This window comes from Chionomys nivalis, chromosome 3 (assembly GCF_950005125.1).
Source record: "Chionomys nivalis chromosome 3, mChiNiv1.1, whole genome shotgun sequence".
NCBI classification, from domain to species: domain Eukaryota; kingdom Metazoa; phylum Chordata; class Mammalia; order Rodentia; family Cricetidae; genus Chionomys; species Chionomys nivalis.
In genome coordinates this window covers 113297557-113427830 of record NC_080088.1, presented here as the reverse complement: position 1 = coordinate 113427830, position 130274 = coordinate 113297557, and the positions used below count along the sequence as shown (strand labels likewise).

The window sequence follows — 130274 nt, the reverse complement described above, 5'->3', positions numbered from 1 at the left end:
CTGGCCTTCAGAATTGTTTGCCTCTGTTATCATCCCTGGTGGTCAGAGCTGGAAAATGTGGCCTGCCACTGGGTAGCTGTACTTGCAGCTGAAAGCCAGGGTTTCTAAGACACAAGGCAGGAGAGTTGTATGGACAGGGCCAATGTCTTCGCAGACAGTGGCCTCAGGACACAGTGACTCATCTTACTCTATTTGCAGTCACTGACACCCATGGACATTGATCGGTCACCACAGTGTCAATGGCAAGCATTGGCAGGAGGCCATACTGGCCGGGCAGCTAGAGGTAGGTGTGCTTGTGGTGAGGCTCTGGATATGGCCACTACTCCTAAGCTCTGCCCACTCCAGGGCTGCCAACCTGGTCTTAGTAGCCACGCTTCCTAACTAAGAGCAGGGAGAGAACCTTGTTCCTTCCTAGGAGGAATTAGACTGGGAACTGACTGTTCCTTTGCACCCATGAAGCGTCAGAACTCACCATTGACTGCTGAAAACTAATCAGCTCCTGACCTCTCTTCTGGTCTCAGAGAGGTAGAACTATGGGCCACTGTTGGCTCCCTATGTCCCTCCGTACGGTCAGCAGGAAAGAATTTCTATTCAACAGAGACCCCGTTTGTCATAGCCCTGTTCACACTTATTTCAGCTGAGCAGTTCAGACTTCAGAGGGGCCATGGGCCTGGCATTTCCCTTCCTAACATGCTTCTTTCCAGGAGGTCACTACCTCACCCTGCTCAGGACACCAGATTCAGGAAGGAAACTGCTGCAAGGGCCAGAAGACAGCAGGACACCTCTCACTGCCCGATGTGAGCCAAGTTCCACAGTCCAGGCTCCTGGCCTCTTGGAGGAAGATACAGAGCTATTACCAGCAGTACACATGATGCTCTCTTACTATAGGGAAGACATGGGACATGTGTCCCCGTCCTCCTCCCAAAGCTGGGACCTCAGTATCTCCCCTCCTGTAGCTGGAGAAGCTATGGGCTTCATTTTATCTTTCACGACAGGGGACCCTCACTACCCTCCAACCACAGGAGGACACAGGACACTCATAGGCTTGACGTTCACATGGTGAGGAGATGATACTGGTATCCAGTAGTAGCTAAACATAGCCCGTGCCTTCACATGGAAAACATTACAGGCTCATAAGCATGGAGCTGCCTTGATGTGTACCCACTGGGCAAACTGGCAGTCAGATGAGGCTGGCAAACCATAACCTCATAGGATCTCACCTAAAAACATCCTCAAACCGTGGCAAACCACACACCTGTCTTCCTCAGCATCTTCCTGGCCTGGGAGGGGCTGTGAGGTAGGGGCCAAGACATCCATGTCGCTTGCCTGAGGCCCTCCATTTGCTATGGTACAGGCATACCAGAGCACCTGCTTTGTGAGATACACTCATCCCTCACTGTCCTCACCTCCTCACAAGTGGGTACACACTCCTTTGACACCTACCTGCCCAGGAATGCCAAAGATGGAGAAAGAGTGTGCGGGAGGGTCTCCTGTAGAGTTCAGTGCTTCCTGCTTTTGCTGTTGGCAATACTGCCCATGGCCAGCAGGATGTACTCGCTTGTCTAGACACTGTCCCAGAGATGGTCTATGCTGGGACCAGTTTTCAAGTCTTGAATTCATGGTAACTTGTGGCATGCATGTATGTTGATATAAATCTTGTACTTAGAATAACATCTAATACCATTGTGGGCAGTGCTAAAGCCAGCAATGGGAGGGAATGAAGAGAGAAAAAAGGAGGAAGAGGAGAGACAAAGAGAAAGAACACTATTTATATTGATGAGAGATTCAGTTCTTTATAAACATTTAAGTAGCATTGAGAACATCTGACCATACTTTATGGCTGGCCAAGCAGAGGCCCAGAGGAAGAAAGTGGCTGTGTATAAAATGGTCACAGTCACAGGGTTTGTGGGGTACACTTCTCCATGCCTTAACTGGGTTCTTTCCACCCTGCCTGGCTGTCTCACATTCTCTCTCTCTCTCTCTCTCTCTCTCTCTCTCTCTCTCTCTCTCTCTCTCTCTCTCTCTCTCTGTGTGTGTGTGTCTGTCTGTCTGTCTGTCTGTCTCTCTGTCTCTCTCTGTCTTTCTCTCTCTCTGTGTCTGTCTGTCTCTGTCCCTCTCTGACAATAATAATATTTTAAATGGTAATAACCAAACAAATAGAATTGAATAAGACTGAATGAGTCTGTTTCTTTCATTAATTCAATTATAAACTGGCTTCACGTCCAGTGTAGAAGAATCCATGTCATTTGGGCAGAAAACGGCTCATTTGTAGCCAGAGTTCTGGCTGCTCTGGGAGACAGAACTGGGAGGACTCCCTAGGGAGTTCTTCCATGCGGGGTCGCTGCTGCTCTCTTCTCTGGTAGACACAATGCGTCAGAACTTAATGCTGCCTAATAAAAATGTTCAACTTGCCAGCAAAGATTCTTTGATAGCTCAGACTGTGTTTGAGGCTGGGCCCCATGGGAAGCAACCAAACAGGGTGAGCACAAGGGAATGGCGGTGACAAATCCCACCTGGCATCTGGCACTTGGGTGGCACTAGGTGGCCTGTGGACTTCCCAGGAGGCATCTCTTGGTTTCCATCCTGTGCCTTGCAATCTATACACCACACCCTTCTCTCCCTCATGGACCAATTCAAAAGCCTCCATGCCTCCTTCCTGCACTGGTATTCTGGGGCTGCCACAGAAAGTTCCACCCACTGTGGAATCAAAGCAACACGAACGTGGCCTCTCCCTGTCCCAAAGGCCAAGAGCCTACTCAGGGATGGGAAGGACAAAGTGCCACTAGAGGCCTCAGGCAGCATCCTCCCACCTCTTCCTGCTTCTGGAGGTCATGGACCCTTTTGGCTGGTGGTGCTCCAGGCTCTGCTTCCATCATCACGTCTCTCTCTGTCTCCCTGGGGCCTGTGTCCTCTCCTGTCATAAGGACATCAGCCTCTAGCTCTCTTGCTCCAATTTGACCTCCATTCATATTTCTAAGTAAGGTCTTATCCGGAGGTGCTAGCGAACAGTTTGGGGAAGACAGCAAGAAATCTTCCTGATCCCACAGAGGAACCAAGTAGTAGCAGAGTCGAGTGGAGTGGCTTCATGCTCTGGTCCTGGTATCCCAAGACTGTACCCCAACTTCCAAGGAGACTGAGGTAGAATGATGGAACATCCGAGGCCAACTTGGGCAACTTGGTGAGACTCTTGTCTTAAAAGGAGTGCTGTAGCTGGGCGGTGGTAGCGCAGCCTTTAATTCCAGCACTCGGGAGGCAGAGGCAGGCGGATCTCTGTGAGTTTGAGACCAGCCTGGTCTACAGAGTGAGTTCCAGGACAGCCAAGGGCTACACAGGGAAACCCTGTCTCAAACAAGCAAACAAGACCAGTATCCATGATTGTGTGACCTCTGGTGACCATAGACATGCAGGAATATAAGTATACTGTGTGTCCCCAAGAACATCTGTTTCCACTACTGTGACCCTAAAGTGTATCCTCGCTGCTGACAGTCAGGAACCAGTTAGTGAACAACAATACACCTCCCCGAGAGGGCCAGCCTGGGAGCGCGGTCACTGCCCAGCTCTGAGAGATAGAGGGCTCCTCAGTGAACAGAGACTGGGACCTGAACCCCAGGCTGCATGGAGGAAGTTCCCAGACAGACCTGAGCTATGCAGAGGACCGGGTCTCACAAGTTTAAAGAAACATGGTGGCATTTCCTAAGCCTGTGGCTCCCAAAAAGCTTAAGGCTGGGTACTGACAGCTACACATTTGGGTTTCACAGCAGGATTCAGAGCCAGAACTCGAGAACCCGAGAGTGGAGCTGGGAAGAAGCAATGTCAGGCTTCTCCAAAAGCCTCAACTATGCCTAGAGAAGCTGCCGGCACAGGCATCTTAGGACTCAGAGCCTGCACAGTGGTGTGGCCTCCTCATGCTGCCGGGGGCTGCTTCCACATGGCCAGAGTTAATTAAGTTCACAATCTTGCTAAGTCCTTCAGTTAACTGCCTGGGGAAAAATAAGATGAGAAGGCTTGTTTGTTATTTCTTTTTTCTCTTTTAAGCACCACACAGTCAGTTTTAAAATTAAATTAAATAGCTTATCTGTACTAACACAAATCGACAGGTCATCTTTCTTCAGTGGCTGAGTGGTGCTGGCTGGCTATGACTGCCAACATTCCTCATGGAGGCACGACTTGGCTAGGCCATGTTTACCAGCTTTGGTGACAAATTCCAAAGTCCAGTTCATCTCTCCCCTCAAAGGTCACAGTTCTGAGGGATGACATTTTCTCCTCTCAGCCTGGCATAGGGTGGTTCCTTAACATGGCAGCAAGTCTGCTCTACGTAGAGAGTGTGAGCGTGAAATAAGGAAGAGAGTCACCGCAGTGGGTGTCCCCCCCCAAACTTAGTAATTTATTAGGACAAAAACAACCAAATCCAAACCGTTTATTACAGACAACAAGGACAAAGGAGGGGGAAGAAAGCATCATTTAATACATTGCAATGACTGATTGGTTTGAAAAACAACTCAAGTATGAATCTCCAATAGAAACCAAAAGATCTGGCAACATTGAACGCCTGATGAGTCTCTCTAAAGACTGGCAAAATTCCCCCTAGCAGATTGCTTTTTGGAGTTGTTAGCTTTGGCAGTAGGGATTTTCATACATCTCACCCCGGAGAAGGCCCCCTTGAAGCTTGATGGGTCAGTGCAGCAGGACGCCAGGAGTATGAAGGGCTTCCCAGGACTCACTGAGCTGTCACCCGGGGTCTCCCTCGCTTTCCTGCAAGGGTGAATCTGGCAGCTGCGCACCCAGGCACCTCCTCCTGCGGATCTCCGGTTAAGAAGCCCTCTCCTCACAGGCCCCACACCTTCCTCAGACTATACCAGCCATGGCTGCCATGTTCCTGTGTGCGCGCGGTGCTCACATAGAGTTCAAGGAAGGCAGGTGGGAGGGATCGCAAGGGACCGAGGGACGTGCATTTAGTGCGCTTTGGTGACTGAAACCAGCTGTCTCAGTGACCCAGAAGCAGTTTCAGCGTGGTTTGCATTGACTGCTCCCTGACACCATTCCATGTACCCCAGCTAGCAAATGTGGCCTGTACTGCTAGGCCAGGCCACATTTTCAGTGCCTGCTGAGGGGCTAGAACAGTTTGTGTGTGTGTGTGTGTGTGTGTGTGTGTGTGTGTGTGTGTGTGGAACACATTTCACTTCAGGTTTTATTGTCCCCACTACAGTGACTTGAATCCTCTTCGGCAAAGGAAAAGGAGAGAGAGAGAGAGAGAGAGAGAGAGAGAGAGAGAGAGAGAGAGAGAGAGAGAGAGGAGACAGGGCAGAAAGAGGGGAGTGAAGCAAGGTCAGGAGTGAGGGTAGGGGTGCTGACAAGAGACAAAGGAAGAACTAGGCTAGAAGAAAACACACCCCACAGAAGTGAAGAAATACTTTTGGAGAACTTGTGTGGGTCTAATTCTGAAAAAGAATTCAGAGGATGAGGTAAAAACAGGTTGTAGGGTTAAATAAATGATTCTCAAACTATTCAAACTAAAATATAGAGCTAAGGAGATGGCTCAACAAATACAGAGCTAGGCCTGCCTTGGAGTCTCAGAATCACACAAGAAAGTCAGGCATGGTAGCTGTGCTGGCTAAATTTATGTCAACTTGAGGCAGGCTAGAATCATCTGAGAGGGAGGGAATCCCAATTGAGAAAAAAATGTCTCCAAAAGATTGAGCTGTAGGCAAGCCTGTAGAACATTTTCTTGACTAGTTATTGATGTTGGAGAGCCTAGCTCATTGTGGGTGGTGCCATCCCTGGGCTGGTGGTCCTGGGTTCTATAAGAAAGCAGGCTGAGCAAGCCATGGGGAGCAAGCCAGTAAGCAGCCCCCTCCATGGCCTCTGCATCAGTTCCTGCCTCCAGGCTCTGCCCTGTTGGAGTCCCTGTCATGGCTTCCTTCAGTGATGGACAATGAGTGATGTGGTATAAGTCAAATAAACCCTTTTCTCCCCAAGTTGCTTTGCTCATGGTATTTCATCATAGTAATAGAAACCCTAACTAAGACAAGTTGGTACCAGGATATTACCTGGCATTGCTGTGACAGACTTGACCATGCTGCTTTGCGGGGGATTGTGGAAAGATTTTGCAGCTTTGGACTGAGTGTTGAGAGCTTGGTGATCTGTTCTGTAGGTGCTTGGAAGATAAGATTGTTGAGAGCAGTGCAGAGGATGGAGGCCCGGCTTGTGAGGTTTCAGAGGGAAGCAAAGACTCTACTAGGCCATTTGTGCAGAGAATCTGTGGTGTCTGGCCAGGAGTCCAGGAGAGGATATAGGTGAAAGTTCAGTAGGAGACCCAGTTGCCACAGAGACCTCGGCATTTTGGAGAATTCAGTACCACGGGATGAGCACCAAGAACAGCAGCGGTGGCGGAAGGGAGCAGACCAGAGCTTAGAAGCCAGCTGTGTGCCGCAGACAATGGAGCTGGAGCAGTGACCCATGCCCCTGGGAGGAGGCCAGAAGATCCCAAATACTGAATACTGAATTCTCTAAACTGCTGGGATGTGGGTGTGCTTTTGGATTGTTGCTGTGCTATGGCTCTTCCCTCTTGAAGTATGAAAGTTTTTTTTTTTTTAATTTTATAGGAGCCTACAGTTGAGAGACTTTGAATTTTTAAAAGAGATTTTGGATTTTAAAGAAAATTTTGGATATTTTTCTTTTTTCAAGACATGGTTTCTCTGTGTAACAGCCCTGGCTGTTCTGGAACTCACTCGGTAAAACAGGCAAGCCTCAAACACAGAGACATCCACCTGCCTCAGTCTCCCAAGAGCTGAGATTAAAGATGTGCGACACTTTGCTTTTACAGTGTTTGATTTGGCAAAGACTGTGGGACTTTTAAGTTTTACATTTGTTATATATACTGGAGCAAGCCAGTATATATATCTGAGATCTTGGGGATAAACCCTAAAAAGAAAAGGTTATGTTTTTATTTATTTTTTTTAAATTTATTTATTATGTATATAGCGTTCTGGGCACCAGATCTCATTATAGATGGGTGTGAGCCATCATGTGGTTGCTGGGAATTGAACTCAGGACCTCCGGAACAGCAGTCAGTTCTCTTAACCTCTGAGCCATCTCTCCAGCCCAAGGTTATGTTTTTAAAAAAATTGTTACGTGTAAAGTTGACAAGGAGCTAATGTGCTGGCTGATTTTAAGTCACCTTGACACAGGCTAGAATCATCTAAGAGGACAGAACCCCAGTTGAGAAAATACCTCTGTAAGATGATGCTACTGCATGTACTGGCTTTGTGGGAGCCTAGTCTGTTTGGATGCGCACCTTCCTGGACCTGGATGGAGGGGGGAGGACCTTGGACTTCCCACAGGGCAGGGAACCCTGACTACTCTTTGGACTGGAGAGGGAGGGAGAGGGGAATGGGGGGAGGGGAGGGAAATGGGAGGTGGGGAGGAGGCAGAAATTTTTAATAATAATAATAATAATAATAGATTGGGCTGTAGGCAAACCTGTAGAACATTTTTTTGATTAGTGATGGGGGGTGGCCCAGCTATATTGGGTGGAGACATCCCCGTGCTCTATAAGCAAGCAGGTTGAGCAAGCCATGGGGAGCAAGCCAGTAAGCAGCACCCCTTCATGGCGTCTGCAACAGCTCCTGTCTCCAGGTTCCTGTCCTGCTTGAGTCCCTGTCCTGACTGCCTTCACTAATGGAGTATGTTGTGGAAATGTAAGCTAATAAACCCTTTCCTCTGCAACTTGCTTTTGGTCATGGTGTTTCATTGCACCAATAGAAACCCTAACTAGGAAAATAATTTAAATTTGTAATCCCAGTCCTGAGAAGGTAGAGACAGGTGATCTCAGTTCAGGGTTAGCCTGGTCTACAGAGTGAGTTCCAGGACAGCCAGAGCTACATAAAGAGATCCTGTCTCAAAAACAACAACAAAAGAATTTATGTATTATGTATCTGAATATACCCGTAGATGTCTATCTATGTAAGGATAGGTCTATATTAAAAGGGATTTATTGGAGTGACTTATAGACTGTGCTCCAGGCAGTCCAGCAGTGGCTGTCTCTGGACAGAAAAGCTAAGAATCCAATAATTGTTCAGTGCACAAGACCGAATGTCTCAGCAGTCCCAGTCTGGTGCTGGAGTCCAAGAGAATTCCCAGAGAGCTGCTGGTCTTCTGTCTACATTGGGATCCTGAAGGAGTGGGCTCTAATAATGAGTGAAGGAACGCCTCAGCAATAGCATAGACGGGCCTGCCAGTGAGACTGCGGGCAAGCAGGCAATAAGCTTCCTTCTTCCATACCAGAAAACAGGGCCCAGACTTCGGGAGGTCTTCCCTTCCACAGGTGTGTTCAACTGTTTGGCTTTTAATTGATTCCAGACATAGGCAAGCTGACAACTAAGATTAGCCATCACAGGCGCCCACAAGATGACTGAGCAGGTAAGGCATTTGCCTCTGAATTCAACAACCTGAGTTCAAATCCCTGGGATCCACGTGGTAGAGGTACCTCTACGTGCTATCAATCATTGAAAATGAGGACAATCAAAAAGCTGAGACACAATTAAGGCACATTTGTTATATGTAAGTCTTGCCTGCGGTTTTGCTCAAAACATACACAAGGAATGACCGCACATCATAAATGAAGCGTGTCATGCATGTGTGGGGAGGGTTTGGGACCGACCTCTTGGGCATGCCCCCCTTGTGACTTTCCCAGAGATTTCTCGCAGCGTCATTTTGCTTCTATGATTTCTGTAATAAGGAGAAGGAATTCTATCATTGTCCCACAATTAAGATTGTCATTGTCATCAATAACCACATAATAGTGTCATTAGCAACTGACATAGTCATGCTCGTGCTAGAATCACACCTTACGTGGTTATTCTGGAGCAATAAGGCATTTTATAATGAGAAGTTGCTTAGGCCATGGTGGTGTTCTGGAGAGTGCTTTCCTAGCGAGAAGCTCTAGGCCCAATCCTTAGCTCAAGATGTGTATTTAGTAAGGCAGGAGAGTCATAGCTCAAGACCCTTCTCTGCTGCATATTGTGTTCAAGGCCAGCCCTGGAACATGAGATGCTACCCATACCCCCCACAAAACCTAAACTAAACCAAATATGGAAGAAATGATTATGCCAGGCAGTGGTAGTCCAAAACTTTAGTCCCAACACTTGGGAGGCAGAGGCAGGTGGATCTCTATAAGTTTGAGGCCAGCCTGGTCTAGAGAGAGAGTTCGGGAATAGCCAGGAGGACCACACAGATAAACACTATCTCTGAAAAAAAAAAGTTTGGCATGATGCCTTATCAGCATTTAGGAGGCTGAGGCAGGATGGTTGCTATGAGTTTGGGGTCAGTCTGAACTACAGCATTAGTTTGAAGCCAGACTGATTTACATAGAGTGAGGTACAAACCTGGGCTACCTAGCAAGACCCTACTTTAAGAAAAGAGAGTCCAAAAGAGTGAGGGTGGGAGGAGTTTTAAAGTAACGATGAGTGGAGTCAAGGCCTAGAATCTCTACTCGGCTGAAGGATCTCTAGAAGGCACCCCAGGACCCATCAGGACGGGTTTCTGGGTGTAGGACTCCTCTCTTTGAATCCTATAGATATCCACCTCGGTTTTTAATGCTCACCCACCTTGTATCAGGAAAGCTTGGGCTTTGGGAATTGACCACCTGTCCAGAGGTCCAGAGGGCAGAGCTAAGTCCTGACAGGAACACCCTGTTGGAACTGGAAAGATGGCTTAGTAGCTAAGAGCACTTGTTTTTGCAATGCATCTGGGCTCAATACCCAGCACCCACATAGTGGCTCACAGCTGTCCATAGCTCCAGTTCTAGGGGAGCCAACACTCTCTTCTGATTTCTACATACACGGATAAAAACCAACAATAAAAACAAAACCCTGTCGTCCTCACTCCTGACCCCGCTCTAGCCAGAGGTCAACTCGTTGGACCTAACGAGCTGAAGGCCATGCTGTGACCCTCATAGTAAACTCTCTGCTGGTATTAAGTGTACTCCTCTGAAACCCAGCAGCTCTTCCTCCCTATGCTGACCAGCCTCTTCCCGCCATGCTCTGATTTAATTCCCCGTCCAACATGGATTATAATTGCATTAGGAAATTCTATACTTACGGTAAGGGTGAGTTTTAACATCTGCCAACACCCAGTTCCAGGCAAATACTGCTATACAACCCATTGTGCCAAGCGCACTGTGTGCAGCCCGAAGCAGGGTTGGGGTCATACGGGGTGGGAGGGAAGTAGGATTGTATGGGAACATGTCCTGCTAGGTTAGGTGGAGACAGACGTACAAAGGAGCTTTGCAGGTGAAAGTCCGGGTTGTGACTGGGTCCAGAGCTTGTTCCTAAGAACGTGTACTAGCCAGTTCTGTGTCGATTTGACACACGCTAGAGTCATTTTGGAAGAGCGAACCTCAATTGAGGAAATGCCTCCACCAGAGAGTCCTGTGGCCAAGTCTGTGTGTAATTTTTTGATTGTTGATCAATGTGGAAAGGCCCAACTCAGTGTGGGCAGTGCCACGTCTGGGCTGATGGTCCTAAAAGTACTATACGAAAACAGGTGGAGCAAGTCACAGGAACCAAGCCGTAAGCAACGTTCCTCCATGGCCTCTGCTTCAGCTCCTGCCTCCAGGTTCCTGCCCTCCTCGAGTTCCATCTCTGAGTGCCTTGGATGGAGAAACGTGATGCAGAACTATAAACTGAACCTCTCTGCCTTGGATGGAGAAACGTGATGTAGAACTATAAACTGAACCTCTCTGCCCCAAGTTGCTTTTGATCATGGTATTTTATCACTGCAATAGAAACCAAAACAGAGTCTTTATCGGAAGAATGCAGGTTCTGTTAATGCCTAGGGCAACCAAACTTCTAAGGTGCATGGTTCAACTAGTAGAATATGCTTGAGGCCCTGGATTACATCCTAAGCACCACAAAGAAAAACTAAAATTAAACTATGGAGGACCAGATAGAGGTGAGTTAGCCTGACAAAAGAGACACTGAGAGAATCTAGATGAAACTGTTATCATTTATAAACTTGACCTGAGGCTGGTCCCACAAGGGGTGGTAGTCCAGAGAGAGAGCTGGAGAGTTTATTTAGTGGACTATGGAGAGGGAGGGGAAGGGGAGAGGGGCGAAGGAGAAAATGGGAAGGGAGAGTTGCCTCTTCAGAAGAAGGGGGGGAGAGAGAGAGAGAGAGAGAGAGAGAGAGAGAGAGAGAGAGAGAGAGAACTGGCTAGGAGTCTAGAGACCAGCTTGCTTTGGTGGAAAGGTGGGGGTTGGGAGTAGGCGGAGCTTGTCTCTTAAAGGGACAGGGTACCCAGGTGACAGGACCGGACAGCAGATTACAACAGAAATGTTACCAGCTTTGAGGATGGAAGATGGACCCAAGCTCAGGAATGTCAGACCTCTAGAACTGGAAAGGAAGGGACAGACTATCCCTTGGATCTCCACAAGGAACTAGTTGCTAGCCCACCATGGACTGCTGACCTACAGGACAGAGTACTAACTGCAATTTTTTTTAAAAAAACAGAATTATTTTTATTTGCTCGTGTGTGTGTGTGTGTGTGTGTGTGTGTGTGCTGTGAGCCACCTCTCAGGGTTGCTGGGAACCTTACTCCGATTCCTTGCAAGCACAGCAAATGCTCCTAACTGCTGAGCTATCCAGCCCCAACTATGATGTTTTAAGTAGAGAAGGAACTGGACTTCAAAGTTTGTTTGTGTTAGGAATATTTCCTAATGTGAGCTCTCTGCCGATGCAAAATGCCCAATCAAGCCAAATCAAAACAAGCCAAATTAGGCGGATCTCTGTGAGTTCGAGACCAGCCTGGTCTACAAGAGCTAGTTCCAGGACAGGCTCCAAAACCACAGAGAAACCCTGTCTCGAAAAAACAAAAACAAACAAACAAAAAAAAGCCAAATTAAGAAATATCCAGGTTTAATGGGAGTTCTGTGCTTTCGGGTGGAAAAGGGACCATGTGTTCCTCTTTTGGGAGCTCATTTAAATACCCTGGGGAGTGGTCCTGACCCCTCCCTGGGGGTGGGGTCAGGACCTGGCCTGCTGGGATTTGGAGTCCAGACCAGGCCTGGGGGCTGAGATAGATGTGAGGGGCTGGGACCTACGCTCCCAACTTGACATTCCAGACTCTTTGGATACAGGGGTGACAGAAAATTGGAGTGGTAATTATGACAAACATTTAGGCTTTCTTTGGAAAAAAAGGGCATAGACTCAAATCTGGCTACTTCCTGCGGGCAGGGGGCAGGGTGACATGGGGAAGGGGAGAGCCAGGTGTCCATGTTCAGTAAGAGGGTGGCTGGAGAGGCATCCCATGAACTGTCATCCTGGAGACGGCAGGCATCTGTTCCTTGGGGGAGATGAGAAGACAGGTGTCTAGGGAAAAAATTGTTATCACTAAAGATGAGTGTGCCAGGATGAGGAGCAGGTAGGCCCTTCATTGTGGCATCCTGGAAAACCGGAGGGTGGAAGGTCCTGTCTGCTGGGCAGACCAAGTGTCTTGAGTAGGTGCCCGCTTGAGCCTGGAGAGATGGTACCAGCATGGGTGTCCCAAGATCTTAGCAGCCGAGGGGGTGGTGAGGATTACTGTGTGAGGTCCTGTCCATCGAGGTTTGACAGATCTAGGAGTTAACTGTTTGAGGAGCACTCTGTCCCCTGGGGAGAGCGGGGCAGGTTTAGGGGCATTAGGGTTCACTGGTGTGGGGGCAGGAAGACAACTGTCAGCATGTGAACAGAGAAGGGACCTTAAAAGGGAGAGGTAGGGTAGGTACCCCGCCAGTGGAGGAGTTTGAACTGGGAGGTGATGGTTAAGGAGAAAGGGCTGCCATAAAGCAGCTCAAAAGGTCTCATCCCAGTGAGTAAGGGCAATGGGGAGAAGGGAGGGCCAAGATAACTTGAGTTTAATGGAGATTAGTTGTTTGATGAGTCCCATTGTCCAGGAGATGTTGCGAGCTTTTGACATGAGCTCCATGACCCTGAGCAACCACATCTGCTGTTTTCCTGGAGACCGGAAACACTTCTATCCATCCTGTAAAAATGTCCACAAGTGTTAAGAGATAACAAAGTTTTTTATGAATAAGCATATGAGTGAAATCAACCTGCCAATCTTCGTCCAGTTGGTGTTCGCGAAGCTGGTATAGAGACTGATGTATGTGGAGAGCCCCTTGTGGGTTGGCCTGGGCACACGTCTGGCAGGAGGAATGAACCTGTAAAATAGAATCATGGAGATGGGTGGGATTAAAAGGGGCTGCAAGAGGCAGAACAAAGCTTTGAGGAAGCAGCTAAGGATATCTCCACCCAGTAAAGGTGCTGGGCAAGCTGGTATTGCTAAGAAAGAATGAGAGAAAAGTTGTCCTGCGAGAATGCAGAACAGTGGCAAAGTTTTAAGTGGGGAGGAATGGGTCCCGTCTACCCCCATAGCTGAAATTGGTGAGGGAAATTTAAGGCTCAGTGAGAATAAAAGTAATGACTTACCAGCCATTTGTAGCTTTACCTTAGGCTTGGACAGCGTTAGGGAATAAACCAAGTCTGGGCAGCGTCAATCCTCTGCAAGGCTGAGACGTTTGAAGGCTGGCACAGTTTCACTTGCCAGTGGTGAGGCTGGACCTCTGTGGCTTGGCATAGAGGACAAGCCCGCATGGGTGCACTGTGATTTCCAGTATCCAGGTTGCTGGCAGATAAGGCACAACCTCGGTGAAAGACCCTACAGACCCCCTCCTCAGAACCCGCAGCTAGCAGGCTCCCCGGGAGAACGTCCTGTTTGCTTGAAAGATTCTCAGGATCAGCAGCTAGCCTGCTCTCGTGAGAGGAAAACAGGATATCTATAAGATAGGACATCTACAAAGCAGGATGACTTCAAAGTAGGATACCTATAAGATAAGAGCAGGATGTCTGCTGCCAGACATCCATGCTGGGAGAGGAAAACCATTCATGCCCCCCCCCCCCGCCTCATTCTGATAACCACGCTTCTGCTTCTGTAAATTGCTTTTTGCTGCCCTCTTTCCTATAAAAAGTCCTCCTCCCAGTCTACAGGCGCGCAAGTCCTCCGAAAGACTTTGCCGCCCGCAGGTACCTGTGTCTACCTAATAAACCTCTTGCAGTTTGCATCCGACTCGTGGTCTCGGCCTGGTCTGTGGGTCCGGGGTCTCCACCTGAGGGAAGGTCCCTACCGGGGGTCTTTCATTTGGTGCATTGGCCGGGAAACGAGGCCCCCACCCAGGGACCACCGACCCACCATCGGGAGGTAAGCTGGCCAGCACCGATTTGTTAGTCTGTGTCTGCGTCGTTTATGTGCTTAACTCTGTACACTCAGATCTGGGTGCTCTGTATCTGGCGGGCCCAAGAAGGAGCTGACGAGCTCGAACTTCCACCCCGCAGCCCTGGAAGACGTTCCAAGGGTGTCTGGAGTCCGGAATTAGGTGGCAGCTTTTCCGGAGCTCAATCTGTATCAGACCCAAAGTCTTGCTTTGCTGACTTGGGTCTGAATCTGGAGCCCGAAATTAGATGGCAGCTTTTTCGGCGCTCGTCTGGCGGGCCACATTCCAAAGGTGGCTGGAGCCTGATTTTTTTCAGTCTCCGTCTGAATTTTTGCTTTGGGTTTTGCGCCAAAGCCGTGCTGCGCGTCCATATTGTTTGTGTCTAATTGTTGAATTTTTGTGTTTAAATATGTTCTTTGTTTTTGTATATCTGTTTGTGCTCGAGCCTAAATCTGGTACCATGGGACAATCGTTAACAACCCCTCTTCACTTAAGAAGGGGGGAAAATTGGGGTTTTAACTGCTTCTCAGAGACTGGAACTGATGGTATTTAATAACAACAATGTCTGTCATTGTACTCTTACTGGAATTGACCTGATGATATTTGTAACTGCTTATAGAAGTTGGAAAAGTTTGACACCCCCTGTAAAATGTTGAGCCTCCTCCATATGCAGGATCAGATAGCCCAGAGGGACCTGAAGCGGCGATGGCCGAGGGGCCCCCACAAGAATCCCCGGCCCTCTCACCTATGGCTGGCCAACAGAGGGACAGACGCGAGCCGCCGCCTGATTCCACCTCCCACGCCCTTCCCCTCCGAGAGGGTCCGAATGGGCAGCAACAGTACTGGCCATTCTCAGCTTCTGATCTCTATAACTGGAAACAGCATAACCCTTCCTTTTCCAAAAACCCAGTGGCGCTGACTAATCTAATCGAGTCTATTTTAGTCACCCACCAGCCCACCTGGGATGATTGCCAGCAACTCTTGCAAGCCCTGCTGACCTCAGAGGAAGAGCAAAGAGTCTTTTTGGAGGCTCGGAGAAACGTTCCAGGCGACAACGGTCACCCAACCCTTTTGCCTAACGAAATTGACGAGGCCTTCCCTCTGACGCGACCTGATTGGGACTTCACCACAGCTGCAGGTAAGGGACACCTACGCCTCTATCGCCAGCTGCTTATAGCGGGTCTCCGAGGGGCAGCATGCCGCCCCACTAATGTGGCTCAGGTAAAGCAAGTGATACAAGGGAATGAGAAAACTCCCTCTGCCTTTTTAGAGAGGTTTAAGGAAGCATACAGAATGTATACTCCCTATGACCCGGGGAACCGGGGCAGGCCATTAGTGTTTCAATATCCTTTATTTGGCAGTCCAGTCCGGATATCAGAAGTAAATTACAGAGGCTGGAAGGTCTGCAGGGGTATACAATACAGGATCTGCTGAAGAGGCAAAGAAAGAGAGAAGGAAAGGAGAATTTACAAGTATATTCAGAGGAGCAACCAATAAATGAGGAAAGAGACATGAAACAGAATAAAGAATTAAGCAGGCTGCTGGCCACTGTAGTTCAAGGACAAGAAAGAGAGGGAGGTAGGCTGGGAGAAAGGAAGGGGGCCAAAATGGACAGGGACCAATGTGCTTATTGCAAAAAAAAGAGGCTCTTGGACCAGGGCATCCTCATCCCCTGCCGGTCACCATGGAATACCCCCCCTTTTACCAGTAAAGAAACCAGGGACTGGGGACTACCGGCCAGTACAGGATTTGAAGGAAATTACAAAAGGGTGGAGGACATACACCCCACGGTCCCCAACTCCTATAACTTATTGAGCACTCTGCCACCATCCCACGTACGTTGATGACCTCCTTCTGGCAGCCGCTTCGGAGAAAGAATGTCAGGAGGGCACAAAGTCCCTCCTACAGACATTGGGACAATTAGGATATCAGGCATCAGCCAGGAAGGCTCAGATGTGCCAGAAGCAAGTCATTTACCTAGGTTATCAATTAAAAGATGGACAGAGATGGCTGACCGAGGTGCGCAAACAGACTATCACTAACATCCCTGCCCCCTGGAACCCCCGCCAGCTGCGAGAGTTTCTGGGAACAGCGGGATTCTGCCGCCTCTGGATCCCAGGGTTTGCCGAAATGGCTGCACCCTTGTATCCTCTAACTAAACAAGGGACAATGTTTGATTGGGGAGAGGAACAGCAGAGGGCTTTCAAAAACATTAAGAAAGCCTTACCAGCCTCCCCTGCTTTAGGCCTCCCTGACATCACCAAACCCTTTGACTTGTTCGTGGATGAGAGACAGGGTTACGTCAAAGGGGTCCTAACTCAAAAACTGGGCCCTTGGAGGCGTCCTGTAGCTTATCTCTCAAAGAAACTCAACCCAGTTTCTTCAGGGTGGCCGCCCTGTCTGCGAATGGTAGCAGCTATTGCAGTCCTCACTAAAGACGCGGGTAAACTAACCCTGGGCCAGCCACTGACTATCCTGGCACCCCATGCGGTGGAAGCCTTGGTCAAGCAGCCTCCAGACCGCTGGCTCTCCAATGCCAGCATGACTTACTACCAAGCCCTGCTCCTGAATGCGGACCGGGTGCAATTCGGACCTGTGGTCGCTCTTAATCCCGCGACCTTGCTCCCCCTGCCTGAGGACCCGGAACACCACGACTGCCTCCAGATCCTCGCAGAAACACACGGGACCAGACCGGACCTGACGAATCAACCCCTCCGAGATGCTGACTATACTTGGTATACGGATGGCAGCAGTTTCCTGGCAAATGGGAAACGAAAGGCGGGGGCAGCAATGACAACAGAGACTGAGGTAGTTTGGGCAGAAGCCTTACCAGCAGATACCTCCGCCCAGAGGGCTGAACTCATCGCTCTGACCTAGGCACTCCGGATGGCAGAAGGTAAGAGACTGAATGTTTATACGGATAGCCGATATGCATTCGCCACGGCTCACATACATGGGGAAATTTATTGAAGACGAGGGCTGCTGACCTCAGAAGGAAAGGAAATTAAAAACAAACTTGAGATACTGGCACTCCTGAAAGCCTTATTTTTGCCCCCAAAATTAAGTATTATGCACTGCCCTGGGCATCAAAAAGGCCATAGCCCTGAGGAAAAGGGAAATAGGCTGGCAGATAACGCTGCTTGAGAGATTGCTATAAAATCAACCAAGACCTCCCAAGCTCTCCCCTTGACGAACCCGGAAGAGGCCCAAGCCTCCAGTTCGCTACCCTATAGTAAAGAGGACATTGATCTCCTAAAGAAAATGGGGGCCACATATGACCCCGAAAAGCAACATTGGGTTTTCAAGGAAAAGATTGGTATGCCAACAAAACATACTTATAAAATAATAGACTACTTGCATAAATTGACTCATTTGGGGCCAAAGAAGATGAAAACCTTGTTGGACAGACAGGAGTCAGGCCAATACCTCCTGAACAGGGACGGAGCCCTGCAAAAAGTGACTGATGAATGCCAAGCCTGCGCTCAGGTAAATGCAGGCAGAACCAAGCTTGGTCCAGGAGTTCGGGCACGGAGACATTGTCCCGGAGTACATTGGGAGATCAACTTTACAGAGGTTAAGCCAGGTCTCTAGGGGTACAGATACCTCCTGGTGTTCATAGACACTTTTTCAGGATGGGTAGAAGCCTTTCCCACCAAAAACGAAACCTCAAAGGTGGTGACCAAAAAGCTCTTGGAAGAAATATTTCCCAGGTACGGAATGCCTCAAGTCTTGGCACCGATAATGGGCCCGCCTTCATCTCCCAGGTAAGTCAGTAGGTGGCCAAACTCCTAGGGGTCGAATGGAAATTACATTGTGCGTATAGACCCCAAAGTTCAGGACAGGTAGAATGCATGAATAGAACAATTAAGGAGACCTTATCCAAATTAACGCTTGCAACTGGCACTAGAGACTGGGTGCTCCTCTTACCACTGGCCCTGTACAGGGCCCACAACACCCTGGGGCCTCATGGACTGACTCCTTTTGAAATCCTATATGGGGCTCCTCCCCATTTATAAATTTCTTTAATTCAAACATTGCCGATTTTGCTAACAGTCCTTCTCTGGAGGCTCATTTACAGGTGTCTACAGATTGTGCAGAGAGAGGTTTGGAGGCCACTCGCCGCTGCTTACCGAGACCAACTGAACCAGCCGGTGGAACCGCATCCCTTCCAGATAGGAGATACTGTTTGTGTCCGCAGACACCAGACCTAAAACTTGGAACCTCGGTGGAAAGGCCCTTACACTGTCCTTCTGACCCCCAATGGCACTAAAGGTTGACGGCATCACAGCCTGGATCCACGCCTCACACGTTAAGGCCACCCATACAGCTGACAAAATGGAGCCCGCCGCAACCCCAGCATGAAGAGCCCAACGCACTCAAAACCCCTTAAAGATAAGGCTTACCCGTGGGGCCCTTGGATCATTATATGGGCCCTACTAAGACTGGGGATGGCGACATTCCCGGGATATGACTGCCATCACCCGGGGGTGGAGGGGGACGACATGGGACCAGGAACAAAGACTTCTATGTTTGTCCAGGACAAAACACACAAAAGGGACATGGAGGGCCGGGGGACGGTTACTGTGCCCAATGGGGTTGTGAAACGACGGGGGAGGCTTACTGGAAACCCTCCTCCATCTGGGATCTAATCACGCTCAGACGAGGAACCACGCCTGGGTACTCAGGAAGGGGACCCTGGACTTGTGGGGGAAAAGCTTGTGGCCCCTGCTATGATATCACTACCGCTACCAATGTCCAGGACGCCACCCCAGGAGGTAGATGCAACCCCTTAGTCTTAGATTACGGAGACCAGCCAATTTAGACAACTTCAGGCAGCCATGCATACTGAGATCAAGGCGCTGGAAGAATCGGTTAGCGCACTTTAAGAGTCATTAAGCCCCCTCTCAGAGGTAGCCCTACAAAACAGGAGAGGGCTAGACATGTTGTTTTTACAAGAGGGAGGGTTATGCGCGGCACTCAAAGAGGAATGTTGTTTCTATGCGAACCACACTATGACAAAGCTTAGAGAGAGGTAAAGACAGACACAAAAGCTGCTCGAATCACAACAGGGATGGTTCGAAGGGTGGTTTAATAAGTCTCCCTGGTTTACGACTCTATTGTCTCCTCTGATGGGTCCCTTGATTGATTATCCTCCTTCTGATACTCCTGTTTGGGCCCTGCATCTTAAACTGCTTGGTCCGGTTTATGAAAGACAGGCTGTCAGTTATTCAGGCCCTAGTGCTGACCCATCAGTATCATATGGTACAACAACAGGGAACCGAGGTTCCCTAACTGCTTAGAGTAAAAGATTTAACTCTGTGATAAAAGAAAAGGGGGGAATGAAAGACCCTACAGACCCCCTCCTCAGAACCCGCAGCTAGCAGGCTCCCCGGGAGAACGTCCTGTTTGCTTGAAAGATTCTCAGGATCAGCAGCTAGCCTGCTCTCGTGAGAGGAAAACAGGATATCTATAAGATAGGACATCTACAAAGCAGGATGACTTCAAAGTAGGATACCTATAAGATAAGAGCAGGATGTCTGCTGCCAGACATCCATGCTGGGAGAGGAAAACCATTCATGCCCCCCCCCCCGCCTCATTCTGATAACCACGCTTCTGCTTCTGTAAATTGCTTTTTGCTGCCCTCTTTCCTATAAAAAGTCCTCCTCCCAGTCTACAGGCGCGCAAGTCCTCCGAAAGACTTTGCCGCCCGCAGGTACCTGTGTCTACCTAATAAACCTCTTGCAGTTTGCATCCGACTCGTGGTCTCGGCCTGGTCTGTGGGTCCGGGGTCTCCACCTGAGGGAAGGTCCCTACCGGGGGTCTTTCACTCGGAGCAGGTGTAGTGTACTATCGTGCTACGTGCCCATTTAGGCCACACTTGAAACAGTTTGCCGGTGAGGTTGATTTAGACTGGGCTCCACCAGGGTAGAGCCTTGTGGGTGGCTTCCCTTGTTCCCCTTCCTGTGACCTTAGGGCGGCTGCTAAGGCCTAGGCCTGTAGGTTAGCTGACTGCTATAGCCTTGTCTGTCGAGAAGACTCAGTTGATTTTTCTCAGGCATTAAAAACTTTAAAGGGCATTTTCACCAATTCCCATATAGGAGTTTGGGGACCATCCTCAACCTTTCTTAACTCTTTACTAATATCTGGTACTGACTGAGGAAAAAAATGGGTAATCGGAAGGATTGTTAGCTGCTTTTCTGTCTGAGAGATATTTGGAAGAGCAAAGGGAGCATGGGAGGGACTAGCCCAGTGCGCAGAGGGGGTCCAGGAGTGGAGTGGTGAGGTAGGAGGGGGAGGGGAAGGTGGAAGTTGACCTTGAACCTCCGAATTGGGAAGGGAAGGGAAAGAATGTTGCTCCACAGGAGGGGGTTGGGAAGTGTGGGCTTGAGGGAGTGGGGGAGGGGCTAGTGCCTCTGGCAGCATGGTGCTGTGAGACACTGGCTACTAAGGGGGAGCAAGAGCACAGAGCCCCAAAACCATGGACATATGTAAGCTCTGTCCATTTGTCCTTACAGTGACAAAAATTTTCTAGATCCCGGAGGACAGTAAGTTCAAGGCTTCCCTCTGGTGGCCAACGTGTCCCATTGTCAAGACAGTATTGAGGCCAACTCTTAGAGCATAGGGAAATTAGCTGTTTGGGACAAATTGTGTCATTGTCTCAGTTAAGCCCAGTTTAAAGAGATTTTGTAGAAGGCATCCTAAGGGAGACAACAGATCCAGTTTTGAACCGTAAGTACCCATTTTAGAGTCTATGCCCAACTACGTGACCTAAGTCCACTCCAGTGTATCTGCCAAAATGGCTCTTAGGTCCAAATGGGGCCGCAGAGATTGAATGCCTGACATCCCAAAACAAACAGGTCTCCGCCTCAGCCAAGCCCAGTCCTGTGGGTCTGACCGCCACTGGGAATCGAACCCCTGGCATAAGCTCACGACTTCAGCAGGAATCTGAAAAACAACAAAAATAAGTACGAATGGGTCCCCCCCCACAAACCCTTAGCATAGACAAGAAAAGAGACTCACCAAGACACAGCCACTGTTGCCCAGGAGCCAGTTTTAAGCGTAATGTAGAGAATTAGAATTGTAGACTAGGGGGCTTTCAACAAGGAAAGGGCCTGCCCTATCTTGGTGGAACCTCCAAAATGTTAGGAATATTTCCTAACGCAAGCTCCCTGCTGACGCAAAATTCCCAATCAAGCCAAATCAAAACAAGCCAAACTAAGAAATATCCAGGTTTAATGGGAATTCTACACTCTTGGGTGGCCTCGAGGGGCCACGAACATGACTACTGGGAGGAAGGAAAAGGGACCATGTGTTCCTCTTTTGGAAGCTCATTTAAATACCCTGGGGAGTGGGATTTGGAGTCCAGACCAGGCCTGGGGGCTGGGATAGATGTGAGGGGCTGGGGCCTAAGCTCCCAACTTGACAGTTTGTATTCCAGGCATTGGAAGAACTTGGTCACCAGATCAGGAAAGGAAGGGTACAGTGGGGATGGGAAGGGCCTTAGCCTTCAGGATAAAATGGACCAGACCCATGTCTGTGCCTCTGCTCCTAGGACGATGGATCCCTGTTTGCAGGTAGGGGAAACTAGACCAAGGAATTGATCTCCTGCATGGCCGAGTTATTTACTTACCTACTCATTAGGTCAATAAACTGCATTTTATGTAATTCCACCATTGATCGTGAAACTCTGTGGTTTGGGAGGCAGGGAGCACAAAGCAGAGAAAACAAGGAAATAGATGGTCAGCTAAAAATTCCTATAATTATCAAGAAGGCCAGTTAATGGTACTTGGGGGTAGTATGGAAAGGTTGAGAGCCCTGTGAACAGCAAGGATGCAGTGGTGGGGGGGGCCTTAGTCATTTTTTGTCTAACTAGAACTTGTTCCCACCTTTAGACCTAGATGAAAGAAAAATATAATCTGAAATCAAGTTTATAGCAAGGGCTGAGTAAGGCTGACACCACCACTTATACTGAAAGATAATCTCACTGCTAGAGTTGTCCATTAACTGGGTCTCTCCATCAGGGTGGTCGAAGTTCTCAGAAATGGGAGGCACAAACAGGTCACCCACCCTCAGCAAGCCTGGTCCCACCCATTCCTGTTTCCACCAATAACCCAGAAGCAGTAAACCAGTGGTCATCATTTCCAGGATAAGATGGTGACATCATAGATATCTGGGCTTCATCCTGCCTCTTGGCCACTGTCCCCACTCCTCTGCCTCATGTGGCATCAACTCTCGGACCTATCATGGGATGACCCCAGCCAGAGCCCAGAAGGAGTATCAGCAGGAATAGAAGTCTCAGCAAATACTGTTCACCCATCACACCCACAAGAAACAGGACCTCACTTCTCCTCTGTCCCATAGAAAGCACTTCAGGGTAGGACCAGGGATCATGGAGTTGCTGATAAAATTAATGTTCTCTGTTTTCTGGATGGAGGTAACGCAGCATCTCACGATGCAGCCTAGCCTCGCCTCAAACTTGCAGCAATCGTCCTGCTTCATTCTCAAAAGTGCAAGATTCCGACACAGTTCTAATCAGATCTAGAGAAAGCAGGTCCAAGGCAGGGAGCTACCCTGCTGCTGTAGGAGCTCCTTTAAGATACCAGCCCACTTGGGTGTGGCCTCTTATACTGTAAATGGCAATGTAAAGCTCCCGCTCACTCTCTTTTGGCGGCTGGATTCAGTTACTGTTCTCCATTTGTGCAGAGGACTGTGATCTGTGAGTCTACCCCTAAGTAAATAACCCTTTATTATACTCAATTCTGAGCTAGTGTGGAATTTCTTTTTAACATCCATCGTCACCCTGCCTCTATTTTTATTTTAAAAAATTATACATTGATGTACATGTTTGTATGTGTTTATGGTGTGTGTAGGTAGATGTAGGTGGTACAGTTTAACTGTGGTGGTCAGCCAACTTTTCTAGGCAGATGTAAAAGAAATTCTCTGGGCAATTGCCCAGTCAGAGAATGACACAGCCTAGCTTGGCAAATGTAAAAAAGTAAACGTGACAGGGTAAAGGACATCTACCAATTGCTGCACTCTCCCCAAGTCACCAATTTCTCACATGAATCAAGTTCCTGTTTTGTTTTTATTTATAAAGGTCCTAGGACTGCTGAAAATTGAGGCAGACCTGGGTTTAGAGAGCCACCTAGTGTTCAGAAAGCAGAAGTGACTCAATGTGACCTGAACTCCAAGTCAACCAGTACTACATGTGTTAACACTTCTGTGTTAGCACAGCACACCATTTTCTCTGTGTATTTCTGTGCTCTTGTTTCAGCTCCATTGATCCTCCTGGCTATCTTCTTGATAGTTGATCCCACTTAGCTGGAAGTAACATCGTAAGGTGTGATTTGAAATTGGCCGTGATCTAGTTGTTTTGTTCTCTCTCTCTCGCTCTCTCTCTCTCTCTCTCGCTCGCTCTCTCTCTCTCTCTCTCATGTGTGTAATGCTTGTATCTTTGCGCACACTTCTGTATGTGTGTGAACACACATGTGTAAGTGTGTGTATGCATGTCTGTGTTCATTCATATGTGTGGTGTGAGCATATGTAGCTATGTGTATGTGTGTGAATGCATGTTTGTGTTCATGAGGTGTCCATGTGGATAGAAGCAGGAGTATGGCATCATGCATCTTTCTTAATCCCTCTACTCTTAGGTTTCACTGAGCCACTGAATGCAGTGCTCACTGATTGACAAGATTTAGGGACTGTGAGCTCTGGGGCCCTGCTGTCTCCTAGGGTGTCTTTGCCTTCTTTTTTCTTGCTGTGATAGAATACTGACCAAAAACAACTTCAGAAAAGCAGACATTTATTTCATCTGCAGGTTACAGTCCATAATGAAGGACAGTCAGGTCATAAACTCAGGCAGGAACCTGGGGACAGGGATTGAAGCAGAGGCCACGGAGCAACACTGCTGACTGGCTTGATCCCCATGACTTGCTCACCTTGATTTCTTATACCACCTCAAACACCAGTGCAGGGTGGCACTGCCCACAGTGAGCTGAACCTTTCCACACAGAGCAGTAATCAAGAAAACGCTCCACAGACTTGCTACAGGCCAGTCTGAGGGAGGCATTTTCTCAACTAATGTTCCTCTTCCCTATTGTCCCTACCTTGTATCAAGTTGAAAACAACAAAAACAGAATACCAGCACATGGGGTATCATCTGCACATGACCGTATCATTTCTTACGTGAATGCTGGAGATCCAAACCGGGTCCCTGCACTTTCCCAGCAGGGAGCACACTGACAGCCATCTCCCTATGCCCGATCTGTATTGTTTTGTTGGTATCGAAACTGCCTCGGGACATTGACTAAACATTCCCACTTCTGTCCACAGAGATCACACGGGATATGCAGATTGAGTTCCATCTCACCTGTTTAAAGAGTTACGTCCTTTAATTCACGAACCTGGCATTTCTGCACCTGTTGGCTTTCCTTGGTTTTTAAATACATCTTACAATTTCTTACCCATTGTTTACATTTCTTTCAATATTTTTGGAGAGAACTTAGGTACACTGTGGAGAGCCAGGGACAAGGCAGTAGCAGGATCGACGGCTATTTGAATGACTGCGTTACTCACTTTCCTGCTGATGTGCTATCCAGTCGATGCTCTTATCTGGAGTCCTCCCTGTGCGTGGCTGGTGTGCTGCTGTGCGGCGAGTTCATTTTCTGATGTGTGTTAGTGTTCCCTTTATGACTTTGTTGAATTGATTTCTTAACTCTAATACTGGTCTGTGGATTCTTCTAGATTCTTCGCACACATTAATAAAATAATGGACTCGTCCACTTTCCCCATGTGTACGAATGACAGCCAACCACTGCTGCCCTCACTTCTGGCTACTGTCTCCTCTTTGTTCTGCGATGGACAGGTCTCCGTTGTTCAGCTGGGAAGACTGTCCCCAACCTGCAGCCTGGTTGGGGTTTCTCTCAACCTCCCTAATGCAGCCCTGGATCACTAGCTCCCAGAACCATTGGACACCTAAGTCTGGTGACTAGATAACATGAACAACTCACTTTTTTTGTTTTTATGAGATAAGGTTTCTCTGTGTAGCCTTGGCTAACCTGAAACTCACTCTGTAGAAGAGGCTGGCCTCAGATTCACAGAGATCCGCCTGCCTTTGCCTCCCCAGTGCTGGGATCAAAGGCGTGCACTACCACCACCTGGCTAACGGCTCACATCTTGATGAGACACGGACTAACCTGGTGTATGTAACCTTTCCCAAAGCCAAATGCCTAAGTGGGCAGTGATGTGTGTGTGTGTGTGGCTCCTCCTTCATCAGAGCCCAAGTGAGCTTCCCTACACCCTGAAAGGGTCACCAAAAACACTCAGTGTCCTCAAAATAGTAAGTGGCAGCTCACCTGTCCAGGATGAGGACTGCCATGAGCTATTTTTGATGGTGATCTCTAGTTGTGTCCTGTGGAGGGTTGCCTGTACACAGATCAGACTGCATCCGATCCATTCGCACAGACAAACGTGTAAAATGTCCATGGGCTCAGCTGTGTCACTTGCTCACCACCACCAGAATTGTGGGAAAGCCTGGCAGTGCTTTATGTTACCCATCTGTTAGAACACGTTCGCTGGGGTGCGACAGTGTCACATGTGTGGTGAGTGTGCGCACACACTGGGCTCAGGGTTGGTGAGAATGAGGAGCACGGTGACAGTTAAGCTGACCTCTTCCTTTTCTGCATGGCCCCGCTGACCAGCTCAGCAGAGCAGAAGCCCATGGGACACCGTCGGGCACAAGACTGCCAGTTCACAGCCATACGTTCCTCGCCACTGTTGGCATTTGCCCATTTCTTGCCACACAAACTGCTTGCTTTCCCTGCTTCTAAGATGACCTGCCAGGGTCCCCCTTCCATCACCCACATGTTTGGCTCAGAGCTGCCATCCACAGTTAGACATGAGTAGATTGTACCACACGGGAAATAGACATGATGCCCCTGAACCATATAATTTAAAATGACTAAACGATACATTTTATTAATGTTAAACCTTAAATAACAACACAATGAAAATAAAATTAAACAAAATTAAAGGCAATATTAACAATGCAAACAGTAATAAAAATAAATTAAACAAAATTCAAGGTGATATTAACAATGAAAACAGTACTAAGAATGAATTGAACAAAATTAAAGGTGATATTTACAAGGAAAACAATAAAAAATTAAAGAAAATCAAAGGCAGTATTAACAAAGAAAACAAAATTAAAGGCGATATTAACAGTGAAGGCAACAGTAAAAAGGAAGTGATGGAAACAGGTACAAGATCCACAGCGAAGCACTGGGCTGAGCTTCAGGCGATCAGTCCAAGACAGGGAGTCGCGATAATATGAGCAAAGGGGTCAACACCTGGTGGTGGTACCCACAGAGACAGTTGACCTGAGCTAGTGAGAGCTCACTGCCTCTGGACTGATAGTGGGGGAACCTGCACAGGACCAAACTAGGCCCATTGAATGTGGGGGACAGTTGTGAGGATGGGGCAGTCTGTGGGGTCACTGGCAGTGGGACCAGGATATATCCCTAGTGCTCATACTGGCATCTTGGAGCACATTCTCTTTGGAGGGATACCTTGCTCAGACTAGATATAGGGGTAAGGGCTATGTCCTCCCTTGAAGTAATGTTTCAGACTTTGTTGACTCCCCATGGGAAGCCTTACTCTCAATGAAAAATGGGTGGGGGGTGGGTTGGGAGAAAGAGTTGGGCAGGAGGGAAGAGAGTGGGAACGGGGATAGCTGTGTAAAATGAGAAAAGATTGTATTAAAAAAAGAATTTAAAAATATTAAAGGAGATATTAGTAATAGAACAATAAAGATTTAAACAAATTAAAAGTGATATTAACAATAAAAATAATAAAAAGAATTAAACAAATTAAAGGTAATATTAACAATGAAAACATAATTAAAAGGGAGATTAACAATGAAAACAACAATAAGAAAGGAACAAAATAAAAGGATATGTTTTCTCTGAAAAGGGGAAGGACAGCTGATACGTGAACTGTTTCTGGGTGGAACTCAGAAGGTATTTCTACTACCTGTGAAATTACCAGGCATGAGAACAGATCATGAGACACACAAGGGAACCCACTTTAAGAGTTTATCGAGAGATAGAAAGACACGTGTGAAGGCCTGAAGAGGTTGGTGCAGGAAGAGTGCTTAAAATGGGCGTGTCTAGCATTTAAAGGCTGCCTAGAACATGTGCATAGGTACTTACGTAGCTGTGCCACACACAGATCACATGACCACACTGCACATAGATCACATAGGGCTTGAGGACCCTGGGTGGTTGTGGAAGGTGCCTGATTACTTGATGGCACATGCATGGCCCTGGAAACCGGGCGTGTCGGTGCTTGAGGTGGCTAGACATTTTGCCAAAGCACTGCATGATGAAAATGATAAAAACCTAACTAAATGTCAACACCAGGAAGAGGGGAAACAGGCTCTGGGTCACCTAATTGCACACCAGCAGCTAGAAATAAGTGCAGCCACACCTAGTGTATCAGATGATGCGGGCAGAAACTGATCGAAATTCAGAAGCTGTTCTGTACCAGCTCCTGGCACAATTGGTTCTCAAACTGCAGGGTTCTCTTAGGGGTTTCAGATCTCCCTGTGGCCCTGCCACAGAAGCTGGTCTCAGAGGCAGCATCTCTTGGTTGTTCAGGTCTTGCTGTTGTAGGGTCTTTAGGTTTTACTGGTGTTGTGTTGCTCTTTGTGGTGTTGCGTGTGTTCTTACCTTTTATACTCATCTTTTCCTCTAATAGGTGTGGTTAGGGCTGCCTGAGATTCTATTGAATGATCTTCTAGGTGCCATGTATCCAAAGCTCAGGTGGTTGTTCCTCGTGATACTGTCAGTGCCACAGTTATGGTTACCCTGCTGGTTACTCCATGTTCTTGGAGATAGCTCAGCGCTCCTGTGCTTTTCTCTGCTCCCTTGGAGTTTGCTGTCTCAGGCTAGATTACTGGCTTTGACGTGTTTCTGTAAATCCTGGTCTGGAACCCCTCCTGCAGAAGTCCCTGGCTTGGAGTTGGTCCCACAAAGTTTTCTGGCTCTGGTCTACTGCCTTGGAGTTCCCTTGCTCACCCCTCCTTGCTTCATTCTGCCCCCACCTGCTCACCGTCACCCCAGGCTTGCTCACCCACTGCCTCTCCCCATCCCTTTCACGCTGTTCCCCCTCCTGCACACAGCTGCCATTTTCTGCTCATCTGTGTTCTAACTTACTTCTCTGCTGTAACTGTCTGCTGACCTGTGTCCCCACGTCTGCCTAGTGCCCAGCTACTTGCCCGTGTCCCCAGTGCCCACCTGGATTCCATTCTATCAGCCTGTGCTTCCTCTAATCATTGATTCCCTTAATAATCTCCTCCATCCCTCTTGCTAACCCATGTCTCGTCCTGCTCGTGTGTGTCACCTCTTGTTCACATCTTTCTCTTCTTGATCAGCTGTGCTGTCTCTGGTCACACAGGTTCTCTCCTGTTCATCTGACCCACACATGCATACATGCATGTAAGCACACACACGACACACATATGCACACACACCACGGCACACTCATAGGTCCTTCAGCTCACCCATGTCACTCGTGCTCAACTGTGTTCCCTTAAGCACAACTCTGCCCTTCCTGCTGACCCTTGGGCCTCCAGCTCACCAGTGTCCAGTCCTCCCCCCTCCCCTCTCCTGAGGACATGTCAGCCAGTGCTCACACTGTCAACTATGGCTCATGTGATACAATCAGGCCTTCTTGTGTTCCTCCATGTTTCTACCTCATCAGTCTGTCCTCTTGAGTGGCCCATGTCCCCTCCTGCACATCTCTGTCCCCTCCTGTCAACCTTTGTCTCTCTATTTAAATAAATCCCATAATGATCAACTGTGCACCATCCTGATAATCTATCACCCCCATTCTCTCCCAGCACCCCTCTTTCTCACCTGCTCACCTATATATCCTACCGCTTTCCTTTGTCCCCTCCTGCTTACCCTCGCTGGTGACAATCTGCCTTTCCCCGCCTATCTCAGAAAGTCCTAGTGCTCCCTCTAGTGCCACTCCGCTCATCCTAAGAGAGGTAACCCGGCTTCTGGTCAGCCAGGAACATGTAAGGGGGGTGATGCCTAAGGCCACTAGGTTATAGACTTCCCCAGGGTCAGCCAGGAGCATGTCAGCTGGCCATGCCTAAGGCCACCATGTTATAGACTTCCCCAGGCACATGTCCAGTCAGCAAAGTGGGAATCCACTGGAATTAAGGGCCAGCCTCCATACAAGTACCTCACACTCAAATCAAACCTGAAAAATGCCAAATGCCCCTGACTCTGCCCTCAGGCTGTGTGGAACCAGCAAGGAAATAAGTTGACCTACAGGGCTCTGCATTCTCTCTGTCTATGGATGAGCATGCATTACCCCAGATGTGGCAGGAAATGAGATTGCATTCCTTTTATTCAATGTGAGTTTTTCAGCTCTATCCACCTTATCTGGTTTGACCTTTGACCTTCCAGTCTCCAATTATTCCACACTGGTATTTTTTTATTTATTAGATATTGAAAAAAAATACCAATCCAAGTTCCTAGTGCCACTGTCAGTGGCCCCTCAGTCTGCCCCAGCCATACAACTGTCAACCCCATTCAAAGGAACTAGTTTGGTCCTATCCTTGTTCCTTCCCAGTCTGGCTGGAGTTGGTGAGTTCCCATTAGCTCAGGCAAACTGCTTCAGTGGGTGAACCCATCATGGTCTTGACCTCCTTGCTCATATTCTCACTCCTTCCACTCTTCAACGGGACTTTGGGAACTCAGTCCAGTGCTCCAATGTGGTTCTCTGCCTCTGTCTCCATCAGTTTCTGGATGACAACTCTATGGCCACACTGATATTAATGGCAAGCCTCAACCAGTCTGGTTTTATGCCCTTTTGACTTGCATTATATGTATTATGCATAATTATATGTTTAATAATTATATGCATAGTTATGTGTAATTATTATATTGTGTATACATATACACATAATGTGCCTAATTATTATATGTCTAATCTAGACAAGTTTATTTTCACACCTTCTTTTATGTTCCTAGCTAGTTGCCTCATTTTCCTCCTGTAGTGAGATATCATGTCTAAGTTTCAGGGTTGTTTGAAGGTCTTTGACTATCTAGAAGCTATAATAGAATTCCAGACATCAAATGACCTGTCCTAGAATGGCTCAGGACAGTATGGGGACCGCAAAGACCCTCCCTATAGCCTCTATGATGAATGTCTACTTCACCTGAGTTACACCTGAGTTACCACCAAAATCCATGAGTAGGATAGGGCTGAATTACCCAAAAAGAACTCAGATTCTATGACCTCCATAAAGCTTGTGACTTGCCAATAAAAAGCTGCTGCCATCTATGAACTGGATAACCTCAGGCTGAAGTGTGAAGTCTTACAGATCTAGTCTAGGATGTTGTCAATTGTCCCCACAGAGGGATGCTATAGAGTCCTTGGGGTTAGAAACTGACCGTGGACTATTGGGATAGCTGCCCTTGACCCTGTGCTTTCCAGTATCCAGAGGGATGCTGCCATGGACAGGTGCACGCAGCTATGAGAGGAAACACAGTACTGAACTTACAACTTTTATTTTCTTTGTATACATTTTTATTGCTTTATAAATAATAACATTCAAATTTTCCACTTCCTCCCCTCCCCCATTTCCCTCCTGCTCCCCAACTCATCCTCCCCCATCCCCCTCCAGTCCTAAGGCACTGGGATTTGTCTCTACTGCATGACTTTTTGGGATCCTAGTCTATTTGGATAAACTTACAACTCTTCCAGCTGCTTTTTAAACTTTCTTAGTGGTTGATATGGGCCCTGAGCGCCCCCGTGTGGCCTCAGAGGGGCTGTGCATACACTAATCATCCCGGCCCAGTTCTCCAGAGCTTGCTAAGCATCCCAGGTGAGGTTAGCAGAGCAAACGCAGAGACCCTGACAGAAATGAAAATATTCTAAAGAGAAGCTTGAGTTTTTCCATCTGAAAACAATATATCCCAAAGAAATGGAAATTTCCCCAGGATCTCGCGCCAGTGGAAGGAAAATGCACCAGCCGGAGAGGAAATTTGTTTCCCAGAAGATTCCACAGAATTCTCACAATTCATCAGACCACTTCATAGGAAAGACGGAAGCCCTCTATGGAAACCTGCATCTCACTTCAGATGACTGGGTAGTCTCTGAAGCCCAATGTGGCCACATTAAATAAATCTCCTTTTCCCGCTATTAATTTGGCTATTTCAGTTGGCTTATTAAAAATGGGCGGGCAAACCTGGTAGTTTATGGAAATGGGTAAACGAACCTGGCTTGGGGCACAGGCTGAGTTCAGTATCACAAGGCTGTCCTGAAACTAGAAGCACACAGCTGACCTCAAAGATTCCCCCCAGTACAAACGAGTCTGAGTCACCCTAGAAACATCCCTCTGCTAAACACACTCACACACTCACACCCACTGTGACCCAACCTGGCCCTTGTGTGCCCAGAACAGCCTGGGACAAACCTGGATCACATGGGCCTCTCTGGGGAGAGGGCTGTGGCCAGTAGCATGGGCCACCCAGTGTGTCCTGGAACCATCTGGACGGTGCCAGGAAGAAGTGGCTCAGCCGGGCGGTGGTGGCGCACGCCTTTAATCCCAGCACTTGGGAGGCAGAGGCAGGCGGATCTCTGTGAGTTCAAGACCAGCCTGGTCTACAAGAGCTAGTTCCAGGACAGGCTCCAAAACCACAGAGAAACCCTGTCTCGAAAAACAAAAAACAAAACAAAACAAAAAAAAACAACAAAAAAAAGTGGCTCTCCAAAAAGTCACTCCTATTCTCGACAAGATCCCAATACCTAGCTTTGCCGCAGAGATTCTGTGCCCTAGTTACTTGCGATTGGTTGGTCAGTGCCCATCCTGTGTGGTAGAGTAAGCCAGTTATGGGTCCTCCAGGAATGATCCCCAGCCCATCTTCCCGACCTTCCAGGAAAGACTTCTCTGTGTATCTCCAGGCATGACCTGCTTGGCCTCCCTCCTGTGTCCAAAGCCTTTACCTGGCTGATGGATGCTTCCTGACCAGCAGGAATTGTGGAGCTGAAGGCCAGATGATGGGACCCTCCACACAAGACACCTCTTCCGATTTTGACTTCTGTGATGTGCTTCCCCCATGACAAGCTATTTACTTTCGGTGAGTTAGGTGGTTTAACGCTCATGAAAAGGCCCATGTGGAGGAAATAAGATTCAGCTGTGATGCTTGTGTGGAAATGTCCAGTGGTTAGATGGGATGCTGCAAGCCATGCTAGACTCACCATAGTTACTGTGAGTTCACTCACACATGCGTGTGTGTGTGTCAGAGCCAACATCAGCTGTCTTTTCTCAGACATCATTCACCTTGTTTGTATGACAGCCACTTGGCGTCCTAGAGGCTGTAGACCAGGCTGGTTAACCAGTGAGCCACAAAGACCCACCTATCTCCACCTCCACAATACTGAGATTAAGGCATTCACCACCCATGCTGGCTAATTTCATGTCAGCTTAATACAAGCTCCAGTTATCTGAAAGGAAGGAACCTAATTGAGAAAATGGTGTCCAGAAGATTGGGTGGTAAGATTGCTGGGGTGGTGCCATCCCTGGGCTGATGGTCCTGGCTTCTATAAGAAATCAGGCTGAGCAAGCCGTGAAGAGCAAGCAGTCAACAGTACCCCTCCATGGCCTCTGCATCAGCTCCTGCCTCCAGGTTCTAGCCCAGTTCCAGTCCCTGCCTTGTAAATCCTTTCCTCCCCAAGTTGCTTTTGGTCATTGTTTCATGACAGCAACAACAACCCTAAGTAAGATACCATCACACACAGCCTTTTTTTTTAAACAGGGGTTCTGGGACTTGAACTCATGTCCTCGTGCTGGCACAGCACTCTTCTTCACTAACCATATCCCCAGTCTTTTCTCTCTATTTCAACCTGAACCTCACATCAGTGCCCTGGAGACTGGTTTTGGCTTTTGCTTTTTCAGTTTTCTTTTGTTTTCTTTTGTTTTGTGTTTGGGGAGGGTGTGTCTCTGGACCTCTCTGTTCCTCTTCTCAGCATGACCACACTGAATAAATCTCCATTCTCTGCTTGTCACAGTCAAGTCTTTAATTGGTTTTTGAGGTAGCACTAGAAGGCGCTACCTGCTGCAGTCCCACTGCTAGGAGCTGGGAATTCGAAACAGCCTAGCGCCAGGATCCTTGTGCTTGAAGTCCAAGGTAACCGGTGTCCAGCCTGAACGCTAAAGTCACAAGTCAAAGGCTTCTAAATCCTGGAGTAATCGGGCCCAGTCACTCAGGGCTGGCACTGTGAGCTCCTGGGCCTGTTGGGCTTGGGTACTGTAATGACAACATCAGGTTGCAGCTGAACTGAGTCAGTGAGAAGTAGTCCCTACACAACAGCTGAACACAACTTGTTCTTGTTCCTTTCTCTTCTCAGTGTAAGGAGAAGCTGAGGAAGCCGCTGCCCCCACAGTATGCCCTGGAGCTGTTCACAGTCTATGCCTGGAAACATAGATTCACTGAGTTTAATATAGCCCAGGGCTTTCGGACAGTCTTGGAACTGGTCACCAAGCACAGGGAGCTTCAAATCTACTGGACAATGTATTATGACTTTCAAGATCAAGACATCTCCAACTACCTGCACAGACAGCTCACAAGAGCCAGGTAGGCTGATCCCCTCATGACTCAGCTCCTCAGCATGAAAACCCAGACTATAGCAGTGGAAATGGGGAGTGGAAGCTCCGTGTCCTGTCACTGTTCAAGGCTGTCTCCTTATTGGCATGAGGGCCACTATCACTTGGAGGCCGGGGTGGGCTCTCCTGTCTGCAGATACAGAGAACAAGGCTTTGACCCTGTCCAGACCCAAACAGCAGAGGGAGGGGAGTACATGGAGCGGGAACTGAGATGTTCCAGCTGTATTAGAAGTCATCAGGGTTGTGGACTCAGAAGACTGGCGCTGGACTAATGAACTGTGAACAATACAGTGACTCGTCACATGTCCTGATCCTGTGCTGTGTTTGGCCCTTACACTTCATCCTTTGAGACGAACTGGTTGAACTCTGTCCATCTTACAAACAGAGAGGCTGAGGAACCTGTCCCAGGACACAGTTGCTAACCGGTAGAGGATTAGAACCCAGGCCTTCCAGGTCGTGGGCAAGGATCCCTCCAGGCTTGCTCTATGCTGTCGGGCAGGGACTCAGGACAAACCGAATAGGGATGTTCTGCTGGGCTCCTCCCCTGTCCCTGTGCAGTGGTACCTAGGGTACCAGACAGCTGGTCAGTTCCTTCTCTGAATGTGCTCTGCAGGCCTGTGATCCTGGACCCGGCTGACCCAACAAGCAATGTGGCTGGTTCCAACCCAGCGGGATGGTGGCTGCTGGCAGAAGAAGCTGTGGCCTGGCTGGATTACTCATGTGTTAAGAATCGTGCTATGTCCCCAGTGCGCTCCTGGGCTGTGTCGGTGAGACATTGTCATCACTCTGTCCCCTTGCACACTTCATCTGTTTGGAGAATATTCTCAAATGATGTGGTATTTGACTGAAATTCTCCACACTTCTACGGTGGCTTCTTTTACAGCCATTTTAGCACCATTCGGATATTTCACAGGTTGGCAAGATCGCACAGTGGGTAAACCACGTGCTGCCTACACTGATGTCCTGGGCTTGATCCCTAGAACCCTTCGGTAGAAGGAGAGAACAACTCATCCAAGTTTCTTCTGACCTTAACCTCTGTCTGTTACACAAGTGAGCACACACAAACACACACGCACATACATACATTCACTCACACATTCTGGCAAACTCATAAGCTCACACATATAAAAACACTAACATACTTTCACACACACACATGCACATACACAAACTCACACACTCACATAAGCACAGACACAAACACATAGGTGCATCCACACACTGACACGCATAGAGAATGTGCAAAGGAGACTCAGGGCTGAAGCCACTGGCTCAGGGATGCTCAGCTAAGGAGAGGTGGGTCAGGGAATCCTGTGGACTCTGAAGCCAGTGCTCAGGTCCATAAGGCAGCCCATCTTTCCTGTCTCGTTGTCATGTGGCCAACAGGACTCAGGGGAGCTGTGTCACAGGTAAAAAGAAACAGAGGGACCTTTTCTCTTGTGAGGCAGGGGACTTTCTGATGCTAGGGACTGATGAGGTCATGCATGACATCAAGATGGAGCTTAGCATGGGTGCAGTGACTTGGAAGCAAACTTCAGAAGGTCGGGAAGGGAGAGGGAAATGTGAGAAGTTAATCTGGGACATGTGATGGAGGCAGCTGTGACTGTGGTCTGTCGTGTGGTCCCGCAGCAGACGGGTGGCTAGTCCCTCCCTCCCAACTGGCAGATGTGTCACTAAATGAGGGGACCTCAGGTCGGACTTCATGGACCACAATGGGCTGAGCCATAAAGATGTCCCATCTTGCCAACATGGGATGTGCAGTCCCTTCTTCTGAGGGGCTCCAGGTGGCCAGTCATGGGGCCCACCCCCAGAGCTCATTTGCATACCAGGAATGCGGGCTCCTGACATGATTGTGTTTTCTATTGCAGCCTCAAGTTTCTGTGCCACCCCAACAGGCTAGTTGTTTTTCTTTGCTTGTTTTGTTGTGGACTTCTGCTGTGTAGTCGTAGATGACCTGCATTCGCCATCCTCCTGTCTTAGTGCTGGGATGACTGCAGTGTAGGTCTGATGTGCCCTCCCTTCCCTCCATCCTCAGGTGGATAAGAACTGGAATTGAGTCCTCATGGGATTCACTGTCCCTTCTTCTGAGGGGCTCCAGTTACCTCCCCTCAGAGCTCATTTGCATACCCTTCCTGGTAGGAATGCGGGCTCCTGACATGATTGTGTTTTCTATTACAGCCCTGAGTTCCTGTGCCACCCCAACAGGTTAGTTGTTTTCTTTGTTTTTTGTTTGTTTGTTTTGTTGTGGACTTCTGCTGTGTAGTCGTAGATGACCTGCATTCTCCATCCTCCTGCCTCAGTGCTGGGATGACTGCAGTGTAGGCCTGATGTGCCCTCCCTTCCCTCCATCCTCAGGTGAACGAGAACAGGAGTTGGTGCTTTCTGTGAGCATAGCAGCACCTGCCCAGAAAGTTCCGGAGTCAGGGGATGTGCTCCTCTGCTGCAGGCCTTGACGAGAAAGGGCAGGATGCTGTCCAAGGTCCCAGAGGAGTGTCCACTCTAGGGTCAGATTCCAGGCTTCTGACTCCTGCCTGCCCACCCTTCCATCCTGTCCCATCACAAACAGCCTACTGCATCTGCCTTATCCTCTGACAGTGTTCTCTGGGGGACTAGAGATTCAGAAGGGGAGGGAGAATTCAAGCTTGATTCTGTCTGTGCACCTGTTAGGAGGTTCTGTCCAAAGTCTAATCAACAACAATAAACCACAGCAAATGCCATGAGGGTGTGTGAGATGAGCCAGAGAAGTATAGGTGTGTGTGTGTGTGTGTGTATGTGTGTTCATGGTTCAACTAGATGCATTTATTGCGTACATGCTACATGTTCCCCATAGGTCCAGGCACTGATTGCTCAGCTGTGGACAGAGCAGAACCAACCACTATAGCTATGATGTCACATGGCTTGGGATCCCCAGGTCACTTATACATCAATCTGAGTCAGGAATCCCTAGTTCCTTCTGTCCTTGTCCCAAAGACAAGATTCCAAGACCTGCTCCATCTGACTCAGAAGCTGTTCTGCAGCTGCGCATGGCTACAGGGACCTGGGAATGTGAGCTGTGCACATGAAGATGCATGGTGGCTGCAGCATGCAGGCTGGGGTTCGAGGAAGTGTGTGACAAAAATGCATTGAATTTGTGACATTGGTGGTCACAAAAAGAGAAGCATGGTTGTCTGTGGTGACGATGAAGTTTTGATGCACTGAGTAAAATCACAAGGAGTCTCAGCTTTGCCCCTCTCTGTCTCTTCCTCCTTTCCCCTGCCCCTCTTTCTTTCAGAGAGAGGATCTCATTATGTGTCCCAGGCTGTCTGGAATTCACAGCAATCCTTCTGCCTTAGTCTTCCAGCTCTGAAATTACACACACACACACACACACACTACCACCCTTCACACAGAGAACTAAATGGTTCCATGGTAGTGTTGTGAACCAGCGGCTCATTCATTAACACAAAAGATCTGTATGTGTGCTCACCTCTTGGGCCCTCCTCATCAAGAGTTCAGAGCATTGCCCAGGGCTAACCATTCCCCAAAGCCTGCTTTATCCCCAGTACCAGTCTCTTAATAACTGGGGGTAACGGATATCCTGTCAGTGCTCTCTCATTCAGTTCTCACTCCAGTGGGCCTGAAAACCAGGAGCCCCAGTCTTCCAGGGTGTGAGAAGATCCAGAGGTCCCCTAGACCTCAGAATACATCACACCTTGTCTTGTGCTCTGTCTGAGTCCTGGTTAACCCGGAGATGCTCGTCTACAATTCCAGCCTTGCCTTTTCTGAAACACCCTACCGCTGGTGGCCTTTTGGAGAGCCTGCTTCAGGGCTGCCTACAGGGTATGCAAAAAATCCACAAATGTAGTGTGACCTAGACTCTTCTATCTGAGGGGTAAATAAGGAAACAAACACTTTCTAATGGTAACTTTCTCTATTACTTCATCTTGAAAATCCCCTTTCTGAAAATCTCTGTCTCTACATCTACATAACACTTCTCTCTCCATCTCTCATCTCCTCTCCCACATCTCTCCAGCTTCATCTCATAGCCAAAACCGCTGGACAAATATGAATCAAATCTTCAGGGTCACAGCACTGCTTGAGTAAACAATAAGAAACGGAGCTGTACTGATCACACAGTTTCCCTCAGGCTAGGGATGTTACACTGACCTTCCAATGAGTGACACGTGGCTGTGCACATAGCTCTGAGTGGTCAGGGTTCCCAGACAGAAAAGTGACATTGCAATTCAGGACCTAAACAATAAACAGTTAGCTGACTGAAGCTTGAGGTTGGGGAGTACATACAGATCTCCCCATAGCTGAGAAAGTTATATTGACTAAAGTTGCTTCATGATCTGACCTCAAATCAGCAAAACAGAAATTGTCTTCTTGTATTTGTCTCTAGGGACAACAAGATATTCATCTCCAGGGGCAACCAGTTTGCTTTGAATTTGTTCTGAAGTCTAAAATCAGCTGTCTTTGTGACTAAGAACACTATTGCTTTCTTATGTCAATCTGAGTAATAAAAAATATCCTAGTATTTCTATTCATCAGAATTGCAAATTTAAGCAGAAATCATCTTCCTGACCATTCACAGCTATATGTGCCCAGTAGACAGAGTATTTTCATGGGATAAACACACACAAGCAGTGATAAAATACCCATAGCTGTTATTAGTGGCTCATGAGAAAAATTACAGAGACAAATTGTTTTCTGCAGCCAGTGACCCACGACTTTGCCAAGTGAGGTGGCATCTGATAGTGGTGAGTCACTCCTCTGGTAGGCCAGCCTATTGAATACTAGTTGTCACCTACTGTATACTCCCATGGCCTCTGGCAAGATAAACAGAGAAGCTTCAAATAAACAATGCCCAAAGGTCCTGCATGTCTCCTGCCAAGCTGACAGGACCCACCACATGAGCCATCATGTACCACACACTAAAGCAAGTCTACATGTAGCATATAAAGGCCACTTCCATGTCTCCATGATGAAATGACCCCTTGTGTGGACCATTGAGAGCCTTCCCAATGATAAAGACCATGGAGGCTAACCGCAGGCTACAGGAATGAGTAATGAGCAGCCTAAGGGAGGAGCGACAAGGTGGCAGGATCAGGTTTCCATGACAACAGTGAGGCAGGACCATCTCTCAGGTGGAGTAGGATGTCCACAACTGACACTTTCATACCACTGTGTCCAACCACCATGTTGTGCAGTATCATGCTTGCTCCAGACCGGAGCTGCCTGAGAGCCCTTTAGCCCTAAGCACAGTTCTCATCCCCACGCTTCCTGTGGGTGCCATGTTGGTTCTGACTTACCATCCATGCTGGCTACAGGAGTAGCAGGGCTTGATGGTAGACACTTTGAGTTTCCCAGCCCAGTTTTCAACTTTGACCTCTGCCTAAGGTTGGGAGCAGCAAGCTCTGCAGTGCCCACCCACTGAGTAAAGAGTGAGTGGGGAGGCATTGCACTGTCCACCATGGTACTGCAAGGATTCACTTCTCCGATGATGGGGAAGCTCAACTAATCATATCTGGTTAGGGTATGGCCGCCTGGATCCCAGGTAGAAAAACCGGGGTAGGTAGGTGCGTGTGCACTCTACGCGGTGTTCTCCGGACCCTTTTGGACTTCGGACCTTCCACTCTTGTAGCGTGAGTTCCCCCCCCCCCTTTTTCAATTATTAAATTATATCTGTTGTTCTTGAGCTGGTCTGGTTATTTATCGTACTCACCAAATACGCCAACACATACACCCCAGGAAGCCACTTCATCTATATTCAATGGGTTCAACTCTGAAACCCAATTCAGGTCAGTAACTGGAGGGACCTGCTGTGACAGCCACTGCTCTTACCCTCTAGACATCATCCTCTGTTTCTTTCTAATGGCCCATGATGGCTCATCTTCATGACCAACTTCACCAGCCTTAGACCCTCTGTGGAAACACCTCTGGGAATGTCTGAGGACATTTATAGAAGTGTCTGCTGACCGCTCCCTTCACTCCATAGCCTGCTGTCAGGGCTACTCACCATCTGTGGCGTTTCTTCTGGATTCACATGGCCTGAACGATGTTTGAGAAGATCAACTATCAGAATGGTTAAGCAGCTTCTGACCAGGTTATCGTGAACACACAATGGGGAAGAGGGCTCTTCTGCAGAGGGAATTGGGGAAGCTGGATCTTCACTAACAGGAATAAACCCCACCCTTACCTTGACCATGTACGAAGGCCATCCAAAACGGAAGCAGAGAATCACTAGGAAACAGAGAACAGCTTAGCCATGATGACTGAGTCTGTTTTCTTGGCTCTGACATCAAAATCACAGGCAGCTCAGGATGATTCTTTTTTTTTTTTTTTTTTTTTTTTTTTGGATTTTTTTGAGACAGGGTTTCTCCGTAGCTTTTGGTGCCTGTCCTGGAACTAGCTCTTGTAGACCAGGCTGGCCTCGAACTCACAGAGATCCACCTGCCTCTGCCTCCCGAGTGCTGGGATTAAAGGCGTGCGCCACCTCCGCCCCGGCTTCAGGATGATTCTTTATGTCTGCCCTCATGCATGCTGGGTAAGCACTCTGCCACTGAGCTACATCCACTGCCTTTCACTGGAGCACTCCCGGCCAGGCTTTCCCTGATGAACCACACTCCTGCTGCCATTTCTGCTCTCGGAGGTCCACACAAGGGGTCATTCCATCATGAAGGAATAGGATGTGGACATTTCATGTCACATGTAGACTTGCTTTAGTGCGGGGTACATGATGGCTCACATGGTGGGTCCCCTCAGCTTGGCAGGATACATGGAGATCCCCTGGGCATTGTTTGTTAAAACCTTCTCTGTGCATCTGGAGGTCTTTCAAACTAGGCAAGACTTAAACTATAGACCAGCATTACTGGGTCCACCATGGGCTCAGACAGAGCACACGGTAGAATGTGACTTGTCCTGCAGTCAAGGTGACAAGTGTCTCCAACCACCCTGGACATTGGTGCTTCTGGTTCTCAAGGTGTCTATTACGTGAACTGAATGAATGAGGGTCAAGTAGACCCACTTCTCCCCCTCCCCCACACACACAATGATTACGAGAGTGGGCACTGGGGATGGGAACAGGTGGCCCTGAACAATGCCCAGACCTCCTAGTGAGCAGGGCCCAAGTGGTGAGCACAAACATAGGTCTTTTGTGGTTGAGGGATTTGGGTATTTATGGGTCTGACAAATGAGTCGCTGGTTTACAGCATTGAACTATGGAACCATCTAGTTCTCTGTGTAGAGGTTGGTAGTGTGTGTAAACATGTGTGTGTAATTCCAGAGCTCAGGAGACTAAGGCAGAAGAATTGCTGTGAGTTCCAGGCAGCCTGGGACAGATAATGAAATCCTCTCTTCAAGGGACAGAGATAAAGACAAACAGAGACAAAGCTGAGGCTCCTTGTGATTGAACACAGCGCATCAAACGTTCATCATCACCACGGACAACCACGTTTCAAAGTCATCAGTGTCACAAATTCAATGCACTTTTTATTTTTCATGCATTTCCTCGAACCCCAGCCTGCATGCTGCAGCCACCATGCATCCTCATGTGCACTGCTCACACTCCCAGGTCCTCATAGCCATGCATAGCTGCAGAACAGCTTCTGAGTCAGATGGGGCAGGTCTTGAATCTTGTCTTGGGGACATGGCCAGAAAGAACCAAGGATTCCTGTCGTGGATTTATAAATAAGAGACCTGGAGGGATCCCAACCTACCAGAATAAAATGCTGTAATGATTTGTTTCTGCTCTGTCCAGGGCTGAGCAATCAGTGCCTGGACCCATGTGGAGCGTGTAACAAGTGCACAATAAATGCATCTAGTTGAACCATAAACACAAGAGTGTGCGTGTGCGCGCACGCGCACACACACACACTCCTGGCTCATCTCACACACCCTCATGGCATCTGCTGTGGTTCATTGTTGTTGATCAGACATTGAACACAACCTCCCATCAGATATACAGCCAGAAGCCGGAACTCAAGCTTGAGTTCTCCCTCCCCTTCTGAATCCCTTGTCCCCCAGAGAACACTGTCAGAGGGTAAGACAGATGAAGCAGGCTGTGAGGAAGGCTGTCTGTGATGGGACAGGATAAAAGGGCAGGCCGTCAGGGGTCAGAAGGCGGGAATCTGACCAAGATTGGACACTCCCTAACTGGGACCTTGGACAGCATCCTGCCCTCTCTGGTCAAGGAAAGGAGCACATCGCCTGACTCCAGAGCCTTCTGGGCAGGTGCTGCTGTGCTCACAGGAGGACTAATGCCCCATTCTTGCCCACCTGAGGATGGAGGGAAGGTAGGACACATCAGGCCTGTTGGGAGCTGTAGATCCCGGGCCCTTTGATTTTCTTCTCCTGCCTCAAGATTCTATGCCTGGGGCTGGAGAGATGGCTCAGCGGTTAAGAGCACTGACTGCTCTTCTCAAGGACCCGGGTTCAATTCCCAGCACCCACATGGCAGCTCACAACTGTCTGAATATCCAGACACCTTCACACCAATGCACATAAAATAAAGTTAAATAAACCATAAAAAATTTAAAAAAAAAAAGATTCTATGCCTGCTGGAGTGAACTAGCACGAGACCTTGCCTGCAGCTGCTCTGAGCACAAGACCTTGCCTGCGGCTGCTATGAGCTCGAAACCTTGCCTTCAGCTGCTCTGAAAACGTGACCTGCAGATGAAAAATCCCGAGAGCAGGGTGTGGCTAGGGATACCTATATAAGCTTTCTCCTGAGCACAATAAAGTTTGGCGTTTGGCATTCTTGTATCAAGGATGACCCATGCCCGTGTCTCTGTCTTTCTCCGTGTCCTTGTGTCTTTGTCTGTCTGTCTGTCTCTGTGTGTTTTTAAGTCTCCAACAGAGTTCCTAAGACTCACATACTGGTCCTGCAATAGCACGGGAGCTGCGGGACCGTCCCTGTCGGGTTATAACAAGGCCTACCCTGCAATCATCCCAGCACTGAGGCAGGATTATTAGCTCCAGGCTGCCTGTGCTATGCAGAAGAAGCCCTCGAAACAATAAAAAGAAGCAAAACAACAACAACAAACAGAGATTACGAAAAGAATTACTCTTCTTGTTCTCCTGGTAGGGCACATTAACCTCCGTCTGCAACAGAAAACACAATCATGTCAGGAGCACTCTTATTGGGAAGGGGGTGTACACGAGCCCTAAGGGTGGGTGCTGTAACAGGCCACCAGGGCCCCTTTGACAGGACGCTGGCAAACTTCAGGACTCAGGCCCTTGTGGGTGTATAGATGGAGTACTGCCCTGGAAGCCACGCCTCCCACCTGAGGGTCCTTCATTCGCACATCTGTCAAATGAGAGAATAGGCATAGCCAACTGTCTGCTGCATGGCAGCCCAGAGGCCACTGCAGCTTCACTTGCATTCTCCCACATCCCTAATATCCCTTCACTTCCTTCCTGGACTGCAGTTTAGTTCCAACTCCCTGCAACATCCCCGTGTTCAAACTAAGCTCAACCACATATGGTACTAGCAAGTCCCTAGCATCAGCAAGTCCCCTGCACCAGGAGAGGAAAGGCCTAAGTGCAGGTCCCTCTGTGCCTCTTTATGGGTGTGATGCAAACCCCCTGAGTCCCGTTGGCCACATGACAATGAGACAGGAAAGACGGGCTGCTTCATGGACCTGAGCACTGGCTTCAGAGTCCACGGGAATCCCAGCCCCACATCTCCTTAGCTGAGCGTCCCTGAGCCAGTGGCTTCAGCTCTGAGTCTCCTCTCCACACTCTATGTGTGTCAGTGTGGGTGCACCTGTGTCTGTGAGTGTGAGTGAGTATATAGGTGTGTGAATATGAGTGTGATTAGGTAAGTTTGGAAGTGTGTGTGTGTGTGTGTACATATGTGTAAGTTTGAAAGAAGTTTGTGTGAATTTGTGAGTATGTGTGTGTTGAGTGGGGGAGGAGGGAGGGAGAGAAAGAGAGAGCGCATGTCCACTTGTGTAACAGCGCAGAGGTGTAGGTCAGAGGATAACTAGGAGTTGGTCTCTCCTTCTATCACAGAGTTCTAGGATCAAACCCAGGTCACCATTGTTGGCAGCATGTGCTTTACCCACTGCGCCATCTTGCCAGCCTGTGACATCTCTGAATGCTGCTAAAATGGCTGTAAAACAGAGGAGCACCTGGCCTCCCTAGAAGTGAGAACACATCTCTGTGAGAATATTCTCCAACCAGATGAAGGGACTAAAGATGTGTGGAAGGAGTCAGGATGATGACAAGGTCTCACCGGCATATCCCAGGAGCGTACTGGGAACCATCCCTGTTCTTAAAACATGGATACCGAAGCCAGGTCACAGCCTCTCCTGCCAACCGATACCAGCCATTTGGGTTCCCACCAGCCATGTTCCCTGTTGGGTCAGCTGGGTCCAGGATCACAGGCCTGCAAGGGCAACATCCAGAGAGGGAAGAGACCAGCTGGCCAGTGCCCCAGGTACCACTGTATAGGGGCAGGGGAGGAGCCCAGCAGAGCACCAGTACCCAAAATTTGTCCTGAGTCCCTGCCCCACAGCATAAAGTGAGCCTGGAATGATCCTTGGACATGACCTGGAAAGCCTGAGATCCAATCCTCTACCCTATAGTAGCTGTGTACCCTGGGGCAGGTCCTTCAGCCTCTCTGATCTGTGAGTTGGGGAAGCATTCAACCAGTCAGGCTCAAAGGATGAGGTGTGAAGGCTGAACATAACACAGAATCACAGCATGTCCCTAGATTGGGCAACAAGTCTACTGTATTATTTACCATTAATTGATCCATGAGTTAGTTGTGATGCCGAGCAGCGCTTATGACTTCTGTCACTGCTGTAAAGTCTCAGTTCCCACTCCATGTACTCCCCTCTCTCTACTGTTTGGGTCTGGATGAGGTCAGAGCCTTGGTCTCCTCATCTGCAGACTGAAGCACCCACCTCTGTCTCCCAAAGCTGCAAGTCTTTATTTCAATAAGGGAACAGCAGGACAGTGGCCAGCACAGATGGGAAATCTCCTCCTTTTCAACACACTGCTGCGGCCTATACTCCCTGTGAGGAGCTGAGTCATGAGGGGATCAGTCTACCTGGCTCTTGTGAGTTGTCTGTGCAGGTATTTGGAAATGTCTTGTTCTTGAAAGTCATAATACATTGTCCAGTAGATTCGAAGCTCCCTGTACTTGGTGACCAGTTCCAAGACTGTCCAGAAGCCCTGGGCTGTGTTGAACTCAGTGACTCCACTCCCACGTTCCCAGGCATAGACTGTGAGCAGCTCCAGGGCATACTGTGGGGGCAGCGGCTTCCTCAGCTTCTCCTTACACTGAGAAGAGAAAGGCAACGAGAAGAACAGGGCTGTCAGCTGTTGTGTGGGAACCACTTCTCACGGGGTCAGTTCAGCTGCCACCTGATGTTGTTATTACAGGTTTACTGACACACAGCTACACCTGTTCATGTAGATTAAGCCTATGGATGCTCCCATGCTATAGCCAAGGGCTGAGTGGTTGACATGGAGACCATGTGGTCCACAAAGACTGAGCATTTCCCAGCAGACACAGGAGGAATCGTGACACTGTGAGTGACAGCTAGGGAGTGGGGGTGGGGGCAGGATAGTAATGATGCTCACAATTGAAGGTTTTATCACAGGCTCTGAAATTTTATAGGAATTCACAGTTGAGAGACAAATTTTTATAAGTGTTGGAATCTTTTAACTTTGAGACTTTAAGGCTATATTGTATTTTATAATTTGATATTAACGTGAGATCTTAGGGATAATTAAGAAAGGAAAGGTTATGGTTTAATAGTGGCTCTTTGTGTATCAACTTGAAAAGCAATCAGTTGTGCTGATTAGTTTTGGTCAACTAGACATCCAGTAGGAGGTAACCTTAATCAAAAAATGCCTCCCTCAGACTGAGTTAGGGTAGTTTGTGGGGATATGTTCCTGATTAGTGATTGGTGTAGATGGGTCATACCTGGGCAGGTGACCCTTGACTGTGTATGAATGCAAGCTGTGTGAGCCATGGAGAGCAAGGCAGTGAGCAGAGTTCCTCCATGGCCTTTGCTTCAATCATTGACCTTTCTTCCCTCAGTGATGAACTGTGACTGGGATGTGTAACCAAATAAGACATTTTCTTCCCAAGTGGCTTTTTGTTATGTGATAAAAATATCATGTCAACGGAAAGCAAACTAGAATACTCCTTCTTTTCCCTGGCTGTATCCACTCCCTGTAAAGATAGAGCTCATGGTAGCTGGACGAGATGCCGTACCAGTTGGTACTAGTGTTTGGTCAGGCGGATGAGACTCTTCAGCTTGGTCAGACGATGCTTCAGGAAGTTTCTCTGTAGTTCTGTGAAGCAGGTGGAGAACTCGCCCTCCTTGCCCAGGAATGTGCACTTCCTGATGAGCCGTCTGTAGATCAGGGTCGGGTTTGCAGTAGACACTGACATGGCCTGTAAAGGAGGCTTCACTTAGATAACACCCCAGCCCTTCTCTGGGGTTCTTTGGTCTCTCTGAGGAGAACAAGATCACTGGCTATGGAGTTCAGGAAACAGGGCAGAGTTTTACCACAGCAAGCATCCATGTGTCCTCCCTCACCTCAGGACTGCATTCACTTGCAAAGATCCTGCCATCAACCTATCTTAGTGCAGACCCTTCCTCACAGGTCTGGAGATGGTGGTGGGAGAAAATAGCACACTGTGGCCACACACAAGAGGGCTGCATGGTCATCTAATAATGGCCAGCCATGCTCTGGTGTCCAGTATCCTCTGCATGGGACTTGTCATGTGTGTACACTCCTGTTTGTGTCAGAGTTGACTGTGGCGCAGTGTGCTGTGTTTTCTATCATGTATCTCATGCTTACAGAGTCTCTGCCCTATTTGTGTATGCATTGGGTATGTGTGTGTTCATGATACATTATACATCTATGTTTGGAAACAAGAGAGGATACTGGGTGTCTTCCTTTATACTTTATCTTCTTCTCCCTCAGAGGCAGGGTCTCTCTGTGAATGTGGAGCTTGGCTGGCATCAACCAAGTCTTAGAGATTATCCCTATCTCTGTCCCCCATGTGTGGCACTCCCTAAGTTTGGGTGGGCACAGCAATTGCCTTATCCACTGAGCCGCCTTTCCAGCCACTGTGTGATTTTAGTGAGTGATTTTACTTAGTGCCTAACTTGTTATCATGTAGTTTTGATTGGCCAGGTCCTAAGAACCTGCGTGTGTGTGTGTGTGTGTGTGTGTGTGTGTGTGAGAGAGAGAGAGAGAGAGAGAGAGAGAGAGAGAGAGAGAGAGAGGAGGGAAGGACTATGTGAGGAAGGCAGGGGGTCTAAAGGAAGAGGAACCGGAGTGGGTCATGAGGGAAGACAAAACGGCACATTTTCTCTCATGTGGAATCCAGACACGAAATCAGAGGGGGATTCTCTGGGGGAGGTCAGCGTGGGAGTAAAGGGTAGCAAAGGATGGTAGTGGGCGAGAGGAGACTGTGAGTAAATTAACACAGCGCTATGACACTATTGTCCTGATCCTCATGGTTGGCATTGTTAGTTGGTGGAATACGCTCACATACATCACATACTTGGAAGAAAACCGCCTTGTTTAATATAAAATAACATAAAAGTCATAGAGCAACAGAAAAGGTTTAGTAAAATGAGATCCACGTGTGAAATAAAGCATTTTAAAAAGAAGGACTCCTGCTGAGAACAGTCCCTCACGTGAGCACCAGCCACTGTGGAGTGGCCATTATAAAATGTCATATCTGAGGGTGGAGAGGTGGCTCGGTAGTTAAAAGCACCTGCCGTTCTTACGGCTGTCCCCAGCTCAGAGACCAGCACCCGCACAGACCAGCTCACAACCACCTGTGCAACTCCAGCTAACAGGATGTAACACCCGCTCTTTAACCCTGAGGGCACCGCACAAACACAGGCTCAGTGCCCTTCCACAAAATTAAAAAATAAAAACAACTAAAAATAGAAAAGAAAAGAACTTTATTTCTGTAGCCTTCACAGTAAATTAGGTACTGATGAAGTCCGAGACCCAGAACCAGGCTCAGTCACCCAGCATGTGGGGTCTTGGTCTGTCCCCTGTCACATTTGACTTAGTCTTCAATTCCTGTGCCATTATAGGAGGAGCGAACCCTGGGCATGGAGATGGTAATTCACTCATCCAAGGTCACACAGCAGGGCAAATATTGGATCCCTTGATCCACTACTCTCCAGAAAACTGCTTCCCTGAGCTTGGCCTCAGTTTCCCCGACTCTGAAACGGATGTGGCCTGGGAGGGTGAAACGTAAACTGCAGCTGAGACTCTTTTCCTAACACGGATGTGGGACCTGGGTGCAGAACCCACTCCGCGGCTGTGATTGGAAGTGAAGACACGGGGTCAAGGCTGCAGTCTGGCTCCTGAGGGTCCTCTCCCACCCCATCCGGGTCAGTTCAGGCTGAGGGGGACTCACCTTCACCACCTTGGAGACCCTCACAGGGTGGGTGGCGCCTTGGAAGCATCTCTCCTACAGAAAAGTACACATGACATCGATGACGGCTCTGACATCATTACGGAAGCTGATGTCGGGAAGAAGGTGGTCCTCTATGAAACTGTCCTGGAAGAACTTACCCTTGGGAGGAACAGACCAGCTTGGCAGGAAGTGGCTGGCCTTCCAATAAACGGCTCTTGTCTTTCAGGGACACAATACAGTTTTGAGGGGAGGTTCGGCTTCGCGGGCTGAGGGCGGGGGGTGGGGGCGGTACGGAGGTAGCAGCTCCTGCAGCGCCCCCCTCCCCCAGAAGAGGCCGGCTGGGTGGCCTAGGTGGTGGTGGGGAACCGACCGTGTGGAGTCCCCTGGAGCTGAGATCAGGATGTTCTGCTTCATGAGGGACAAGAAGCCTGAAGATCCCATGTTCCTGATGGACCCTTTTGCAATTCACCGTCAGCATATGCGCCACATGTTGTCAGGCCGCTTTGGATATAGCCCCTTTCTTAGCATCACAGATGGTAACATGCCAGCAACCAGGCCTGCCAGCCACAGGATGCAGGCTGGGGCTATCTCTCCCTTTGGGATGTTGGGAATGTCTGGTGGCTTCATGGGCACGTTTGGGATGTGAATGACATGATTGGGAACAGTAACACGTGGCCGCGGGAGGCAACTGCCAGGCCTTTTCTTCCTCCACTGTCGCCTGCTCCAGCACTGGGGGTGGAGCCCTGAAAGTTTACCAGGAGACGTCTGAGATGTGCTCCGCCCCAGGCGGGATCCAGGAGACAAGGAGGACTGTCCGGGAGTCTAGACAGTGGTCTAGAGCAGATGTCTATCGGCCATCACATTCGGGACAGGGCTCACATCCTCCAGAGCTCGCTCCCGAAATCACTGCACAGGGGACCAGGAAGAACAGCAGAACTACATCCATCAACCTGGATGAAAGTCAGGCCGCAACCTTTGATGATGAATGGCGAAGGGAGACATCCCGATTCAGGCAGCAGCGTCCTCCGGAATTTCGACGGCATGAGGCATCTGCAGGTGGAGGACGAGGGGGCGAGGGGCCTCCCTGCCTGGCTGTCCAGTGACTTGAGGACTCCTCCTCCCCACAGTCCCGTTGCTATGACTGATGAAGGCCCCAGGCTCTCAGTCTCTTTTGTACAGGCTGAGAGGCTGAGAGATCATCCCGTGAAATAACGTTGTCCTTCCCAACTTCATCCCAATTTAATATTAAATTAACAGCAAGCTGGCCCCCACCTCACCCTGGGGATCTCAGGGAGAACCTTTTACTGCCCCCTACCAACTTTTTCCATCTTTTCTCCCCTTACCATGATGACCCCACCCATCTTGTATCCACTAACTAGTTTTCATTTTACTGCTCCATCTCCAAGCCACCTCATCTTCCTTGAACCCCTGCCACGCACTGAAGGTTTTGGGGTGCAAACTCTGGGTTTAGGGATCACCATCCCTCAGCTCCCCTGGACCCTTGCCCACCTGCTCTGCAGATGCCATAGTCCTGTGAAGGCTGTGGAGGGAGCAGACTAGTTCCCAACTCTTGGTCCCTTCTCCCACCCCACATCACAAAAAGACACTTTTCTGTACCCTTCTCTGTCTTTATAAAAACAAATGATTTGTTAAACTTGTAAGTAGGTGTTTATGGAATAAAGGAGAATGGAAAAATTTTTAAAATCCTCTTGAGGAACTAAGGGTGTCATACACACCTGCAACCAATCCAAGCATTCTAGAGGTAAAGGTGGGGGGTCAGGAGTTCAGAGCTAGCCTAGACTGCATGGGGAGTTCAGGGTTGTCCTGGACTATATGAGACCCTGTCGAGAGGGGCGGGCAGATTTTTCTAGATTTATTTATCTGGCTTTGGGGACATTGAGAATGTGGAATATGGGTCTATCAGTGAAGGCTCCCTGTGAGATGGGAGGTGGTAGAACACACAGGTGGTACTGGACGGTCTATGCAATCCTTAGTTGCTGCCCTTATGTTGAGCACTGGGCTGCGAGTCTGGAGGCCCAGCTCCCTCCCATTCCTTGAGTCTTTGTTTTCTCAGCTGTTTGATAAATTAATGAATTGAACAGGCCCCCATTCGAGTCTTGTTTCGAGGTGGGGAGTTGTGTGTGTTGGGGGGTTATATATATGTCTGTACATGTGTGTAACTGGTGGGCAGAGGTCGACGATAGTGTCTTTCTTTATTGCACTCTACTTATTTTTTGAGGCAAGGTCTCTCAGTGAACCTGGAGCTCATTGATCACCAGGGCTTCTCTCCTCCTTCTCCCTCCCCAGTGCTCAGATTATAATCCCACACCACCACGCCCAGCTTTACTGTGTGTGTGTGCACGCGCGCGCGTGCGTGCATGCGTGTGTGTGTGTGTGTGTGCGTGCGTGTGTGATATGGGCAGAGCATTGTACCATGACATGCATGTGGAGCTCAGAGGAACACTATGTGGAGTCTGTTCTCTCTTTACACTTTCGTGTTGTTCCAGAGATTGAAATCAGGTCTCCAGGCTCATGCGACAGGAACCCTTTACCCACTGGCTCACAACTGACTCTTCATATAGGTTCTGGGGATCTGAACTCTGGTCCTCATGTTGCCAGGCAGGCTCTTTACTGACTGAACCATCTTCCCAGATCCCAGGATCTCAGTATACTTGGTTCCATGGTTGTTGGTACTTCTCCAAAGATGGGAGGGTGGGGATGAAGGTATGCCCTCTGTTTGGTGGGTTCCCACAACCTGGCTTCTAAGAAGATGGTGGACTGGGTTTCTTGAGCCAATCTGCCTATACCCAGGATGAAATCAGTCAAACAGCACAGCACCTCTGCTGATTTTCTTCACTGCACCCCGATAAATTCTTGTGATCCCCAAGCCAATACATATCCTGGTAGGAAGGCAGAAGAAACTTCTAGAAACCACCAAGGAAGAGAAGCAGGACGGCCACTTTCTTGGATATTCCTACTTTATTTTTGGCTACATCAGTGCAAAGTAAAGGCAGTGGGCATCGTGCATGCACCCAGGGGCGCGTGTTCTACCTAAAGGGGGTGTGGGGGAGGGGCAGGGGCATCAGGGCGCTTCGAGCAGGCTGCATTCCGAGTCCAGAGCCAGAACCAGCATCAGGCTTGGGCGACACAGCCAGCATGCTTTCTCCTAAGGGCAACCATGACAGGGAAGTGGGCAGAGCACGGGAACTGCGGGGACTAAACAGAGTCAAAGGTAAGGGGAAAGATGGTCGTGAGAGACAGCCAACCACCTTGGGGCAGGCAGAGAGCCTGATTCCAGAAGAGAGTCATTTCTGGGTAACACAAGAGTCCCTCAGGAACAGCACAAGTCACTGGGCGGGAGGGGGGCAGTATCCCAAGGGACATTGGAAGAAATAAGCAAGACTGAGTTGGGGATAAGAGCTTTTAGTCTTAGTCTGACGGCCTCAGTGGGGTGTGGTAGGGCTTGGACACTGATGGGGAAAGACTATCAAAGTGGGAAAAACTAGACTTTCTTCTCGTGCGTGGGAATGAGAGCTTTTAGTCTTAGTCTGACGGCCACAGTGGGGTGAGGTAGGGCTTCGACGCTGAGGGGGAAAGACTATCAAAGTGGGAAAAACTAGACTTTCTTCTCGTGCGTGGATGATGGCCTGACTCCACATTCCTCTTGATTTGTGATAGACCAAGAGTGTTCTGTCCCGATTAGAGTTCTTGTTATTTGATCGCCCCCAGGAACCTTGGGGAAGAGAGACAGAGAACAGCAGGGCTCTGAGTGGGAGAGGGAGCAATGAGTCTGTTCATTGCTGAAGAGTAGAAAAAGGGGTGAAATGTGTAGCCTGGGAGGTCACCTCAGATCCAGAGCTCTGTGCCACCTGTGCCCATTTGGGGGGCTAGGGATGAGAAAGAGACCCTGAACCTCAAGGTGTCTATAGTGCTGGAGGAGGCTGCCATGCACTTAGGCTGTGCCCGCTGCAGCCCCCAGGCTGAGGACAGCCAGACATGCCAATGGAAAATGTGACTTCAGGGTTATGGAGCCAGGTTTATTCAGCTTGTGAGGTTGCTGACCAGGCTGGCAATGGGCACAGGGAGGAGAGGGGAGGCTCTGCCTCTCGCATCCCCCACTGTGGAGGGGAGAGGAGAAGAGAGGCAGTAGGGCAGGAGGGCAGGAGGGTGGGTGAGGGGCATTGGTAGGCTGGAAGGTGAGCAGGGAGGAAGAAGGTACAAGAAGAGATAGCAGAGGAGGTTAGAAAGGTTAGGTTAGCTTCTTAGGAAGCAGCTGGGCATCTTCCTGGAAGAGAGGTACAGACCCTCTGTGTATTCTGTATGTCTATTTCCTGGTATGTCTAAAAGTCGGGGTGGGTCTGTTTGCTCTTGGGATGTTTTGAGGGGGGACAGAGGCAGCCTCAATGTACAGTTTCTATCCCTGTGCTGGTCCCTACAGTCTGAGGGTCTGCCAATGCCCAAAGTGACATGTAGACAGGACACAGGGAATGACCTTGTATGGGTTCAAGGTCAGATCTCCCCACTCCCACCACCCTACCCTAGGGACCAGAAAGGGCTCGCATACAGACACTGCAGCCCAGGGAGCAGGTCTTTGGCAGCAGTATGAGGTGGGGGAGACATCAAAGACTCAAGGGTAACAAGGAAAGCTCTGAGAGGGGAGAGCAACTAAGGTGGAGACAGGGACACTGGGGCACTAGGTCCTAATCACTTGACACGTGGTTCTCGTTCTGCAGTTGGTGCCAGCGTTCAATCTTCTTGTCCTTGTTCTTCAGACATTCATACCAATGTTTCAAGCGCTCACCCTTGGCTGAGATCCCCAGCTGGCAGCCTCCTGGGGATGAGCAGAGAAGGAAGGGAGGGACAGGTCAGTGGAGAGGGATGCTGTGGCCACTCATGTCCCCTGACTCAAGAGTATAATTGTGAGAAAGATGGCCACCAAGCAGTGGCATCGCCAGCCTTGCCCATCCCTAAGAAGTGGTCTGTTACTATGTAACCATCACCTTTATTATTATCACTAACCCTCTGAACCTCAGGAACCTGCTTCTGCTCTTTACTGCAGCACCAAGCCAAACCCCCTGCAAATCTTTGCCCAGCTTCTACTTTATTTTTCTGCATGGTCTCCACATACTGGGCAGTCACTGTTGCTCCCCAAAGGGTCGGCTTCACCCTGATCCCTGCCTGGAATCTCTCCCTGTGCCACACTTGGGATTGTCTATCCTTGGCATTTGGAAGGACTGGTGAGGTTAAAGCTTTCATTGGGAACTTGCATAGAGATTGGGGGTAGGGCTCTCTTGCTTCCTGCAGAGGGCGCTCTCTGCTCTCCTGCCATGGTGTGTACCTTTTCATGTAAAGGCACATCCAGGTGGGATCAAAGTCAGGACCCTGAGTCCCAGGCTAGCTCTGAGCCTACAGAACTGCTGGCAGATGGAGTGGTGTGATCATGGTCTCCCCATCCCTGTAAGACATCCTCTCTGTGGAAAGCCAGATGAGGGGGCTATCCGCAGAACCGGGGTACTCACCGATGTAATCGTTAGATTTGCCGATGTCATAGTCCCATACTGAGATATCCAGGGACTTTTTGGCCAGGTCGCTGTGTTTGATGTCATAAAAAAATTCCTGTGAACAGGATAGGGAGGGCTGAGCAACAATCCCCAGAGCCTCCAACACAGGCAGCTAGGGAAGGAGCCTGAGGAGTCCCTGGAGCAAGGCATTCTGGGAGCAAAGAATTCTTCCTTCTGTCATGTCTTTCCAACAAACACTCCTTAGGACAATAAATCCTGGTGGCTCTGGCAGCTGGGTCTGTTTGGTACTGGGGCAGTCACTGACCAAGAATGGTGAACTCAGCCCTTCTGGAGGCTTCCTGAGAGGGCACAGGACCTTACTTAGCATTTAGGGATTGACAGAAGTCCAGGCAGAGGTCTTTGTCTGATTTTGCTTATGAGACAGGGACTCAGTTATCTCAGGCTGGCCTCAACTCAACTGTGTAGCCCAGGCTAGCCTTGAACTCATAGATTAGTCTCCTACCTCAGCCTCAGCCACCACTAAGTTTAACAATATGGTTTTTTTTAAAAGCAACTTTCCTGCCAACTTATAAAATTCAGACATGTTCATTATTCAGACAAACAAGGAAGGAAGCCATGATATCTACAGGTACCCAAGAACCCCATTGTCAGTGGAAGCCATGACACGTTATCCACAGCCACCCAAGAACAGTCACTGTCTTGGGTTTGCCCATGTTCATTTATACTGATGTGTGATTTAAAAAAAATCAACAACAATGAATCCTAAACCTAAAGTTTTTAGGTTTCCTCTTTTTACTCTGTAACCTATGTTAAAAACCAACTTAGCACATTTTCCAAAAATATTTCATGTGGATGAGATGGTTCATGTCTCTAATCCAAGCACTTGGAAGGCTGAGGCAAGAGGATCATCACAAGTTTAAGGCCAGCTTTAGTTCAGAGTGACTTCTAGGCTAACCAGGAGTACCAAGCAAGACCTCGTCTCAAAAAACACAAATGAACAAAGAATGCCTTAAATGTCCTCACTTTGAAAATATATTCACGTGTTTCTGTGTATTTGCAAGCCATGGCTCACGTATAGAGGTCAGAGGACCACTGGTGTGAGTCTCCTACCAACCAACCAAACAAACAAACACAGGCCATCAGGGCCCGTTCTCTCTGTGCCATCTCTCTGGGTCTACACCCCCATGTTAATGGTAACATTTAGTGACTGTCTAGCTATAACCTGGTCCCTCACAGATGAGTGTGTAAGCTGCCTCTAATTTCCAGTCATTAGAGGCACCACCTTTGGCATCCAGGGGGCAAGGTCACTTCATCCATCCATGACAATCTACATAGGACAATTTCCAGGAAATGCATTTCTGATTGTGGTGTATACAGTGACGTCAGATGAACTATAAGTGATCTGGCTGCACGTTTCTAAAACTCAGAAGTGTGTACTATTGTTGCTTCAGAAAAAAGTCACTTCTGAGGCCAGGGGAGGGGAAAGATGATGTTTTTGTTTTGCTTTGTTTTGAGACAGTGTCTTGGGGTCTCGCTAGATAGTCTAGGATGGCCTTGAACTTCTGAACCTCCTGCCTTAGCCTCGCTGGTCTGCCCCCACCCTCCAACTTAAATTTCTTATTTTTTGGCTTGTCCAGATTCTGAGAGAGGGTAGGGCAAGCTGCAGTGTGGGTCTCCTGAGTAAGTGTTTGGGTGCTGGTTTTCAAACCCATCATACATCCCTCCCCCACTTACAAAGCGTGGTAGAATCCAGTATTAGTAACTCAGAGGCAAGGTCAGGGGGAGAGCACAGGGGTGGTGGGACAGCCCAAGCAGGGCAGGGTGGAACTCAGGGCTGGGGGTCCAGTTCAGCCCTGGTCTCCTTGCACCCTGAGAGTATATTTTCCCCTTTGTTTGAGCTTTGAAATGGAGGCTGTCTAAGTAGGTGGGCTTACAATTGCATTCCTTCATACACCTTATTCAGTCCTTTGCTGATGGGACAGACACCCGACCCCCTCCTGCCTGGCTGGCTTATCAACATGTAATGGAGAAGCAACGGATAATGGAGAAGCAGGGGTTTGGTGTGAGATGGAGGGACAGAGGACTCTGGAGATATAGGTGAAAGCTTGTGTGGGGGAGGTCACACGTATTCTGTGTTTTGAGGCATAGATAAAAGTTGGTCAGGGAGGAAAAGAGGCAGAGGGTGGTACAGCCACTTGAATACATTTGTATTCAAGTTTTCTGCTCTTATGTGGAGCGGGTGTCAGGCCTGGAGGAGGGAGCAGGCGTATACTGCAATGATTCAGGTATAACATCCCATGGTCTGAGCCCAGATGGCGGCCTTGAGAACACAGGGGAGGGAGCATGTGTGAGTGAGACTCGAGAGAGCTGGCTGAGGGTGCCGCTGATCTAATTCATGTTCACATGGCTCAGGAAAGACACTGGGGGTGGCTTAGGTCGGTATCTGAAAACAGCTTCCTCCTGCAGCGTTCTCAAGCGGTGGGCTTTGCGGCAGGGAGTCCATCCCCTTCCTTCGGACATAACTCAAGCTTATTGATAAAAAAAATGCTCTTTTGAGGCAGTCAGGACTCTCCTGGAAGGGATTCAATCTTCTCTCACAGGCAGGAAGTCTCCACCAGTATGACAAAGATGGAAGCAGCCTTACCTCATTAAACTCGGGGTTCAGGGTTTTCTTTTTGATCTGAGTCTTGTGCTTGGCTTTCTTCCCCATGTCTGGTTTCAGCCAGCTGGGAAGAGACAACCGTATGTCAGAAAGTGACCCAACACTGGTGACACCTTGGACGGTGGGGGCCCTGCTCTGAGCCCCTCGTGGCATTCTGTGGCCAGCTGTCTGCTGGCTTCCTGTGACCTCAGGGGAGAGTTTAAGCTCTTCCCATGGCCCCATTGTCCATGTGGCTGGGTCCCAGCTCCACCCGAGCTCTCTCTCTCATCATGCTCTTGACCGACCGCCCCTCCTTCATCCTCCTCTCCACCCCACGGCCTTTGCACACAACACTGTTTCCTCCATTCAAGAAGCTCTTTCTCAGAGCTGGGCACAGAGCCTAGCACACAGTAGATGCTCAACCAGTAGCTTACGGGTGTAAAAAGTACTTTGGCGGGGGGACAGGGTTTGGCAGACATTAATGATCAGAACGGCTGATGAGCATTCCACTAACCAAGGCTGCTTATGCTCTTATGCCATTTTCTATAGGAGTGAGCATAGAGGGCTAAAGCCCTCTCGGGGCGGGGACATCTGACTCCAGCGGTCACCAGGGGAGCAGATTTGACAATATTGCTAGAATAGCCCCAAGTTTGAGATATTTTGGGTATTTCCTTCCTTCCTTCCTTCCTTCCTTCCTTCCTTCCTTCCTTCCTTTTTTCCTCTATTTTCTTGTTTGTTTGTTTAGTTGGCTGGTTGGTTGGTTTGTTGGTTGGTTTTGGTTTTTCAGGACAGGGTTTCTCTGTGTAACAGTCCTGGCTGTCCTGGAACTCACTTTGTAGACCAGGCTGGCCTTGAACTCACTGAGATCTGCCTGCCTCTGCCTCCCAAGTGCTGAGATTAAAAGCATGTGCCACCACCACCCAGATATTTTGGGTGTTTCTATAGTGAATTTGAATGAAACCACATTGCTTCTTTGATGGTGGAAATCTGAGCTAGTGGGGACATAGGCAGCTTACTCCTGGGTCATAAGTGGGATCACTATGCCAGTCACTCTAGGAAGGGGCAGGTACAAGGGTTCCCATGTGGCTGGCATCACACTGTTTGACTTCCTGATGCTCCAGCCTCACTTTCAGTCTGTGATGGGCATACTTTAGCTGTTGTGTGACCTAGGGAAGACTCTTTCCCTCTCTGAGCTTCAGTGGTTAATAGTGAGGTGTCTCTTGTCTTCATCCTCTCTCTCCCAGGGGGTCTGCTCAGATCCTCTCTCATCTCCCAGGGGTGCTGCCCAACTCACAGCTTGACGAAGGGGTCTGAGTAGCCATTGGCGTCCATGGCAGCCAGGTGCACACAGCGGATAATGCCCACGATGAGGCCGCCCTGCTGTGTGCTATACATGAGGGACACCAGGATCTTGCCACGTTCCTCTATGTCGCCAATTCGCTCCACCTGCTGCATGTGAAGGCAGGACAGGGCTCAGAAAGGCGGGAGATGTGGGTGGTAATGGTGGGAGGCTGCTGTGGAGGGCAGAGGGCGACAGCCAGCTATGGGGTCAGTCAGCACCATGGACAGTGGGTACAGCAGTGTGCCCCAGGCTAGGCTCTCGCATGCTCATTGGGCCAGAGCTCAGTTTGAGTCAGATGGGGGCAGAACCCAAACTTGGATCATTCATTGGAGCTGGGCTCCATCCTAGTCACTGACCTTGACAGATGCTGACCCTAACCCCTGACCTGACTGGCCTCATGTCCCTACAAAGAGATGAGCATGCCATTGCTCTCATCTGTAGAGCCAGCAGCAGAAGCTGTGTGAAGTAGGTTCCAGAACATGGGTGTGCAAGAATAGGAACCGTCCCCTCTTCCTATGGCCCGATCCTGTGGATGAAGGACGTTCCCTCTCCAACCATGAGCCAGCAGGTCAGTTTGTGGAGAGAGAGAGAGAGACAGAGAGACAGAGACAGAGACAGAGAGAGAGAGAGAGAGGAGGAGGAGGAGGAGGAGGAGGAGGAGGAGGAGGAGGAGGAGGAGGAGGAGGAGGAGGACATGGGAGGAAGAGGAGAGAAAAGTGGCCCCTGGTGGTCTCAACAGAGCCATCGGGCTTCCCACCGACAGTCAGCTCACCTCCTCCTCATAGAGTGCCATGCCACGGGCTGACCCTGTGGTCCCCGCACGCTTCATCTGTGGGAGGAGACAGGATGAGAAGGTAACCTTGGGGGCTCATCCCCCTGCCCAAGGAGGGCCCAGAGCCATGAAGGTAGGCTGTGCACCCCAACACTCTCCCATTCACTGATGTTTACACAGCATTAACTGTCAAGATGGAAGCAGCAGCTGTGTTTGAGTTTTACTGCATTCCCCAATTTACAGAAGGCGACACCAAAGATCAGAGAGGACCAGCAGACGGTCCAAGTGACAGAGCATCCACACATAAACTGCAAGTCTTCATTCGCTTGGGCTGTGTAGTTCAGAGCTCTTGGGATCTGGCCTATCAGATGTTTCTCCTGAGTGGCACTGGTGTTCTTCTGATGGATCCTAAGGCTCTGAGAAGCAGGGTTGTGAACTACAGATTAAACTCAACTCCCACACTATAGAGATGAGGACAGCTGAGTGGAGGAGACAGCATTGATGAGGCCCCTGTCCTTAGTGCAGCACAGTGAGGTGAATCCTCAGACACCTGCCTACCTGGCTACCTTCATGTCCCTGGACAGCCATGTCCACTTTAGCAGGACAGACATACTCAGTAGCTGGTGGTGATAAAGACACAAACTTAACCACTGTTCTGAGTAGCTGGATTCATTGAGTAAGAAAAAGAAGCCAGAACCACCAGCTGCTACCAGACAGGGTCCCAAAGAGACACCTCATGCCCAGAATTGACTTTCATGACTTGCTCTGTGTGAGCCACAGAGTTGGCTGTAGAAGCACAGTCCAGTGCCCAGTAACACACCCTTTCCCAGCCGTCAGGTACGCTTCCCACCCTAAGCTTCCTCTCTGCTTCTTGGGTGACCTTGGCCATTTGCTTCCCCGACCCTAAGTCCCCTCACCTCCGCCTGGTGCTCTGCCCCACAGCCCCTGCCTGAGCCCACACAGCACATCAGGAAGGTGGCATCCCCAGCTCACCGGGATCACCCGCTCCAGGCAGATGTTGAAGTTTTTCCTCTGGTTAGCCTTCAGCTTCTTGAGCGAGAACCTGGTCTCGCCAATGAACTCATTGTGGCCGAACTTGTCCTCGTCACACACGGAGATCCTGCCATGGGCCAGAGAGAAAGAGCAATAGACACTGAGCCCCCCATGTACCTGGGTGAGAGGCACTGGGTGTGGCCTCAGTTTCCCTGCAGTCCGGTGAGAGACTCAGTTCACAGCCTGAGGGGTCTATGCATGTCATGATCCCATATAACCACTGCTCACATAAGAGCTAGAACATTCCAATGCCGGAGGTCCTCAGTCAGTGTCCTTCCCTAGACCCTCCCTTACCCTAAGAGACTCATCCACTCTTGCCTGCAAGGGGCCATGAGCCAGCACTTGATCCTGTGTAAATGTGACCACACAGTGCACACCACCTTTACTGAGACACATACATACAATGTAGCCCAGGGTAGGACTTGCAATATAGCCCAGGCTAGATTCAAATTCACTATGTAGTCCAGGCTGGCCTCGGCCCTTCCAAGTGCTGGGATGACAGCCACACAACCCTGTTTGCTTATCTACCCTTCTCTGTTGCTTCTTCAGCACCATGCCTGTGAATCTCAGCTATGCATGCAACTGTGGGTTTTGCACTCAAACACATTCAGGGACAAAACCCCTCAGTGTGTACTGAGCTTGTGCAGATGGCTAGCACAGCTGCCTGGACAACATAGGCTGACAGCCGTGTGCATCTAGACATGTTAGGCCCCTGAATTCATGGTTCCTGCTGAAGTCCCACCCTCCACCGCCACCTGTAGCCACCTGAGTGTCTTTCTTTGCATGTCCTCCTCTGTGATGCCATGGTACTGCAGTGTCTCATTCCACACAGGGTTCCGCGTGTTGCGTAGGGTCTTTGTACGAAGTTTGTTGGACTAGAGACCGAAGAAACAGACAGACAGACAGGCACCCATCAGTAGAGACAACCTGGAGACCCTTCTCAAACATCCCCTTAAGTGAGAAAGCACAGGTGACTTCTGTGGAGATAGACATGGCTTATAGCAGAAATGACACCACTCCTTCTGAGGCAGGGACATGGGGATGTTTCCTGAGTCCACACGCAGTGTCCTCCATGCCTACAAGCTCTCAGAGGGGAGATGCAGACCCCTGGGCTGCTGTGTACCTTGCTGGCCCCAGGCAGCAGGTGCAGCTTCACATAGGGATCCGCTAAGCCATTGGAGTCCATGGGCTTCAGTCCCTGCAAAAGAAGGAGGCAGCACAAGATGGTCAGCCTCAACAGGGGATAACATCTGTCGCAGCAGTGGGGACAGAACAGAGGGATACTGTATCATGAAGATAACGTGGGGCATCAGGTACAGAGTTTAACAACATACCACTCCCTAGCTGTGCGGCCTCTCTGAGCCTGTTTCCACGCTGTTGAGTGGAGTAGTGGGGCAGGTCTTAGCACAGTTGCCCCTGGGTGTTGTAAAAGGGACGGAGAGGACATTCCATAAATACCAGAGAGGAGTGGCTGGGGACAGAGACACTCCTGAATCCAGGGCCTGACCCCTGCCTTCATTTGAGGCCTCAATTTCTCCACACTTGGAGGATGAGGCTCACACTGTTTGTCCCTCCAAGACCAGGAGAAAGTGGTTTCAGCATCATTTGCTGAGATGAGTTGAGCGACCCTCAAGGTTCTGCATCTCAGATACTGTCCACCCACCCAGGCTAGGTAGGAATCCTGTGACCTCAACTTGCTCATCTGATTGATGGGGCCAATAGTATCCACAGCTCTGTGGGGTTTATATCCACAGCTCTGTGGGGTTCAGGGAGTAAAGAATCAAATCTTGCCTTTGAAGATGAGCCTCATATATTTGGGATGTAACCCCAGGCATTAGCTTTCTGGCCTCAGTTTCCCTACCTGACTAATGGGGCGAATAAAAATGCCTCCCTCACTTGGTCACCAACATAGAAGGGAAGAGAGTAGTATCCACCTGATCACTCACTGTAGAGTCCAGAACACAGTAGGGGCTCACTCACTGTAGTGTCGAGTACATAGTAGGGGTCCAGTATGGGCATGCCCCCCAAAATGGCTTAGGCTTGGGTGGGCCAATGCAGGAATTTCTTTAAGCATGGTGGTTCTTGTTTATCCTCCAAACTGGGGCATTTGGGGAGTGAAAAGAGGGTCGTGTCATGTTCACCACAGGCAGGCAGAGAGGGGACTGTCCTAGACACCCACAAATTGCCAGCCACTTTGCATTCAGTTTTTCCAGCCTTTCTTGAAGGAAGGACACCACTGTCTCTCCCAATAAGTCAGAGAGGGTCAGCTGCTTTCTCAAGTAACACAGCAAAGTGTCCTGGGCCAGCAGTCACTCCAGGGGACTCTGGTCCAGATCTTGCTGGTTTTTTCCTGGGGTCCCAGACTTAAGTTTAGCCTGGGTCCCTCAAGGTCTAGAATTCATTCAGTTCACATTCCATGCAGCCTGCTGCTGTGGCACCTCCCTCTGCTGCGGCACAAAAGCATCTTTTAGTATCCACAGCCAAAGTTCCTACCTCACTGCTGCCCCTGGCAGACGATGACATCAGCAGAAAACTCAGAGTCACCAAGTCTTAGTGGCACCTGCAGTATCCCCTCTGTGTGTTACGGGTGGCCTAAGTGACCCTCACAGTCAAGCGGCCTTCCACTCCCAGGAAGCAGCCCCAGGAGCATCCCAAGAGGAAGTCTGCCATGGTTGATGACAACCATGTTCACATCTTGTCATTGCCACAGGTCAGTGACAGCGGGAGCTGGGCCTGGGACTCATCCCCGTCTCTTAGGAAACCAGAGCATCCCCAGGAGTCCCCACGCACCTTTGCTCTGATGATGGTACACTGCAGGTTGCTGTTTTCCTGGTCATAGAGAAGGCTGAATTCCAGGGCACCCAGTGTGGCTGCAGGCAACAGAGACAGGAGCCAAGAGAACATTTGTTTAGTCAACCCACAAACATTTCCTGGGCACTTACCCATGTGCCCAGCCTCAGCTAGGTACTGGGACCACAGGAGAGAGGGCGGACCAGGCCCTGATCTCATACTCTGTCCTGGTTGGCCTGTTTCCTGGGAGTCTTCTGCAATTATCTCTGTGTGTGTTTGAATAGTGACTTCTTCCCCTGCCAGATTGAGAGTGCCCTGAGGATAAGGGTTAGGGCTCTTGATTGACTACCATGTCCCTACTGTGCACAAGGCACATAATAGGTACTCCTATGTGCACTGAAGGAACGAATGCATGTCAGCATTTGCTGTTCCTCCTGCTGGGAATGCTCTGTCTTCACGCTCACTTGGCTCATGGCCTCAGGCTCTACAGCTTGGCTCAAAATCACTTCCTACAGAAGCCTTCCCTGATTGTGTCCTCAAAGCAGCCACTGGTGACGTCACTCAGCATGCAAAGCGCTCCTTCATAGTTTTGACTCTGTTTCCCCTGTTGCCTTTTTGTCCCAATGTCCTAGCACCTGGAGCAATAAGTCCTTGTAGATGACAAAGATGAGCAGGTGAAAAACAGATAGAAGTCAAGCCGGCTGAAACCAGCTCTGCAATTGAGCTCATGCCAGGGCAGCCTGGAGGCTGGGAGAGGTCTCACTTTGGAGACTGAGGACAGAAGAGCATCCGGGACAAGGATGGAGGAGGGCAGTTATGGAATATGCCAGGATGGCAAGGCAGGTGGGCTCCCCTCTCCCTTCCCTGAGACCACAGACCCCTGACTCTGGAGAGCCTCTGAGTCAAAGGAGACACCTGCTCTATCATAAAGTGTGGCCTTCAAGTGACTAGAACCCTGTGGTGGGCTGCCAGTCCCTCCACTCACTGGCTACGCTGGCTAGTTCTGTCAACCTGACACAAGCTAGAGTCATTTGGGAAGAGGGAGCCTGAGTTGAGAAAATGACCCTACCAGACTGACCTGTGGGACATTTTTTGATTGATGGGGAGGACCCAGCCCTTGTAGGTGATGTCACCCCTGAGCTGGTGGTCCTGGGCTCTATAAGAAAACAGGTTGAGCAAGCCAGTAAGTAGCACCCCTCCATGGTCTCTGCATCAGCTACTGCCTCCAGGCTCCTGCCCTGCTTGAGTTCCTGCCCTGATGGACTACAAGCTGTAAGTGGAAATAAACCCTTTTTTCCTCAGCTGCTTTAGCCATAGCGTTTGTCACAGGAATAGGAACCCTAACTAAATGGCCACCTCTGAGTCGCAGGGACCCTTTCTAAGACTATATGCAGAATGAGAGGGGAGAATGCCCCATTCCCACTCACTAGGGACAGGACGTAGGGAGTGTGGCTGGCCCTGGTGGGAAGGGAGGCCCACCTGGATCTCTGCTCCACCAGCACCCACTCTCCTGCCTCCACCCCTTCTATTGTTGACGCTGCTGCCATTTCTCATGTGTGTTCATCACAACACCATCATGGCAGTGTCCAGTTTACCAAGCATTGTCCCTGAGGTGCCTCAGTTTACCCTCCCATCAGCCTACACAGAAAGCAATATGGGCTAGGTGTCCGAACCAGGTCGCCCCACCTCCCAATAGCATCCACAGGATGTCCTGGCTGCTTCAGCCATAGCTGATGGGGGAAAAAAAAAAACACCCTGAGGGTTCTGTCTGTCTGTCTGTCTGTCTGTCTGTCTGCCTGCCTGCCTGCCTGCCTGTCTATCTTTCCCTGGGCCTCTAGGTCTGAGTTTAAGAGGGACACAATATGTACCTACTGAATCACTGAGTGATCTTGCAGTGATCCCACTCATGAGAAAAAAAATGATGTCAGATGATAGACACACTGCAGGAACTCATGCCTGTATGGGGGGTGTTGTGGGCCACCAGATAATTCTGTTTGGTAGATTGCGATTGCTATGTGGGTAGAACCTCAAGAAACCCCACAAGAGGCTTAAAAAGACTCAATGAGATGCACCCTTGTGTTTTAGCCCAATAAGACATATGGTACCAATACTGACCACACGGTGGCGCTCATCAGCCGTTCCAGCACTGGGAAGCAGAGGGCAGTAGCCCTTTCCCAGCACATGCAAGGCCCTGAACCACAGAGTTTTTGAGGGTCCACATGTCAGCGGTGAGGGTGCGTCTATTGAATCCAGAACCCCATTCCCGCCCCATCCCAAGCTCGGTTTCGGGGTGACTTTTCCCAGCATGCTTCCTTCCCCCCCAGCCACCTACTTGCTTCATCCGAGTCATAGCTATTGGCTTCCTCCTCTTCCTCTGCAGGTGGCGGCTGCTGGGCAGGGGCCGCCTGGGAATAGGGGCCTGTAGTGTGGGGAGCTGACGGGAAGCCCCCTGCGGGTCCTGTCCTCTCCTCCCGGGCTGGGGCGACAGCCCCTGGATAACCAGAGTCGCTTAGAGTGGCCTCTGTGGGGATAAGAGACAGAGAAGAGGCAGTATTGAGTCTGTGTCACAGCAATGCGGCTGGAGGAAGCTTCCAGAATGCAGGTTCCCAGGCCGCACTCAGAATCAGGGGTCCTGGAATCTGCATGTGATAGTCAAGCCCCCGGAATGATTTGGATAAAAGCAAGCCAGACCCCAGGGAGGCCAGTCAGCAGTGTGGATTCAGCCGGATGGCATTGATCTTAACCTCAGCTGTGGGATGTAGGACCAGTTCCTTAACATCTCTGAGCCTTAAGTTTCAAAGGTGCTTCTCTGGCAATCAGTATTAGTTGCATTAAACAATGAAGGCCCATGGAAAGAAAATGGTTACCTTGTAACCATAACAACCAGGCACCTGAGGCCTGTATGTGGGTCATGGAATAATCAGTTTGCTTATGATGAGTCAAACACAAATCAGGCTTCACGAAAAGTTGTTTGTTTTTTTTTTTTTAATTGATTTTGGTTGGTTGGTTGGTTTTGGGTTTTTTGTTTTAACTATTTTTTTAAACTGTTTTAGTTTGGTTAGTCTCCCCAACAAGATTGTGAGGGAAGTCCTAGCCTGACTCACACTTCATAAAAACAAACAAACCAACAAAATGAAGCTCAGAGAGGTTTAGTCGTTGGCCAGGAGTAACACAGTAGGAAGTGAAGGACCAGGCAGTCTGGACTCTGAGCCGCAGGAGCTGGCTTGTGGGTGTGGACAGTTCAGGGGTTTAGAAAGTGGGCTGCTTAGGCCTCCTCAGACAGGTCTTGGGGTACAGACCGAGTAAATGTGTTTTCCGAGAGGGTAGTTCACACTTGCCTGTGCTTTGCCCAGGAGCAGCCCTGCTGCCCCCAGGGGGCCCTGCAAGGGGAGGGAAAGGGGGTGGGGATGAGGACATACTTCAGTGTCTGTCCCAGCCCTGCCCCTCCACAGTGGACAGGATGCTCCCACCAACCACCCCTCTGCCACAGTCCTGCCCTAAGCACAGGGCCTCCTTCACCCCCAGGGTCTAAAAAGAGCTCATGGCTCAGCCTGTTTCAGTCCTGCAGGGTGATGGAACTGAGGTCACTGCTAAGGGACACCAAGGCACATGCTGGCTGCATGGCAGATACCTGGCTGCACAGGTTGAGGAGGTGCCGGACTTGACATTGAAGCCGGGGCAGGGCGGGAGGCCTGCACTGAGTTAGCCCGCCTCAAACCTGCAGGACAAAGAAGGAGACAGCATAAAGCACACGTAAACATGCACACACACATGCACACGCAGACACACACACGCACACACACAAATACATGAGGCTCCACGGAAGGCTGCCCTTCTCTGGTCCCTCTGTTTTCTCCTTGGTGAATCTCAGTGGCTGCAATTATTTAAAGCACAGGGTAACTGGGCCAAGGGTACAGGCCTGTCATCTCAGCCTCTCAGGTGGCAGAGACAGGAAGCTTACAAATTTGAGGCCCACCTGGGACACAGAGTGAGTTCAAGACCAGAACTGACCCCAAAATAAAACATTAAAACGGGCCTGTGGGCATGGATCAGTGTAGCGTGCTTGTTAGAACCTGCCCCCAATGAGCCGACAACGAGATTAAACGAGATGATAGAAGCAGAGTTTAATCATAAGATCAGTGCAGAGCAGCGCATGGTACAGGAGTTAATGTTACTAATGGACCATTCCCCTGTGCACCTTAGACAGCCTGCAGGAATCCTGGAACAGGCTGGGAAGGGAGCGAGAGTGCTGAGATTACAGAGGTGTTCAAGAGCCATTTGTAGCAAAGAGTCATGTGCCAGGTAGTAGCTTGGGGAAGCCGACCTGGGCAGTGGTGTGTGCTAGGGCTGTGTCCTTCCATCTGGGAACCCAGGGAAGGGGCAGTGAAGTCAGCTCAGCATGGGGTAGGTGGTGCCAGGAGCTTTCCAGATAAGGGGACATGGACATTGATTGTATGGGTGTGCATGCGTGTATACTCGTGTGTACATGTATATACTTCCGCCTGTGGGGAATGCATGTGGAGGCCAGAGGTCAACACTGGGTACCTCCCTCTACCATTCCCCACTTTATTTTTTGGTAAGGTTCCCCCTGAACCCAGAGCACTGCATCTCAGGTGACTGACCAATGAACCCCATGATCTGCTTGTCTCTGCCCCACCCATTCCTGAACTGGGGTTACAATCACATCACAGGTGTGTACCACCATACTGTACATCTGATATCGACTCTGGAGGGACTTTGTGTGGTCGGGGACATCCTGATGCTGTCTTTTCCTTCAGGGGGTTGAACAACACATGGAAAGCACTAACTACATCTAGAAAAGTCAACTGGAGTGTTCCAAACGTACACATGTGCACACTCACACTCAGTGCGCACCCCACATGCACATACATGCGCATGTGTTCACACACAGACAAGTATATACACACACATGCACAGGCACACACAGACAAGCTAAAGTATCAGACTCAGGGAAAACACAAAGGACAAACTTCAGGCCACGACTTCTTGGATATAAAAGGGAACAGACCAGTTGGACTTCATCAAAACTGAATCCCTAAAAGTCAAGTGACACTATCCACAAAGAGAGCAAGTGAGCCATGGGAGGAGTGGGGTAGAAGCCGTTTACAAATGACACAGTGACAAAGGGTTGGCATCCTGGGTATAAAGAACACCAGTAGAGTCCAGTCGAAAACATGGGACAAGGGCCGAGCCTGACATTTCCGTGGAGAATCCAAGAGGGAAAAGCTGGGCACTACCAACTTTTAGGGAAATGCCAATCAAATCTATAGCACCTCTCTGAGATACTGACTCATCCCCATGGGAGTAGGTAGTATTTAAAAACGAACCGACAGCCAAGTGTGGTGACACACACCATTAATCTGTTCAAGGGGCTAGTATACAACCTGAAAAAGGGAAGAACAGCCTAACAAATGCTTGAGCATGATGAACCTTGAAGGTGTGGCACTCAGTGAAGTAAGAAAGATAAAAAGGGTAAATAATATGTGATTCCACCTAAACGTGTCAAGTTTCTATGCATAAAAAGAAGAGGATTGGATATTCTGGAGTAGGGAAGAGGTCAAAGAGAAGTTATGGTTTTATGGATACAACAGTCTCATCTTGAGATGAGGGGATGTTCTGGTGGTGGGTGGTGGTGATGGTAACATAACACCCTGAGTGTGCCTGATGCCACCAAACTGGACGTGAAGAATGGCTAAAATAGTAAATTACATATAATAAATATGGATTGTGTGTCTCACAAAATCAAAAGGCCTGGCCCATATAAGCTTCACCTCTGGAAAAGAGATTGAGAGTTCAGGTTTAATTCTTATTTTTCACTCATTGTCAGCTGTGCGGTGAAGTGGCAGCAGAGCCTTTCCGAGTCTAATTTTTCCATCTGTGGAGTTGGGATGCTGAAAGCCTCACACTTGTGTGTTGGGGCTGTGGCATAGAGTCACTAAGATATCCTGATAGAAGAGCTCTGGGAAGCATCTGGTCCACGTAGATGCTCCATAGATGTACTCTGGAGGTCAGACTCAGACATCCGTCCCCTGTGCATCTGCACCAAGGGTTTACCAGCAGGTGTGGGTAGCAGATGGTAGGAGCCCAAGTCTGTTGTCAGGAAGGAGGGAACTGAAGCACTAGCCAAACTGTTGGGCTGAAATGTCCCCAAAGTCTCATGCGTTGAGCACCTGAACTCCAGCTGGCAGTGCATTCTGGGAAGTGGGGAAACTTTAGGAGGTGGAGTCTCACTGGAGGAAACTGTCCACTTCCTGACCACTGCTGTTTGAGCTGCTCAGCCACACCCTCCTCTTCTAGAAGAGACTGAGACCTCTGAAGCTGAGAGCTAAATTCATCTTTCCTCTTTTTAGGTTATGTCCTTTGTCCTGTCACAGTGATAAGGGAGATAAAACCCACAATTTAGGATGTGAATGTTGAGCAGACAGGAATGGGGGTGCACACCTGTAATCCCAGTGCTTGGGGAGTGGGGCTGAGACAGGAGGATCATTAGTTCAAAGTCATCCTGGGCTTACAGTAAGGTAACTCCTCTCTTTCTTTTCCTCTTCCTCTTTCTCTCTCTCTCCCTCTCCCACTCCCTCTTTTTCTTTGTTGGGGGTTGGGTACCAGAGACCACTTTAAGTTCTGAACACTCAGCCACCACATTGAGACCCACATTAGAAACAAAACATGATATACAGTAGGCACTCAATAAAGACAGCACATGCCTACCTTGCTCACCTGCTGGGCTCCGACTGGCATCTCCAGCACCCCCACCGTGACCATGCTCCCAGCCCTCAGAATCCCGGGCAGTTGTACTCATTCGTGCCTCAGAGGCCCTGCGCATGGGAGGCCCATGGCTTCCTCGCCCAGGAGCAGAGGGGAGATCGGGGCCTACAAGAAAAGGGATGGCTTAAAACAGAGAGAGAGAAGTGATAGGGTGAGATGGAAGACATTTGGCAGAGCTCACCTGGCTTCTGACCTGGGGCCCTCCTCTCTTCCATGTCACCTGAAAAGAGAGAGAGAGAGAGAAATGACGCAGAGAGCTAGTTTTCTGGTGTCTGTAGAGTTCTCACCTCAGAGATACACAAGGGGATCAGTCTGTTACTGAAAAAAGTTTTGAAGCATTAAGTAAGTTTTCCCTCCAACCTCTCCCCTGAGCTTCTTCCTTGTGTCATTTCCTTATTGTAAGAGGAGACAAAAGCACAGACCAACAAAACAATGGCCATTTCTTCTGCCTAGACAGGCAGGTCTGTCCAACCTTTGACACCACAGCATAGCGTTGTTATCTGTGAATCCATGGTCAAGCACCACACAGCCACATTACCAAAAAAAGACTAAAAATTCTGCTTCTGTTCTAAATAAATTTGCAGTTCTGTTTGAGCTGCATGTGACCTGTGGACTGTGGGTTGGACACTCTGAGAGAGAGGGAAGGGTGATCAGGAGGAAGGGTAGTTGGTAGGATGCACGCTCCTCAGGGACATAGTGGCTATTGACAACTTGGTGATTCTACAAGAAGTAGAAATGGCTCATGACACTCCGTAGAGAAAACCTTTGGCACCAGGCTCCATGACTCTGAGAAGTTGTCCTATGAGAGATCAGGTCAGGCACTTAGATTTGAGCCCTGTATCTCTAGCTCTCTTTTGAGAAATGATGCCCCAACATTGTTGCTCCAGTTGATCTTACCATCCAGTGTTAATTGAGATTATTATAAGGGCTTCGTCTAGCCAGTCTAAGTGGTACTGTCCAATGAAAATGTAATTTTATGGATTCATTTTTCTTCCTGTTTGCCTCTTTCTCTTTTAATGAACACTTTAATTATTAATAACTATACTCAGATAACAGCCATGATATTAATAGTGCTGGTAATTTCCCTTTGCTAATTTCATTTCTACTCATCTTTCACTTTTAATTAGTCCAGTTGCAGAATTGTTTACAGTCAACAGAAGAAACAAAAGTGAAAATCAGGCATGGTATAGCACACCTATAACGCCAGCACTTGAGAGGTAGAAGCAGGAGATTAAGGTTCAAGGTCACCAAATCCTCAGATAAAAAGGGAGTTACAGAATATCCTAGGCTACATAAGATTCTGCCCAAGAAGAAGAAAAAGAGAGAGGAGAGGGAGGAGGGAACAGAGAGAAGGAGGAGAGGGAGAAGAATTAGGAGGGAGGAGAAAAAGAAGAAAAAATGGAGATGGAAGAGGAAGGAAGGAACACAAGAAAACCAGGAAAGCCTTTTTAGCAGGTCCAAGTTCCACAGGTTCCGTGGTATATTCAGGTGAGTGGGATACTCTCCCAATTACTAATTTTAATTTCTTATTTTGTGCTTTTCATTTCCCATAAAGGAAGACAGCAAAGTACTTGACAAGCTGGCTTTTCTAGAAAGTTCCCTGTGCTACTCTCCCAAAAACAGGTTCATGGGAAACAACTTAGGGACTGAGAAGTCCTAGACTAGAGACCAGAAGTTGATTGGCAACAAGAACTTTTCTAGGACACCTCCAGGTAGACCAGTAAGCCGGGACCTGTCCAAGGTTCTGGAAGGGGTTGGTTTTGTCCTACCTTGAGCTGGAGTTCGGGCTGTGTGCCTGGATTCAAGTGTAGGCTGTTCTGGGGCAGCAGGCTCACCAGCAGCCTGCTGGGGCTTGGTCTTCTTTATAGGCATGGGCTGTGGAAGAACCTGTTTGGGAAAACCCTTGAAGAACCATGCTCCTGAGCGCTTCCAGACCTGGGAAGGAAAGAAGGCAGGTGTGGGAGACATGGCAGCCAACTGCCAGTTTTTATCTATGTTCCCATAGCTCTTGGTCTTGACAGTGGCCACATGCATTTGTTCCATGACCTGATGGTCATTTTATTGATAGAGAAAGTTGAATGTTTGCCATGTCAAGGATCAATCCAATAGCTCAGCGTCAGAGAGGGAAAGATTGTGGGCTCAATGCCAATTCTCTCATCTTATAACAAGTACATCTTGTACTTGATATAAGAAGTACATAATCATATAAGCCCCAATACTTGGAGGCAGGAGAATCAGGAATTCAGGTTTGAGGTTAGCCTGGGCTACATGAGACCTTGCCTCAAAGGGACAAAATAAAACAGATGATCTAATCCCTGACAACTTCTTCAAGACCCCAAGTTTTTATCATGACTTCAGATTAGACAAGATGATATAGGGACATCTGGAAGACTCCCAATTCCCATCTTGCTATTTGCTCTACAGGGTTACCCAGTGTGGCACATAATAACAGGACTTTCACAACTTTGGTTCTCTGGCTTGTGTGGTCCAAGGGAATACCAGAGGGGTGTGCAGATGTGGAAAGGGGAGTCATGGTATATATCCCCTTGGCTCTCTCCCTACTGCTGGGTGGTGATGACCTCCTTCAACTTTCTTCCTGGTTACTGTGCCCTCCTTCCTCTTTTATTCAGAACAGGAAGTGAATTCAGAGCCCTGTCATCACTCATATTGGAGGGTCCCCTCCACTTTTGGTGTCCATGAATAGAACCTTCATCAAACCTTTTCTGTGTGTCCTGCTGTCCTGAGGCTGAAGGGAGAGAATGTGGTCTTTAAATCAATCTCTCCAAGGTAAGAATCTGCAGCTGGGGATGACTGGTAAAGAAACTGGAATGACTGGGGATAAAGTCAAAAACACAAAGCAGGTGTGGGCAAGAGAAGGATTCTAGAAAAAAAATGGACAGAGAAAAGGGAAGAAGGATGGGGGAGGCAGAGGTTGAGGTAGGAGTAAGAGAAGGAATCAAGAGTGAAGAGATAAAATATCATGGAGGAATGGAGAGGGTGAGGAGCAGAAAGCAGGGAGATGAGAAAGACAACAGGCACGGAGGGAGAAAAGATGAGGGGAGTTCTGTAGAGATGACTCAGTGGGTGGAGTACACACACGAGAACCTGACCTCAGATCTCTAGCACCCACATAAAATCTTGGCAGTGTGCACTTGTCACTTCAGTACTAAGAGGTCCCAGGAGCCCACTGGTCAACCAGTCTAGCTGGAGCCAAGAGCTCCAGGTTCAGTAAGAGACCTTGTCTCAAAATGCAGGGCAGAGACAATAGTGACAGACACTTGATGTTGCCCTCGGATGCCACAAGTTCACACCTGGGCAAGCACACCATCACACACGTGTGTATACACTTATGTCACACAGAGAGAAAGAGAGAGAGATTTGGGGGAAGGGAGACTCAGAAAGTGAGGGACTGGGATGGGAGGGGAAATTGAAGGGCAAAAAAAAGAGGCAAAAGAAAGAGAGGAGGAGAAAAGGTCACTCTGGCACAGGAAGAGGCCTTGCCATTTTACCAGTACTCATTACTTTTGTTTTTAGACAGTCTGTTCATGCTGGCCTCAGATCCACTATGCACTTGGGGATGACCTTGACTCCTGATCCTCCTGCCCCCAACTCTCCAGTTCTAAGATTGCAGGTGTGCACCACCATGCCCAATTTAAGCCATGTTGGAATTTTAATCTGGGTCTTGTGTGTTAGGCAAACACTATTTACTGAACCAAACCCCCAGCTTTAGGCTGGTCCTTTTCTTACCAAAATTTTAGGACACAAGAACCAGGCCAAGCCCCAAGCTTCCAAATGCCATGGCACCCTCTCCCACCCTCATCTTACCCATGCCACCCCCATCCTCACCTCCAGACACAAGCCTGGCCACTCACCTCCCTCTGCTCAAGGCAGATCTTACACAGCCATACCGGATGTGGGCGGTTGTTGGAGGTCTTCACCCCACACTTGGTGCAGACATTCTGTGGACAAAACAGGCAGAACGCACACAGGTGAGGCCCAAGCACACACAAGTGAGGCCAGAACACACAGAAGTGAGGCCAGAACACACGCAGGTGAGGACAGAGCACATGCAGGTGAGGCCACAGCACACGCAGGTGAGGACAGAGCACATGCAGGTGAGGCAGGCTTTGGGCTATAGGAGACTAGGGACAGGCAAGGAGGAAGTTGGGGAGCAAAGGAGTTAAAAATCTCTTGGGGCATAGAAAGAACTAGAACCCTTCCTCACTTCCAAGAGCAAGGCCAATTGGAATAGTTTCACTTTTAGCCTTGCTGCCAATGGCAAGAGCTGGATTCTTCCTCAAGTGTTGGAGGGGAGGTTTCTCAAAAAATCCATCCTGTGGGGTCTGGATTCTCACCCACCACATGGAGGAAGCCACTGGCATGATTTTGAAGAAAAGTCAGTGTACTCTTTCTGTTTATTGGCTTTTTTCCTTTTCCAGAAGACTTGAGACAATTTTAGCCATGACCACACGTCCACCCACTCCAGTAGACAAGCAATGTCTGAATAACAGCCAGACAACACAGGGATACTCTACTCTGGGATGAGCTTCCATTATCTGAAGACAAACAGGAAGACCCCTAAGTGCATAAAATTGCCTATCAGGGTAACTGTTATCATGAATTATCTTTCAGACAAACTTTCCCCAATACTGTATTTGTTTTGTTTTGTTTTAGACAGGTTTTTCTGTATTGCCCTGACTGTCCTGGAACTCACTCTGTAGAGCAGGCTGGCCTTGAACTCACAGAGATCCACCTGCCTCTGCCTCCTGAGTGCAGGTGGCCTGAGCCACGACACCCAGCTAGTTCAATACTGTACTCTATGAGCTGCATCAATCACAGGGCGGGAGATGCCCAATGGCATGATGGGTTTCTCTAGCTAGATGGATCACCGAATTCCTTGAGTGGGGTAAGGTGGACCAAAGACAGTCATTTTTCTGTTCTGGAGAGGCTGGATACACCCATTTCTGGGGGTCATGATGAGAACTCAGGGAGGGGCTTCTCTGCTTGGACAAATGCTCTTAAAATCCAAAGAATCCAAGTTGGCTGGAGAGAGGTTTTCTAAGTCTTTCTTTTAAAAAATAAATCTTTTTTTTTTTTACTAGTGTACACTTTTGAGTGTGTGTGGCCAGAGGAGAACTCTGTGGTGTTCTCATCTACATCACCAGGGTTCCAGGGTTGAACTCAGGTCACTTGGCTTGTACAACAGGTGCCTTTACCTGATGAGCCATCTTGCCTGCCTTTGCTAAGTCTCCTGTAGCTTGATGCATGTTAAGGGAACGAACATGCATGTGTGGGTTCATGCATGTGCATGCACACACACACACACACAGAGCATGCTCTTCAGACCACACATCTAACTTACTAACTAACCCATAGTCAGGATCCTCATGCCCCAGACTTCTGAGTTCATCCTGCATAGACCTCAGCTCTAAGAGGACATAAAGACCTTCCATGGAAGGACCCAGAACCAAGCCGACCTTGGGAGACTGAGAATCCTGAGGAATTCACACCCTACAACTGTCCTTCAGAGGCCAAGCTCCATCCTTCAGACCCCAGGCCCCAGATCCACAGTCCAAATCAGTCCAGATCCCTCTTCCCCATGCAGGTGTTCAGCAGGAAAGGAAGAAAGGAAGCGTGATACTGGTACCTTCTTACAGTCTTCACACACGACACAGGCAGATCCCAGCATGCCCAGCTGCTCTCCACACAGAATGCAGCGGTTCACACCATCCCCAGCCACATTTTTCCTCATGTTTTCCAGACGGTCCACCAGGCGCCTAGAGCAGAGACAGGGCAGTAAGGACCCCCAGGACCCAAGCAGAGGAGGACCCTCCATCTCTGATTCTACGTTCTTGAGGATCTGACAGTGGCTGCGAAGCCTTCCCTGGAAAGGACTTCCAATGCCAGTACTTCCAGATGTCTGAGCTCACTCCAAGTCCAGGCTCCTCAGTGGCCATCAGTGCTGATGGCTTCAGGTTCAGGCCTCTCTTAGCTCACACAGCCTCCTCCAGGGATCGGCAACCAGAGTTCTGAGCTGGTCTCAGGCATCTGGAACAAATGCTTTCAAACTAAGCATACTGCAAGCACCTGCCAAAATGCAGATTCTAAAACAGGGGTCTGAGGTGGATCTTTCTAGAAAACTCTGAAGTCATGCTGCTTAATGCTGCTGGCCCAGGTTCTGACCAGATAATAAAGCAATAGGTGTAAACATCGAACCCGCAGCCCCGGAAGGTCTTCAGTCTCAAGTCCTCTCCCTGCTCTTTCCTCAGCTGGGTGAGATGGCTCACATCTATAACCCTAGCACCCGAGGAGTAGAGGCAGGAGGGTTGCTGTGAGCCCCAGGTCAGGTTGTGTTCCAAGGTTATGGAGTGAGAGCCTGTCTCAAACAAAATGAAAGCAATGTCAACAAACAAAACCAAAAGGCTTGTTGTCTTATTCTAGACATCGGGCCAGGGCACTGGAACTGGGTTTGCTCATATCTTTGTGGTGTGTAGCCCACAATAAACTGAGGTCAACAGAGCCCTTGGAAGGACCTGGGAATCAGAGCCTCCAGAGGGTTGCCTGGCAGCCCTGCCCACAGCCATCAAACATGGACTCTGTCTGAGGGCCCTCTGGCTCCTGAAAATCATTTTCTGGTGCTCTCCCCATGAGTCTCCACAAGGGAGGAGTGAGGAGCAGCCTATAGGCCATGGCGCCTCCACTGTGACCTAGGCTACACCTCACTAGCGAGGGGCGGCAGTGCAGAGCCCAGGCGCACACTCGGCCCAGCATGTTCATCAGTCACCTCTCCCCATAAACTATCCCTATGGGCCCACAGAGGCAGTAACTGGTCCCAGAATGCCCCAGGTGGGGCTAGCTGCCCCTGAGGTGCACTTGCTGTGTGATGGGCCCCCGAGGTTAACACTTCATATGGGTTAACTGACCAAATCTCCCAAACTCCAGAACTCAGGATTCCCGCTATCTCTGGCTTAAGAAATTTTTACTTCGCCATGGTGTGAAAGAGACTCAGTTTAAAACCATCCTGGGTGGGGACATGGCTCGGGTGGTAGAGCATTTGTCCAGCATTCACCAAGCCCTGGGTTCTAGTCCCATTCACACAAATCAGGAGTGGTGGCATATACCTATAATCTCAGCACTTGGGAGGCAAAGACAGGACAACCAGAAGTTCAAGGTCATTCTTGGCTACATACTGAGTTTGAGGCTAGTTTGGATTACATGAGGCCCTGTCTCAAAGAAAATATCTATTAAATAAATAGACAGAAACTGCCCGTAATCTTTATCTCCTGCTAGAAGATAAAAATTCCATGGTGTGGTCCTCTTTCATAACAGTGTGCAGCAGCAGTGGGCCTGGCTTCCTGAGAGCCCACAATTATGAGGGAAAGCTACCGCATTTGACTGTGCACCAGGTCGCTAACACAGGAAAGTCATATGCATTTCCGACTAAGGATGTTTGCAACGTACAATGAGTTTATCCTGCCACCACCCTGGCACACTGGAACGATCCTCTGTGCTCCTGTGCCCGTGTATTCAGTTCAGAGAACTGAAGCTAAGTTGTTTACGGGAGCCACTTAGCCAAAAGGCAGTGAGCGCTGAGATCAAGATTCAAGCAGTCTGTCCCAGGCCCTGTCCCTTCCTGCCACACACAGAGCAACATGCCAAGCAGTCCTGGGCTGGACTCTAGTGGAACCTCACCCTGACAGTCTTTCCCACACCAATGGCCTCTCAGTTATTGCCAAACCCTGGGCTGCACTAATGACCTCAACTGCTTCTGTACCCTGTGACAGGGCAGGGTAGTCACACCTGCAATTCAAGCATCTGGGAGGCCAAGGCAGGAGGATTATGAGCGTAAGGACAGCCTGGATACATAGAGCTTGCCTTGCAAGTATGAGAACCTGAATTTAATTTCAAAATCCAAGTTAAAAAAAAAAATCTCGGTGTGGGGTGCTCACGGGTAAGCACAGTGGTGGCATGGGAGGCCCCTGGGGCTCAGTGACCAGCAAGCCCAGCCTACAGTCTGGATAACAGAGTGGATAATCTCCTGGGGAGAGAGTGAGGACAGCCACGGGCAGAAGAAGGGACAGGATGCACGGTGACATTCTTCTTGTCGTGACTTCCTCTTCCACTGCTCTGGCTGGAAAATTCTACACCCCCCCCCCCCCCGCACCTCAGTCCCTGCTCACTGTCTCTGACAGACAGCTGACAGAAGCAACTTAGCAGGAGGGGCCTTCACTTGGCTCACAGTTTCAGAGGGTCTCCGTCCATCATGGTGGAAAGAAGGGAGAGTTATTTAATCCACACAGAGGGAGCATGCGGAAGAGGCAGAGTACACCTGGGACCAGGGGTGGGATAATCTCCAAAGGTTGGTCCCTAGTGACCTTCTTCCTCCAGCAAAGCCCTATCTAGGGAAGTTCCACTGCCATCCCCAAAGAGCTCCCCTATCTGGGGGGCAAATATTCAACACAGGAGCCTGGCCAAGGGAGTGGTTCAGATTTAAGGGATAGGATGTACCTATCATGGGGTCCCATGGCACAGAGAGGGTAAGAGGTTCACAAAGGTCACACAGCTACGGCCAATCTAATCTGCAACGTGCTTCACTGGGGAGCATTTTTAAGGGGTTTCCTGCTTTTCTTGGACAATAAGAACATCGATTGCCCCCACTTGCAAGCCTGCATTGTAACTTCCCTGCCAGAATGCTTGATTCTTCCATCATGCTTGAAGGCCTGCTAGCCCATATGTCTAAGACAGGTCTCCTAAGCATGCATTAGAGGTTGCCCAAGTCCTACAGACTGAATGAAGGTTATGTTCCTAATGCCCCCAGCCCTTGTCACAGCAGTTAGGAGGAGGATATGAAGTGGCAGGGGGACCTTTCTTCTCCCAGGTCTCAGGAATGAGAAAGGCATCTCATATCCACCTGCATGGACACTCTCCACTCGGCCCCAAACGTGGCCTACTTGGAAGGCCCCTAGGGCCAGAGATTTCAAATCTCAAGATAAAATTTTGCAAGGGGCTAGGTCAGAACCTTGCCCCATGTGTGCCCAGCATTCTGCTCTTTCACGCCAGAACTATTTGTTCTTATAGTCTCGGGGGAGAGTTTGGGGCACACTGTGACCCCTCACTTCCTGTCAACCACCCAGCTCTGTGACAAAGCTCTCATTATCAGGTTTTGGCTCCACCTCTGTGACCAGTCCAACTAAGACTGGGCAGCCATGTTCAATCATGCAGCCTTGAGCAAGTGGCCCCCAAACCCATGGCCCATCTAGAGCCTTTGGGGAGCACATTTAATGCTTAGAGATGGTTCTGTGGGCTCAGAGCAAGATTCAGGAACCCACAGTTTTAAAGGGCTCCCTCTGTGCTCTGTACTACTTGGAAGTTTGGCTATGTCTGAACTGTTTGAGGTTTTGTTTGTTTGTTTTTGTTTTTGTTTTTTCTGGCTCTGGGAATGGAACCTAGGGCCTCATGCAGGCAAGGCTGATGCTCCACTCCCAAGCCTTGGGCAGATCAGATCCAGCTCCCCCCACCACCACCAAATGCTGCTTCAGAAGAGGTGGGGGGAACCTCATATGAACCCTCGCCTCAATCTGCTAAGTGGGAAAAGAGCCCCAAGCCAGAGTGCAGAATTCGTCAGGCCGTGAAAGTGAGGTTGGAGGTGTTAGGAATACCTCTGTTGTGTGCATCAAAGAGAAAACAAAAGAAAAATCAGAACACGGGCAGCGACCATTGTCCCTGTCCCCCACAGGAAGCATCCCTGATGGCTTCTCCTCTGCACTTTAACTCCTCACGGGGAGCACATGTCACCTTTCATTAGACAGGAAGAGACATCCCAGAGCTCGAGGTGTGCAGGCGAGATGCTGAAGAGCGTGACTGGGGACCCTTCCTCTTAGCCAGTTACTGGCTGTGTTGGTGTTTTCTTAATTACAGCTAATTATTCACCTCAAGCCGAGCAGAAATTGCAGATCCTTTACTCAAAAAATGCCGCACAAACAGCCCCATAGAGTCTGGAAGGGACTTGCAGACATCCCTGTGAAATCTCCCAAGCCCGGCTGCCCGCCACTGTCTGCTTCTCTCTCAGCGATTCTTACGTCCAAGCTCCTGCAAAGGCTCATTAAGCCCTGAGCACTCCGTAGTTGTGCAAGTCCTGAGCTCTGAAATCATTCGTGATCCCCAGCCCCAAGACCACAGGGTCAGGTTTGTCACAGCAGTGGCCCATTCTCCGGTACCAATTTCTGTCCGAGCTAATTTTTGGCTGCTCTGATAAAGACCATGACCAAAAGCAGCTTGGGGTAGGAAAGGGCTTATTTGGCTTATAACTTATAGTCTGTCACTGAGGGAAATCAGGGCGGGAACCTGGAGGTGGGAACTGAAGCAGAGACCATGGAGGAACACAGCTTACTGGCTTGCCCCTTTCTCATGCTTCCCAGGATCACCAACCCAGGGGACAGCATCATGGGCTGGACCTTCCCCATCAATCATCAATCAAGAAAATGCCCCACAGACTCACTACAAGTCATTCTGATGAAGGCATTTTCTCAACTGAGATTCCACTTCCCAGGTGACTCTAGCTTGCATCAAGTTGACAAAAAAACTAACCAGCCCAGTGACCTTGAATGACCTTGGCTTTCCTAGTACCATCTGCCTAGCTTCTGCTCTAAGGGGGTCATGTTAGCTGCCCCTTAAACCTCCTAATGTGAGCAGTGCTCGGAGACCTGAAGTCCCAGAGTCCAAACACCCAGATGTCCCTTCTGGTCCTTGGTGCTGAGATGGTCCTTGAGGGAGCCTGATTTGATGGCTGTCTCTTTTCCACTCATTCTATGCTCAAGCAATTAGCTGGTCACTGTGAGTAGCTGTCACTCTCTAGTTAGGTCTTTATATGCCTGATTAACTTTATGATGCCTGGTGCCATCCAGGACACATCCATCACTCGGAGAACTTGGGTGGGAACCTCCCCCATGCCCCAGGATGTACTTGGGAGCACTGGAAGGACTGTGTCCTTGTACCCTCCTTTCTGGATAGCAACATATGACCTCTCAAGATGGCGTGAAGTGGATTACACTGGCCAGATGTTGCTACTCCGGTTCAGGAAGATGAACATGGTGGCAACACTGTAATCTGCTCCGTACCCCATACTGTGAGGAAAGGGATAGTTAGGATGCAAGCATGGGTACCAGTTTTGGCTCTGTATCTGCCGCTTCCCAGCTCAGTGATGCCAGGTGAGCAATCTAGCCATTCTGAGCCTTAGCTCCTTGCCCTGTGACCTAGGGAGAACCAAGCCCTTCGCTCTGGGAATGTTATAGAGGTTAAATCATGTGTAGCATGCCTGGGTTACTGTGATATTCACTGATGGCTGTTGACTTTTATACTTTCTGTACTGTGTGGTTGTCCTGTGTGTCTCTATGACAGGGTGTGATAGTATGCTTGAGAACCTGTCCCCATTTTTTTTAAGAGGCCGTGATAACCATAGGGCTCAAGGCCTGTTCTAGACCCACATCACATAGGACAGTGCTTCTCAGTCTTCCCAATGCTGTGACTCTTTAATACAGTTCCTTTGGTTGTGGTGACCACCAACCATAAAATTATTTTGTAGCTCCTTCATAAATATAATTTTGCTACTGTTATGAATCATCATGCAAATATGTGATATACAGGATATCTGATCTAAAATGCTTGTAAAAGAGTCAGTCAATCCCCAAAGGGTCATGACCCACAGGCTGAGAACCATTGGCATAGGAGAATACCTGCACCTTGGCACATGCATCAGCATCTATGTCCAAGAACACACCTTTACATATAACCATGGCTCCTGGAAGAACCCATCCCTAGCCTGTTCGGCAGAGACCAGTAATTGTTTTTGTGAATCTCAGGCTCCCGTCAAAGTCCAACCTGGCCTCTGCGACCCCCACCACTATTCAGGCTGCCAGTTAGCACGGTCGTAGATCCTGGGATACAGAGGAGACAGATGGCTTTCTGCTGCAGGGGGAACCAGCATGACCAAATCCTCCCAGCCAACCTAGGTGTGGTGGCTTGTACTCTGGTCCTGGAACCAGCATGGAAAATGGCTGAACCATGTGGTCCCACCATGAGCAGGCAGGCCAGAGCAGCTGCTGCACTACCTCACAATGATTCTCAATCTGGATGGTAAGTAGGTGCCATGCTGTCTGTCTGTCTGTCCCTGTTTCCCACCTCCTCTTTCCCTGCCCCATCCAGCCTGAATCCCTCTGCTCACTCAACGCTTCTCCCAGTTGCCAAGCAGGGTGGTATTAACATGGCCCTTATTGAACTTCCGGGCTGTAGTATTGTTGGAAGCAGACATGGTCCATCTGCCACGATCAGGAGTTGGCTACCCTGGTGGAAGCCAGCCCCGGGCTCCCAAGCAGGGCTCACAGAACCTGTCCTTAAATGGGCAAGCTGCCCCCCATCAATTCGCCCACCAAGCAACCACAGTTCCCATCTCACCTTGGGGCATTTAGGCGCCAGGTGCTGTGCTAAGTACTCCCCACCAAGTTTTCCTTGATCAATGAGCACCTGTGAGATCAATTCTATTATTTACCCCCACTTACAGATGGGGACACGAAGGCACGCAGAGAGCAATCACTCGCAAGTGGCCCTGATGACCGCGCTAGTTGCCCTGACTTTGGACAAGGGAAGTCTTGTGTCATTGTGACTCAGGTTTTGCTTCTGCGCCATTTCCCATCATGATAAATGGAAGTGAGGGGACGCGGCGCAGTCCTGCGAGTGAGACAGAAGCCTCATCAATCTGACGGATATCCAAGACACCTGGAATGCCTGTCGCCTGTGTCCCTCCACCATCTGTCAACTGCCCCCCGCCACTCGCACTCCCCAGAGGCAGCACACATGAAAGATGCTCAAGTTCAAAGTCTCCCGGGGCCACAGGAAGGCTGTGCGTGCCTGGGCAAATGGCTTCGGATTCCTCAGATGCTAGGCAGCAATGAGCCTTTCTCTCCCCAAGGACATTACACGGGGGAGAGGAAGTGATCAGAATCTGAGAGTTCCTGGCAAAATGGGACTACAGCTGTGGGCTAGTCTAAGCTCCTGCTCCTCGTTCCATTGCCTGTGTGGCTCTGGGCAGGTTGCTTAACCTCTCTGTGCTTCAGTACTCTCCTCCATAAAATTGTGGTGTTGTACTGCACTGGGCTTGGCACTCTATGAAGAGGGGCAGACATTGATGATTTAGTTCAGTGTTCTCTACGATCATCCCCCCTAAAGGTTGATTGGAATTATATCAGACTCCTCAGCCCATTTCTTCTGTCCATGAACCACAGGGATGACTTTGTCCCCCAGAGGCCACTGCTTAACGTCTGGAGACATTTTTGGTTTTCATAGCTGGTGGTGTTATCTACAGGCAGCTGAGAGGTGGACCCAGAGATGCTGCTGAGACATCATACGATGCACAGCACAAGCCTCGATATGAAGAATTTCCCAGGTCCACACGCAGGTGGGTATTGAGGCTGAAAAGCACGGCCTGAGGGGGACTTGGGAGCCACCCAACTGGACTTCTGGCATTGCAGATGGGTTATGGGATGTCTCGAGGTTCAACAGCCTCAGTGACAGCCCACCCACCCGTGCTATTTGTACAGCATGGCCATTTACAGTCCTTTGATGGCAGACACTGGGGCAATTAGGGAAATTTTAAAACTGCCATTTGCTTTGGTACCAACAGGTTCCACGAAGCTTCAAAGATGGAGTGTGTGCGTGCATATGTGTGTTTGAGTGTGTGTGCACGTGCATGCAGCCATGTGTGGAGATCAGAAGTCTTTATCGCTCTCCTTCTTACCTTTGGAGACCAAGTCTCTCATTGACCCAGGCTGTTGCTCACTGATTCTGCTAGCCTGCCGGCCAATGAGCCCCTGACATCCATCCTCTGTCCCTAGCTCCTGCTGGCTTTTAGATGAGGGTTGAGATCCCAACTCAGGTCCTCACATTTTCTTGGTAGCTATTTTTACTAACTGAGCCAGCCTTCAGCTTCAAGGTTTATTTACTTGCTTGTGTTGTTGTTGCTATTGAGGTTTTTTTTGTTCTGTTTTGTTTGAGACAAGATCTCACTCAATGCTCAGAATGACCTTGAACTTGATATTCTGCCTCAGCCTCCCGAGTGCTAGGATTACAGGCACACACACCAAATACGGCTAAGGTTGAACGGATAGTGGAAGAAAGCTTTTATCTAACAGCTGGGGAAACTGAAGCGCTACTTAGCAGTTTTTAGCTTTGGGAGGTTACAGAGAACCTATTAAAGCTGATGGGGTCCATGGACAGTTGCTTCTTGTGAAAAGATGAACATGTGTGTAACTCTATCCGGACCCTGACTCACACTCCACTCTGGAAGGCCTGGGCTGCAGACTACCGTGTAGACGGGGCAGGACTGACCTTGCTGTCTGTGTCCTTGCCCAGCCATGGGAAAGACATCTCTTAAGGACAAACACTGTGGAAAAATTCTGTATCAAACAGTTGGGATGGGGGATGTGAACCCCGATAGGGAAGTGGCCAGGACACAACAGGTCTTTCTTCATCTCTCTGACTCCTTCCTCCATCATCGAGTTGGGAGCCAAGGTTAATGATAACTCTAATTACTTTTTTTGAGCCCGTCTGTTTCAGGAAGCTGACCTCGAACTGAGCCACCCAGCTGCTGCCTCTTTGCAGGCAGGATACGTGCAAATGCCTTGGAGGAGATCCAGACAGAAGGAAGTGCAATGGGGACAAAGAAGGACAGCCTCATGGATGGAGGCTCTGTCACGTAGAGGGAGTGGGGGTGCAAATGAACTTTCTAGGCAAAAGACTTAGCGCATCTAAAAGTCCAGCGACAATCAGTGTGTCTTGCTCAGTTGGAGCCCGTTCCCACTCAGAGGAAGCCTCCAGCAGCCTTGTTTCCATGGAGATGTGGCATGGCTGTGTTTGCTAACACATGGGGTGAGAGATTTTTTTTTTTCCTGAGGCTATATGCCTGATCCCAAATTCCGTGGGACAACCCTGAGCCTCCCGTTAGGTCTGCCAATGTGCACAGCTCAGAGGGAAAGATGACGGTCAGTCACATCTTCCCCTGCACACACCAGCTATCCTCTTAAGGAGATGGAACCTTCGACCATGGCCTCAGTCCCAGGCCTGGCCATAAGGACGTTTGGTGACTTCCACCTTTGCACTCCTGAGACCTCGCTGTGAAGGGGCAGGCTAGGGGTGGGCTACTGAACAAGGAAGGACCCTCCAGTGTAGTGTAATCCCACTGCCAGCGGCACACAGTGCCCCACAGGACAGAAACCATCCAGCAGAGCCACGCCTGAATTCTTAACCCCTTCAAGTCTGTGCCAGTTAACCATGGAGAACAAATCACCTGTGCCCGGAAAGGGAACGTATGCAAAGGAGGCAGTTGGACAGGATTCTCTCCTGGTCATCATGTCTCTCTCCTCATATACTGAGCAGGGCTGAGCTGGGGAGAGGGTGGAGGGCACGTGAGCACTGAGGCTCTGGGATGGAGCTGCAGGAAGGCAGTTGGGGACTCTGCACAGCCTGGGGCTCTCCTGGGATCTTACTTCCAGCAAAATTGTCCCATGGAAGAATCAAAGCCTCCTGGGAGGCCTGATACCTTTCCCACCAGAAATCAGAGCCCGACACTACCAACATTGCCAGCAGAGGAAGCAGATTAACAAGGCAGGAAGAAGTCTGCCAGAGAGGCCACCTGCTAAGCTTGAACTCTTCAGTAGAAGTTTGGGCTGGCAAGGTGGCTCTGCAGGTAAAGGGGCTTGCCGCCAAGACTGATGACCTGATGACCCCCAAGAATTGCTCCTGACCTCCACGCATGTGCCATGGCATGCATATGCGCATGAAAAGCAATAAGATGGAACATATATGTTTAGAAGTTTAGGTCCACAGACGGAGAGAGAAAGTCTGCGGACAGGTCTGGGGAAGAAAACATATAGAGTTAAGGACATCATTCTGGAGCCAACCAGAAGGGGAGTAAACCTAGCTTGTCTATGACCTTTTCTCTCCCAGCCTCAGTTTCTCCATCTGTACAGTGGAACTCCTATAGTACCCACTCCATAGGGTGAAGAGGAGCAGTGACAGTGTTGGGTCAGGTGAAGTTTTTTTTTTTTTTGGTTTTTCGAGACAGGGTTTCTCTGTGGTTTTGGAGCCTGTCCTGGAACTAGCTCTTGTAGACCAGGCTGGTCTCAAACTCACAGAGATCCGCCTGCCTCTGCCTCCCGAGTGCTGGGATTAAAGGCATGAGCCACCACGGCCCGGCTCAAGTGAAGTTTTAAACCACAGGACTCAGAGCTGAGGGCTCAGTGGGTAGAGAGCTTGCCTATAAAGCACGAAGCCCTAGGTACCATGGCCAGCACTGTAGAAACTGGGTATGGTGGTGCACGTTTGTAACCCCAGAACTCAAGAAGTAGAGGCAAGATGATCAGAAATTCAAGGTCATCCTCAGCTACATAGTGAGCTCAAGGCTAGCCTGGGCCACATAAGAACCTGTCTCAAAAAAATAAATAAAGCAAAATGCAAAACTTGGTACATTAAGTAGTGTCCCTTGTGGGGATTTTTGTGGATGTTCATTCCAAGTGACCTCATACTGTCCCAGATGGCTTCACTAGGGTAACCAAAAAGAAAACTCAGCAACAGGACTCAGATGGGGACAAGAGCACCTGAAATCCTAACCCAGTTAAAAAGATTCCCCTTCCTCAGAGACACAGTCAACCATGAAGGGTGATGTCCTCACCACACGCAATCACTGTAGCAGCTGAGTGAGCAGGAACGCACCTGAGAGTCAACTGGGTAATGGGGGCAGAACCTTTGCTCACTGAGAGCCTTAGGTTTCGCAGTGGTTGCCCCGGAGAGCAGAACCCCACCTCAGCCTCACTCCCACCCGGCTTTCATTTGATTCTCTTCCGGGAGGTGTAGGAGGAACCGGAATGAAAGCATGGTGTGGAGCTTAGAAGACACAAATAGCATCGGGCTTGCCTCTGGCGATGTTGCCAGAGAGGGCTGAGGGCTGCAATGGAGGAGATACGGATTGCCAGGGCTTCCGGGGCTGCCCTCCCCACTCCGGGAAGCCAGGGAGAAAATACACCAGCTCAGCTGAGGTACACCCTGCCAGCCCAGATTTGTCCCAGGATCCCTGGAAGCCTCTCAAGTCTCCTTCCGGGGAAGCCGGGGGATGCTGGGACTCCAGGGCTTGCCAAACTGGAGCATTCCAGCACAGGTGCAGACCAAAAGCGTCAGCAAGCACCAAAACAAAACAAAAAGCCTCTTGCTGTGAAAACCAAATCGGCCCTCGGATAGCTACCGTTTACTGCGTGTGTACTTCACCACCGTCCTTGGCATATTTATTCACCAAGGAGTGTCATCGCCATTTTGCGGAAACTGAGGCACAGGAGCAAAGAGACTAGCGTGAGATCACAGAGAAAATAAGCAGCGGAATCAGGATTTGAACCTAGGTCTCCTTGATCTGGGGAGCTCTACAGAAGGAAGACAGGGACTCACTGACCCTGTGCTAGAAGCGGGAGGGAGTGCCCTTAAAGCCGAGGACAAGGAAGGCATAGATAAAAGTGTGGCTGGGTCAGGTTCCCTGCAAGGTGCGAAGAATTGTTGGCGCTCAGCTTTTCCTTATGCAATATCCCAGGATGCCAGGCTGTGGAATAGTACCACACACATCTGCAGGGCTGGAAGATAGCTGTGATCCCCAACAGCCATGTAAGTCAGGCATGGCAGTAAGTGCCAGCACGTAGAGGTGAGGGAAAGGGGGGTCCCTGGACCATTGACCACCCAGTTTAGCTGAATGGATACACTGTAGGTAGGAGTCCTTCTCAACGAAAGGTAGACTATGCTGAAAAAGACACCAGGAATCTGCACGCGCGTGCATGCAAACACACAAAAGCAGGACGCGTCTGTTTCACTTTGCATTGGGACAGTAAGGGATTTCCTGAGGGCAAGAGGCAAGGTAGCTTCTCAGCTGCTCCCTGGTTACCACGGAGACTGGAGTGTAAGGGACTGTTCTGTGGGTCCCTCTGTAGCCATGCCTAGAGTCTCCCCTTTCCTCAGTCACCCTGACCCTGATCAGCCACTCAGCTCCCAGATGCCCTTCAGTACTCACTTGCTCTGTTCTCTTCTGCATCTGCTTCCTGCAAGCCCCGCCTCCCTCCCATCCACAAGTCATTAGCCCTGCTCTCTGAGACCCGCTTTGCCCTCATTCCTCCCATCCATTAGACACAGTCACAACTGGGGCACGCCCATCACTCACTCTATCCTCTTTAGAATCCGGTGGTGTCATCATGCCCTTCCTCCCTTCAGCAGATGGGGCTCAGGGAGATAAATCCGTGTGTTCCAGTTCCACCATGGACTCCGGGTTCTCCAAGCCCAGAGTGTGTGCGTCCATACTGGGTCCACCTCAGCTGCCTCCTCCACACAATGCCTGCCTGCCATATACTACCGGTTACACTGCCATATATTGCCAGTGTGGCTCTATAGCTCGCTCTGAAGTGTGTTCTTGTATGTTCTCTTTAACATATTTATGGGATGCACAGTGGTGCTTTACTACATACATATGAGCTGTTGTGATCGGGTGGGTGTCCTTGGTGTGTCCATCTGATCATTGGGAATACTCAGCACTTCTCTGCCAGCTGTCTTGAAATTCTTGAGTCATTGTCATCCATGGTCACTGGGCTGCACTGTAGGGTACCAGACACTTCTCCTGCCCCCTGCTCCACCTCTGAGCCTTCGTCTATAATGTCAAATGCAGTGTCTTCTGTTCGTCATCTCCACTAACTCCACCCTCAGTGAGGCAGTCGATGCTTCCAGAACTCTCTATGAAGCTCTCATCAGCTAAGACAGCCAGTGTTCACACCTACAGCACAGCCTCCCCGTCAACCTCCCTCTACCCTGTCTCCAGACTTTGCTGCTTCCATGCACACTGACCCCAGACCTTTCTGTCCTCTCTCCCTCCTGCTCATCTTCTGCATTAGATTGCCACCTCATGCAACAAGGATTCTGACTCACGTGGTCAAGGGCTCCCGCCCCAGTGTCATCATGCAGCCTGCGGGGAGGTGAAGGCAGCCTCACCCAATGCGCTCCTGTTCCATCGCCTCCATCTTCTCTGCCCGAGCAATCACCCTGTTGATGATCTCCTTCTCCTCGTCTGTCAGCTCTTCCTGGTTCCTCTGCCTGTCAGTCTTCCCTCCGGGATGGACGGACCATCCTGCCTGCAGCCTGTGAGGTCAAGGGAAAGATGTGAGGTAGGCTGGGAAAGACTGAGGGGAAGGCATGAGATGGGTCAGGACAGAGACCCAGGGATCTGCAAAATCAGGGCTGAAGCTTCTGCAGGAAGTCTCACTGGTCTAGGGACCCTGGGCAGAATGGTGCCTCTGAGCCTTGGCTTGACTGTCTGAACAATGCAACATGCATCATTCCTTCATCCCACTCTGATGCATCTATTTTAGGAAGTGTTCTAGATCACATGCATGAAGAAAAGTTAGAAAGCAAGACATTTTCAGAAAGAGCCTAAACCAGACCCCCCACCACACACACACAGAATATACAGAACACAGAGTCAGGCCAGGTGGACCCCATGGATGGCCTGACCCAAAGATGTTTTGTTTGGATACATGTTTGTTTATTTATTTATAACATGATCTCATGGAGCCCAAACTGTCCTGGAGCTTCCTCTATAGCTGAGGATGACCTTGAATCCCTGGTTCTCCTCCCTCTACCTTCCAAGCATGGGGTGGCTGCTATGTGCTGTCATACCTGGTAGGGGGAACAGTTCTCTTCAAACTTAAACAAGTTGAATAGGGTTGTAAGCATATCTTTATAAGGACGAATAACCAAGTTTTCAACCATTAAAGGCTCTGTGTATTTTCCCCTGCCCCACTCCTTTTGAGACTGGTCTTATGTAGCCGAAGCTGGCCTTGAACTAGCTATATATCAAAGCCCAACTTTGAACTTCCAATTCTCCTGCCTCCATCTCCCAAGTGCTGGGATTATGGTGTGCACTACTACCTGTAATTTGTGTGGCACTGGGGCTCAAACCCAGGACTTTACCCATGCCGGACAAGCACTATTTCAGCTGAGCTATGCACCCAGCCTCCTTCTACCTCCTTTAAAAAGCAAACACAGAGATAACAGACATGTCCAGGCCAATGGCTTCAGTCCTCACAGCACCCTGCCCTGGTTCCCCTTTCCTGGTGTGCAGGAGCATCTGCTAGGAGCACTTCATGCTATGTTCATGGAGAGCATTGCCTGTGCTCCACAACACAGAGCTGAGATACCCCTCACCCCACCCCACTCCCCTGATGGAAACACGGGTGTGGCCCAGAGCAGGTGCCTCAAGAGGGCCCTAGAACAGTGCCTCACTAACAGGGAAGCCCAGAGCCAGGTAGCAGTAACAGTCACCCACATTGTGAACATGCCAGATGTTGCCCAGTTCAGCTCTTTAAGATGCTTGATGTTAATGTCTGTGGATTTTACCATAATGTCCATAATAAAAGCCCATTGCTCTTTCCCACTTTGACAAGTCCCTTCAATCTGTTTTCCCTACCCCACTGCTGACCTCCCTCCCACCCTCCGCTCTGCAACCACCGAGTCCCAGCCACACTGGCATCTTTGCTCAACTTGATCACCCAAACCTGGTTTCTGCCTCAGGACATTTGCCTTGGCCCACCCCTCCCTGCCACACCAGAAGCCCTTCCCTCCTCCACCAGCACACCAAGTTCAAATTCTCTACCACATCCCTCTCCAGCTGAAGTCATCCCATCCCCCACCCCCACTGAGCTTCAGGGACCTAATCACTATTGTGCCCTGGCACTCAGATCAATATCTGAGGACAGGGGCACACAGTCACCTTGACTAGAACCCAGGCTCTTGTGAACAGAGGGCTGTTAAAGTCTTCCATTAGTGGTCCACAGGAGGGTGAAAGCAAGGTATACCCCTCCCCCTCAGTCTAGGCAACACAGGGCGCTGTCCCTGATGGTGAAAGACCCCTAGGATTCTTGGGACGCTGGGAGTTCAGAGTCCATGCTCAGCTAGCCCCCTTCAGGCTTTGGGCTGTGTCCTGGTATTGGTCAAATTCTTTAGGAATTTTTGCAGAAGTTGGACCTGTCTCCCACCTCTGGAGGAAGGACTCCTGAATTAAGAAAACTTCAGGCCCCTTTAGGCTATGTGGAGAACTCAGAGGTGAGCTGGGGGAGTAAGGGAAGAGAGGACAGCCTGGGGTCTCCTCCCACTACTTGGGAGGGACACAATGGTGCCTGACCTTTCCCACAGAGCCCAGTCAGATCCCCAGGCCTGTGGTTCACTGTGGGGATGGTGGTCTCCTCCTCCTGCCCCATTCTCCCTTTTCTCAACTCCACCTCTCTTTCTTGCTTGCTCCTCAGGTCCTGATTTTAGTCGCTTTTCTTTTTGCTCTAATAGTTGAAGAAGAGCAGCGTAAGGGCTCATCTTAACTCGCGGTGTGCAGGTATGGCCCCTCATGCCAGGAAAGGCATGGCAGGTGGCAGGAGAGTGAGGCAGCCGGTCACGTGACATCGCAGTAAGGAAGCACAGAGAGATGAACCTGGTGTCAGCTCGCGGTTCCCTTTGTACTCTTTGCAAGACCCCCGCCCATGGGATGGAACTGACCACATTTGTCTTCCCAGCTCAGACCTAATCTCAGCGGGTTTTCAGAATGATTCTAGATCCTGTTGTCAATTTGACCATCAATATGAACCACCATGCTCCCCCTCCACTTCATTCCTGCCTTTATATAGCAATTCCATTCTGAACTCAGGGAACATTCCAGACCTCCTGCCCCAGCACAGACCCCTAAGGACATGTTTTATGGTTCAGTGTGGTCCCAGGCACCGTAGCCAGCACCTCCCTCCCACCCATCATCTTACAACGTGCTGGGCTCTGTGCACACCAGGAGCTTAAGTTGCTGCACAAGTGTGACTTCAGAAATGCAAATGGGCAGAGTGGATATGTCCCTAAGGTCCCTTATAGAAAGACCGCCTCCCTCTGTAGACTGTAGAGAACAGAAGAGTGACTGGAAGCTGCTGCTCCCTCTGAATCCTCCTCCTATCTGCGACCTAGAATGTGCAGTTGGCCCAGCTCAGCTGGTGTTTGAAAATGTCCTCATGGGTCTCAGTGGGAGCCTACATGCCTCCTGTCGATTCCATGCTTTCATTCCCAAAGCAAACAGAGGGAAATACCAAGATCTTTTACTCTCTGGGAACAGAAGGAGCCCCCTGGGTTGTGAAGCCTTGTGGACACGGGGACCTTGGGACAAGACAGTGAGGTCTTTGAATATAGGATGCTATGGTAGTTTGAATGTAATTTGACCCCAAAATCTCATAGGAAGTGGCACTATCAGGAGGATTGGCCTTGTTGGAGTAGGTGTGGTCTAGGTGGAGGGAGACTAACACTATTGAGATGGGCTTTGGGGTCTCATATATGCTCAAGATAGCACCCAGTGTCTCTGTCTACTTCCTGTTGCCCGCATATTAACTTGTAGCAGCTCCTTCTCCAGCAGCACATCTGCCTGCACCTGCACACCACCATGTTCCCCACCACGATGATAATGGAGTAAACCACTGAAACTGTAAGCCAGCACTCAGTTAATACTCTCCTTTCTAAGAGTTGCCATGGCCATGGTGTCTCTTCACGACAGCAGACAGCCTAACTAGGACAGAAGCCACTTGAGTGTCATTAAGATAGAGTCTAACACCAAGATCTTGGTGTTGGGTTTTTGTTTTGCTGTTGTTGATCTTTCTGACAGAGTCTCAGGCATCCCAGCTGGTCTTGAACCTTTTACGTAGCTGAGGATGACCTTGAACTCTTGATCCTCCTGCATCTACCTCCTGAGTGCTGAGATTACAGTATGGTCCATCATGCCCACTGCTGGGGCTCAAATCTAGGGCCTTATGATGTCAGACAAGCACTGTACCAAGGATCCTGCTAAAAGCCAGTGCTGGAGCCAGAGCTCTGTTAGCCACAGGACAAGTTATACCAAGGATCGTGTGCCTGGAGGGCCCACCCTATATCTGCTGGCTCAATCCTCTGAGAAAGCAGGTTCACAGATAACCCAGCCTGAGATAGGGTGTTTCTTTCTGTGGGTTTATTTACAAGTTCGATAGCTGGGGTATCTGGGGATCACTGAGTAAGGTGCTTTAAGATGGTTTGTCACACAGCAAACACTAGCCAATACATGACAGCCAAGAGAGAGAAGCGGAAACCGCCACCCACCTCCACTCACTTTACAGGGTAGCATCATTTTAAATCGCAGCTGTATAAAGTTCACAGCTGTATAATATGCTCATTCACGGAAGGTCTTTGCCCAACTATATTCCCATCGCTCGGCAATATTTAGCTTTTGAATAAAATATTATTCAAGGAAAATTCCACTGCTAATGGAAGCAGAAAGATCGCCACTATTGAATGTTCATTTCCTGGATGTCTAACCCTAACCCTTGGGGGGCAGGAACTGATGTAGGCTAGAGACAGCATGGCCAGGAACTCACAGAAACAGCCCCTGCTGCATCTGTCCCTGCACCTAAAGAAAGTGGAAGGTCACTGCCACCAAAGCCTGCATCAGAAGACTCCAGACAACAGGAGATGGGTGACCCTCCTGGAAGTCCCTGAAACACACAGAGGACACCTCACCCCCTTCCCACCACCCACCTGCATTTATTTCACACACGCAATCGTCACGTGACTGCCAGATGTCTCTGTTACTACGTGCCTGCTCCCCAGAGGAATGGCATGACGGAAGTGCTGTTGGGGTCCCAGGCTCTAAAGCGTTCTCCACAGCAGCAGAAATGAACCCTTTTGTGTCCCTCTGTCCCACTCTCCAACCCTGGCGATGCCCACAGTGCAGGCATCAGGAGGGCATCTTTGCAGCTCAGTGGGGAGATGTTAATGAAGGAACCAGGAAGGCTGTGCTGACATTTTCATCCATGGTCTGCAAGGACCTTCTGCACAGATTTCATCTTGGTGACGCCAAAGGGGATACAGAGGGACACTGGGGTCGCCACTGCCCTCAAATGCAAGCCGCTCTGAAATTCTGCACTCATGCATGAAGATACTGCCTTAAGACACTTACCACGTGAATCTATGTCTCTCTGACAGGGTGCCCAGCCCTTATCTGGCTTGCCTTTATACCACTGTTTCTCTGGAAAACTCTCCCGTCATGGTCCCCAAGTCTGGGCTGCATAATATTCTTCAGGGTCCCACAACTATATTTTTCTTATATGAGAGAGTGGGTTTGTTGACTACAAGTTGCTTGGTGTAGACCTCGCTAGATGTCACTCATACTTGGGCTATGCATGTGTCTCTGGTGCTTAAAAAGGCAGTTGGTATACAGTAGGCACTTGGTCATTTTTTTTTTCTTGAGACAGGGTTTCTCTGTGTATCCCTGGCTGTCCTAGAACTCACTCTGTAGACCAGGCTGGCCTTGAATTCAGAGATTCACCTACCTCTGCGGATTAAAGGCATGTCACCATTCCTGGCAATATTTTTTAATAAAGGAAGGAAAAATGGAAGGAATCGGATGAGTGAGGAAAAGAGAAGGCGAAAGGAGGAAGAGTAGGAGGGAGGGAAGGGGAGCAAAGTCTCTCAGCCTTCAGCACCTGGAAGCCTGTATGAGCTTTGAGACCCTGTGGTCATGGCCCTGCAATGTCCTATTTATAGTTTTGGTTTTGTTTTTAATTGTTTAAGGGGCTGGGAAGTGACTCAGCAGTGAAGATCACTGGCCGCTCTTGCAGAGGACCAAGGTTCAGTTTCCAGCAACCACATGGCAACTCGACTCACAACCACCATAACTCTAGTTTCAGGGGACCCAGTGCCCTCCTGTGGCCTCCACATGTTCCTACATGCACATGGTGCACAGACACGCAATAAATAAACACAAAGTTAGCATACAAAGTAGTGGGTTTTACTATGGAGTTTTCACGCACACATGTGATTACACTCAATCTCTTTCCCCTCTTTCCCCGCTCCCCTCCCCACCCCTCCTCCCTCCTGCTACCCTCTCTCTAGTCCTCCCTTCTGCTATCATGTCATGTGCCCTCCATCACCCTTCCTTCCTCCCCTGCCCATCCCAGAATATTCTTCCTCCCTCTCATGGTTCCCTTTCCACTTCATGACACACATGCACACACACTTCAGCCCACATGTGAGAGGCGACATACAGCATCTGTCCCTTTAAGACATCATCTCATCCATCACTAATCTAACAGCAACTCAGTCCCAGTCCCTGACACATCTGAGTAACACAGCCATCCATGGTTTTATAAAAAGCCAAGTTTGCCTGACCATGGTCCCATAGGCCAACCACTGAGATCACTAAGAGCCCAAATTCTCCCATAGGGCATCTGGGGAAAGTGAGACTCAGAGCAGAGAGTCACATGGGTAGGTGTTATCAGGGTCCAGCCATTCCCTGGAGGACTGAGGGTAAGATTATTTGGATCAAACCCAACATTCAAGCCTGTTCTCTTCTCACCACAACTGTCAATGGGAAGACAAGGTGGTGATTCACAGCTCCATTTGATTGCTGGTGCCTTACAGTTTACATGGGAAGGCTCCTCTACCCACTGTATGGAAGGGCAAATTGTCAAACCCATTTTACAGACAGGATAGTCTGGGGACCCAGAAATGGTGGAGACCTTCAGTGATGATGAGTCTTAGTGTTCCATCATTCTAGGGTGACAATGACATCCTATAGTGTCTGAATGTGTTTGTCACTGAGATGGAGCCGCCTGGCAGCCCCTTTGTTTCTGACATCCAATTTGTCACGCACAGTTAGTACATGAATCTAATTCAAAACACAAATGCGGTGAGCAAAGCCAGACACTGGGAGCTGATGGCGCAGCTCACGGCAGTCAGGGTGACCTCCAGAAAGAGACAGCCGGGAGGCATGGCCTAGACAGCCTGCCAGCACTGCCCCAGTCGCTAAGACTTTGATTCAGAACAGCACCAACCAGAGTTATGGTCCTAGAAAATCTTTGCAGGGGCAGACACAGACAGGACTGTTGCCCAAAGTCCCAAACACTACCCAGAATATCAATTGGGAGCTCACCTCAGGAACACATTCCATCTTTCCACCAAGACAGAATTTTCTTTTGAAATTTCATATTTTCTTCCTGGAAATATACAGTGTGTGTGTGTGGGGGGGTGCGTGTGTATTTGTGTGCGCACGTGAGCGTGGGTGTGTGTGCGTGGGTTGCGTGGGGGCGTGGGTGTGTATGCATGTGGGGGTTGTATGTGGGGGGGAGATGGTGGGTGGGTTGTGTGGGGGTGTAGGTGTGGGGGTGTATGGTGTGTGTGTGCATGTGTGTGTGTGTAAACTTGACTTGTTCCTTTCTTTACCAGCTCAATACACTGATCAGAGAAAGCATCAAAATTCAACTCGTAGAAAAATGAAAATGGAGTGGAATACTTACTGTTCTTTGTCACTGCAGGCATGCCAAGCAAGAGAGAAAGAGAAAACAAGAGAGGTTAACTAGGAATTCTTAGGACCACAAGGTGTCAGTTAAGAGTATGTACTTGCTCTTAAAGGGGACCTGAGTTCAGTTCCCAGCATCTCTGTCATCCAGCTGAGAGCCACCTATCTCCAGCTCCAGGAGAAGTTCTGCCCTCTTCTGGCCTCTGTGGGTACTGCACTCACACGTGCACATACATTCAGAGACACAAGCATATATACATAATTAAAAATAAAATGAATCTTTTTAAAAATTCATCACCATGCCCACATTGTTCAGATATATTGTCACAGTTTGAATTCTGATGGATCATTTCAGTTTTTGTGGTGTGTGGTGTGTGTGTAGTGTGTGCACGCTTGTACATCTTTCATTTCTTTGCTTTGAGGCCTTGATTTCACAGCAATCTTCCTGCATCAGCTTCCCAAATGCTGGTATTACAGAGCTATTCCTCTGTACATTGGATTTATTTAGTGTCACATCTAAACCATGGCTGCCTCTGGTTAGAGCTAGAAAATCCTGCCTGTAAGTAGAGGCCCATTAAGTCAATTAATAAACCACACTGATAAGCCCTCCTTTCCTCTCCTCCTGGTTCCCTTTGCTGAGATAGAGGGCTGTGTGGCCCAGGCTGGCCTTGACTACACTGAATACAATCAAGGATGTCGTGAGCCCCTGATCTTCCTGCCTCTACTACTCAATGCTGGGATCACAGTGTCCATACGCCATGTTTATACAGCCCTGAGGATCGAACCCAGGGCCTGATAGACAAGCACTACCTACTGAGCCATCCCTGGCGCCCGTTTATATGTCTGAATAACATTTACATGTAACATGAAGGAGTTCATTCAGGGAAAGTCTGATTTCCCCATCGTGGGCTGTGCTGTTTCAGACAGTGGGAGGCCCTGTTCAGGACTGCTGAGCAGCGGGGTACATGTGGAGGTACAAGCCTGTCTACTTCAGGAAGGAGGTGAGCGTTTTGCCACCACAGGCAGGTACCTCAGTTTCCACCTCGCATCCCTGGCACTGCCTGCTGGCAGCATCTCTCTGAGCATCCTCACTCTGCTCCCACATGGACGGGAAAGATGCATACATTCTTTTCCACCCTGCACTGGTGCCTGCAGAGACGATTCCTAGGTTCCGGGAGGCTGAGCTAGAAGGTTTCTGAAAATTATAAAAGCAGGCAGTCTCTTTGGTTAGGCAGCAGCTGATGAAGATTCTAGTCTTCATCGCCCAGAGGAAGATGTGAACATCATGTTCCTCCCGTGTCAAGCTGTGGTACCAGGCTTGACAGCGTGTGTGATAGCTGCAGTTCAGCCATCATTTGATGTCTGAAGGGAGTCGAGCAGCAAGCAAGGCAGCGTGTGTGTTCAGAGCGCCAGAATGCATCATGGGAGCACAGGAGTGGTTAATGAAGCTGCATCTAGACCATTAGAATAATTCTAATTTAATTGCCAGGCAAATTGCTTGGCTTCCTATCAACGAAAGTAAATTCTGATGGATGGGATTTTAATTAAGTCATGTTTCTTAAATATTGTACCTTGTCCACCCTCTGGGCAACTGTTTACCTCGAAGAGACACACTTTTTCATGGGTAGAATATTATCTGCAAAGTAAATTTGTCCAAGATGACACTGAAGAAAATGTCTGAGAAGGTGTCCTGCTGAGAGGGGCACCCACATTTCTGTGGTGTCTTCCAGAGGGCACAACTCAGGGAACAGGGGAAGTCTGTAGGTAGACCCAGGCAACAGATGAAGGACTTTAAATTTTTATTATTATTTTAATTTTGGATGTCTAGATGTTTTGTCTGCACTTATGTCTGTGTACCACACACATGTCTGGTGCATAAGGCAGCCAGATGAGACATCAGACCCCCTGGAACTAGAGTTAAAGATGGTTGTGAGTCATCATTTGGGTGCTGGGATTCAAACCCAGGTCCCAGATGGAGAAGTTTTGTTTTGGAACATATGGGCGAGTCAAAAAACAAACAAACAAACAAACAAAAGAAAACAACAAAACCTCTTTCCCAGCATTTAACTAGGCCCTAGACAAATGAATTAAGGCGAATTTTTAGATAAGGTTTCATGTAGCCTAGCCGGCTCCAAACTCTAGAGGTAGCTGGAGATGAACTGAATTTATGATCCTCCTGCCTCCACCTCCCAAGTTATGGGATTATAGTCAATGCAGAGTATTTCTCAAAGCCTTATGCATGGTGGGCTGTGAGCCATATCCCCCAAGCCATGCTTTCAATTGCTGCTCAAGGATTGTTAGATAGAAAGGGATTTTTCTTCAACTCTTTAATTCAAAACAGACAAAACAGGTTTCAACAAAACATAAAATGGTTTTCCTCCTGAAGAGTTTGTTATGAAAAAGAAAACCTAAGTCACAGACAGTGGGAAATTATAAAATTATGTAACAAAGGAATTTAACTTGAATAACAATTTAATGACAAGAAAATAATGGACCTGCTCTTAAAAACACACAAAGATGGGGCTGGAGAGACAGCCCCACAATTAGGAGCACAGGATGATCAAGAGCAGGGGACCAGATTCCAAATGGCGACTCATACCCATCTATAACTCCATTTCCAGGGGCTCTTATGCCCTTTTCTGGAATCCATGAGTATGAACACGTGTGTATGCAACCACCACACACTTACACAGACACATGCAGGTCAGCCAGCACTAGGGAATGAGACCTTGTCTAACAACAAGAATAATAATAATTTATATTGATGATAATGATGTCACTGAGGGGGCAATGTAAATGAAGACTGTACTTTGGTTTCCTGACTGCCCAAATCCAAATAATCACACAAACTGTATTAATTACAACACAGCTTGCCAATGGCTCAGGCATATTTTTAGCTAGCTCTTACATCTTAAATTAACCCATTTCTATTATTTTATATTTTGCCACGAAGCTCATGGTTTGTTACCTTTTGCTTTTTGGGTGGCTACATGGCATCTCTCAGACTCTGCCTTCTTTCTCCCTGGATTCAGTTTAGTTTTCCTGCATAGTTCTATTCTGCCCTGCCATAGACCAAAGAAGCTTCTTTATTAACCAATGGTAATAAAATATATACAGCATACAAAGTGGAATCCCACATCAGGCAGCATATTTGGACAGACAAGGACTTTAGGTGGTTGTGTGTGGCAGATGTTTAGCAATGTTCTCAGTCATCATGACTGACTAGAATGACATCACAACATTCAGAGCGGGAATTGACAAGACATCCCTCTATATAGTGCTCACAGTACTCAGGGGTAATAAATCAATAGCAGGGAGTATCAACCTGTCATTAGGTCATTTAAATGTAATTAACTTCAAGTACTCATCACCTCGTGTGTAATAAAGTGTGATTGTAAATTTATATCAATTAATTTTCAGTTATGGCCATGGTCAGTAAGTAGCTTGCAAAGATCCTGAAATTTTCATGTTGATTGTGAAGAAGTCCTATGGGTGATTGGCATACCACTGAGTCAAAAGTGGTCATTCATGAGTGACATTACCACGTGGTCAAAGACATGAAATGCACACTCAAAGCTCATCAAAGAGTGCTATGAGGATTTATTCAGCCAATAGCCTTTTAGATACCAGCCCATTAGGACATGATCTGAGGTACTGTAACACATATAAGAAGCATGCTTTCCCTCTTTCTGCTTGGTTGGTAGTCAAAGTTTGGTTCGCAACCCCACACCCACAGAGTGGAGAATGGAGTGACTTTCTATTGTGAATGATCCCCAATAAACATTTGTTATCTTTTATTGTGGGCTCTTGTGGACCTCCTTTAATTACACAACATTATGGCACTCAATGTGGGACTCAAACCCTGGGATTAAGAGTCCCATGTGCTACTGACTGAGTTAGCTGGGCTGACTAGCTAGAAAGAGTATAAATGTCCAGTCTTCTTGCCATTGTTCTTCCCTCAGTGAAAAATGTAAACCAAAGCTCTGGGAATATCACAATTCCAGTCTTTCCAGCATGTGTAAAATCAATGTGAACAGTCATGCAGGGTTTTCTGAAGCACTGAGTCTTTGTCATAAATGCCCTAAGCAGCTTCTAGTGCTGAGTCAAGTAAACAGTCTCCGGAAGTCCAGTTCCAAAGAGCATGCAGTGTCCAAATATGTAGCCCACTCCAAGAACCAGTTTACATTCATAACACACCTAAAACATCAGCACTTAAGGCACTGAGGCAGGAGGATTGTGAGTCCAAGGCTAACCTGGGCTACATAGTGAGTTCCTGTCTTAAAACAAAACAAAAACAAAAGAAACACAACTAATAAACAAAAACTGATCAAAGAGCAGGAGACTTAAAGAACCAGAAAAAGACTAAAAATAATGAAAACATAAAATTCTTAAAATATAATAGAGTGGCTTAATGAAAATGTAGTATGACCTAAAGTACCTCAAGCTGTCCTCTCTGGGAGGCTCAGACAGAGCAAGGCCTATTTACATTGTTTCATCTAATTATCTCTTTTTGCTAGATTCTCCCTCTACATACAAACTGTTTCTTTTCATTATCTCTTTTTGATACAATCTAGAGTGTTTGATAAAATCCCCACAGTGTTTCTTTTAGTTGTCTGTTTTTACTGGAGTTTATAACCAGATTTAACATTTCTTTTGAAAACTGTTTCTTTCACTGGCCCACTTTCCCTACAGTATAAGGGAGATGATAATGACATTGTCTCAAAAAGAATTAGTAAGTATTATTTATTTTAATAATTACCTTTTGCTTTCCCAGAAAGTATGTAATATCTACTTACATCCTCTTGTGAAAGACAATTTCTTCTTTAATAGAAGTGGGAGTTTATGAGTCACATTTAAAAAGCTAACAATGGGAGTGTTTCATAGACAAGGGGAAACTGTGAAGATATGGTCATGTGACCAAGGATGGGCACACTTTTCCACCCAATGAGAAGGGATCTTGGTTGAAAATTTCTTCTGCTTTCTTTTAAATTTCTTTTTTTTTTGGGGGGGGGATGTTTTATTTATTGTTTGTTTGTTTGTTTGTTTATGGTTTTTTTTTCGAGACAGGGTTTCTCTGTAGCTTTGGAGCCTGTCCTGGACCTAGCTCTTGTAGACCAGGCTGGCCTCAAACTCACAGAGATCTGCCTGCCTCTGCCTCCCAAGTGTTGAGATTAAAGGCGTGCACTACCATTGCCCAGTCTTTGTTGTTGTTTTTGAGGTTATATTTTAATTACAACAATCCTCACTTCCCTTTCTTCCCTTAAACCCTCCCATATATGCTCCCTGCTTTCTTTTAAATTCAAGATGTCTTTTTTCATCAAGTGTTAATGCACGTATGGGAGCACACACACACACAGCCATAAATATAACCTGTTGAATCCATGTAATGTTGTATGCTATGTTTTCAGGGCTGTTGGTACTGAACCAACTGCTGTGCTTGTCCTAGGGAGAACCACCCCTCCCACTCCTGACATTCCTCAGTTGTCTGCAGTTCTTTGTGTAGGGTTGAGGCCTCATGGGATTTCCCTGTCCAATCTGGAATGTGTAGAAAATTGCAACCAATCAAACTACAGCATTGTAGAGCTGGGTCCCTATAGATACATCGGCAAACATTCCCATATCTCAGGCTCAGGGAACATTGCAGAAGAGGGAGCTGAAAGATTATAAGAGCCAGAGGAACAGGGAATTTGCTGTGAGATTGTGTCTCCTAGCAATGTCAGAAGCTACACCCATAAAGTCTCACCAACATAGCTGCCCAAACATGAACAGAACAAGGACGACACCAATGAACATGCCAAACTTGATGGGGGTGGGAGGAGAAAAGTCCACCAGGCCTCAAATAAGAGGGAAACCACACCCAGTACTGAAAATCTGGCAAATTACTCAGTGCTAGTGAAACTATAGTTTTTGAAAGAAACTGTCCAGTCACTGATTTATTAAACCAGTATAACCCAGAACAGCACTCTATAAACATTTGTCCTGTACCCACAGGTAAGTGCAGTCTTCACCCTTCATCAAAGAAGTTTCATCTTATAACAGACATAAAGCACTACAGAAAACCTTTCTGCATTCTTTGGGCCAGCAATAGTCATCACCAAACAGCCCCATCCTCCACCCCCATGACACATATGCTTGTCATTAAAATAATCATGTTCCCAACTAGGAACTTCAACCTTATGATGTCTTAAAATTCTGTCCAACAGAGCCACCACACTGAGGCATAGAGGACAGAGAGGCCATCTCTTACCCATGCCCATGGGGCTGGGTGAGTAACACAGATACCCAAGGTAGGTTTCCTATTAGATACACAATAGGAAATAGTGGGGGTATGGAAAATTGAGAAGCTTCTATCATAAAACCCACCATGGGCCTGGGAAGCTAGGGAGCTAGGCCTACACTGAGAGACCCTGCTCCAATCAATGGAGCTGGGAATGATAGAGGGAGATTTCCAGTGTCAACTTTGTTCCTCATAAGCATGCACACACACACACACATACACACACACACCCCTAGCCCAGGGAAGGAAACTCACACCTCTTCTCCTTCTTTCTGATATAAACACTAAGGAATGCCCAGCTCAAATGAACTACTTTCAGGGTCACCGCAGACTTACTTTGACTGAAGCGGGCCATCACCAGGGTACATCCATCGGTTCACCACAGTATCAGTCATGGCGGAAGGCTGGCACACCTGGAAAACCCAAGATGGTTACCCAATCATCTGGTCATTCTTAGCTCATGAGTCCCTACTCTATGCCACACATGTGGGGACACAGAAAAGGGAGGGAACTTGATCCGGTTGTTCCACTGCCCAGGAGCAGAACCTTGTACCCCTAAGGGGAAGTGACCCCTGGGAGACACAGCTACCTAGTGATAAGAGATGGGCCAGCATGTTTTCTGTTTATTATTAACACAGGTCCCCACTGTGGTGCTGTTGGGGGCACAGCTGTGGACTTTTAAGGAGATGTTGACGTCACTGAGAACTTGTCCTTGAAGGAGAATGAGGGACCTCAGTTCTGTATTCTCTCTGTGTCTTGGCTGTGGTGTGAGTGGTTTGCACATACATTGCCAGGCATGCCAAAGGGAACAGATATGGGGTCACACAGTCTTTGATTTGAGCCTCCAGACTCATGAAATCAACCTTTCTCCACCTCACATACAGCCTATGGTTGACTTCTTGTCATAGTGGCTTATGCCTTTCTATATCTGCCTTGCCCAGGATCAGTTTACCCTTCACACATCAGTCTGGGAGAACCCAAAAAACTTATCACAGTTTGTTAAACATCTCCACAGTCAGACACAGGGAGCCCACTGGCCCGATGATCCCACCTCTAGGCGTCTCCTAGGAGGAGTGAAAACTCCCTTCACTATAGGAACCTGACATCCATGACCCCAAGTCACCACACCACGGGCAAGCGCTTGAAATCAGGAAAGAATGACTGGATATGCTTGCTTATTGTGGGGGGCCCTCCCTTGAGGGCAGTGCCTGAAAGAAGGAAACCAGAAAACAGTCTCTGCTCAAATGCCTCCTCTTCTAAGAAGACACCTTTCCTGGCCATTCTAAGCCCCTCCCAGGCCCGTTCTTCGTCATCCTACAGCTAAGCATGACATGTGATTTGTCTTCTTGCCAGCTGCATTTGTCTCTCCACCTAGTCAGTAAGAGCCATGAGTTCCAGTCTCAGGGCTGTGTTTGCTCAACTGCAGCTCCTCAGTGAACAAGGGGCCAGCGCATGGATCTGTGAGCCAAGCAGCTGTACGGACTGTGCATGGAAGGATCCCACACCCTCACACGAACCTCTGCAGGTAACCCATACCACTAATCCCTGGGCTCATTTCCTGGGATTCTTCGTAAGTTCTGCATGAGAGATGCAGAAATGTTTATTTTGCAATCAGCCCTACATGCGGTATACAGTTGGTGCTCAATAAGTGCCCATATAGATTATAGAGGTTGCTGAGTACACAGATACATGAAACATTAGAGCCAGCCTGCTGTCATAGTGTTGTGAATCCCTAGGCCACCCTGCATCTTGGACTGCCACAAAAGCCACTGTCCAAATTCCAGAAAGACCCATTATAGAATCCCTCCCCTTCGCACCTTGTCCCTACTTCTCCCTGTCAGCATCCCAGAATCTTCTTGGTCTTCTGCTGCTTAAAGATAAGTGGGGGGAAAAACCAAAGCTCACTTAAGAGCCCTAGCAGTGTCTGAAGTGACCTGGTGGGCTGCACTGGGCTGCCAGGGGTCTCATGTAGTACTTTGGAGAGCTGCAGGGGTCTGTGTCACCTGTGGATGTGGGGGTGGGTTCAAAACTCTAGCCAGCCTCTGTGTCCCACAGCCCTGCACTAAATCATGGTAGACCTGAACCCAACATCTTGGATGTATCTGGCCAGCTGAACCCAGCCTGATGGCATCCCTAGAGGCCTGATGGCACAGACAGATAGAAGTTGCTGGCTTAGACTCGACTCCCACATGCAACCCTCAATCCTTCTCTGAGTGACCCTGGAAAGCTAACCCACTCCAGGGCGCTCACCTCCCAGGCACTGAGTGACTGTCCTTGAAGGGCCTGTCAGCCGACTTGCCTTCCAGGCTCCACCCAGGCAGCACTCTGTCAGTGTTCCCGGTGCACCTGGGAGAGGTGAGAAAATAAGGTCTGAGTGAAGGTGCAAAGACACCTGGGATGCACCGTGTGTGCGTGTGTGTGCATGTGTGAGTGCGTGTGTGTCTGTGTGTGTGCGTGTGTGTGAGTGCGTGTGTGTGAGTGCGTGTGTGTGTGCGAGTGCGCGTGTGTGCATGTGTGTGTCTGTGTGTGTGCGTGTGTGCATGTGTCTGTGTGTCTCCCTGTGTGTGTGCACGCATGCGTGTATGTGTCTGTGCATGTGTGTGCGCACATACGTGTATGTGTCTGTGTGTGTGTGTCTGTGTGTGCGTGTGTGTCTGTGTGTGTGCATCTGTATGTGTGTACGGGTGCGTGTCTGTGCATGTGTGTACGCGTGCGTGTCTGTGAGTGTGTGTGTGTGTGTAAGTCAGGTGTCATTTCTCAGGAGCTGTCCACTGGTTGTCAGTTCAGCTAGGCTGGCTGGCTAGCAAACCCCAGAGATCTGCCTGCCACCCTCTCTCCATTGTTTGGGTTAAGGCAGGCACCACCATGCCTATCATTCTATGTGGGTTCTGGGGATTGAACTCAGGTCCTCATGCTTGTGTGGCAAGCACTTTACCAACTGAGCCATCTTTCCAGTCCATATACATCTCCAATTTAGTATTGAGGGGGAGGATAAAAGCATCCCAACTTTCCTTCCAGATGGTTCTTTCTCAGTATTCACCATTGAGACTCAGGTGGGGTTCACCTAGTTCTATCCTTACGATGGGCCTATGACCCACTTCTGGTCAATCAGAGGTTGGTCCGCTGTGACTGGCTTGTGGATCAGCATATGACCTGATCTGGAGCAATGAAAGCTTTGATGGAATTCTATAGATGATTTTCTTTCTGTCTCCAGTGGTGAGCTGGTAGGGACAGAATCCACCTTGCAAGGAAAGCCTGCTGCAGGGGGATGGAGAAACACTGCTGCTCCACGGTTCACAGGTGTGGGGGTGCTGGATCCCACCATGTCTGAACCCATATTTGTTATTTCGGTTATAAGCCAATGAAGTCAAATTTGAATTGAATTTTTGCCACTGTAATATTCCTGCATTTGTATCCTTGGGGTCCCATGTCAGCTTGGAACAAGCAGGGGTTCCAAAGGCAATCAGAGCTGGTGGGACCTGAAAAATTAACACCAGTCCCCACTGGAACCATAGTAGGTCCTCTGGCTGGCCACTAGGCTCTGCCGTCAGATGCATCCTCTCCAGAGGGACCCTGCACTGGCAATTAAAACTCAGCGACAATAAAGAACACTAATTAAAAGCAAAACTAAGTACTTAATAAGACAAATGAAGTAACAGTATTAAAACTAGGGATGAACAAGCTGGCATTAATTAAAACCAAAGACAAATGTCTTCCCCCTTTAAAAGCCATGTGTGTGTGTGTGTGTGTGCGTGCATGCGTGTGTGTGTGTGCATTCCTAGAAAAAGTTTAAATTGTGCTGACACACTAGATGATGGGAGCAGACATGCTAGGACAAATGAGTGAGGCTTGAGGGTGGGAGGTCTCCCCAGAAAGGGAAAGGAAGAGCAGGGTGTGGGAGGGGAGGGACTGAGTAAACAAAGGCCCAGAGCCACAAGGGATGGGGATGTTGGGCAGTGGGAGGTTTGGTGAATATGGATCCTGGGTGGGAAGAATGCAGTATTGAAGGCTGGTCTACCTTTTCTAAGCAACCTTGGGCACACTCCTTTCATCATATGCCCCTATTTCCTCACATAAAGGCTAGAAACAAAAGTAGAACCCATCTCAACATGGAACCATAAGAGTTAAATGAGATAATACACGTGAGATCAAGACCAGGCATCCAATAGTCCCTTGTAGAGTGGAAGCATCACTAATTTATTACTGCCGAAGTTGGCTGTGTTTTCCTAAAGAGATGGGGGTTCTACTTTGGCTTAAGAATGGCATGTCCCCGGCTTCCTGAGCTCTGGAGGAGGACACGGAGATGATGGTAACCAAGGGAGGATGGTCAGCAACATCCACACAGTAGCAATGACAGCATTGTAATACTGAGGGATTATCACTGTGGCTGATGGTTGGGTGTCCCTAGCCCTTCACTGTGTGGTAGAAGCTCTTTATTCCCCTGAGGAAAGCTTCCAGTGGCCACAGGAAATGCCAGGACCCACAGACTCTCCAGGAAGAACCCCAGATGCAGTGGCACACACTAGATTTCCCCGTCCTCTATGTGGACGGTCATAGGCTTCCCTGTATCTGGTCCCAACAGATCAGGAATTCAGAGCAGATGTCCCCTTCAAACCCACATTATGCTCTGACTATGAAATGGCCCTCACAGGCTCATATCTGAACATTTGTTCCCCAGTTGGCAGTGCTGTTTGTGGAGACTGTGTCAACTATCAGAGGTGGTGCCTGGCTGGAGGAAGTAGATCTCCAGGGACAGGTCTTTGACTCTCTGTTTCCTGGACCACCAGGATGTGAACAGTCTCCCTCACACCCTCCTGCTGCTAGGATTGTGCTTCTGTCATGATGGACCAAAACCGTGAGCCAAGATAAACCTTCCCTCTCATGCAGTGTTCAAGCAAGGGTCCCTAACACACCTGGCACACCCTGGAACCCCTAATAATGGTAAACACAACACCGTGTTCATTAGCCTAGTGCCTGATGTGCATCCTGCCTGGACTTACCTCAGGCTGGAGACCACACTGACACATCCCAGGCAATGCCACATTTCACTACTACAAAGGTCCTAGAAAGTGGGACTGTTCGCCACTCTGTGTGTGTGTGCGAGTGTGCGCACATGCATGTGGTGTGTATGTGTGTGCACATGTGTGCAGATGCCAGCATATGATCCTGACTGTTGTGTCTCATGTGCACCATCCATCTTATTCTTTTTCTTGTGTGTACGTATGGTGTGTGCATTTGCACTCATGTGTGTTTGTGTGTGCGCGCACATATGTGTGCATGGGTGGGTACTTGTGCCTGTGGAGTCCCAAAGCTGACACTAGATGCCTTGCCTTCCTCACCCACCACTTTAGTCATTGAGGCGGGGTCTCTTATTGAACCCAGAGCTTGCTGATGCTGGAGAATCTCATCCCAGCTTGCCCTGAGGATGTCCTAACTGCCTCTCAATTGCTGGATTATGGGCAGCCACAGATCTGCCCACTCTTACCTGTGTCCAGGGACCCGATATCTGATCCACACAGTTGTGTGACAAGTACTTTATTTACTGACTTCTCTCTGGTCCCACCTTATTTCCTTAAGACAGTATTTCTCCCTGGCCTTCAGCTCAGCAAGTAGGAAAGATGCCCGGCACAAGGAACTGCTTGGCTCCACCTCCCAATGTTAAGTAGCAGCATGTGCCACCATGTCCTGCTTTTTAAACATCCATTTAGTGGATTGGGAAACTGAAGCCCAGACAGGTAGAGTCACTTATCCCAAGATACACAGCCATCACCCCACACAAACAGCTTGTGTATTTGAATTGAGGCCACGTGCCCACGTACTGGCTCACTGAAGGCAGGGCAGAGGATCCCAGGAACAAACCAAGAGAGCCTCTATTCTGTCCCCTCCTGGGTCATGGAGTCCCTCCAAGCCTCCAGTCTACACATCTGAACATGTATTACACATCTGAACATGTGTAGACAAGGGTGGGCTGCTGTGTTCAGCTGCCCTGACGGTGCAGCCCACGTCCAGGTTGCTCATGCAGGCAGGATTTACCCTCCCTCCTGAGGCAAAGCTCAGGCTTGATTACCACACTTACGCATGCACTCACAAACATCTACCCAAACAGGAAAACACGATTAGAGGGGACTGCGCATCAGAATCAGACACTTAGCTTAGTGACGCTTGTCTTGCTACGAAAGGACTGGGCAGGCACTGGCTCATCTAAGCCCTAATCATATTGCATTATGGGAGAACACAAGTCCCCTGACCTTCTTTGCCTTAGGATAGGATGCTGAATGGAGAGAGGCATCCACCGCCTTACACCCCCAGCAGTCCTGGTCCCCTCCTGGGAGGAGCATTTTGGTCATCATTGGGTCTCCTCCTCAATCTGTAGCCCCTTCACCCTGAAGCACTATTTTCTATTGAGAAAACAATTTTAAAAAATTGGATTCAGTTATTAACTTGATGCTCTTAGGAAGAAGAACTAGCCGCATAGGCAGCACGGTAGATGGACTTATGACTGTGCAGCTTGCCGGGCACACTCTAGTCTGCCCACCAGGATGTCACCGTCCACCCTGCCAGGGCGCAGAGGCCTCTGTAGTGACTGCATCCACTGCACTCTTGAGTCTGGTTTGTGGTTGGGCTCCAACAGAAGACACTGGCAAAGGCTGGGAGGAGAGAGAGCAGGAGGAGGGAGAGGCTGGGGTGTCCCTGAGTCTCCCTGTTGGGCATCATAGTTTGGCAGTAGGAAGGAAGGATAGAGACAGGCAGAGTATATGACATAGACTATATAGTACATAGAGTACATAGCACATAGAGGATATGACAACCACCACGGTACAGGCCATGAATCTCTGCACAGGATAGCGGGGTTGACTGTCCGGATGAAGGACCCCAGTGAATGTGCCTTCTACATCTGCCGCTTCTCCTCATAGCAACCCTGGCCTTACAGGTAACTCACTAGGCAACGAGAAGTTGGTGAGTGTGGTCATCAGAAGCTCACCCACACTCACCCACTGTGGCCATCAGAAGCTCACACATGCTCACCCACTGTGGCCATCAGAAGCTCACCTACGCTCACCCACTGTGGCCATCAGAAGCTCACCTACGCTCACCCACTGCGGCCATCAGAAGCTCACACACGCTCACCCACTGGGACTTGCCCCCCTACATCATGTTAGAAATCCAGTCTTCCCTACTCCCACCCAAGGGACCACATGGAGAACTAAGGCCCCAGCCAAGAAGTTAAGCAACCCCAGACACTGGAGACTATCTTGTGCTACACAGCTGTGAATCTTCAGTGTAGAATATCATTAAAGTGACCAGCCAAGACCAGAAGACATACCAACCAACTGGTTACAGCTGGATCCTAGAGTCTCCAGACAGTATGAGTGGTCCTCAGGCACAGTCAGTGTGTTGGTTGGCTTCTTAAGACTGAATCTTGTTGCTTAAAGAGGAAGGGTTTTATTTTTCCTTATAGTCTGAGAGGATACAGTCTACCATGGTGGAGAAGGCATGGTGGTGGGAACAGAGGCATTTGGTCACATTGTGCCTGTGGTCAGGAAGAGGAGAGTGGGCAGGAAGTGGGGGTGGGCTATAAACATTCAATGTTGGTTTCCTATAACTTACTTCTGCCAGCAAGGCTCTGCCTCCTGAAGGTTCCATAAGCCTCTTAAATAACATCACCAACAGAAGACCAAGTGCTCAAATGCATGAGGCTATGTGGGACATTTCACATTCAAATCACAGAAGCTACACATTTTCATGGCGGTTGTTACACGGAGTAACTGACTGCTACAAGCAGCACACCATGCTTTCTGTCTGCCCATGCACTCTTCTTAGCCCTGTTTCCCTATTCTCATCCATAGGAGTTGACCTGTACGTGTGACCTCACGTGACCCTGTGCTCATTGGCTGTTCTTGGGTTCAGTCAATGGAAACCATGGTGGAAAGGGTGGATAGGCTGCCAGGGAGCTTGGGCTCCTTTCCTCCATAGCTCAAGTCCAATGGCTTCTCTTGCAGCAGGTGCTGGTCATGGAATGCCTGTCCTATTCTTGGCTAGGGACTAAGAGTGCCCTGTCATTGCCAGCCCTGGGTGTGTCACCCCTCTTGTTGGTTTTCCTTAACCCCATTTACAGCTTACTTCCTTCGCAAAACTCACCTCAAATTACACAATGGAATGATCCGTTTTCTACTGGAACCCTGATTCATGTGCCTTAATAGTGTATGATTTCCATGAGAAGAGAAAAAAGGCACAGGTCAAGTGTGGTGCTGTGTGTTGTTAGTTCAAGGCCAGCCTGGTCTACATAGTAGGTTCTGGCCAACCAGGGATAGAAAGTGAGGCCTTGTGTCAAAACACAGCATAACAAACTAGGCAGCATCCGGTGCCTGGGCTTGAGGAACAGGTTTAGGAGTGAGCTTAAGGTCTGGGCTTGAGTTCAGCGTCTTGAACAGTAGCAAGGAGGGTGCTGGGGGGTGGGGAAGGAGAAAGATAGGTGGAGATGGGAGAGGAAAGAGGGGAAGGAGAGAGAGAGACAGAAACAGAGACAGAGTCCAACCACTGTAATGTAATGGCCTGGCTTCCCTCTCTGCGGCCACCAGGGTTGCCCTGGGTGGTGTCAAGGGTTTTTTGTTTGGTTGGGTTTTGCCTCCTGAAATACCCTTAACTCTGTGCTTAGCTCCTCAACTCCCAGTTTGGCTTTTACCTGTCCCATCATGACCTTCTCTGGCCTCCTAATTTTCTCCTAGGTTTTTGTTACCACAACCTTAGGATGCGGCCTCTGTCGTCCACAAGCTGGGAGTCCCAGGGGAATACAGACAGTGGACATTTGTTCCTCTTTCTCCTGCTACCAACTTCAGCCTTCTTCTAAGGAAAAAGCCTTTCCCAGGTTCAGCCTTGGTGTGCTGCTGAAGCTGACTCCACAGTTCAGCCTGGGGTGATCATAAGACCCTGAGATGACCAATCACCATAGACCCCTTTTCCAACTACAGGTAATTGATTCAAAGCTCAATTAATTCTATAATTCAGCATTTTCTGGACTCTTAGGAGGAAAGCAAAACTGAAAGACACTGGTGACCCCATCCCAATCTGTTGCTGCTGAGCCTCAAGGATCCACACACCTCTGCCACACAGGGCCTACAAATCATCTCAGCCAATAGACACCCTTTCATGCTACCTAAACAAACTTGGATTCAGTTAGCACTGAATGCACACATGCACGCGCACACACACACACACACACACACACACACACAGAGAGAGAGAGAGAGAGAGAGAGAGAGAGAGAGAACTAGCCATCTATAAATTCCTTATTTACAAATTTGTCTCCTGGTCAAAATTTACACAAAAAACCCAAATCAATCCTCAGGGTACTTTTGTGTTCATACACCACATGCACAGAAAGAACCAGATCAAGGGAGCCATCCAACATGCTCATCCCCAGCTGACCTCACTTGAATCTGCACCTGCCTTCTTGTTCCTACCCCTCCCCATCCTGCAGGAAAGCTCCCGTCCAAGGTCCTCTTAGCACCCCAGTCCTGAGTTTCTATGCTTTTTACTGAGGCTTCTGCGGCTTTCAAATTAGCCCCTGTGTGAAAAGGGACTGTGACATGCTTTGTAGAAAATAGGAGTTAGATAAACCTTGTTCAGGCACAAGGTACAGTTCTATAGGTCATGAGTTCAACTCCTTAGCAATACATATTAAGTGAAATACGTAAAGCAAGATTATAAGGGGATGGAGAGATGGCTCAGCAGTTAAGAGCACTGCCTGCTCTTCCGGAAGTCCTGGGTTCAGTTCCCAGCAGCCACGTGATGGCCCACAACCATTTATAACCTCTGGTTCCAGAGGCTCTGATGCCCTCTTCAAGCACCAGATGCATGTAGTATACATACATGCACGTAGGCAAACACTCATATACATAAAATAAAAATAAATACATGTTTTAAAATATATAGTTCATTGTAATAAAATGTCTATGACATATTTATAAATAAAGATGTACTTGTCAATAATGACATATAATGATGAAATTTAAACACGTATAATAAATAATTATATTGTGATATAATATGAGTATTAATGTTATTTGATATACTTATTTGGTTTTAATTACTTCTTAAAACTTATTTTGGGAGACGCACGAAGGGGAGCGAGTGGAAGTCACAACCTGTGAGAGTCCCTGTGATTAAACTCGGGCTTTGATGTGCAGACTCGTCTCACGGTCTGATCCGGAACATATTAAATATAACAGGAGCGATCAGCGAGCTCTCCTCACACTCGCTTCCTCTCACCGGGACACGCGGATCAGGCCTGTTTTATGTCTTATTTTCTGAGTGTGGCAGAGGCAAAGGGCTCTTGATAACATGATTGTCCAAATGAGGCCATTTAAGAGGTGAAGTGCCAGGAGGAGAGGAGAAGTCCTGTCCTGGGGACTGTTTCCTGGCTGCCATCTCTTACAGCAGTGGTCCTCAACCTTCCTAATGCTTGCACCCTTTAATACAGTTCCCCATGTTGCGGTGACCCCCAGCCATAAAATTATTTCATTGCTACTTAATAACTGTAATTTTATGACTTTTATGAATATAATGTAAATATCTGGCATGCAGGACGTCTTATATGTGACCCCTGGGAAAGAGTCGTTCGGCCCCTTCAGGGGTTTCTATGCACAGGTTGAGAAGCTTTGTCCTACAGGAACCTGAAGATGCAGGTTTATCTCATCCCTGTGGAGGCAGGAGGAGGGAAGCTTGCCGAGTGAACCTGTGGGCTTGGAGACCCACCAGCTAGCAAGCAGATGCCCTGGGGCCTGAAGAGGTAACAGTGGAGCTGGGCTGCAGTGGGTTTCTAAGTGTCTTCTATCTTCTGGTGTCTGCAGAGAGGCTCAGAAGTGAAAACCTTGCAGGGAGCTGAGGGCATGCTAACGGAGGCTGCAAAAGGCTCACCCCAGCCTAAGCTTGCTGGCTCAGTTTCTAGGGCAAAACGTTACTCAGGAGGGAGGGCATGGAGGCCTCCATCTTTTAGAGCTGAGGACAGCGAAGAGTGAATCCCTTCTACGCTAACTGTATCTGTTCCTTAATGAGAACTCGGGAGTCACTTAAGCTTACAGGGCTTCCTGAGCGCTGCTCTGGTCTCTTGTGACTGCACCGCCACAAGAAACAAGACAGGAAAATGCAAGTGGCCCCAGGCAAGTCTTCCTTCCTCACTCGGTTGGTTCTTGCTCTTCTAGGAGAGCACACCAAACCGAGCTCTTGTTGAAAGCAGCAGGAGGAGGCAGGGCACCCCAGAATCTAGGAGGAACAGCAGGGGCTGAGGATGGGCGCTCCTGCAGGTTACCTTTCCTGTGCTTCTTCTGACATCCACAGCGGTTCTCCTGGTAATTGCCTATCCTGGGAAGCCCAGAGAGAGTAGACCAGGTGCTTATTTGGCATGAAGTATCCACCGCAAGATGCCGTAGCAGGGCTAGTCTCGGCTCAGTCTCTTTCTAGCCTGGGACCTAGAGCAGGCTCTCAAGCCCCTTTGTACCTCATTTTCCTTGTCTGGAAAAAAATGGGGATTATAACGGAACAACTTCCTCGCACTGAAGTTAGGATGGGGTGAAGTAAGGGGTGCAGAGCACCTAGCAAGGGATGTGCCGGCCCGTGAGACCCACTCATTCCCTGCCTGCTCACCTCTGAGAATAGCAATCACTCTAGTGTGGAGTTCCTAAGCCAAGCTCAGCCTGCAAGGATTCAACAGATACCCATCTCCTCTTCTGCCGTCACCAGCTGCCATCAGCCTTTCCCCTCCCAGGATGGTCATCAGCACACTCGGGTACCCAGAGGCTCTCCTGAGAACATCCTTGTGGTCCTGGCTCCCCAAAAGAATGTGAACCGGTACCTTAGGAAGGTGTCAAGAAATAACCAGGGATACCCAAAAACTGCTGTCCACTCCAAGAAAGCTTCGTCCACTTCCCCATTGCTACCTGGACACCAGACGGAGCTCACAATGGTGTTTGTTATGATTTTCTTAATTGCCACACAAATATGAGAGATTTGGGGTCCATTTTATGGGTCCCCAAGGTGAGGGACCCCAAAAGACACATAGGTGGTGAAGAGAATGTCATAGTTTAGCTGTGCACTAAAACTACCTGGTGACCTTTAAACTGTCAAGGCCACTCCCCTCAAATCTCTCATGTTTATGTGGCAATTAAGAAAATTATGACAAACAGCATTGTGAGCTCTGTCTGGGGGTGTAGCTCGGTTGACAGAGGGCTCATTTAGCATGTAAGCATCCCCCAGCACTGCATAGACAGGGCACAGAGGCACACACCCCCAATCTCAGCACTCAGGAGGTTAAAGCAGGCCTCAAGGTCATCCTGGGTTACCCAGCTAGTTCGAGGCCAGCCTGAGCTACTGACCCCAGACCCCCACCATAAACAATCCCTAATTAGAGAAGGAATCTAGAGGAGCTTAGGAGTATACAGTCCAGGCCGAGAAACAGACTCTGTGGAAAGGCAGGGTCTGCCAAGTGTTCATTTTTACCCTCCTTCTTCGGTTTCTCTCCTTTTCAAAATAATCCACCGCTTTTGGGATTATCTGCGCGCATTGGCTGCCTGCTCTCACACAGGCCCCATCCTCACACAATGCAGGTCTCCTGAAAACCCAAATAGATCTGCCACCCATCAACTGCAGGGTGGTGGGGAGGGTGTGGATATTACAAAGGCTCAGCGTGACTTACTAGCTTCTAACAACCTGGCCAAGGAATGAGTCTCATGAAAACGCCTTGACTTCGTTCCCATCACCCTCTGCCCCGTGTCCCCACGTCCCCTGCACAGCCTCCAGGCCTGCGGAGACTCAGCTGGGATTTTTCTGTCTCCCGTTTGCTTCTGTTCAGTGTAATGACCTGTCAAGTGAGTTTGAGCAGCCTGAAGAAGGGGAAAGGTTTCCAATTAGAGCCTGAAGCTTTGCGCTGACACTGCCAGCTCCGTTTAGCCAACAAATATTGGGCACCTACTGCATGCTAAGCACTGTGGGACACAGCCTGTGAGGGGCACAGAGGGAAATACCACACTCAGATGGTCCCATTCTAGAAACAGACAATGACAAATCACATTGCTAGAGAGTGTGCACGTGGTGCCAGGTTCTAAGGATGCCATTTTAAACAAGGGGGTTAGGAAAAGATTCACTGGGAAGGTGGTAGGAATGATCGGAGGTGGGAAGGGCTAACAGCTCCACTTCTAGAAGCCCCAGCCCACAGGCTGTGTCAGCCTCATTAAGGGAGAAACACCTAAGGTTTGCTGAGTGCAGAACCATGGCAAAGTCCACTCGAAACCAAGACTTACAGTAATGACAAGGCAGTGAGGCCCGTGCTCTCGTCCCCATTTCCTGGAAGAGGAAACAGAGGTGAACAGAGAGGCTTAGTGGTTGACAAAAGGCAGGCACAAGGACCCACGTTTGATCTCCTGGAGCCCATATAGAAATATGAGGGGCCATGATTACTCACCCTTGTAGCCCAGTGCTGAGGAGTAGAGACAGACACATCCTGGGGGCTCACTAGTTGCCAGTCTAGCCCAATAGGTAAGTTCCAAGCCAATGAGAAACCCTATCACAAAGGTGGCAGGAGGTGTTCCTGAGGTGACACCCAAGGTTGACCTCTGACCTCCACATACAAGTGCATATGCACACATGTGTAACTGCACATGTATGAACACACACAAAGGGAGAAGAAAAGACCAAGCCAGCTTATCAGGATTGGCCAACCATGTACAAGGCCACTCGTCAGGTACTGGCTCTCATTCTTCAGAGCCATTTGAGCCTCTCTGTGTTGGGAGAGATAAGGAGGCATGCCAGCTAGGAAGTCCAGCTCCACTCCCATGACCAGCTGCAACCGGAACACTCGGGAAACTAACACGCAGCTTCCCAGCACCTCTGGAAAGCTGAGATCAGACGGAAGGTCCTTGAGGTCCTGCCCAGAATGGGAGGGGCTCCTTCACACACTGATCCTATAACCAGTGAGGTGGAGCAGTAGCGAGGTGTGGGGTGGCAGGAGGGGGGACTGGATACTGGATTTCTCCGAGGAGTTTAGCTCCCTCCATTGTCTGTCACTGTTGCCAGTTTTACTTTCAAAGAACACTTAAAAATAGCATTGCAAAAGAAGTTGTGATCAACTACAGCCACAGTTTCATTTTTATAGCTACATTTTAATATTGAAGAAAAAATGATAGTGGCAGGATAGAGGAAACAGAGCCAGCAACATCACACCCATCTGTAAGCACCTATTTGTCTCACTTCACTGTGACCAGCAGAAAAATCACAGGCTGGTCCAAGTTTGGAAACCATCAGTACAAGAGAACTTCCAGCAGGTTCTTAAATTAGGGGGACTCAAAGATCTGAGTATCTGTGATGACTGTTAAGAAATATTAGTGATAGTGATGAAGATGACGGTGATGGTGTTGGTGGTGATGGTGGTGATGGTGATGATGGTAACGATGTTGGTGATGTTGGTGGTGATGGTGGTGATGGTGATGATGTTGGTGGTGTTGGTGGTGATGGTGATGATGATGCTGGTGATGATGGTGCTGGTGATGTGGTGATGGTAATGATAATAGTAATGATGGTGATGATAATGGTAATGATGATGATGGTGATGGTGATGATGATGATGGTACTGTGATGTGGTGATGAGGATGATGATAATGGTAATGATGGTGATGTGGTAATAATGGTAATCATGGTGATGGTGATGATGATGCTGGTGATGATGGTACTGGTGATGTGGTGATGATGGAGATGATAATGGTAATGATGGTGATTTGGTAGTGATGGTGATAATGGTACTGGTGATGTGGTGATGATAATGATGATGGTGATGATGATGATGATGGTGATGGTGATGATGATGATGATGGTGATGTGGTGATGGTGGTGATGATGATGATGGTGATGATGGTGATGATGATGATGGTGATGGTGATGGTGATGATGACGATGATGGTGATGATGGTGATGGTGATGATGGTGGTGATAGCGGTGATGACGTAAGTGTCTTGAGAGTCCTTCTCATAGGGACCTATTGGTTGTTTGGTTGTTTGTTTGTTTATAGGAACTTCTGAAGTCCACCTTTTATGAACCGGATCCTCATTCTACAGTGGGAGAAACTGAGGCACAGGGGGCTTGGGCATTTGTCAAGGTGAGAACAGCAAAAGCTGGTTTTGACCAAAGCAGATTTGAACCCAGGCCATGTGATGCTTTGTGGTATACCATCACCAGCAAAGTTTCCCAGGTTTCTGCTGATGGTGCGTGCAGGAGACAAGGCCTAGGAGTGGGAAAGAGGTTCAGCTTCAGACTCTCTGGAGAGAGCAAGCTGCTTGGGGGCCTTGTGCTCAATGGCACGGAGCAGCTGTGTCACCTGCCTGAACCCCACTGGGAGTCAGAGCCCACCTGGGAGCCCATCAGGAAAGATCCCGAGGCCACCAAGTGCCTGCCAACTTCTTCCAGCCTGATGTGTGTGCCAGTGGCCTGGTGTACCTGCCATGCTTTGGAGTTTAGATGCTGTTCTCCTTGAAGGCTGAGCCCTCTCTAGTTCGTACCTACCTGTGAGCACAGACAATCGACCCCCCCCTGCGTGATGTCCATTCCTCCTCCTCTGTCCTCAGATCCCAAAGCAATCTTTATAGAACTAGAAATTCCTCTGCCATCAGCTAACCTATAGAGTGTGTCACATACTGACCCCTGTTCCAAGAATCTCTCTAGGGTATGTTAGGAAGATGCTATACTGTACAGGTGGTAAACTGAGGCTACAAGGCCAGGTCTCTGATCCATGTCACAGGTGGAGAAGTAGGATCCCTGGCATATTCACTGGACTATCAGAAAACAGCAGGTGCCTCCCGTCACTGGTGACACTGCCCCCTACTGGTCAGATGGTCTAATTGCAATGGCATCTGTGCTTTGCCTCTGCCCAGGACAGCATGGAGCTACAGCCTAAGAACTCTTACTACAAAGACACTTCTGCAGTTCCCTTATGCTCAGAACTCCTCCAGGAAGTCAGAAGAACTGGGGAAGAGCCCCTGGCAAGGAGCACAGGAGGGCTCAAGGGCGTCCACTTCCTGACTATGAGAATTCAGGGTTTAAGTTGGGTGTCAGCAAGGGTCTGGTTTGAGGGTCTGCACCCACTGCTCCTTCACAGTAGGACTCTGGAGACTGAGAGTCCCTGAGCATAGCTGCCTCCGTGTCATTTGCACAATAGAGGCAGCAACTGTACACCTGCGGTCCAAGGTTCCTCCTAGAACTAAGAGCAGCTAAGTAGAAAGCCCTGGTTGGGGAGAGACCCCAGGACACCATGGATTCCCGGGTAATTTTCTGTCAACCCCAAAGCTTCAGCTGTGAGAGGTGTCCCCTCCTGGGACCAGTGGGTGGTTGACCCAGGAGAGCTGGCTCTCAGCTCCCTACTCTTTATAGGGGGGTGGGAGGTAATGAGATGCTCTTAGGGCCCCTGAGATGTTGGTGACCGACCTGCCACTGAAGCCCCAGCCTGCCTTGGTAGTTGGATTTGGGGACTCTTGCCTCTTTCTCTCTTTGTTTCCCAGACGTATATCAGCTTGCTCAACTGAGCTCTGATCGGGTTGTAACCAAAAGCAAGGAGGCCAGCCAGCGGTTGAGAGCTCCAGAACTGTGAGCTACAGCACACTTACTTCTCTCTAAGCTTATCGTCTTGGGTATTTTAATGCCGCGATGGGAAAGTGGCTAACACAGACGATCAGCATCTGTTTGTCTGCTCCCAAGACCGCCCCCTACAAAGACTTCATCACCCAGAGCATGTTACACATCCTCTTCCCTCACGATCAACTTTATCAAATGAATATTATCATCTTTATCCCATGCTGCAGAAGAAGAAATTGAGGCTCCGAGAAATTCACTTCACCAAAATCACACAGTCATTGGGTAGCAGAGCTGGGGTTCAAAACCAGCCCCAGCCACCAGTGGTGGCACAGGTGGATCTATGGGACAGCCAGAACTACACAGAGAAACTTTGTTTCAGAGAGAGAGAGAGGGAGAGAGAGAAGCCCAGCCCAGTTTCAGACCCCAGACCCCAGGCAATCTTCTGCCTCTCCTACATGCCCTGGGCCTGTAGAATCACAAGTTGTTTGTTAAGAAAAATAACTAAAATCAAACCAGTGAGCTCCGTGTCCTGAAGGAAGTGCAGTCAGTATGAAGAACTCTTGGGAACACTATGGACTCGTGAGGAATGGGAAGTAGGACACTTGCATAGTGCATATGAGGCTCAGGGCACAATCTTTAGCACCATGCAGGTACGAGCACATACACATGCACACATGGATAAAACATAAGAAATTGGGCACTTCACACCTTGGAGCAGAGCAATAAAGTAGCAGAGACGAGTATGGAAAGTGAGAAACCACAGGCTGCCCGTTGGTTACATAAGTTTAAAAGCGTGCTCGAAACGTCTACCTGTCATCCGAAGGGCGACTACTAACAGCACAGAACAGCATTGCCTATGAAGGGAAAGGAGTAGGGCCGGAGGAAAGTGCTGTCTGGGGATAAAAGAGACTAACTGATTGAACACCGGGAGAGAGGTTCACGCGGGAGGAAGGTGTGTCTTAGGAAATGAAGGCAAGAAGTAAGTGGACTTCTGTGCCTCCCATCACTCTGCTGTAAACCTGGCCTGTGAGACAGAGAAGCTGAAGGAACAGGAGTTCAAGGTCATCCTCAGCTACATAGTGAGTTCAAGGCCTGACTAGGCTACACGAGACCCTGTCTCAAAAATACAACAAAATCCTGCTAATCTCCAAAGCCTCAGCATCTTCCGTGGATAACTGAGAGGTGGTGGACAAGACTGGCAGAGTTACCGAAAGTGAATTCCCACTCATGCCCTTCCCCTGGCCACTCTCCCAGACAGATATTAGCCCAGGACTAAGACAAAGTTCAGGCGTCCTCAGCAGATGGATGGATGGACACGGTGATGGCTACTCTTGGTTGTCAACTTGACTATATCTGGAATTAACTAAAACCCAAATGACTGGGCACACCTGTGAGGGACTTTTTTAAGTAAATCATTTGGAGCAGGGAGAGCCACTTCTAATCCAGAACTTTGAGAAAGGAAGACACACCATCAATTGGGGCCACGCCTTCTGCTGGTGGCTGCATAAAGGGCTTGGAAGAAGGAAGCTGGCAAGTCCACTCCTCCACTGGCATTAGAACTTACTTCCTTGGAATTCTGGAGTCCAGAGTATACTGAAGTCCAGCTGCTGCATCCAGCCTCATGGGCTGAACAACTACAGGATTCTTGGTTGTCCTGTCAGTAGACAGCCATTGTTGCACTAATTGGACCACACCTTATAGGTCGTTCTAATAAATCCTGTGTGTGTGTGTGTGTGTGTGTGTGTGTGTGTGTGTACATCCTACATCAGTTCTATTCCTCTAGAGAACCTCGATTAACACACACACACCATACAGTCTGGTGGAAGGAAACAGCAATGGTCCCCTCAGACAGGCAAGTTTAAAGACAGGACCTGCCGATCTGTCTCAGCCTCCTGGTTGGCCCTGGTCTTGCTTTTGACCATAGTTGTTAGTTCCCTTGAGAATTGGTCTAGCTGACTCTGGGAGCCACAAGCAGACCCAGACTAAACTGAGGGGTCCCCAGGTCTATGCCATGAGTCCTCACCTCCAGACTTTTGAGAAGGTGGCTTGAAGGGACACGCCAAGCCTCCCAGGGCTTCAGCCAACCACCTCCAGGAGCCTCACTGCCCCTGTTGAGGTGCCTTGTCCTACATCTGGTGACTGATGAGCATGACTGTTCCCAGTCACTGCATCTTCTGTAGAAAGGGGACCATTCCTTGGGGTGCATGCAATGGCACCTGCCACCCCCAGACAGTCTCTCACTCAGTGCTTTCTGCTGGCCTTGCTACACCCCACTAGTCCCTGTACACAATGAGATCCCTCTCCACCAGAGTCAGGGTCCCCAAGATCACAGTCACGGGACGTCTGCCAAGGACAGTCCGTAGCCCTGGAATGGGCCCTGAGCTCCTCCTGTCCACACAGCTGCATGGCTTACTCAGGCCCCACTACCTGCTCCAGTACCTCCACCTGGCCCAGCCCCAGCTTGGCTCTGCTCCGTCCCCCGGCTTCTACCTCACTTCTCACTGTCCGCCTCCACTGAGACACCAGAGCAGCAATCACTGATAGTGTCATGAGTGGCAGTCATGGATTCCCCTGGTTAAGGTCATCCCCATGCCCAGCAAATCAGCCATTTCCCTGTCACTCTTCCTAGGGTTGTGTACAGGACTCCCTGTTCAAAAGCAGTCCTCCTGCTACCTCTGGCCCCTCCCATCCGTCTCCTCCCCAGCACTGAGCTGGATCTATCTGGATCCTTCATATGCAACTCTTTCTTTTGTCTTCACTGCTTCACAAAAGACCTGCTACTGGGGCATTAGGGGGCGAATACTGCACTTCACCTTCTGCTGGGGTCCCTAGTGCCTAAGAAGGGTCTTAACCCATGGTAGACACCACCCATACTTGGGAGTGTGGAACAGAGGCAGCTCCATAAATGACAGTGACCCTCTATGTGTGGATCCTGCATCAGTCACCTTAGTACCATGTGGGGACACATCAGACGCATGGATCTGTGAGTCCCATCCCAGCCTCACAGATCCCCAAACTGAGAGTCCCGCGGGGGAATCTGACACAGTAGCTGGAGCTGAATCTGCAGTCATGCCCTTGTTGCCCCTGGTGACTGGCCGGATGGTGGAGAAGTCAGCTCACGCCCTAGATGGGTCACTGTGCTCTGACTGCCTAAGCAGCAGGATTGCAAAGCTGGGCAGGGCTTCAGAAGTCCGTGGGTCCCTTAGTAGGAGGGCGACTCACTGAGAGCTCAGACTCTGGTAGCCTCCGTGAGCTCCAGACATATGTGGCTTGGAGATAAGATGTCCGGCTTGTCCCTGACTGGTCTGGGAACTGATTTCAGTATAGACAACCCCAGGCAAGTTGTTTGGTTGAGCCCCAGGACCTTACCCATGATCCCTTCATTCTCTAACCCCCTCCCCTGACCCATCGCTCACTGGAGACCGACAGTGGGTCAGGAGAGGGGGACTAGAGGGAAGGGACAAGGGAGGGGACAGGAGAAAGATGGGGAGAATATAAAACCTATGAAGGTGAAGGGGAGTTTTACAGGGAAGAAAAGATGGGGTGCAGAGCAGACAGACAAATGCAGAATCTCCAAAGCATACCACAGTGGCACAGGGAGGGCAGGCAGGCGAAGGGGAGGTGGGGACGCTGCCAGGGCCTACCACACAGGTGCTTCCCATGGTTGGCCTGAATTGCCTCCTAACTGACTTCAGGCTATCTCTGCTCCAAGCAGCCCCCAAACGCCCGCCACCTGCCATCAGTGGTTGGCACAGAAAAGCCACTTATGTAAGGTGCGCGCTGCTGAAAGTGGCTTCATTCACAAGTCCCTGCCTGTCACTGTGGAGACGCAGTGAAGGGAAAAGAGGAAAGAACAGGACAGCTGGAAGCCTCAGGCAGGAGCTGAAGCGGAAGAGAATTCCTCTTTCCATCTCTCTTCCCAAACCAGACACGGCTCGATGCTATGAGAAGAGCCCCTGTTGGTGGTCAATTGTGGGGGGTGGGCACACCCCAGCTTCCTGAACCACGGTCTCCTGCTCTCTGGCTGGCTCACTGAGGCAGAGTCGGCCACGGCTCCAGTGCAATAAGATTCCAGACTGCATTATATCATTAAAGCTAATGACAGTAGGGCAACGGTCTCAAGGAAAACTGGTGGCATCGCAGGCCATGTTAGGTGCCGTGTTAGAACCCAGAGTCCCCCAAGGTTAGCAGGAATGGGGACAGAAATCAGAGTGTGTGTGGGAACCGGGTCCAGACTTGAGTTCTGTGCAGTCTCTTTGGTGCAGAGGCCTGGCCTCGGGGAGCAGCTCAAGCAAGACTCATTACACACTAGAACTGTCTGAGTGTCATCTACACAAGGACTCTGTAGTCTTACAAATGCCTTCACTTAGAGCCCTGGGCACTGTGAACATGCAAGAGCCCACACTCAAGAGTTTGGGAATCAAAAGACGCCTGATAACAAGTTACTAGGGGATTTTGTGGATCACATAGCAAACCAGCCATTAATCCAGGCTACCCAGCCTCCCAGGTGCAAGCGAGGGAAGGCTGGTACCCGCCACTCTGCCCAGCTGGCCAGACAGCACCTTTGACCTTTCTCAGTTCTCTGCCACCCCTGTAGATCTGATTGATACCAAGTCCTTCTCTGCTGCAAAACCCAAGCCTGCCTCACAGGTAGGGAGGCATAGATCTCATTTCTGTAGTGTAGATGACAACCACCGCTGTACCGACCCTCCGCCCACCCCACCCCAGAAGCCTCCGACATCAGTCAATGCTTTAGGACAAGGAGTTAAACTTCTGCACAGAATTTCATCCATCCATGCTCACTGTGCTTCAAGGTGCCCAGAGACCCCTTCTGTGCCCTCCCCCAACCCAAAAGTACATATTTCCCAAAGGAAATGAGACCTTGTCCCAGTACTCAGCCTGGGTCTGGGTACACCATGGGGACTCAACAAGGGAATCCACAGCAGTGGGTTTCAGACAAAAGAGGGAGCTGCCTGCAACAGATCTGAGACGAGAGCAAAATCCCAACAGCCCTGTCAATGACTCATCACAATCAGTGAACACTAGTGGATCGCCTACTGCATACATGCCTCTGGATCACCCACTGCATACATGCCTTTGACTAGACTTAAAGGCAGCTCTCAGACTGACCCATCCATTAGTCAATCAATTAACATCTCACCCATCAGCTGCATTCAGCCAGTTGATAATGAGACCCTGCTGGGTTCATCTTGACAGTCTAGCCCCCTTAAGGGCTCTACCATGTAGCATCTTAAGCCCTTGAGGAAGAAACACCAGATGAGGTAAGGACACCTAGGTGGAAGAAAAGCAAAAGTCCACACCTTGAGCTTATAAAATGGGATGACTCGGCAAAATCTCCAGGGGACCTGGAGCTATGGGAAGCATAAACCTTGTAGGGAGCGGATTTTCTCTAACCCTCCCTATGGACACCCTGAACAATGACCTGGGACTTGCTTGGAATGTCTCGAGCCTGGTAGAAGAAGGTCGTTGGGTCCACTTTACAGATGGGGAAACTGAGGCCTCAGATCCCCCAGCAAGTCTGTCTTGCTCCCTTCTGGGTCTCACAGCTGTGTCCTGGACCCAGGGGTCCTTCTAGGCTCCCCCTTACCCAGGCTTGCCTCAGTGTGAGCAATGTTGCTTTTAACACATCCCCCTCAGTTCCCCTACCCCCAGCCCCCCCCAGCCAGGGTTATTTACCGCCATGCTTATTCCTTGTCAGCCTCAGAACTAAGCACCTGGCATTCATTAACTCTTAACTGTCCTTAATACTGTCACCACCCCCATTCTTCAGATGGGGTAAGTGAGGCCCAGGGACATGCAACTGTACCCACAGTAAGTGCTAAAACCAAGATCTCAGGTCAGGGGATCCATCGCCAGAGCCTGTGGTCTTAACCACAATACTGCTTTACCTTAACACACCTAACAGAGGAAACCGACGCTCAGAGAGGTTAAGGGCCTGCCTGAAGTCACACAGCCCCAGCACCCACACTGCGTTCCCAGACTGGGAGGCAGACTGGCGAGCAGACAGGCAGCAGAGATGATGGGCTGTATCTGCACCATCTCCTCCTCCAAACACATGAGCCTCTCCCATCCTGGGTGGTGGCAGAAAAATTTAGATGCTTCTACTCCAGCCCACCACTCCTGGGTCCTGGGTTTATTTTTATCCAAGTTAAGCCACAGCTTTTAACAGAAATAAACCCCACTACCTCAAAACTCCAGCTTGTCTGCTTACAGGACCCTGCTACCAGGCCCTTGCAAGAAAAAGACAGAACCATATGTTGGCTGGGGGGGATTGGGGAGAGGGTGACAGAAAGCCACTGTCTGTGAGCAATACAGAAAAGGAAAGGGTTAATAAAGACTGTCACGGCCTACATATCCCACGTCCTACAAGCCACTACCACCCACCCCCAGCAGCTACCCACCCCGAACACAGACACGGTGGCAAAGTGAACAGGGCAGCAGGGGCAGCTGAGACCTACTCTCCTCCACCCTGTGGACCCGTGAAAGCCCCTTCTACAAAAACTACACATATCTGCCTCCAGGGCTCAGTTTCCCAAACCAGTACAGGTTTGAAGGACTGATGATGGTGTCCCTTCAACACACCAGGGTAGGGATGGGAAGTGGGGGCTGCTATAGGGCATAGGGGTAAGAGGATGCATTGCTCTCCCGTGAAGGTAGATTCCAGCAGGGCAAGACCACGACTTGCTGTGTGATTTAAGGACAAGGTGTTGCCCTCTCTGAGCCCCTCTGAAAGTTGAGATTAGAGAAAGATACTAGTTCTCCCTAAAGTATGGCCACCCTCTGCTACAGCAGCAGCAGCCGTCATGAAGATAAGGGGATCTGAATGAAGCCTTAGTCACCCAGAGCAGCTGACTCATTGCACAGCTGGGGAAACTGAGGCCCAGAAGGGGCAGAGAAGCCCTGAGACTCCAAGAGTCTTTCCGGAAGGTTCTGCCTGTTCCTCTCACTGGTGCACCCCAATGCACCACTTCTGGTGTGACAGGAGAAGGCAGGCTCCTGGCTCTCGGCCACCCCCAGGGAGGTGAGGGGGCAGGGAGATAGCTGGGGAGCTGTCTGGCCATCCCAGGCCTGGACTGCTCCAAGGGGCTGTCCTGCACTGCAGGGTTGGGAACTAGAAGCCGACTAGGGGAGTGTTCCATGGTGGCTGTGACACTTTCCTGGGGCCCTTCGGGGCTTCCTTGATAATCCTCCAAGCCCTGCAGCCTCCCACAGCCCAGCAGTTGAACGGTTTACCCTCAATACATCAGCCGGCCTCAATGGTGCATTCTCCAATGTCCAGCCACAGTCCATCTGACCAAAGAATGTAAAGGTCCAGTATTTAAAATATCATCCATGGGCAAGCCTGCAGTTTCTTCACTTTCTATACATACTTACAACCTCCTAGGGAGGCAATTTCCTCAAGGTCACCCAGATGGGAAGCCAGGACTCAGGACCTTGGCACTAACCACCAGGCCACCTATGCTCTTCTGTGTCCTGACCCTGAGCTCTTTGATCCCTCTAGGACCTGAGGCTGGGTGACCCTCATGACATTTCCATCTTGCCAGTCCCTGGGGCTAACCTTGTCTTCTTTCTACCTCCTAAGACCAACTTCCTGAAGCAATTCCAGTGGATAGAGAGACTGAAGTAGCCTCTGAGTAGATCACAGTGCTAAAAATAAAGACTTTCCTTTTCCAAAAAAAAAGTAGAAGAATTAAGGCAGAAAGCAAAGTGGAATCTCTTCCCATATATCCCAGATTACTGGCAAAAGCATTTTAAAATTAAAGACGAGCTTTGGGATTGAGTGGTGAGGGGCCTCTGCTTCCCACTAGCTAAAGGTTAGTGTGGGGTTGCCCCATTGGGATGTCAGAGAAAGAAACTGGGTGTGGGGTGGGGTTCAGCTGGTCCTGGAACTGGGGGCCTAGGAATGGAATTCCTGTCCTCCTTCTCAATGATGAGATGGACTCAGTGACAGGGTTCCTGTGTCACAGCCACACACACACATCCTTCCAGTCTCTTACAGGTGACACCACCTGTAAAAGCACCCTTAGCTTGTTGGGCAGCCGACTGCTTGGTCATTCATGCCAAGATAAAAGGTGGTGCTTTCATGGATCCCTGCTCTCCCATCTCAGGACAGCTGAGTTTGCAGAACCCACCACAATTCAATTACTCAGCGGGCCCTGGCAGACAGCCCCATCGGAGCCCAGTCCTAGACAAGCACTGGCCCGGGAGTCCCAGGCAAGGGTTAACCTTCCAGTCTCAGGTGACTCTCTCCCAACCAGGGCCAAGGTGCCCACCCACCAAATCAGAGCACCCAGAGGCCCCCTGTACCTGACTAGCCATGAAGGGTTAACTTCGGGAGCTGCCAATCACTTTCCCCAGCTTCTGCTGCAAAGAGGGCAAGATGGGCAAAGCCACTGTCTCGCTCATGTTGCCTGAGCAAGCACACATTTGCCCCCTCCCTGGGCACTGAGCTAAAATCTCATTTGTCTCTAGAGTGTGTCTATACTGATAAAACCCTGCAGAATGCAGGCAGAGAACTATGACCATTTCTCAACAGCCATACCTTCCCCACTACCCTCTCTTCCAGCTCATGCACACACATCTCAGTTAGGGTAATGAGGTCTCCTAGTTCATTTGCACAACCAGGAAGAATGTCACTCACCGGGACAGTAGAGGATTGCAGCAGAATGGGTGAGTCAAATTCTTGCCAACTCCTTGCCTTCCCTGCCGGCAGAGAGATGTTAAGTACTGGAGACTTGGCTTGAAAGATCAGCAGTAGTGCCTGAAAGAAAATTGTGCATTTGATTCTCCTGGTCTTTCCAAAATAAAATCAAGGCATCAGCACACACACATGCCCCTAAATCATGCAAAAGCGAGACAAAAAGAAATACCCCCAGCAGAGGCGAAAACTAAGTACAATTGGAGTCTGCAGACGGTGGGCAGTGATTCACTCAGACTACTCCACATGGATGGAAGGTTTTGTAAGTCTCTCTCTCTCTCTCTCTCTCTCTCTCTCTCTCTCTCTCTCTCTCTCTCTCTCTCTCTCTCTCCTCTTCTCTTTTCTCTCTTCCTCTCCGGGCAGCGTAGGCAACTATGGACTGCGGGCAGTAGACAAATCAATTGCTTCCCCAGTGCCCAATCCGGCTGTCACCACTACCGCAAAAACCCTGTGTGATCCGGAGGGAGGGGCAGCCGCTTCCCCGCCGCGTAGGGGAGCCGAGCCTGCCTCCCACCGCGATGCATTGTGCCGCGTTGCTTGCAGGAGGAGAGGTGGGAGGCCAGGAGGGGAGGCTGGGCGCCCCAGAAGGATCCGGATTGGCAGTCAGCACCACGGACAGCACCAGGACGCAAGCAGAGGGGAAGGGCGGCCGCCAACCCCAGACAGAAGACGGGAAGTTATTGGATGACTAGGGAAAGGGGGAGGCCAGAGTAGAGGCACAGGGACCGGTCTGTCAGACTGCATATGGGCCACCTCACTGCACACTTATGCTAATATTGCCAAGTGAACTGTAACTTCACAGCCCCTCTCCCCTCAACAACCTCTGGCCTTCACTGGTCTCTGTGTAAATGTCTCCCTGTAGCTTCCAAAATCATTCACATTGTTGCTGAAGTCTGCACCTCAGGCTCAGAAGACAGCAGGAAGAACAAGGCTAGGAAAGCAAGGGTGCTTTAAGGGGACAGTGATTTGGTTAAACAGTCCCCATGAAACCTTGGGAACGTCACTTAATGTTTCCAGGCCTGTTTGCAAAATGAAGGCATGACTACTTCATTTTCCTAACCACAAGAAGAACGAGGCTAAAAAGACAGCAGTAGGAATGCCCATTCTAGGGGCTGCTACAATTCTAAAATTTCTAACCCATCCTATGATTCAAATGTTTTGATGGAGATAAAGGAGTTGACAGCCAACCAGGATGGCACATGCCAACCTGCAGCATGTGGTTTGAGTGGGATGGAGCTGAGAATTCTGGGAGTTCCAGAGCAGACATGATCCTCTGCCAAAGACCCATCTCCCCAAACCAGACTGGCTTTCTGAGGTAAAGTCACTACACAAAGGAAATAAATCACTGGGGGGAGTATATACAATGGGAATGAGTTCCTATGGCACCAGCATCCCAGCTCCCAAGGGTTCTATTCCTGCCAACTGTGAGAAAGTGCTCATGCTGGAGAAGGAACGGGAGAACTCAGACAAGCCAAGAGTCACTTAGAACCTCCCAGCAAAGCAAGGGAAGTCCTTCTCTCCATTGGAGACACATGTAATTTCCCATCAATGGCCCAGGGTGAGTCACTACATTTGCCACTAAATTCTCCCTTTCAGAACTAGGATTCAGACTGTTGGGATCTGAGGGACCATCTGGAGCTCAGCTCTATAGACGATCATTATGGTGGTGTTGATGACAGTGGCGGTGATCTGGGTGATGACAGCAGTGCGTTGACAGTGGTAGTGGTCACCATGGTGATGATGACGATAATTGTGATGGTGCTGATGATAATGGTAATGTTGTGATGGTGATGACCGCATGAAGATGATGACGATAACTGTGATGGTGCTGATGATAATGGTAATGTATGTTGACAATGATTACAGTAGTGATGGTGGTGATACTCATGGTGTTAACAGCGGTGGCAGTGACAGTGGTGGTGGTGGTGATGATGGTGATAATGATTACATTGATTGTGATAGTTATGCTCATGTCCACTATTAAGAACTTGCTATGGCTTGCTATTAAAGGTGTTGTACACCTTTAATCCCAGCACTTGGGAGGCAGAAGCCGGCATATCTCTGAGTTCAGGGGTCAGCCTGGTCTACAGAGTGAGTTCCATGAGAGTTAAGACTACACAGAGAAACTCTGTCTCAAAAAAACAAATAAAAGAAAGAGGGAACCTGCTGTGTTCCAGGAGCTCATCATGTGACTTCTGGGGTCTTCTGTGCCACCCCTCCCCGAGGCTCTTGTCATTCTCACTCAAGAAATTCAGCTCCCGGCCCAAGGCTACACAATGACAGCCACAAGAATCAGACTCAGGATGTGTTCCCAAAGCATGCCCACTGTGACATCTGTCCTGTGGGTACCCTTCAATTTGGGGGCAAGACCTCACTGAGTATTTTCCTAAACATGGAATAAATCCATTCCTCTCAGTTCACAGATGGAGAAACTGAGGATCCAGGAGGTGAGAAAATCTTTTTAGTCAAAGACCTTGCAAGCAGAATGGAAGGCAGAACTGCAAGACTTTAGATGCCGGAGCCTGTGTTCTCATCCTAGACAAGCCCAGCACAGAGTAAGCCCTCAACAAACACTTCAACAGCCGCTCAAGAAACTCACAGAATGACAAAAGATGATGCAACAGAACCCAATTATTTCCCAGGAGTCTTAGGTCCTAGATCCTGAATTCTACCCCAATATGGCTTCATTGGCCATGAGGCCTGCATCCTGTGAGGACCTGTCTCAGAGTCAGCGCTGTCTTTGGGAAGAAACAAACCCAGCTAATACAAATGCCAAGACACCTACTGTGTGTCCAATCCAGCCAGTTACTGTCTTGTGTCTTCATAATGACATGAGGTGGCTTAGGCTGTCCAGCTACAGATGAGAAACCGGGGGCGGGGGAGGGATGAAGCCCCAAACTCACACAGTCAGGGAGCAGCTGACGTGAGAGGATACCTGTCTGTCGACATCTGTGTCTTTATCACCCTCTCTCCTGTCAGGACCTCTAAACCTCCCAGGCAAAGGTAAAGGAGGCCTGGACTGATAACCCCAC

At 49.2% G+C, this 130274-nt stretch overlaps 2 protein-coding genes and 2 pseudogenes across 7 annotated transcripts; 2 read left to right on the top strand and 2 right to left on the bottom strand.

Moving 5' to 3' along the window:
* The first annotated feature begins 13073 nt into the window (after positions 1-13073).
* LOC130871415 (2'-5'-oligoadenylate synthase 1A-like) lies at positions 13074-35983 on the top strand. The gene is made up of 6 exons (XM_057764747.1): positions 13074-13124; positions 14920-15085; positions 15379-15467; positions 33672-33898; positions 34541-34694; positions 35963-35983. The coding sequence occupies exons 1-6, from the start codon at positions 13074-13076 to the stop codon at positions 35981-35983; spliced, it is 708 nt and encodes a 235-aa protein (XP_057620730.1).
* Positions 35984-42551: 6568 nt separating this feature from the next.
* On the bottom strand, positions 42552-48368 carry LOC130871414 (2'-5'-oligoadenylate synthase 1A-like; annotated as a pseudogene).
* Positions 48369-48719: 351 nt separating this feature from the next.
* Positions 48720-49464, top strand: LOC130872219 (myeloid leukemia factor 2-like; annotated as a pseudogene).
* Positions 49465-51287: 1823 nt separating this feature from the next.
* Rph3a (rabphilin 3A) lies at positions 51288-127825 on the bottom strand. 6 transcript variants are annotated; one of them, XM_057763974.1, is made up of 22 exons: positions 127415-127674; positions 127186-127305; positions 104163-104258; positions 102249-102325; positions 95634-95645; positions 88285-88431; positions 74873-75002; positions 73098-73184; positions 70995-71160; positions 69407-69445; positions 69169-69330; positions 66071-66157; positions 64772-64960; positions 62440-62519; positions 60773-60847; positions 60415-60524; positions 59590-59716; positions 58597-58653; positions 57777-57931; positions 56486-56567; positions 53839-53935; positions 51288-53150 (listed from the first exon to the last, which is right to left on the bottom strand). In XM_057763974.1, the coding sequence occupies exons 4-22, from the start codon at positions 102305-102307 to the stop codon at positions 53020-53022; spliced, it is 1992 nt and encodes a 663-aa protein (XP_057619957.1). In that variant the 5' UTR covers positions 102308-102325; positions 104163-104258; positions 127186-127305; positions 127415-127674; the 3' UTR covers positions 51288-53019. The 6 variants fall into 6 exon arrangements, with proteins under 6 accessions (XP_057619957.1, XP_057619959.1, XP_057619956.1 ...); XM_057763976.1 differs by lacking the exons at positions 104163-104258; positions 127415-127674 and adding an exon at positions 127681-127825; XM_057763973.1 differs by lacking the exon at positions 104163-104258.
* Positions 127826-130274: the final 2449 nt, after the last annotated feature.

Bases quoted from the DNA above. Each gene is read 5' to 3' on its own strand.
- Rph3a (XM_057763976.1), bottom strand. From the start codon at position 102,307: ATGACTGATACTGTGGTGAACCGATGGATGTACCCTGGTGATGGCCCG. The intron at 71,161-73,097 runs GTGAGTGGCCAG...TTTCCTTCCCAG, and splicing joins TCTGCCTTGAGCAGAGGGAG to GTCTGGAAGCGCTCAGGAGC. The intron at 62,520-64,771 runs GTAGGTGGCTGG...TGTTGCCTGCAG, and splicing joins CTATGACTCGGATGAAGCAA to CCACACTGGGTGCCCTGGAA.
- LOC130871415 (XM_057764747.1), top strand. From the start codon at position 13,074: ATGAGTGAAATCAACCTGCCAATCTTCGTCCAGTTGGTGTTCGCGAAG. The intron at 13,125-14,919 runs GTATAGAGACTG...CTCCATATGCAG, and splicing joins AGTTGGTGTTCGCGAAGCTG to GATCAGATAGCCCAGAGGGA. The intron at 33,899-34,540 runs GTAGGCTGATCC...TGTGCTCTGCAG, and splicing joins AGACAGCTCACAAGAGCCAG to GCCTGTGATCCTGGACCCGG.